The sequence below is a fragment of the Scleropages formosus genome, chromosome 2 (assembly GCF_900964775.1).
Source record: "Scleropages formosus chromosome 2, fSclFor1.1, whole genome shotgun sequence".
In the NCBI taxonomy this organism is placed as follows: Eukaryota; Metazoa; Chordata; class Actinopteri; order Osteoglossiformes; family Osteoglossidae; genus Scleropages; species Scleropages formosus.
In genome coordinates, this window is record NC_041807.1 from 31,329,867 (window position 1) to 31,441,254 (window position 111,388).

Here is a 111,388-nt window from a genome sequence, read left to right on the forward strand (position 1 = left end):
AAACGAACACTTTTTTGTGCCCGGGTTTTTTCTTTTTTATATCACTCAGTCTGTGGTACCGTCTCGTTGGCGCGCTTTGTAAATTTATATTCTGGAGCTCTTCGTCCACCACCGAGTGAAGTTTCCCGCCCTTACTACAGTCTGACGGTTCTCGTGCGGTGCAGGAAACCGACAGCGACCTCTCCTCACATCCACTCTCTCTCTCCAGCGAGGGTGGAGCGATGATGGCGAGTCCCGGCGACACTCTCTCCGCGGTCAAGTCGCGCTGGCCAAACCCTAACACTCACTTCCGCTGCCCCACAACTCCAAAAAAAAAACTAGGTGCAACGCGGTGTCTCTGCCACACACACACATCATGCTGATGCTCCGTTCCCCCCTCTTTCCCTTAAACTCTCAAAACCAACTGCCCTCACGCCCGCTGCTGGTTGTTATGCTCGCGTAGTTTATCGAAACACCCGAGCGAGAACGAACCCACACCGGCTCGTTCTCCTAGCCCGGTCTCAAAAAAAAGACTCCCTTTCTCCCCACGGCGGTGTTCCAACTCTCCTTCCCACTCCCTCTTCTTCCCCTTCTTTCCCGAAACCTCCCGCCCAACAAGCCACAAGGTCGCGAGCACTTTCCCCACCAGCAGCGATTGGGCAGTCCCTAATGACATTTTTCCTACCAATAAACACCAAAAAAAACGTACAATATAGGAATAAAAAAAACATCACGTTACAAAACCATAACCCTCTCCATATTTATATAACTATTTTCCATCCCAAATATCCAACTACACGTGGGAACGAATTGCGTACGGGCCACACGTGTGTATTTAAAATTTTTAATTGCAATTTGTTCAATAATGGAAAAGCCTTTATGCAGCTACTAATGTACATATACTGGTTTATGTGGTGACAAATTGATTGTACTCAGGAATCAAATGTCTGCATCCAAATCTCTCCTTCTGTTCATGTAATCATGTACTTTGTTGTATTCGTACGTCACTTTGAAGAAAAGCGTCTACTAAAAGAGTGACTAAATGTAAAATACTTTATTAAAATGTTAATAAATGAGCAGCGCAATGATGACACCAAGGAGAGGCACCAATTCACAACTGTACATCACTGGAATCTGAGAGGAAACGGATGAAAACATGAAGAACGTACAAAATCCACACAAACGGCCTTGCGCCTCCTTTCCCCGTCCCTCCCTCCGTCTTCTGGACCACCTGCCACGCCCACACCTCCGGGCCAACACGGAACACCTGTGACCCAACGCAGACCGCAGCATAAAAGGCTGCGTCGGACAACCAGCTGATGCGGAACCTTGATTTGCCTCCTCGTTAGCGACCTTCTCCAGCCATTTCCTGTTCCCGAACCCGTCCCTTGTTCCCCCGATCTACTGCCTCCTTCGGATCATCGACCTCTTGCCTGTACACTGACCTCGCCTTTTGGATCCTCCCTGTTACGACGTTCGCACCTCGAAGACCCTTTGCCCGTCCTCTGACCTCCTCTCTTGGATTTCCCCGAAGACACCACTATTACCGCTCTGCACTTGGGTCCGCCGCTTCCCTCAGACGCGACTATGACACCACCAGGCTACTGCTCTCCCGGTTACAGTCGTAATAACTACAAAATACTGATTTTGCCTTGATTGTTCTAAAGAAAGCCGAGCAAATTTAAGTACTTACTAAAATATAATGTGACGCAACATAACCTTGATGTCTAAACCCGAGGTTTACGTTAATTTAAACCGAGCTTTAAACTCAGCCAGACACAGCTGATGCTCAAAGAAGACTAAGTGAAAGTCAAAGTACAATGAGCTCCGCTTAAGTTCTACTGCCATCCTCAGTATTTCTCGACGGTGATGTTCCTGTGTAACAGAATTGACAACTATCGCTTTTACAGCGAATTCATACAACCAGGTGTTGATTTTAATATCATCAGGTGCAATCATTTTAAATTCGATGAATTACGAAACCCACCTTTACCAGAATTCAGAATGGCCAGCAACAACAGCAAATCATGAAAGTGAAACTGTCTGAACACTGTAGCGTTCTGCGCTCGGATGGGGTAAAGAAAGGCACACGGAAAGCGTTCATTATGAACATTTACCATTACGAACACCAGCATGCAGCGAGAGGTACAGACAGGAATACAAGGAAATTATGCTCAGTCGAGGACTCCCTTCTCTCAAGGACCTGCAGAACCTGCCCAGTCTACTTAGCACTCCTCAGATTTTCTTCCCTTTCACTCGCCAACACACTGACCCCTTATATTCCCTGTGAGTCCCCTCAGCGGTTGAACACTTAATTCACATTTTACCCACAATTCAACTATTTACAATAAATCCATTTTCCCTCTCAAACATAACACTTCCTTCCTGGTGAGTCACTGCAATGTTTTGTTCAATGTAGGCAATATTCCATTGTATTACAGCTTTTTATTTTTACTTTTTATAAACCGATTCACTATCATATTTGTAGTTTATTATACTGATGTTGCACCTATGTACAGCTGAGGTTTTTTATTTCACAAAAATTCAGTGTCTGCAACTTTAATGTAAAGACCCTAAACTTACCCAAATCTGAAGGCGAAGTAACGGCAAAACTAACAGCACTGACAGCTGTGGAGGTCGCCCGAACAGGGCGAAAACGGTAGAGAATGAGCTATTTATACGACAGCTGTTGCGCTTATCGCTGTGTGGGTAACGTGCCTCGGGAGGAATCAGCATATTTATGCTCAGCTCCTTATCACACCCCTATTGATGGAAAGTTACATGTGTAAATCAGGAACATTGGAAAGCACCTAAAAAAACACTGCAGAAGCTACACCACCAAGAGCACATTCCTTATTCTGAGGATGATTACGCATTTCATCATATCTATCCACACACACACACACTTTCAGAACCGCTTGTCCCATACGGGGTCATGGTGAACCAGAGCCTAACCTGGCAACACAGGGGACAAAGGGGGCGCGGACACACCCTGGAGGCAAGGCACCCGAAGCAGGGCTCAAAACCCAGACCCACCACGCCTGACACATCAGCATTTCATCATTTCTTTCCAGCTAAACAGGATGACCAAAGAAGAAGCACCGAGGTCACTGTGGTCATGAAACACATTTCAGAAGAATTACACCAGAAAATAAGACAAAATGGTAAACTGCAGTGTATTTCTTAACCACAGTGCCTGAAGTTTTGAAACCTAGTGAAGCAGTTTAAAACACACACACACACTTTCAGAACCGCTCGTCCCATACGGGGTCACGGGGAACCGGAGCCTACCCGGCAACACAGGGCGTAAGGCCGGAGGGGGAAGGGGACACACCCAGGACGGGACGCCAGTCCGCCGCAAGGCACCCCAAGCGGGACTCGAACCCCAGACCCACTGGAGAGCAGGACTGTGGTCCAACCCACTGCGCCACCGCACCCCCCAGTTTAAAACAGTGTGAGTTAATCCATTTGAAAAAGCTTTAAAAACATAATGTTTTTTACAATGAACCGATGTTCCTCACTTCTTGGCCTTCTGGCTAAGATTAAAGTCTTTGGATTGCACCAGGGGATGAAGACATCCCAGATGTCGGCTGGGAGATTGACGATGACAACGGCAGCTGCAACAAAGATGATGACAACAATTGCAGTGAGGAAGACAGCAGTGATGACGGCCTTGATGGAGAAGACTGCAGTAAAGACAGCAAGAACGAAGATAACCGCTGGGGGGCAGGTGAGGCCATCTCCTTCAGGGAAGCAGCATCATACTGCTCTCCCAGAGGAGTCGCCCACCCAGCAGAGCTCCCCGCAGGAAGAAGGACTACTGGGGATGTTGAAACCTCTTGTCGAGGGACCTGCAACGCTGACGCTGGCTGGAGAAGGACTGGTGGTGGAAGTGGCGGAAGCAGCGAACCTAAAAATTGCAGCAGAGTCGACGACAGCAGAGACAACGACGGTTTCATCTGCAGAAGAGGTGGCCAGGGCTGAGAAGAAGAACTCTGCAGCCCCGGGAGGATCTTCGGAAGAGGAGGAGGAGTCCACCAGTGGTATTGCTCCAAGGATGAAGCATACCACTCGCTTCAGGTGGCGAAGCACGGAAGCAGCGGAGGACTTCCCGGATTGTGCTGGGTTTATCAGGGAAGCCATCTTCAGAAAGTTGGGCCTGGCTGCCGCATAAGATTGATCATATTTGGTGGACGGACAGAAGAATAATTACTGTCGACATCTTCAATGATCTGTGCTTTTTGCCAGTGCCACGTTGACCTCCTACCGGGCCACAAGGAAATCCAAGATGAGTTCAGGATGTGGAACAGGCACAGGCAGTTTCAGGTACGCCTGTGACCTAACCCTATGGCCCCTGATGGGCTCCAGCAGGTTTAGCCGTTGCCTGCTCTCTGGTTCGAGTCCTGCTTGGGGTGCCTTGTGACGGACTGGCATCCCGTCCTGGGTGTGTCCCCTTCCCCCGCAGCCTTACGCCCTGTGTTGCCAGGTTCAGCTCTGGCTTGCCGCGACCCCGCTTGGGACAAGCGGCTTGTGTGTGTGTGTGTGTTTCTGTCTTTCTTTTACCCCCAGCAGCCTGCCTTCTGCAAGTTCTGCCAAGGTAAGGGACATACAGCAGAAGCTTGTAAGAACATGAAACACAGGAACTTCCTGGAGACTGGCCATTTAGCCAGGGATTTGCAAGGGCCCCAAACCGCTGCAATATCTGCAGCAATGGAGACCATCTGGCCTGTCTCTGCCCACAGTACAGGCCCTCTTTCACAGATACCCTGTCTGGAAACGTAAGAGAGGGTTTACCTCTCTGTGGAACCAGCAGGGTGAGTCCTTTACTGACCACTACCCAGATGTTGCAGGTTGCATCTTGTTCTTATAGAAATCTTTTCAAAGTCAGGGAAACGGACCCAGTAACGGAAAGGACCTTTTCAGAGAATGTGACGTCGCGGGTTCCCAAGGATGCCCTTGGCGGCTTAGAGAGCCCCGTCACTTTGCTCGAGCTGTCGGAGGCGCTTGGTAAGGTGAATCGGTGCAAGGTTCCCGGTTTCAGCTGTTTACCAGAGGAATTTTATTACACGTTTTGGGGCATCTTGGAGCCGGCTTTTTCACGTGTTGTCGAGGAGGTGCTGAGCAGGCATGCTTACCAAGAGCATGAGGACAGGGGTGCTCTCCTTGTTGTACAAGAAAGGCAATAAAGTTAATGTTGCCAACCGGAAACCCCTTACGATGCGTTGCGTCGACGCAAAGATCATTGCGAAAGCCCTGACCGAGCGTCTGAAGAAGATAATGGCCAACCTGGTCCATCGTGACCAGACGTGCAGAGTACCCGGGCGTTCTGTGTTCTGGAATTTGCACCTGGTCTGGGAACCAGTCGCCTGGGCCTCGTAAGTTAGTTTGCTGTGTGGGTGCTTATTAATTTTTTAAATTTTGTACATGTATTTGTACCATTCACCTATTCTACTAAAATGTTAATGGGGAAGACGTGTTGCAAAAAGGGAAACACCCAAGAACAGTAGGTAAGGTGTATGGTAACACCCTGGGAACAGGTCAGGGGACCACCCTGTTTCTTTTAATTATTTATGGTTTTAAGCCTTGGGGTATGTTTTTTTTTGTGTTTTAAAGGTTCTGTGATTCAGTCTTTATATTATTTGGTCTTTTTGATTTTTGTTCCTAATTGTTTTGAAATACCATGGTTTTCTGTCACTCACACACCTGAAACCCTGGGAGAACAAACTGCACACAGGCTGAACAGGAACTGAACATATGCAACATCACACAGCTTTTGAACCATGAGCCACCTGCACCACCATGCTACCCTATTCAAATGTAGAGAATTAAAAATGTTTCAGATAAATACAAGAATAAGGAGAGTATTTTACAATGACGGCTCAGTGCGTGCTAAATGACTTCTGTCAGGCTTTGGGAGCACTTCATTACCTACAGGGGAGCAGACAGTCAATGGGCCATTGTGCCTTGAAAATAGCGCAATGAAGAAAACTGTTCAAGTTCAAGTAGTTTTGATTGTCATTCCTCTATACAGCTTGTGTACAGTGGAATGAAATGTTGTTTCTTCGGAGACCGTGGTGCAACACAGAACATAGCACAAGACAATAAATAAATACACAGGACAGGACGTGGACGCGGGTATGGCTGCGAGCTGTAGGCAGTTGTGGAGTAGTGTAGTGCTGAATTAATTTGTTCGACGGAGCCAGGCAAGCATTGGGAGGTAGTTGGGTGTTTAGTAGTCTGACTGCCTCAGGGAAGAAACTGTTGCGGAGTCTGCTGGTGGTGCCGCGGATGCTCCTGTACATCCTGCCAGATGGCACCAGGGCGAAGAGTCCATGAGAGGGGTGAGAGGGATCATCCACAATGCTGGTGGCCTTGCAGATGCAGCGGTTTTTGTATGTGGAGTCGATGGCGGGAAGAGGAACTCCGATGATCTTTTCAGCTCTTCTTACCACTCGCTGTAGGGTCTTGTGGTCGGAGACTGTGTAGTTCCCGTACCACACAGTGAGACAGCTGGTTAATACGCTCTCTATTGTCCCCCTGTAGAAATTAGTGAGGATGGGAGGGGGGAGTTTGGCTCTCTTCAGCCTGCAGAAGAAATGGAGATGCTGCAGAGAGGTCCCAGAAATTTACTTTACTCATTGTCCTAAATGGTATGCATTCTCAATGACCTAATATGACACCCAAAATGTGGTAACTCCACCAGTAAATAGGACATTGGTGTTATACAGCAGTCTGTGTGGGGGATGTGAATCTGATTTTTTACACCATACATACAAAAAAAAGAGACTACGTAATCATAATTCTGGGAACTCATGAAAACAGTTAGGGAAGGAAGTTACTTTTTAAAGCACTTAGTGTTTAAAAGCTTGTGAAAGGCTATCATACTTCTTAGAAGGATAATATCTGAATATTTTTTGGATACACAGAAAAAGACTCCATTTGACCACAAACACTACAATAGAACAAAACCAGCACCATATGTTGCTTTGATTCTTTCTTCTCTCATTTTTTGGCTTTAACTCTCCATGTACTTTCTCCCATCCCGTCCTGGGTATGTCCCCTCCCCTTCCAGCCTTACGCCCTGTGTTGCCGGGTTTGGCTCCGGCTCCACGCGACCCCGTATGGGACAAGCAGTTCAGCTGGTGTGTGTGTGTGTGTGTGTGTGTGAGAGAGAGAGAGAGTTCTACATGTTCTTAACACTGTGCTGATCATTACATATGTTTTAGGCATATCATGAGACATCCTGTATGTCAAAACATCAGTATCATATAATCAGTCACAGTTATGTACCCCTAGCTCCAAGACCCTCAGAACACGGCAGGCCTAATGCATAATTTGGCTTCTACAAGCCATAACTGGTGCAGTGGCCACATGTGCTTGTTAAAAATTCCATCTTGATTGTAAATCTTTCAACCCTGTAACACTGAACAGTACTTTGACGAAATCTTCTGAAATAAGTCCTGAACCCACCACAAATCTCACACTGAGGATAAGTTAATTGTGTAGGCTGTTCTACATCAGTGTAAAGTTTAGTAGTCGAAAGGAATATTGTTTAGGCTTTATGTCTGAAAACTGTCAAGATGACAATTTGCTTATTTCATCTGCTTCATCAGCCTGCAACATAGGAGGAACTGTATGGTTATCCTGCAACAGGGGAGTGTCCCTCTCCAGGGTATATGTCATGTTTGAACTCTGGGATCCAGCCAACGGACTCAAATGTGGTAGTGTGTTTATTCAGTGGGGTAGGCAAGAGAATCGTCAGGGGCAGGTCAAGCAATCAGCAAACGTTGTACAGAGGGGTAGTGAGAAGTCAGAACCAGGACAACGAGAGCAAAAATCAAGGAACCAAACAGAAGGAAACACACTGGCGAAGAACTCAGAACGGTGCAAAGTGTTGCGGTTGCTCTCAACGAGGTTCTGCACGCAGGAGAGTCTGAACCATCTTTCTACCCCGTGCCTGATGATCAGCTGCAGGTGTGGGAGCGGGGCACGCGGTTGTGGGCGTGACAGTATACCTATCCATGGATCCAGTCTCTACCTTTCACTAGGTTTGTACCTTGTGCTTCCAGGATAGACTCTGGACACCCATGACTTACACAAGCAGTTACTGCTAATGAGTGAACTACCTGAATGAAGGGCGCAAGGCCGAAGGGGGTGCGGACACACCCCGTAGGGGATACCATTTCTTCGCAAGGCACCCCAAGCAGGGCTCGAAGCCCAGACCTGCCGCACAGTGAGCACCGGCCAAACCTGACGCACCAGCATTTCATCATTTCTTTCCAGCTAAGCAAGATGACCGAAGAGGAAGCACCGAGGTCATCGTGGCCATGAAACAGATTTCAGAAGAATTAGACCAGTGAATAAGACAATATGGTAAACTGCAGTGTATTTCTTAACCACAGTGCCTGAAGTTTCAAAACCTGGTGAAGCAGTTTAAAACAGTCTGAGTTAATCCATCTGAAAAAGCTCTGAAAAGATAACGTTTTTTAAGATAAACAGATGTTCCTCACTTCTCGGCCTTTTGGCTAAGGTTAAAGTATAGTACCACAAAAGAGCACCATTTCATCCCCCGGCATATTTTAATATATAATAATAGGGCTTATCTCTTTTACCCCCAGGGGGCACGATGGTGCAGTGAGTTTGGATGGGGCCTGCTCTCTGGCAGGTCCGGGGTTTGGGCTTTTTGACAGCACTTACAACCCGGCCTAGGGTTGCGCTGGGGGATGAAGGCATCCCAGATGTCGGCGGGGGGACTGATGACGATGACAGCATCTGCAATGAAGATGATGACAACAACTGCAGCGAGGAAGAAGACGACTGCTGGGGGCAGGTGAGGCCATCTCCTTCAGGGAAGCAGCATTATACTGCTCTCCCAGAGGAGTCGCCCACCCAGCAGAGCTCCCCACAGGAAGAAGGACTACTGGGGATGTTGAAACCTCTTGTCGAGGGACCTGCAACGCTGATGCTGGTTGGAGAAGGACTGGTGGTGGAAGTGGCAGAAGCAGCGAACCTAAAGATTGCAGCAGAGTCGAAGACGGCGGAGACAATGACGGCTTCACCTGCAGAAGAGGTGCTCAGGCCCGAGAAGAAGAGCTCTGCTGTGTCTGTCTTTTACCACCAGCAGCCTCCCTTCTGCAGGTTCTGCCAGGGTCAGGGGCACACGTAAGAATCTGCTTTTTCATGTGTTGTCGAGGAGGTGCTGAGCAGGGGCATGCTTACCAAAAGCATGAGGACAGGGGTGCTCTCCTTGTTGTACAATAAAGGTGATAAAGCCAATCTTGCCAACTGGAGACCCCTTACGATGCTTTGCGTCAACACAAAGATCATTGCTAAAGTCCTGACCAAGCGCCTAAAGAAGGTAATGGCTGACCTGGTCCACTGTGACCAGACGTGCAGAGTACCCGGGTGTTCTGTGTTCTGGAATATGCACCTGGTCTGGGACCTGCATACCTTGTGCTTCCAGGATAGACTCTGAAAAGCTGTGAGTTAGACAAGCAGTTACTGCTAATGAGTGAGTGAACCACCTGAATGAAGGTATGCTATATTATTTTAAATGAATTTCATTATAATCTGTGACTCAATATTTAAATACATGTAGATGTTCTTTTTAAAGTATTTTTTCAAAGTTGACTTGCATATACTTGTACTTGTGTAAGTCAGCTCCGTTGCAGTTCCTGTTTCTGTGACAGTTAGGATGGCCGGCTCAGTCTTGGAAGCATGGCTGGACTCTCTAGAGGAGGTAGTACAGGGAAGTACTCTGAAAAAAGTCTTACCATCATGGACCACAACTCTCACCCTCAGTACACCACCTCATTGAACAGAGGAGCACATTCAGCAACAGCCTGTGCTGTTCCAATGAGTGCTGCCTCAGGGTCATTTCAGTGACAGAGGAAATTGGTAAAAGCCCTTAAGTTTTACAGTGAGTCCTCACAGCATCAGTGTACTGAACCATTACTGACAAAGTGATACAGAGCTCTCAGTACAATGTTATCTGCAATTTTTATTTGTACTCTTTTATACCCATCTAAATTTGACCTTTATTTACTCCAGTGATATTCCAGTGTCTCCTGTCACTACTTTATGGAGGTTTCTGTAACTTTGTACAATTTCCTTTGGGATTTAAAAATGTGTACCTAGAAATTTGTACTCCACATATTTCAGTTACATGATGTGTGATGGCTAGTGGCCTTTGCCTTAATAGCAAGCAACCAATTTCCATTACATGAAAGAAAATAATTGCATGTGTTAATTTTGAAAACATATTTATTATCCCAAGATTCAAGAAATGAATGGAGGAAATTTAAATGCTATATAATCCACATAATGTACATCTAAGTGTTGGAGTACTAACAGTGAAGTATACATTTGAATTTAATGAAACGCTAATGCAGGGGGGCGTGGTGGTGCAGTGGGTTGGACCGGGTCCTGCTCTCCGGTGGGTCTGGGGTTCGACATTTGACGCTGTCAACCATTAGATTCTACTCTCCTCTCTTAGTCAACATGGGATCATAGGAGCAACACAAAGATGATTTGACTCATACCTATCTGACAGATCCTATCAAGTGGTCTGGCGGGGCTCCCGTTCTTCTACTCTGCCTCTCTCAACTGGTGTCCCACAGGGCTCAGTACTGGGTTCTATGCTCTTCTCAATCTACACCTCCCTCCTCGGCCCTGTCATAGCATCTAGTGGATTCAAATACCACTGCTATGCTGATGATACCCAGCTCTTCCTCTCCTTTCCACTTGGAGCATTTACACGTGTATCGCTGTCTGCCTGTCGGACATCTCTGCATGGATGTCTGATCACCACCTACAACTCAATTTCTCCAGAACAGAGATCCTACACCTCCCAGCTGGCCTGTCTTCTTGTCATGGGCTCTCGATCAAACTGGACAACTCATTCATTTTGCCTACGTCCTCAGCTAAGAGTCTGGGAGTGATGAATGACTCAAGTCTATCTTTCTCTCAGCAAATCAAAGCCACAACCCAGACCTGTAGATATATCTTGCATAATAGCCGCAGGATCCGTCCTTACTTCACAACAGACTCTGTGCAACTACTTGTCCAGGCCTTGGTGACATCCCGTCTGGACTACAGCAACTCTGTCTTGTCTGGCCTTTCTGCTACTGCCATCAAACCTCTACAGCTGATACAGAATGATTCTGCCCAAGTTGTGTTTGACTTGCCGAAGCATTCCCATGTATCTCCTCTACTCGTATCTCTGCAGTGGCTTCCAATAGCTGCCCAGATCAAATTTAAGACGCTGGATATGTCCTACAAATGCATCAATAGAACTGCTCCCGGCTATCTACAACACTTGACCATCCGCTACACCCCAAACAGACTGCTAAGATCTTCCACATCTGCCTTCTTGGTGGTCCCGTGCACAAAAGGTAAAGCATGGAGGTTCTCGATTCTGACTCCGTTGTGGTGGAATGACCTCTCTCTCTCACTCAGAACTGCTGAATCTTTGTCCACATTTAAAAAGGGTCTTAAAACTTACCTCTTCCAGACTCACTTTGTCCATTATCTCTTAAGTTCATGTAAGGTATAAATGTTCATGCACTATAACTTTAAGATCATGCCTGGATCAATCCTTTACGCAGCTACTCCTGTAATGTAACGTAAATGTTTACATGTATCTCAAAAAAAATTACTAAGCATGCTGATCAGGAATCATTAATATTCTGATAAAGTTTTATGCAGCTACTCGTGTGACGAACATTGGTGCATATGGTGAAAGAAACTAAGAATCACATGTCTGCAACTATGTCTCTTTCGTCTAATGTTATGCACAAATTATATTTTATATGAGATATACCTCCCTTTGGAGAAAAGTGTCTGCTAAATGAATAAATGTAAAAATTTATAATATTCCAAATAATGTCAGTTTTAAGAACTTAATATCTTATGTAAGGTTTCATGTGATATCTATAAAGAGGTGTGTATGGCACAATAAGATCAACCCGCTGATTTTTTGCAAACCCTCAAATATAATTCTTCATGGGGTTCTTGTCCCAGGTTGGAAGAGATGAGAGCTTCATAGCCAGCCTGTCCTCAATGGGCCAGCCCCAGGTCTTAAAGAACGGTATGAGGTTCATCTTCACCTCCTGAGAGAACTTCTCTGCCCAGAGATTCATCTTCTCTTCTTTTGTCATCACACGGTGGGGAATTGACTTATATTCAGTGAACAACTGGATGAAGGGTTTCCATCCAAAGCCTTCTTGCAACTGAAAAAATAGAACACAAGAAGAGATCTTCATTCTGAGGTTGTCATTATAACACACACAAGTATAATATTTTCTGTTACAACTGTTGTTACTGATTTGTGTGGTGTAACCAGCAAAGGTCTGCTGAAAAAAGTGACACTTTGTAAGAAAATATAAAATATATATACCTACCTGCAAGTAAGTTTCCAGACATGTCCAGACAGACCAGTTTTCAAGTTTTGCTCCGCCATTAATGTAGGCTTTGATTCTTTCTTCTCTCATTTCTGGCTTTAGATCTCCATGTGCTTTCTCTCGTGGGATGTGTAGCACCGTCTCATGGATGTAGACAGACCACAGATTACATGTGGCCTCCCCGGTGTGTGGGGGGAACTCCCACATCTCTTTCTGCTGGTTGTGCCCCAGCTCATGGGTGGGACCCCAGACACCTGCTGATTTCATGTAGTCAACTTGGATAAGTTCTTTCACACTTTTCAACTGAGCCATAATAGGGTAACCTGAATGCATCCATCCTGATGAGAAAAACAATGAAGTGAAGTTATTTTCTGTCTATTTTCATAGCGACTCGGGCAGGGTCTCCTCATGTTAGCCCCATAAATTCATTGATTACACAATTTTAATGATTCTCAAAAATAAAAATCAAAACCATGTTTAGGCAAACTAATGGACAGAAGATAAGCAGTATACTACAGGTGTTAACCATATGCTAAATTTATTTTAGTTGAGAAATATCCTGCCTGTAGGAAAGGAAAAAGGAAGGACAAATATAGCAGCCAAAAAATTTGCAAATTAAGTTCCTAGGTAGGATATAGCTGAACACTATGAAGTTATTTCAACACAAAGTATGCAATTGCATATTTTCCAGTAATTGTTGTATGACAGTTGTTGTATGACAACAATAGTACCGATTTAGCAAGATTTAAACCTGCAAATCATGCTTGCCTGCAGATATCTGGATGTCTGTGACAATGCGCTCCGGCCGTAGGAAGGGGGATGGGCAGCCAGCCAACTTGGCCACAGCCTTCATGATGTGGTTCCAGAGAGTCAGTAATGGTGTTGGGTCATCCAGGTGTCGCACATCTTTTGAGGGCACTGTCACAATGATGCTGTCAGCCTCCAGCTCTGCCCAGGGACCAGGGTGATGCCGCCCAGTAGATTGCCACTCTGAAACACTGGTCACACCTACAGGAGCAGTGGACAGTAAAACCATGAAAATTCCGTTAACAGAATATAAAGCAAAAACTTTTCATATTATACGTCAGTAAACTAATCTAGAGACCATAAAAAACGTTCAGCTATGACATTCAGTGTGATTATTTGTAAAATGTGCAGTTAGTATAATGTACAGGGGTGTGAACAGGGCTGGATTAGGGTACAGGCAAACTTGCCACCTGCCCATTGTCCAGAGAATGGTACAAATGTTGACATAGACTAGTTTTAATACGTTGTAATACGCCGCAGCCGGGAAGGGGGGTGGAGTCAGGGGTGAGCCAGCCACAGCTGGGACTAATTACAGCCTCTATTTCTTCCACGGAACCGCCAGTGAGAGAGAGAGAGAAATGGAAGAGCAGTAGAGAGAGAGCGATCCGAGACAGCCATGACCACAACCCCGATCCCGACCATGACCCCAATCCCAATCCCGGCCACGACCTTGAGCCCGGCCACGACCCCGCACTCGTCCTCGAGCCCGTGGACGGCGGGGCCAATCTCAAAGCATCCCCACGACCTACCCGTTCCCGGTTCCCCATTTCCTCCCCTTGTCTCCTCCTCAGCACTTCCCTAAATAAACGTCGCCAATAGGTGAGCATCTTACCTGTTCAGCTTCGTCTGTTGCATACGTATAAGCTATATTTACTACATTTCGAAATATATAGAAAAATTATATAACAATTATCTTAGTGTCATTCTGTAATGATCAGGATCAAAAATAGGCTACTCAAGTCATGAAGTGTCACTTGTAACACAAAAATACATTCCATGTCTATAAAATACAAGCATATCCCACCCATTCACTTTTCTAAAATGTGTGTCAGACAATTCCAATTGAACTGCTGTAGCTACTTGTAGGTGGTCACATTTAGATGACTCTTTCTGAGGTAGCAAAGGCAAAAAAAAAAAATTGAACACGAAAAATCTGAGAATAATTATAGCTGCTACAGTCAGGCCAATTTGAAAGGGTGTGTAAAAATTTTTTGGGACAATTCATTTTACATGTGATATCCCCACGCTGCCACAACTCCCAGCGCAAGGTAAATAATCTATCCGAGAAAAGGAATTATGTAATAACCAAACAAACATTCACATTACCATTTTCAATTAAAAAGGTTTGAGCTGCTAAAATCAAAAATACATGAATGGATAGACTCAAAGTTTGTGCTTTAATCAACCAAATTTCTGTTCTGGGACAAGGATATGACATGCCTTTAACGAAATCACCAGTATAGAATATAACAGATCATAATAAATGTAAAGAGATGTGCAACTACAACAACAACAATAATTAATTCTTAACAAATAGTACCGAGGGAAAATGCAAACCAAACCAGACTGCACACAGTAAATGGACAATATTGTGATAGCATCTCATTCAAATTGTCTCATTACCCTGAAGGACCACTAAGCTCTCTGAAGATGATGCCATTATTCCTTACCCAGTTTGAAGTAGGGGGCTCTGGCTGCCTCCTCGACGACAATGTCCATGATGCCAAGCTGGCAATCCGCAGGTACAATGATGTACAGGAGACCCCCCCAAAGGGTGGACACTTCCACCCTCTCTGCATTAACAGGAAACCGCTGAGTGACCACCGGAGCCCTCTTCAGCTCATCAAGTTCACTCAGATTGTCAGTGTGACAGCCAATTTGCACCTGTTGTCCGCAGCAAGACAAGAATCATCTAAGTCAGGGGATCAAAGCTACAAAATGCTGCAGTGAGAAAATATACATCACTGTTCCAGTAAAAATGGACACACAGGCAGTCCCTGAGTTACGAACGTCTGACTTACGTACAACCTGTAGTTACAAACCACCCCTTTATTGACTAGAAGTTGATTTTTTTTTGTCACCCTTAAGTAACAATCAAATGAAAACTTCATAATTAAGCCTATTACATTAAAAAATTGAATTACTGTACATACAATAGTTTGTAATAACAAACCAGACGCTACTTGCAAAGCGCATCAAAACATTGTGTGTCTGCAGCGGTTTGTCGGCGCGTGAGCCTGTGGTAGAACAAAGACTGCATTCTTTTCCTGTTAAGCGTCTCATGTGTTACTGTATTTGGCTTTAATTTTTTTATTTTTACCTTCCTAACCATGGCACCAAAGCGTAAATGTGATGCAAGTGACGGTGATGCGTCCAAGAAAAGGGAAATGATCATGGCTGAAACAAAAGTTGAAATAATAAAGCTAAAAGTGAAACGCCAACAAACACTGGAAAAGTGAACATTAAAGTTTCTTTAACATTTTGCATGCGTGCACATGCACATAGACTCACTCTCACTCTCACTCTCTCTCTCTCTCTCTGAGAGAGCACTAGGCTATAAAAACACTCCTCAACCTCTTTCCAGTTGCGGAATCTCACTCCAAACAACCCCCCTCTACGTTCTCAAACCTTGGCTCTTCCAACTTAAGTCCTGTCCCTCATCGTTACCCAGTCCCGTTCCATGTCTCTGTGATAACAGCCGCCTGCCTTGTCCCTCGACTACGATTTTGGATCCTTGCCTCTGTTAGTTCGCCCATCAGCTGACTGACCATTCTCCTGTCCCTGACCATAAGAACACATCTAGTCCTTTAGCTCTTAATAAACGATCCTGCATTTGGGTCCAGTAGTAACATTTATTATCGCTTTCTATGTATCGTTCTGTTATAAATACTGGAGTTAAATTTATTCTTCTTCTTCTTATCGTTATTATTACTATTATCATCATTACATCATTACATTGTATTATTATTATACTGTTATATTAAAGATGTTTTAGTGTATTTGGAAGTGCTTCATTTTTTATGCATAGAAAGGTACACAATATACTATATAGTAAGACAAACATTTGATAAACTAACATTAGATACCCACCATACCTAACCGTTCAGACTTACATCTAAATCCAACTTAAAGACAGACTGAGGACACGGAACTCGTTCGTAATTCAGGGACTGCCTGTGCTAAACTTTGAAGAAGGGTTACACAACTTATTTTAAGGTTCATTTGTGATTAAAGAAGCTTACTTGCAATCCCTTCCCAGTTAAAGCTGAAGGCACACGGACAGTTACAGGTTTCCCTGGATACACGCTGAGGCCAGTACTTCTCCAAGCTTTAGGACCTTTGGGAAAAGGGATTCTGGTAACATCATGGTTAAAAAAAAAACACTGTCTCATCAAAAAGTATGTGCAGGTTAGAAAGTGCCTCACCTTTATTTGTCCCATCAATGGCAACACGAACAGCACTAGCGGTGTTCAGTTTATGAAATAAAACAGGAATGGCTGGAGCTAGTTTTCCAGGATTCAGCCTATACAATGTATTGGCAAAATGCAGCAAAAATTTTTGGACTGGACTTTTCACAGGATGCTCAGGACTGACTTTCAGAACACCAGACTTGATGAAAATGTTAATCAACTCCTGTAATATCATGGTGTACAAAGGGTTTTGACGGGCATCCATTTCTAGAAAGGATGCAATGTTTCTCTTCAGTGAAATTGTTAAAGAGGGTGCAAGTTCACCAAGTGGCTTGTTCATCTTCACATGATCAATGATTTTAGACAGTTCTTTGAGAAAGTGGGGATATTCTGAAACCTGAGCAACACTGGCAGCCTTGTAGACTTTTGCATCAATGGTGTATTTAAGGATGCCAATCCCAAACCTGTTCAGGATTCTGTTCCCTGGGTACCCAGCAATGGGGTCTTGACCATTATTACTGCAGGCCCACCACCAAGCTTGTCCTGCCATGAGCAGTCCTCCACCTTCTGCAACAAAGCAGTGAATTTCCTCTGCTTGATCATCACTGTAAGAGGTACAGCAATAAACACTTGCTCCATTTCCCAGGGCAGATGCTTTAGTGTTAAAATGGTGGGTTGAGAGCATAGTGCACAGATGCTTAATCTTTGGGCTCACATAGATTTCCCCCTTTCTCTCAGCATCCAGCCAGCCCACAGCATTAAGGACAAGCCTTTGCAGTGCAGGTTGGTTAAGATAATCTTCATGGGGAATCACCACCACCCTGCCACCACCATAATGAGCTGCAGCCAGAAAAACTTGGCCTGAATCATTCTGGGCAACTGGGAATGCCAGGGGACCATGGACCAGGAGAGCAGAAGGAACGTTTTGACCACTTAGGTCAAACTCAGTTACTCCATCCAGAAGAATGCTCAGATCTTGTTTAATATCCTTGCCATGCCTGTTTTAGAAAAGACAAAAAGTAGAATGACTTCCATATTTAAAAGTTAATCACATTTAGATGAACGTACACAATTTTGGAGGAAAACATACTCACAAAACAAAAACAGACTGATGTGGGATATCCTTGGGAACTGGAAATGAGCCTTTTTTCCCGTATATTGATGTAAAAAAGATGCCAGCGACTCCAGTGATTTTGTTACCAGGAAAGGACTGCAGAACATCTTCTTTGTGACTGCAGGACCAGTGCCATGCCTGACCTCCAATAAGAAGACCACCACCCCCCTTTACAAACTCAACAAGCTTTGCTGTCTGATGGTCACTGTAGGCATCACAGCAGAAGACACCCACAGAACCATCATATTCGGCCAAAGACTTGATCTTGAATCCTGTTTTAGACAGATGCTCGGCAAGATGAGGCCGCTTGCACACACCAATGCAGTCATCTTGTTTGGGCTTCAGCCACTTGATGGCATTTTGAAGGAACTGGCCAAAATGTGGGTCTTCCATGTAAGTTTCGTGTGCCATCACCACAATACGACCCTTGCCATAGCGGGAAGCAGCAATGAGAACCTGACCTGAAGGACTCACAGCCACAGGTACAGTCATGTCACTGGCCAGCAGCAACTGAGATGGCACAGCAGTTCCGCCAAAGTGGAATTTTTCAACCCCTTGGACAAGAGACGAGTAGATGGCCTGCGCATTCATGTTTTTATTTGTTGCGTCTGCTGGCAAGAGGGCAAGAGTGAACATGTGGTTTTCAGTTCGCAAATTGTTTACTTAGAAAGAGGCACACAGAAAACTCTTAAACAACAGAAGTTATAAAACAGAATTTCACAGAACACCCAAAAAATTAATTACATAATTTTTGCTATAGGTAAATATGTATGAAAATAAAGCCTCATTTAAACAGTCTGCTACAGACAATAGATTGTTTAATTTGTATGGATGGAACTGAATGGCAGCTGCAGGGATTTTTTTATATAGAAAGACAGATATAGATGAAAATGCATGCAAGTGTGCAGAGGTAAGAAAATACAAGTCAGATCTAAACAGCCTCAATTAACCTCTACTTCAGCAGTACAACAAAGCTATTCACATTAAGCTAAGTTCATTTACAGACTTCAAAGCAGGTGAAATACTCCACTACACAATATACAGGAAGTTGTTATTGCAATACACTTTTTCAAACACTTCTAGAACATAAATGTGCACAATGCTCTTCTTTAAAAGGGCAGGAATGAGGGTTTCACCATCACTTCCAAATACAAAGATTTCTACACTAAACTTGAAAGAATGTTTGAAGAATTTACAAAAACTATCCAGAGGTCTGCAGAGCTCTTACTGTGTGGTCTTTGTCCATTAGGTTCATGGAAAGCAAATGATGTAATGTTTCTTTTTTTTAATGACACAAACAAAAGTTTAATGTATTTTTTGCAGACATTGCCAAATAATCTGTGGCTGAACACAACTCTTTACATAATATTCCTCTCAGGAAATGAGTGTTACTCTAGTTCTTCTCAGTCAGGGGTATTTATATAACATGAAAATGTTGCAGTAATTTAATCATTGTTTCCAAACCAAAATTATGCTGTCCAATAAATCTAATGAAAACCACGCCCAACAAATTCAGTCTGTTAACTTTTTGCTGTATGACTAACATCTTAAAAGATAAATTTGCCTAAAAGTCAGCATTCTATGCAGAATAGTAAGTGCCCAAATGTGCTTGTTGTAAATACTGTATAAACCGATGAGCTGCCGTGAATCACATTCAAACTTAAAGGTTTCACAGATTTTCAACACAGCATTATTTAACATTTATAGGCAACATATAACTCCTTCAAGCTGTATTAAAACTTGTGTTCATACAAGCATATGTACCCAGTATTACCCTATTTTTCTGAAAATTATGCACTTACTCATTTTGTGAATAACATTTAATTTGTAGCGCGCTGCTCCCTAGGAGCGGATGGGGTTGAAGAAGGACACAAGGACAGCTTTCATTACGAACGTTATAAGAACATCGGCACACAGCGAGAACGGAGAAGTACTGTAGGGACAGGAATACTAGGAAATAAAGCTCTCGGTCCGAACACTCCTTCCCTCAAGGACCTGCCCAGTCTACTTATCGCCCCTCAGATTTTCCTCCCCTTCACTCGCCACCACACTAACCCTTATTCCCTGTAAGTCCCCTCAGCGGTTGAACACTTAATTCACATTTTACCCACAATTCAACTATTTACAATAAACCCATTTTCCCTCTCAAACATAACACTTAGTGAGTCGCTGCAATTAAATTTTGTTCAATGCAGGCAATATTCTATTGTATTGCAGCTTTTTATTTTTACTTTTTATAAATCGATTCACTTTCATGTGTAGTTTATTATACTCAGATTGCACCTATCATGTACAGCTGAGGTTTTTTTATTTCACAAAAATTCAACGTCTGCAACTTAAGACCCCAACTTACCCAAACCTGAAGGCGCAGTAACAGAGAAAGAAACAGCACTCACAGCTGCAGAGTACAGTTGATGGTCCAAACAGGACGTAAACAGCGGAGAATGCGCTATTTATACGGCAGCTGTCTGCCAGAAGACGTTTTGTCGTGTTTATCGCTGTGTGAGTAACTCGCCTCGGGCAGAATCAGTGTGTTTGCGTGCGGCGAAACCAGCGAGACCCACTCCCACCCCCCACTCCACACACACACACACACACACACACACACACACACACAAGCACGCGAGCCCGTGATCGAGGGAAGTCACATATGATATGAAAATCAGAAACATAGGCAGCTAAAAAACACCGCAGGCGCTACACCACCAAGAGAGCGCGTTCCTCATTCTGAGAAAAACAACAAGCACATACTGCACCAGTTATGAATTTCATCATTTCTTTCCAGCTAAGCAAGAAGGCCGAGGAAGCACCAACCGCGTCACTGTGGTCATTAAATAGATTTCAGAAGAATTAGACCAGTAAGACAATAATATGGTAAACTGCAGTGTATTTCTTAACCACCGCGCCTGAAGTTTCGAAACGTGGTGAAGCAGTTTAAAACAGTCTTGAATTAATCCATTTGATTTGAACCAACTTTTAAACCGTAGTGTTTTTCGAGATAAACCCATGTTCCTCTGAAAAACCCTGAGGCTTTGAGCTTTGTTCATAATTGTTGTGAAATATCATGGTTTTCTGCTTTTTGCTTCCCTGGGCCATTGATTGTATACTACATTAATACAAGATAGAGTCAAGAACTGTCAATAACAGGAGGAAAACCCAAGACTGAATTTGAAACCACTAAAAATAATTGTGTATTTAATATTTGTAATAATTATATATTGAACATGTGTCCATATAAGTCTTACACACACACACTTTCTGAGCCGCTTGTCCCATACAGGTTCGTGGGGAACCGGAGCCTACCTGGCAACACAGGGCGTAAGGCCAAAGAGGGAGGTGACACACCCAGGATGGGACGCCAGTCTGTCACAAGGCACCCCAAGCGGGACTCGAACCCCAGACCCACTGGAGAGCAGGACCCGGTCCAACCCACTACGCCACCGCACCCCCATAAGTCTTACAATATTTATATATTATATGTGCAAAATTATTCTATTAAAATACACTTCCTACGACTATGCCATGTAGATAACAGTTTTCAAAGTTATACCCCAGATTTTTGCATACAAGAAATTGTGCGGCACTTAATACATAACTGCTATTTTCCGATTTTTTTTTCCCCAGATCAGAATGGATTACCTACCAAAGGTGTCTGGCTCCATACAATGTCCAACTCAAGAAACAAAAACCTCTCCATTCATTATTTCCGACAGTTAAAATCTTCATTCGATGAATAAATTCTGAAAACAGTCATGCCAATGATAAAATCAAAAATAAAACAATAAAATCTATAAAACCAACTAATATAAAGACTGCATGACAGGACCTTTAACTAGACACGAAAAAACATACCCCAAGGCTTAAAACCATAAATAATTAAAAGGAACTCCCCCACTCAAGAAGGGTGGTCCCCTGACCTGTTCCCAGGGTGTTACCGTACACCTTACCTACCGTTCTTGGGTGTTTTCGTTTTCACAACACGTCTCCCCTATGGACATTTTAGCAAAACAGGTGAATGACACAAATACATATACACTTAACCAAATATACAAACACAATTAAGAAAATTAATAAACACCCACACACAGTAAACTAACCTATACTACATTAAACTAAACCATAAAATAAAGTAAATACATAATGACAATAAATAAATATATTAATACAAACACGCAACACAGGTAGTAAATGACCATTTAAAAAGTGCTATAAATATAAAAAATGTGCAATTAAATAAAATGTGTTAAATATGAAAATCCTACACCTAACATAAAACACATAACAGACCACAAAACACAACACTTACATTTACCAAAATTAGGGGTTACGATATTTTGGAAGTGTCAAAGGATGTGGGTTACTTACCCAAGGATGGAGGATCTGCCACAAACCTGTGGGGTTACAGCCAAAAGCGATCCTTCCACCTCTCTTTGATTTCTAAGTAACCCCAGTGCGTGACATCCCTTTCCATCCAAACATTAGGTCGGCCCAGATTTTATCATACACACCCTGGATGCCCAAGTCTACCCTTGTCTGGGCCAGCTGGATTCTTGCGTTCCAAAGCATTTGCTTGGTTATGCTGATCACCAGCCACGTCCAGGTGGCTGCTGTCTTATGAACGCCAGGGTTTCATCCCCTCAAGACTTTGTCGTACCTCAAAACCATCTGCGGATCAATCTTCCTGCACAGACGAGTCACTAAATGTCAGACCTCCTGCACCTGTCTGCAGTCCCAAAAGTCGCACCGGAGTCGTGGGCAAAGTGGGTGGCTGGTCAGTTTGTGCCTGTACAGGACCACTTTGACCAGCAACTTGCTTTGCAAACAACGCCAGTTCAAATCTTGCAGATGGTGGTCAAGCTTCTTTGGCCGAATCCTGGCCTTCCTTGAGCCGTAGAAAAACTGAAGTTCCTCTCCTCTCCATGAGGGCCTTATACAAGTTCCTGTGGTCTTACTCCACTTTACAGCATAGCTGTAATGAGTGGGCTTTTTCTCACCTTCGGCCCAATGTTGTACCAGAACTTCACCAACTGGCGCATGTTAAGGGCCAACCAAAGACACACAAAGTACTGGTGGGGATGCTCGACTGGAGCTGCCAGTCAGTTATATAACTGGGAGAGGAAGAGACAATACAGCTTAAGAGGAATGTCAGGCACATCCCTGCCTCTCTTCTCCTTGAGAAGGTACATGACCTCCCTCCTCACATACTCCTAGCTGCACCCCCAGACGAGATCAAAAATATCTTTCGTAAGGCCTCTCTGCATCATGGGGGGCAACACCTATACAAGGTAGAGAAAGGTATGGGGGATGTCCACCTTCAATGCCAGCATTTTTCCTATCAAGGAGAGGGACCTAGTCTTCCACAAACCCATTTTCCCTCTGGATTTTTTTTTATAGCGTTCTTCCAATAGAAATTTGACCCCTGACACCTTGAGAGGACCATCGCATCAGGAAAAACCACTGATCCAAACTGACCAGCGCAAGGGGGACCTTCTGGTCCTCCGCCCAGGTGACCACGTCCCAGACCAGATGCAAATTCTAAAGCGGAGAATGCCCGGGCACTCCGCAAGTCTGATCACAAGGCACCAGGTCGGCCATTACCTTCTTCAGGTACTCGGTCAGGACTTTCTCGTTGATCTTTGTGTCAATGCAAAACATCATGAGGGATCTCCAGTTGGCAAGGTCGGGTTTATTGCCTTTCTTGAAAAACAGGGAGAGTACAACTGTCCTCATGCTCTTAGTAAACATGCCCCTGCCCAGCACCTCTTTAACAATGTGCAAAAAACCTGGCTCCAAGACGTCCCAAAAGGTGCAATAAAATTCCATCAGTAAACCCTTGAGGCCAGGAATCTTGCATCGATTCATCCTACCAAGCACCTCAGACAGCTTGAGCAAAGTGATGGGTCTCTGTAAGCCACCAAGGGCATCCTGCTGGTTCCACAGAGAGGTAAATCTTCTCTTGCGTTTAAAGTCCTTCACCATGTTGAAAAAGTAAGAGGTACAGTTCTCATTCTCCTCTACTTCCTTAACTCTGGCGCCAAACAGAAAGGCTTTGGGCTGCCACTCATGAAGCACCTCAGAATAGCCTCTGTCTCCACAGCCCTATCATAATTGAAGGTCCCGCTCTTGTTGTTATGGCAAGAATAAATCCTATGGAGTTCCTCCTCAAGTGTGCTGATATCCTGAGGTCGCAAAGCGGCACGTCGGATACAATAGTTGATGGTGAGGGTCTTGGCTTTCGCCTTGACTCCCTCCCACCAATCAGTCACCGAGGGGTAAAAATCCACGGAATCCTGCCACAACAAAAAATTGTCATAACACAGGTCTCTATTCTCCTTTCCTTGGAGAACTTCCATATTTATATATTTGGATATATTTTCCAAAAATTCCAAAACTGGAGCTTCTGAAAGTACCAGGACAAAAACATCCATGTACACACTCTCCTGAGTAGAGCTACTGAGAAAGGAGGTAACACTTTGGTTAGAGGTTCCCCTGCTTGCAGACATACCTCCTTTTGGCAAGTCTGTATCGATAATGACCTCATTTCTCAGTTAGTAGAAAAGAAAGAAGAAGTAGGAGAAAAGACCATTAGACTAACCATCTATTTTTGCACAAGAAATTATGCAAAGGTTAGGTATTAACTTAAGTCCGGGTGTAGACTCTATTACAAACTTAATTAAGAGTGAGATTTTCATGGACTTACGCATTAGCCAGCACACATTACACCATGAGGAAACGCATCTGTTGTTCTAAATCCTAAGGTAATGCACAAATCGTATTTTTTTATGAGATGTAAGTCACTTTGGAGAAAAGTGTCTGCTAAATGAATAAATGTAAATGTAAATCCATCAAAGAATGTGTAGAAAGTCTCTAATATCCTTCTCAAACAACAGTTGGGCCTATGGTACAGTTTTATCAGAAGCTGAATAAAACTGATGAGAAAATTCCAGATTCCAAGGTGCATTTCAAGATACCTGTGGAGGACATGAACATATCATAAGGTTGCTGGAGGGACTGTTTAATGATGTCAGCCTCATCTGAAAATAATTATGCTGTTTCTTCAAATTGAGCTAGGAACTGGTATTTTGACTAACAGGATGTTGTATGATATGCCTAGAACATACATACTGGTCAGCTTGACAACAGGAACATGACAGACTGTTTTATACTGTACCTGTAGTTAGATAATTTTGTCGTGTGAACTATATTTTGTGCTGAGCTGTAGTATATAACACACACACATATATATTATAATACACCTTTACATTATATTTATTGATTTAGTTTTTCTCCAAAGCAACATACATCTCAGAGAATAATACAAAAAAGTACATTATATGAACAGGAGGAGAGATTTGGGCAGAGACACATGATTCTTGAGTACAATCTGTCACATACCACCATGTAAACAAGCATTGGCAAATAGGATTAAGAAATATTGCCCACGATCTTTATTATAAAACACCTTTCAGGTTTCATGAGTTTGTTCTTCATAGTACTTTACTCTGATTGGTTTAGCCATATTGTATTGTATTGGATTTTCACGCACCACAGTCTCTAGAGTTTACACAGAATGGTATGGAAAAACAAAACATCCATTGAGTGGCAGTTCTGCAGATGGAAATGCCTCATTGATGAAAGCAATCAGAGAACAATGGCCATACTGGTTTGAGCTGACAGAAAGGCTACGCTAACTCAGATAACCACTATTTACAACTGTGGTGAGCAGAAAAGCATTTCAGAATGCACAATATGTTGAACTTTGAGGTGGATGGGCTACAATAGCATGAGACCACATTGGGTTCCACTTCTCTCAGGAAAGAACAGATAGTTGAGGCTGCAGTGAGCACAGGGACACCAAAACTGGACAGTTGAAGACTGGAAAAATGTAGCCTGCCCAACCTATGGACCCAACCTGCCTTGTGTCAACAGTCCAGGCTGCTGGTGGTGGTATAAGGTGTGGAGAATGATTTCTTAGCACTCTTTGGGCCCATTAATACCGATCAATCGTTGCTTGCATGCCACAGTCTGTCTGAGGATTGTTGCTGACCATGTGCATCCCTTCATGGCTACAATTTACGCATCTTCTAATGGATACCTTCAGCATGATGATGCACCATGTCACAAAGCAAAAGTCATCTGAAACTGGTTTAATGAACATGGCAATAAGTTTAGTGTTCTTCAGTGAGCTCCCCAGTCACCGGATCTGAATCCAATAGAACACCTTTGGGAAGTAATAGAATGGAAGATTTACAGCATGACATTTACATTGATTTATTTAGCTGATACTTTTGACAAAAGTGACTAACAGTGTTAAGATATCTACAATTATTTACCCATTTGTAAAGCTGCGTAATTCTTACTGGAGCAATTTTAGGATAAGTACCTTGCTCAATGGTACTACAGCCAGGTAAGAATCAAACCTGTATCATTTGGGGTCCAATGGCAGCAGTTCTAACTACTATGCTACCGGCTGTCCCATTATCTCACACAGTTGACAAATTTTCAGGAATTGCATGATGCAATCATGTCAACATGGACCAGAATTAAAAACTGCTATGCAAGGCTATTATTTGTGAACTATAGCTCGGCATTTAACACTGTCATCCAATCAAGCTGATCCACAAACTACTACGGCTGGGACTGAGTGCCACATTGTGCCACTGGATCCTGGATTTCCTCACCAACAGACCCCAGCGTGTGCGGATTGGCAGTAATACCTCCTCCCCACTGATCCTCAACACTGGAATTCCGCAGGGAAGCGTCCTGAGCCCAGTGCTGTACTCCTTGTTCACGCATGACTGTGTGGCCAGTCACAGCTCAGACACCATCCTAAAGTTTGCTGACGATACCGCCGTTGTGGGTCTGATCACCAACAACGATGAGACGGCCTACAGAGAGGAGGTGAAGCTCCTGGGAGAGTGGTGCCAGGACAACAACCTGTCTCTCTGTCAGTAAAACTAAGGAGTTGGTGATTGACCTCAGGAGGCAGGATACGGTTCATGCACCCATATACATAGGACTTGACGTTGTAGAGAGGGTCAGCATCTTCAGATTCCTAGGAGTCACCCTCACTGCCAAACTCACATGGACTGAGCACACAGCATCAACCATCAAAAAGGCCCATCAACATCTACACTTCCTCAGGCGTCTGAAGAAAGCCCGGATGTCCACTACAGTCCTCACCACTTTCTACAGGTATGCTGTGGAGTCCGTCCTCACAGGGTGTATTACATCCTGGGGTGGCAGCTGCTCCATACAGGACAAGAAAGCCCTACAGAGGGTGGTCAAAACGGCTCAGGAAATCATCGGCACACAGCTATCAGCAGTCCAGGACACCTACACCACACGCTGTCTCAGAAAGACGATGTGCATCACGAGAGATCATAGTCACCCCACACGGGCACTTTTCTCTTCTCTGCCATCTGCAAAGCTGCTCAGGTTTATTCGAACCCGCACTGCTAGGTACAGGAACAGCTTTTACCCCACTGCTGTAAGAGCATACAACACTAACCAATGTGCCACCTTTAGTAACTAGAGTTGGACTGCTCCACCCAAGCACATTGGTAAATTACACTTTCACTTAAGCATTCTCATTCTCATTCTCTCGTTCTGAGCTCTCTGGCTGTCACCGGGTATTATTGTTATTATTGTTACCATTATTTATTGCTGTTGCACTACTCACTGTCATTGTCATTGTTTTGTTTGTGCAGTTTTTCTATTGTCTCTGTCTTTGTCCATAGTCTGTGGAGAAGCATTCAGGAAGAATTTCATGACACTTGTACATGGTACTTGTATCTGTGACAATAAACTTGAACTTGAACATCCAAGGAATGTTTCCAACGCCTTGTGGAATACATGCCACAAAGAATTGAGGCTGTTTCAAGAGCAAAGGCAGTACTAATACCCAGTATTAGTATAGTGCTCCTAAAAAAGTGCTCAAATAGTGTACATTATAATTTACATGGTATGATTTCTTATAACAGTGAGGTTCAGTAATTTTACTATAGAGTCCCCAAGTCTTTACACCAGAATAAAAAGCCAACCATGTTCAATCGGCAAATGTTCAGGCAAGGAAAGAAGCAATTTACCCGTTTAAATATCCTGAAGTCTAAATGGCTCTTTCAGATGCATTCAGCACAGACTGAATATGATTTATCAGATATTGATTTAGGGGCAGTACAATAATCCAGCTTCAGTGCTTCGGGACCATGCCTGCTTGCAGGTAGGAAGAAAAATTATTTTTCTATAAAGCTAACATGAGTGTGCCTGACTGGAAAAAAATGTACAGCTTTCTTTGCATTTATTAAGTTCCCTTACCTTGAATGCTTCAAGACAATAGGATTAGAAAATACAGATAAAGAACAGGGTTTTATACATTTTAACCACTGTTCAGTCTATTCTACATTTCATTCAGGAAAGTAGGGGGGCGCAGCAGGTTTGGCCTGTGCCTGCTCTCTAGTGGATCTGGGGTTCGAGTCTCATGACGGCCTGGCGTCCCATCCTGGGTGTGTCCCACCCTGCGCCCTGTGTTACCGGGTTAGGCTCCGGTTCACCGCGACAAGCGGTTTCAGTCAATGTGTGTGTGTGTGCCCATGTGAGATTTAGGAAAGAATATAAGGAAATTAATACTAAGGCGACCTACATTTATTGTTAATGTGTGATTTTTAACCCTAAGGTTTTCTGGAATTTGTCCACTGCCAAGCATTACTAAAACTTCAGTCAATTTTAACCACTAATACTGTCCACACATTCAATTTGTATGAGGCAACTGACTAAACTTTTGAAGGAAAAAAATTACTGCAGTTACAACATTCCACAATATCCCTACAAGTTATTACATTGTATACTAATTTCTTGCAATGCATATGTTGATCATGCCTACAACAGCACTGTCAGAATTTTCACAATTTTATTCATTTTAAAAATTATTCTACCCTGTGAAGCTGTATTGAGTCAACACAAGATAAACTATTTAACTTGCTTTAAATGGTCTCAGTGGTTCTCTCAAGAACTTTGTTTTTGTCATATCAGACATATTTCAATCAAGATCATTCAGATCAATTTTCTGAGGAGAATGTATGTTTATAGTCCTTTTATTTCAATCAGATTAGGTTGCACATCTTATCACATCAGTTGAAAGGTGATGTATGGACTCAAATTGGTCCCATGCCTTCAGGTCACAAAATTAATTACCACAACAATATTCTGCCCATAGATGACATCTGTGAATACAGGCAAATGGGAATAAGGCAGCAATGCAACAGGGTACTGACTTCACGGAAAACATTGCTGATACGATAATAAAAAGAGCTGGTTTAAGTAACAAGAGGTGATGATAGGAGGCCAAAGAAGTATAAGTGCAAACCCTGGGGTTGTTAATTTCCCCAAATTAATAAATATTCCCAAATGGCTATCAATTACAGCAAGAGACTGTACATGCAGGTTTTTGTTCCAACAGAGCCCATAATTAAGTTAAAACAAAAGCCAGCATATACAGCAGGTTGCAAGGACCAAGGCTGAAAACTGCTGAGTTAAGGCATCTCTCTAATAGTGGAACAGATGACAAAACTAAGATCCTGTTTCCTGTCCCCGTTCTGTCATCACTCACCAACACCAGGAGGTGGCCAGCGCTAGGAGAGCTTCACATAATACCCCAGCTGGGAGGGAGAACTGTTTGGGCTATTTCAGCTATCCATTACAATGCAGACTTACTGTTCCTTGTTGCTCAGTTGCATGAGCTGTTCCACAGTGCTCCAACTTGAAGGCAGAGTTGGTACAGGTGTAAATTAAAGGGGTACATGGCAGTTGCTTCTATCGACCTTGTTTAACTCACTGGACATGTGTAATGAAAAATAGTGTGTCTTGCAGGAGCCGAGGGAATGCTCAAATTCCGATCCCCTTAATGTCACTTGAAACATACCTGAGGTGTTCTGTAAGGGCCATGGCAGCACAGATTTCAGAATCTCCCCCATCTATAGACTCACAAACTGTTCAGAACAATGGAATTACTGCTAAAATACAAAGAGTGTATGTGCAAAAAAAGATTTAAATGTATATTTGAAGGTGCCATGGGTTAAATTTTTGGGACTAAGAGCAAAAGCCACCATTTATATTCATGAAATGTTTCCTATTTATTTGTTCATTTATTTAATAAAATTATATGGGGGGGGGGGGGGGGGGGGGGGGGGGGGGGGGGGGGGGGGGGGGAGGGAAAAATTACCTGATTTTCCATTAAAAAAATACAGTGAATCGGTCAAGCTTTCACAAAGGATCTCCACTAAGGAACTAATACGTACTCATGATAGAAAATCAAAAAGCAAGTTTTGGGCTATAACTACCAAACATTGTAACAGTAAAATTACAACAAAATAACGCTGTGGTTCAAATTAAAACACATTATACACTGATAAAACAATATTTCTGATTGGCACAGAATTCCCAGCATAATTCAAGGCTTATAAAAGAAGCAAACAGGGCTAAATGGATGTAGTTTGTGGTATTACCTATGCAGCCAACAACCACTGTGCCTTGGAAAAGACTATTATAACCAGAACTCAAAAAATACCCAGATGACAGATATAATAAAAACAATATAAATAATATAGTACCACAAGCAAAAATGGTCAAAACAAAGGGAAAAATATTTAAAAATTTTTAAACCTCTTATAGAAATTGTGTAGGGTTCTGATTGGGTGGAATGTGACAGAGTATATGTTGTAATCACATGAATATACAGTACACTTCTGTAGGGCAGAAAGTCTGATTTTAATGGAACAAAAAAAAAGTAAAAATGTAAAAGGTTCTAAACTTGAATGGCTGTGAACATTAAAAACCATTTCTTCCCCTTTGTTGTACATTTCAATATTGTAGGAAACAGGCTTATTGTATGAAGAAGTTTATCACTATACATTTGTAGTGCATGGCCCCATTACTTCTCATGTAGCAATTTTCTGGCCTATTTGTGCACAAAACTATGCAGTTAGGCTGTGCCACATTTCACTGTTAGTGATTGATGCAATCCTAATTAGCAGCAAATACCAACAATATTACTACTATACCATTCTACTGCATTATAAGATGCATTACAGTTCAAGTGATCAAATAACTGTATATTGCAATAGTAAAGACTGAAAGTTTTTAGCTGATCAGGTGGCAGCCTGAACAGAAAACAGGCATTTGGGCTGCCAGTAAACCTTTTTAAAGAAAAAAAAAAAACTAGTAATATTGCTCTGAACTGAATTTATCACCCTCCCTCCTTGACTCCTTGATTTTTCACGTGAAGACTGCTGTACACACATTCTTCACATGAGCTGTGCTGCCCTTTCCTGCCACAGCCCCCCAAAATCTATTATGTGCAGCAGCGCAGATGGGCATGAATCAATCTAGGAAGTGACTAGAAAGGGCAGGATTTGAGTGGGTGATTATGAGTCTATACATTAAGAAAAAAGAACTATGTACATAAAGCAATATAGAAATGTCCCAATGAGTTATCCTTCTTTCATTGGAGCGTTAATTATGAAGTGTCATTTTCCCTCCAAAAATCAGAATTAAGAGTCCTAACTAAAAACAAAAACAAATGTATAAAGTACTCCTCAAGTGTCCAGCATGGCAGCAGCATCAAGGACAGGTGTTTTTTCTTTAGTCTCTTTCCACTTCCTTCGACTGGGTTTATTAGTTGTTTTTTCCTTCTATGTGTCTTGAACAGCAGTCCATTCCAATGGTGTTGCTGCAGTAGCTAAAACAACATGCTCTGCCTTCGACTCTTCCCCTGTGCTGTTATGAATAAAATTGAAAGAATCAGGTGGAGTTGCAGACAAGGTTCCAGCAGCCAATTAGCCTTCAAACACAAGTAAATACACACTGATACTGTTACATACCCACACAGGATTGCTTGCTTTTTACATAAAGTCACACAATAGTTAACCTGCAAGGCCTCTGCAGATGATGTCACTGAACCCACTACTGAGCCCCCCTCCTGTGAGATGGAAATCATTTTTTTGTTTAAACAAAGTGACTAAACGCTGTACTAGAGGTTGTGTCATGTGTCAGAGAGACACACTGGCTCAACTTGCAAAAACAATTCATAACTCATTTTGTTAACTCAAATGAGTAAGAGAAAGGCCCCATGTTACAGACATCTAGTAATTCATAAATTGTTTACTGTAAAAACCTCAGTCATTGGTAAAATAAAAAAATTCTCTATAGTTCCAGCTATCAATGCATTATCAAATGCAGGGTTGCTATGGTCAAACAAGTCAAACAAACCAGTAAGGCTCACACCAAAGCACACAAACTTTGCCTACCATTGTGAGTACTTCACACCATTGTTATTAAACTCAGTAGAGGCATCCCCCAATTTACAAATTCTTTTTCTAAAATTTCAGTATAACTGCCGGGGGCGTGGTGGCGCAGTGGGTTGGACCACAGTCCTGCTCTCCAGTGGGTCGGGGGTTCAAGTCCCGCTTGGGGTGCCTTGCGATGGACTGGCGTCCCATCCTGGGTGTGTCCCCTCTCCCTCTGGCCTTACACCGTGTGTTACCGGGTAGGCTCCGGTTCCCAGAGACCCCGTATGAGACAAGCAGTTCTGAAAATGTGTGTGTGTGTGCGCGTGTGTGCGCGTGTGTGCGCTTTTGATACCGAATTTTCAGTTTCCAGAATGAAAAATCAGTATAACAAAATCTGAATCATCTAAAAGTCTTTGATCATGTGAGTAAAGTGGATGTGTGACATGCCAAGCCTTCTTCCTCTTTCACCCACCACAATGCACAACTGTTCTTCACTCCATGAGAACAGTAACAGTTCATTACAGTAATTTGCCTTCGTTATTTTAAATTTCTGTATTTGTCATAATATTATTTAATGTTTGTTACTGCCTACTAAATACAACTATATGTAACCACTCAGGTAATGTACATTGGTTTATATAGTGAGACGACAAATTCAGAGTACAGAAGACTCACGTATCTGCACCCAAATCTCTCATTCCATTGACGTAACATACTTTTGCAATGTTTCCTGAGACGTACATCTCTTTGGAGAAAAGTTACTGCTAATTTAATAAATACCTTATATTTACATTTATAAGTACAAACAATTTGTTTCCAAAACATACTGCCTAGAAGTATCCCCATTAAATACCTCAAGAATTTGATTACGGTGACATGTTTTACATCATACTGAAATGACAGATTGATAGTTAATGTAACAGTGGTGGAAGGAGCTGCGTACATAACTGAAGAGGCAGTGTTCTTGGGAGTTATTGGCAGTGGGGGGAAATCACTGTCACTGGTGTTCTGTGTGTTCTACAGTCTTGTGCGTGCGTGTGTGTTAACCATACCACTGCAACAAGGTATATGTTCAATTCAATCTAATTTTATAGAGTGCTCTTCTCACACATTGACAGAGCACTGTTCCTACACTTCTGTCTTCTGGACTAGGTTTTAAACCAGTGTTTAAGTGATATTTGAGAAAAATCATTAAGACTTTACCAGTACTCTGGGAATACATTATTATTTGCCTAATTTAAAATAATGGGAAGTAAGCTTTCAATATCTGCACTGTTTCCAGGAATGGATTACTTTGTAAATGGAGGGACTGCTGTAATCTCTTACTCCATTCCAGTACCACTCAAACAAAATGAACAAGCAAAACATTTACTTCATATCCAGTAAGGTATTTAAGAGTTTACCACACACACTATTCTAAAACAGTTAAAGCCCACTGTGACATTCAATGGCCATTATTTATTAAAGAATCACATTCCGAAATTCATAATTTTGTTATTTTGATAAATTCCATTTTAAATGTGGGAGTGATGTTTTCCTTAACAGCAAGACAGGTTAACTTTCAGTAATTCGCTCAGCTCTTTGAGAGTAACCATGTTAATTACTAATCATTACAACACATGTTCTGGGTCTGCAAAGATATTTGATTAATATTTTGTTAAACCAGATGTAAATCTGGTGAACTTTTTTGCTCAAAACAGACCCATTGTCTGAAACTGACAAATGAGTTATGCACCGATATTTGCAAACAGAAAAATTTCCTGCAGTAAAATATTATCTACAATAGCCATACTATGCGATTAATTTATTGGATGTTAACAAAAGTACTATGTGTATTTATTATATCATTTAGCCCTTAAATATCACTATTTTTCCTTGTGGTGCCTTCTTTTCTACTCAGATAATGTCAACTCTGACTTAAAAGTTTCCCAGAAAAACAGCATTTACCCAGGTTGCTGTATAAGAATTTCACTACATCACTCAGGCCAACTTACACAGACAAAAAGGAGGACAACATGAAACAACCAAGGCTAAAGCTCCCTCTGCAGGAATTGAAACATAACTGCACTGGGCCAGTGACAAAAACTGAACAAATCAATGAAATCAGAACACCTTTCTCACTAAGTTTATCAACTCATAATCCTATGTTTGAACTTTTGCTCCACCTATATTGGTAGCACTTGGATTATTCAGAAAATCTGAGAAAGAACAATGTCAGTTACTGTGTGTGACATGTTGCGGTTTTGCATATTCGTATGATACCTGAAATGCATAGCAGAATGTGTGCACATTTACCGCAATGGGAGAGGTCCCTCAGCCAGTGGAAGGGGATGTGAGGGCGTAAGACTGAGTCCTTGCTTTGGCACCATCATTCTGGAAAAACTCTGAGGGCACAGAGCCCGTTTTATCTGATTCTGGGGGATGGGAGGGATGAGGCAAAAAGAGTTGGGGCACAATACAGACAGACAGGAAATAGGAAAGATAGAGAACAGAATTGAAAGCAATGAAGAGGGAGGGGGGGGGAGGAGGGGGGAGGAAAAAAAGAGAGAGAGAGAGAACCTTGAGCACCAGAGAGGAGAATTTCATCCAGAAACAAATGTCCACAGCACACTGTAATTGTGCACAAACTCCCACTATACAAATGGGAGAGGGCAATGATTTCAGCCACTGGATTTGGTTCTTAAGGTTAGCATTGCTAATCACATTACTAACTAAATAATGTGAGAGCTGGGGGGGGGTCTTTTTTTTCTTTTTTTAAAAAAAAAAAAAACAAACCCCTTGCAGTCCATTTACTAAAGACACCTAAACAGATTGCCCAAAGTAATAATAAAGGTGTGGCACTGCAGGGTTGTGGACAATGCCTGACAAAGCAATTAAACAGAGCAGAGGGAAACACACTGCAAGAGAAAAATGGAGGTAAGAGAAAGTGATTACATTTTAAGAAACTATACTTCAAAGATGGAGCAAAAGAGAAATAAGGTCAAAGAACTAGAGGTAAGACTGTTCCCCAGGATCTACTATTGTTGGCTATCCATCCTCAATAAGGCCGCCTGCTTGTTTGAGGTTTGACCGCTACCTGCTCTGCTTCCCCCTCTTTGCTCTTCCAGACTCATGCTCACCTGTTTCTGGGTATGGTGCAGACCTCTTTCCTAAGTCTCTCTGGAGCTGGATGTCCTTCACAGAAAATATGGATACAGCTAGGAAGAGTAATAGTTTTGGTCATGTTTACATACCTGTTCTCAGTACAGCTCAAATTTTCAAGAACCTCTCAACTTCAGCTCTCAGACAGGCTTTCTGATCCATATACCATAAAATAACCAACAAAAAATTTAAAAGACAGCACCTTCAGTAAAATAGACAACAGTGTACTGGGAACTTATGGGGTTTTGTTTTGTAAAACCACTGTGTAGAGCCAATCTGCTGCTGAAAGCTTTAAGAGTGCAGCTGTAGGTGTATACAGCAGTTTGTCTGTGCTGTGGCCGTGACTCGTGGGAGTTTACAAACGCAACTGAGAATTGATTGGAATCTTTCAGCTGCAGCCCTCAGCAAACACCCACCTAATGACCCAACAACTCTGCCCACCATCAACAATTGTTTAAAACTAAAAAAAGCACAACTGCATATTGTTGTTTCAACGAAAACACCAACATCTAGAAGGGAGGAGGGGGGAAAAAAAAATCCATGACCATTTTTTCAGAATCTGAAATACTCCTTGCAGAATCTGAGGATAAAAGTCAAACACAGAAGGATGACATTTTATGGCTGTATGACAATAAGAATGTCCTACAGTAAAATTGGGGTATGATGTGCAGCTTTGCAGTGTGAATGACACAGGCAGGGCAAGAAACTCACTGTCAGGCAGAGTCTGCACCTGCTCCCCCAGGCTGCGGAAGTAAGGGTGCCGGAGGGCCTCCTCAGCCAACATCCGCTTTTTTGCCTCAAACTGGAGAAAGAGAGGGGGGGAAAAAAAAAACAGGAGTAATGAATGAATCTTTCTTCACCATGTGCACTTCCAGACTTATGCACCCAATGTCTTGCTGCAAGATGGTACAAGAGAACAATGATTTCACCAACCTGAAGCAGCTGTGACAGTAAGTCATGTCCATCACTGTCTATTCTGTAAAACAAGGTAGCATGTTGGTTGATACAAATCCCAAGGCTTTATATAAACTGACCCAGCATCACATTTTATGCTGAAACATATGACCATGCCTGCCATAAGTTAAAATTGTATCCTTTTCATTGGCTACAGAATGTATTCATATATACACACATTACTGATATAATTGGTTGAATATGTTCAGTGAAATTACCCGCATACAAATTCCTGTTGTGAGATTACTATTTCTTATGGGGTTGGGGCAGCAGACTTCTGAATAAAGGTAATTTTATCCATGACAATGTCAACATATTTTATGTTTGCACTGGGGGGGAGGGGAAAAAAAAAAAAAAAAAAAAAAAAATTGTGTGTGTATATATATATATATATATATATATATACACACACACACACACACACACACACACACACACACACACACACACATGCTTACATTTCATTTAGCTGAGGCTTTTCTACACACTTTTCAAACTGCAAAATATATATATGTATCTATGTTGTAGTTCGTTTCATTCATCATCAATAACTGCTTGCCCAGTGCAGTGTCTCCTCCACAAGCACTGGGTGTGCAATGGTACATTTTAAAATCTGGTCCATGCTAATTTAAGCAAGAAAAGCTCACAAGATCATTGTGTTTCTCATGCAGTCTGAAAAGTGTGAAGACATTACACCATTAAGGGCACTATGAAGTGGCAGCAGGTAATCTAGGGGTTAGAGCTGCTGACAGACTTGATAGACCCAAGTTCAAAAGTACCCTTGTTCATGGTACTTACTATGAACTGTTCCAATAAGATTTACCCAGCTATAATGCATCTTAACATTAAGTAAACACATTTTATACACGTTAACTAAATGAATTCTTCATAATGATACTGAATATGCTGTTTCAGTGGGATTTGGGAATCAAGGAGGCAGGGTTGACTGCACTGGTGTATGGTGGTACATTCTAGATTAAGACTACTAGCCTCACCTGTATCAAGTAGAATGACGATACAGAATGTTCAGTAATTATTGCAGCAAACAGCAATTAACTTCAAAAACAGATTCACACTATTTTTATATTATATACATTTATATCTGCACTATTTTCAGGGTACAATAAAAATAGTAAATATAAACAGTGAAAAAAAGATCACAAGCAGACAGAGGCAAACAGATAAAACGCATGGAAAGGCAGGTAGACCTGGGTGCATGGTTGACGAGTGACTCTGCATGGTATCGTGGGAAGCTGTACGTTTTGAATTCTTCACTGCTGGTGATCCCTGGCCACGTCTCCTCTGTGGGAGTGCCTAAGATGGAGAAATGAAGGCCAGTCAGCCAAGAGACACACAGCACAACCCTGCTCATTTTAAAGTATGGTGTAGAGCCTCACCTAAGACACGGAATATCAAATGGAGTTCATCCTCTACCGTAGATCCTGGAAAGAGGGGTCTTCCTGTCACCATTTCATAGAATATACAACCCACACCCCTACAGAGGAAGAAAGGGAAAAGAGATAATAGTAGTATAAATTCCACAGTCCAGGATAGGAAAGGTGGAGAGACCGTCTCCAATAGTTTATAGTCCACATGACAAGAAAAAGAAACTAAACACAGTGTGGTTGACAATTTTTATCATTTAGCAAGCACTTCTGTCCAAAGAGACATACAGCTCAACAAACAACAACACCACAATGCATTATTTCAGACAGAGCAATCTAGGTGCAGATAAATGATTGAGTACAGTCAGTCTCAAACCACTGCACAAACTACACATTTCATGAGTGCACAACTTTTTTTTTTCTTTTAAAAAAGAAAACAGTGCATGTTTAGCACATAGTAGATCAGGGCAGGACAGAGTTCAAAAGTGGTCTGTTTTGAAACACTTAAATGTTGAGAGACATTCTGTAGTGTTCAAGAGAGGGTGCAGTCATTCCACAACACTGCAGCCAGACTCAAAAACCTTTGTGCTTTTAATTTGAGACTCTTGTGCATGTCACTACTAAGCAACCAGATGTGGAGGAACATGGCAGTCTGGCTGGAGAACAGTGATCAGGTCTTGAAGGTACTGGATCAGTATCGGATGGTCTTGTAGCCTATAAGCACAACTCGGCTTATTGTGGGAAGCTACAAGAAGTCAATGGAGACAGACAAGGAGTGGACACACATGAGAAAATACACTGGCATAACTCATTCAACGTCATTCTGTATCAGCTGGAGAGGTTTGACAGCAGGGGCCTGGAAGACCAGTCAGAAGAGAGTTGAAGTCTGAGTGGGATATCACCTTGTCCCAGACCAGAAGTTGCATACAGCTTGTTGTGGGATCTGGGCAGATCCTGTGGATGTTATGCAGGCTGTATTAGCAGGACCAGGTTATGGCTTCAATAAGCTGAGAGGACAGACTTGAGTCAATCACTGCTCTCAGGCTTTTAGCTGATGAAGTATGTGAAATGAGTGAGTTGTCCGGTTTGATAGAATTATCAATAGGACAATGGATTACCCGGCAAGTAAACTGTAAAGTAAAATGTAAAGTGTAAGTCACCTTGGTGAATGTGGGCTGATAACACTACATAGAGTTTACCGGTAGTTGCTTTGGAGAAAAGTGTCTGCTAAATAAATAAATGTAAACAATATGTGTTTTAGAGAGGTTGAATTGCAGGTGGTGATCAAACACCCAGGCAAAGATGTCTGATAGGCAAGTAGCAGTATGAGAGGAAAACCCTGTGCCTCCAGGCGGAAAGAGAGGAAGAACTGGGTGTCGTCGGCAGAGTAGCAATACGAGAATCTACAGGAGACAAGGACAGTGGTGAAGGAAAAAGTGTCCCCTTGATACACATGGTTTCAGGGCATTTCTGGTTCATATAAATAAAACAATATTTTACTACTACTACTATTATTATTATTATTTATGTAACCTTTCTAAATCTTTGCATGGATGTCACAATGTCCCATCTCATATGGTCAAATAAAAGAGAGGCTCTCCAGTAGAACTTTTAACTTGCAAGTTCCCTCAGTGCCCCACAAGCTGTCAACAGCAAGGAATCCAGCTGGTGTTCCCTAGGCCAGTGTTCAACTGAGTGGGTGAAAGCTATGACAAATTCCCCCTTGCCTGCTCACAGTAACACCTACAGTTAGCAAGCATGTTACATCACCTGATGGAGCCTATAGACCACAGAGTAAAAAGTTAAAACTGACTGAGGTAATCAGGATAAAAAGAAATGATATGCCAGAAACAGCACTGGACATTTAAAAACTAAACAGGACCACCCTGCGGGTCTATAAGAGACATGAGTGTATTTATATGTAAGAAAAGTTAAATCTGAGGTCAGTTTACCCCTTTCAATGACACGCACAAAAGCTAATGTGAAAAACCATGGCAGCTGAGGACAGAAGCTGAAAGAAAAACCCTGTGCACTTATCCAGCTGAAAAGTACATTATGCCCCCAGAAGGAGAAGTAAATAAAAGCACAGAGAATGATGAGAAAGCAGGAGGAGGAAAACAACCCGCAGGGAGATGAGATAAGGGTAAAAGACATGGAGCCATTTTGAGATAAATTTGTGCCAGATCCGTGCCCCTCTTTCTCAAGGGTCACTCATTTCTACCTCTTGACCCAGATACCCTGCTTGATATTAATGCATAGGAGTTAAGGGATGAAATGGGAGGAGGAGCCTATTTTACAGGGACGTTAGAATAGGTACTTGATATGTGAATAACCTGCAAACCCAACAAAAATTGTGAGAGAAATATCAAGAACTGAAGTTTCAAGGAAACTAGGTGGCTGTCAGGGCCATAGGAAGACGACATGTTATGATCATACAGCTTTCTGTGGACAGTTGTAAAGACAAGAACAGGGTGCTTTCCAAATACAACCAACAGAACACAATTTTTTTCTTTTTACAATTTCTGCAAGTCCTTGAAGCACTGAACACTCAAAAATTCACTAAATGCCACAATCTGTGATACAAAAAAAAAAAAAAAAAAAAAAAAAAAATTGCTACTCTGGCATGCACATCAGTGCAACAGACTTTGACACAACATGAAACTTGTTTTTGTTCAAAATTTCAACAGGTGTCAAAAGTGAAATAATTTCCTCACCACATGTCGATAGGGGTTGAGTACTCTGTGGATCCCAGTAGTACATCAGGCGGTCGATACCACAGTGTCACTACTTCATTAGAGTATGTCTTGGTGGGAACAGACTTAGCACGGGCCAGACCTTTTTGGGAGGAAAAAAGTAGAAAACTCAGAAGAATCTCTCACAAGCTGATCTAAGTGCTTATTATATCAACATAAGCAGCATGATGGTGCAGCAAGCACTGCTTTTGCCTCGCAGCTCCTGGGCTGCGCAGTCAAATCCAGTTAAGCTTGTGTGGAGTTTGCATGTTCTGCCCACATTTTGTGGGTTTCCTCCCACAGTCCAAAGATAAGGAAAGAGGAAGACAAAGGTAAACCACTTCAGAACCCTCCCGTGCCATAAAAACCATGGCAGTTGTCAACGTTAAGTGGTCAACTTGATGGTGTGAAGCCTTATCCTTATATCAGTGTTACCACAATAAAAAGAGGAACATCTTAAACTCAGAAAGGATTCTGCAGTAATCTCTTCATTGTATTGCCTTTGGTTGCATGTTGAGCATTACTTGAATGCAGTTCTCTAGTGACTGTGTGGGCCCTCATCTCACCAAAGTCAGCCAGCTTGAGCTCTCCCTTGTCATTGATGAGGAGATTCTGGGGCTTAAGGTCTCTGTGTAGTACTTTCCTTCGATGGCAGTAAGCCAGACCTCGCAAAAGTTGGAATAAGAAGATCTATGAATAAAGAAAGACCAAAAATTGTGGAAAAACAAGGAAAAATATAAGACACATTCAATAAGAAAATCTATATTATTGTATGGATTTTCTAAAAAAAAATTTCTTACATAGCAAGTTCCACATTTCACTGCCAGATTCTGTTAAGGTTACAAAAGGATTTGTGAAGAACACTTGACCTACTGTGTCCCAACACTGCAAGCATCTTAACTATCTTAATCAGAACGAGCTTTGTTGCCAAGTATGTTCACACATACAAGGAATTTGTCTTGGTGACAGAAACTTCCACAGCACAGACAGAATGACAGTGACAAGACACGGATGAGAAGATAGAATATGTGAATAAAGGATTAAAAAAAATATATAAAAACTCTAAAGTACACAATATACAAAAATAGTCACTAGACATATGTATGCACAGGTATGTTTTATACAAATTCAAGGGAATGTGAGTAAGAGATATGATGTGATAAATAGATATAATTATAAATAGCATTGTGTATTGCACTGGTTTTCTACTATAGATAAATCCAAAAAAAGTTCAATCCAAATATTTTATAATATGGATTTTCACATTTCTCATATACCTGAAGTCTGATCACACATTTAAATGCACAAATAAAACCATAATCAGTTTTCACACCCACCTTGACATTGTGCATGCTCATGATGTTCCCACAGTCATCCATGTACTGCTTTAGGTCCTTCTCCTACAAGAGAGGAGACTGTGTTCCAGGTGTTCCCATTTAGGCAAGCACAAATACACAAGCTGCACTTGACGGGCTTACCAGATACTCAAACACCAATGTCAGGCACTTGTCGGTGTGAATGATGTCGTGCAGCGTCACAATATTGGCATGTTTCAGGTCCTTCAAGAGTGACACTGAAAGGGGGAGAAACACAGTTACACTCACGAACACCAAAGCAGAAACTATAAACAGCAAACCACTCAAATATGTTTGCTGGGTTCAGATTCCTTGCACAATAGAACAGAAGCAAACAACAAACACAAATCCTTCAGCATCCTCATGCAGCGAGCCGTGAAGACACACACACACAAACATTTTCTGAACCACTTGTCCCATTCGGGGTTGCGGAGAACCGGAGCCTAACCCGGCAACACAGGGCGTAAGGACGGAGGGGGAGGGGACACACCCAGGACGGGACGCCAGTCTGTCGCAAGGCACCCCAAGCGGGACTCAAACGCCAGACCCACCACAGAGTAGGACCCAGTCCAACCCACTGCGCCACCGCGCCCCCGAGCCGTGAAGAATTTAATTAAAATATAGATGACTGATTGCTGCTAACTGGCAATGGCTCAATGCACTGTGGGAGGGAGGGGGTTACCTTCTCGGATGGCAGTGCAGGGAGCACCCTCCTCATGCTCCAACCGGATCTCCTTTAAGGCCACCAGATTGTCAGTCAGCTTACTGCGACCCTTGTATACGGTGGCATAAGTGCCCTGGAACAGACATTGGAAAAGATCCCAAAATTAGATTCCAAGTGAAAAGGGGAGGTGTAGAAAGAATTAGGGAAAAATGGACAGCACAAGTTTTTTTTAAAAAAAAAAAAAAAAAAAAACGTAAAACCCTGTTGAGTAGCTATTAAGGTTTGAACTTTAGATTGTTTAGATACAGACATGAACAAAAGTACTGGTAGACAGGAAGACTAACAGACCTCCAAGACAGTGATTAAATCTGTACTTTGGAAAACATCTAGGATATGCAAAGGTGTGTATTTTTAATATTGCATATTCTAAGGAGTAGAAGAGAATAAGGTGAAAAATTAGTGTTCATTTCAATGATTCAGACACTAGACACAGTCCTGTGAGCTTGGATTAAGTGACAAAATTATGCCTCTTGTTGTCTGCCTACTACATTTATTCTGCAGTGTGGACTTACATGAGCACTGTCCGTGGTATTAACTGAGTATCCTACTAGGTACTCTCTGAATAAGTACTCTTCATGTGCGTAAGCGATAGGCTGTCACTGAAATCTTCCTGGAAGTGTTATTGTCTGTGCAATGTCTGTGAAACTAGCTCTAACCTATGAGTAGCTGCTGTCCGTGGTCCTGACAATGTTGGGCCAGTGAATATTTTTTTCTAAAATGGAAATATTGGTAGCACCAGTGTGATCTATGAACCAGTGGCATCTAAGCTCTTAAATTAATAGGCAGCAGTCAGTGTCCCAATCTCACCAGTGAATACCTTGATCAAGTACTTAACCTGAATCTAACCTCTGTAAAATAGTGTTATATCCTGGGTAAAATTCTGAGCCACTTTATATAAAAGCATCAGCTAAGGAAAAGAAAAATAATAATAATAAAAAAAAAAGTACAGCTGCTCTGTTTTCACTATTTGACATTTGTAGTGTTTACAGTTCTGAATGACTCAAAGGACAATTTTTTAAATTAACCTCTATTTAAGGGATGCCTTTGTCCAAGGAATCTACCAGTGTTAAGAGAAGCAACTTAAAATTGTTTTATCTATTCAGACAGTAGGGTATTCATAATTGTACATGTACAGGTAAGTACCTTGATCTTGGACACTACAGCAGGAGTGGAGACTACAACCAGATATGTTCAGATTGCAAAGAAACAACTCTACCTACTATGCGACCAACAGGTCCAAACTAGATGTGGTCTGAATTTGATTCTGTACATTTTACTTGATGGAAGATGCCAACTTACCTCCCCCAGTTTATCCAGCTTTACATACGTTTCCAGCTTGCCAAAGCCAATTTCAGACTAAAGGAAAAAATAACAACCAGGATGGTTTGTTAACACTTCCCACTTCAATTCTAGTTTCAGAGTATTCTGCAAAAAAAGTGAATTAATTCAAAGTAACGAAGTAATGATAAAGAAACACAATGTTCTCCAACAAATTAATTTATTCCCTTATTACCCACCAGCCAAAAAATAAATCTGAAAATTCACATAGCATGATGGAAGAAAGACCACTGACCTTGAATCAAGTTACAACATAATCAGAATAATAGACAACAATCCTTCAACACTTTGGACAAAACATATATGAGAACATGTGGGGAGGAGGGGGGGAGGTGAGAATATTTAGTAGGAGCTGCTCTACACTGAATACTGAGGAGCACATAGCCCTTCAGACAGCAGAACAGCTCAGCTGGTAGCAGCTTAGGGTCTCATGGAGCCTACCACCTACTCATCACTGACACACTCAGAACCAAGGGGTCATATTATAGAAAGCAGTATGGCTTTCATGTTGTGTTTTTTTTCCCCTGTATCTCACTGCATCTTGAATTACAAAAATGAAGCTTCCACTTAAGCAACTACAAGTCTGGAACCAGTCTAAGATCATTTTTGATTGCATCTTGTGTCTGTCTGCATCTTGGATATTGCGAAGAACCAAACAGCTACCTGCACAGAGGTGCAGCTAATAACCTAGGATTTCATCTAATTTCTGAATCCTCTGCGACTGTATGGAATTTGTCTTTACTTTTTTGCTTTCAGTAGATATTTTAATATGGACTAAAAGCATTCATTATCCTATTCATTTATTGTTGTTTTTAAGTTTATCTTAAAAGAAAAATTTGAAGTCAGACATGGTGTTTGCAGTTTTTATTTTCCTAATGTTTTACAGTCAGAATGCATCAATGCCCTAGGAACTGGATGATGAAGGAACTTCAGCTGAGCAGGGCACAAATACTGTATTCCACAAAACTATAGTCCGTTGAAACCTGCCTTTATGTGAACAGCGCTATAGCAGTAAACCCAACTCAGCTAAGCCCTGTTCTATAACAATTCACAGCATTAGGCCACTGGAGTAAAGAAGAAAGTCAAAGTTGATCAAATTAAAATTTTAGGATATTTTGTGTAAAATTAACTAGTTTGTAATTTTTGGCATTTTGTTGGATATGTACTGAAAAGATCTCTCGGCGATAAACAGAGGTGTACATATATCATCAAGGTCTGTTTGTCATTCTTTCTTTCTTTCTTGGAGGGGTGGGGTGGTCAGTGCCATAGCTAAGATGAGTCAGCAATAAGAGAAGTCACATACTGCCCCATTGACCAACTAATGAACTATTACGCATGCTTAAAGGGATCCCACACCTCGATACTCTAATTACACGCAAGAAAATATACAGAAAATTGGGTACAGAGAAAAATCAGTAACAGTTAAAAACAGCTAACCTTTGTGCTTGAGACTGCTCCAGTGAGTAATAAGCAGGGAGGTCCTATGCATGTGTCAGAGTAGCCTGTCACCCAACAGCTATGTGAGTTAGAAATGACTGGGGGCAAAACTCTTCACAGTACTCCCCCCATTCTAACACGTACCTTCCCTGAGCCTTTCTGCCAGTGTTTATGAGCAAAGCTGTCACTGCAGCTCTGCAGAAAGAACTGGAAGCAAACAAACCCACTGTGTCACCACAGAGCAGTAAAGTAGAACCATCTAGGAGACCTCCAGTAATCCCTGTCAATCACACAAAGGAGAAACTATCTGCAGCTCTTCTGCCACAAATCACACACCAGTTCCTGAGTCATTCATTCACTAACACAAAATAATGCATGAGAACAGCGCTCTATAAAAATAAATTGAAGACAAATGACAACCATTTTTTATATGGGAGTATGCAGTATTACAACTAAAATTCGCTCCTTGTGAGAAGGTTTATTCAATTGTGAATGCATCACTGGTCTGAACAGCATTAAGTAGGTCAAACCTAAATAGGGAGGAGGGGAAAAAAACACTTATGCAGAGACATTAAGTGAAGACTTCTAGAAAAGTTCTGCATGTGAGGGTATGGGCAGTACTGTGGGCAAAATGATTAAACAAAAAAAGAGATGCTGTTTACACTCAATGGTAGCAGCACAGAGCACAGGACCAGAGAGCAGTCCAAGGGTGCAGACTGCACAAAAATGCAGAGTTAATGTAACAGTTACTATTGATGGGACCTGCCACATGAAACATTATCTTGTGCATTTTAACCAGTATGTATCAGTAACAAAAAAATTTTCTGAGTACATGGATTCAGTTTAAAATTGTAAGCCATGTCATTTTGGGCAAAAGTACATTTTAAGCAATTACTAATAAAAGGAAAAGCTGGCTGTTCACAATTAATTACAAGTTCCCAGATACTGTTTCAAAAAGTTAAATTCTTTCTAAGCCTTGTATGCTTAGTGGAAACAAACTTGATTGTTAATTGCTCATTATAATCAGCAGATGGGTAATTTTTTTTCCCTGAAATACAGCTTAGCATCCAGACAGCACTATTACATAATGCTGCAATTTTTGGGAAGGACAAAATAGACATCACTTGTTCACCAAGTAGAAAATAAACCTGATGATTTGGAAACACTGTGGTGAATAATTGATGCAACTCCAAGATGCCAATTACAAAATACATTTTTACTCTTGTAGTGGTTCCATTTGTTCATTCTAATTTTAGAGTATATGGTTTATGCCTCAGTGACATAACTCAGATCAGCATGACACTCCCACACATCAGGTAGGGAGCTAATCCACTAATGGGATTTTTTTTTCACCTCATCAGTGTTATACTAAAACACTTCACACACACAGCATGCTCTGGATGTCACAATTTGTTTAGCAGATATTTTGTTTCAGGGGGTTTGGCATTTGGCATTTCTGAGCATGTATATTAAGGCTGGGAGAACAATCACTAGGTAGTTGGTAGTACCTTAAATGACAGGTACACTAAATTATAAGACCTAGGGTCTGGGATGTGAAGCTTTGACCACATTCTCCACACCTGCCGCTCCCTCTAACCTGCTCAACTTCCACAACATGCAATTCCTCCCTGTCTACTTTGCCAACTACTCCTCCTCAGCTCTATCACTTCACCCCCGTCATCCTCCACTCACTGTCAGCAGGCCAGAATGTTTGTTGGTATGAAATTCCAGCCGAGTGGCAACCTCTTCCACACAGCTTGCTCACAAAGACTCTGAATTATAGATGCATTACATCACCATGGTGCCTGACTCATACCCCTCCCCAGTCGAAACCTCTAGGACTTCTCTCTTCACAAAAAAGGCCAATTTCTGAAACATTCCTTCAAAGGCTCAGTTTCTGTTTTTCATCCTTTCTCACCTGCCAGACACCATCATTAAATCACTTCAAAGAGGGGGAAGGCAGCCCCAAACACCAGCAAGCTGGCAAGATACTACTGTCTTGCAGAGGTGATACGCAAAGAGGGGTCCCTTTTGTATTTTACAGTTCATAAATTGTACCTCCCACCACCACTTGCATCCCTCATCTGACCCCTCACAGACTTTGAAGTATACACACACACACACACACACACATATATATATATATATATATATATATATTTTTTAATTAAACAGCAGATAGCAACTGTGCTAGTTTTATGACTGAACACAAACACCACCAAAGGGCAGAAGTCCTCTGGAACAATGACAACTGTAAGTAAATCGGTTTTCTTCAAGCTATTACTCTGACCTCAGAAACATGTCTTGTGGCACTAAAGAATAGGCAGAGGCAAATGGCCCGCCCAGTCATCCCATACAGCTATTTTTTTTTCCTGAATGCATCAGGTGTTCCCTTTCCTCAGCCTGAGTTCTGACCTCAGATGGAGAGGGACATGGGTATACCAGGAAGGCCTGGCACCAAACCAGTGCCCAGGACAGATGGATAGCCTTGGGGGTGGGCAGGGGAGGAGGAGACACAGCCAGATACCCACAGAAAGGAGAAAAACTGGGCAGAACTGAGGTCAGCTGACCCTTTGCACACACACAACCCTCTTGCAAAGCCAGTGCAGATCCCTTCAACAATACGCCACAAAACAGAAACACACTAGAATGGCTGCAAGTAAAACTGCTTCAGTAATTAAAGGGTGACTATGCTCCTTCTGCCTAGTCAGCCCTCTGTGTAACCCAATAGTTCTTCTAGAGATGATGGATACATGATGTAGTGCATAGCTAGTCATTATAGTCTCTCCATTAATCCATACAGATACTGTAAACTAATCAAACTGTGCAGTAATACGTTTTAATTACATGATTTGGACATGCTCAAATGAATAAGTACAGGAACACAGTTTACATTACGCAAACTTGAGAGATTGTGATTTGGGAATAACAATCCTATTCTGAGAATTTGTACTCAACTGCAGATTCATGCCTCCCCATTTCTCATCCTGCAAGTTTTATGTAGATATTCTTCAGGTAGCATCACAAACTACACATTCCTTCAATATTTTCATTTGCTTTTTCATTCATTAGAGCTACATTGTTCCTGATGGTTTTGTACTTAATTTGGGCATGCTACAAGTTTTTTGTAAGTGGTGATAACTGTAATTAACTAATGTGCTTCACCCCAAAGCCAATTTAAGCACACTGAATCTAATATTTATTACTCTACTAAACCTAAGGCATAACATCTATCATGTTATAGCAGAAATTACTGTACTGTCAGATTAATGTAAATTGGGAACTAAAGTCTTGAAAAAACATCTAAATTTTCATTAAATATTTTCTTTATATGGTTAATTTTAAAACCCTCATCAGCTTCTGTTATTTTCTTGGGAAACAATGCCAGAATTGAGATCTTCACCATCCTTTTAAAAACACTTAGCACTCCTTTAATATCTAACACTAGAAACAGCAGCACTCTGACTCAGTAAAGACATCTTCCCCCCTACGGTGATTTCTTCCTTCTCAGGAATAGTATTTACAGTTTCAATACTAAACTGAGGGTTTTCTGTGGAACACTGGAAATGTGTGTATAATGCACCATATGAAATTCTACCAACATTTTCGCCAAATTTCTTCTTAATTGTTGGAACCCTACTTTTTGCCAAGTTGATAGCATAATACACACACACACACACACACACACTTTCAGAACCGCCTGTCCCATACGGGGTTGCGGGGAACCGGAGCCTACCCGGTAACACAGGGCGTAAGGCCAAAGAGGGGGAGGGGACACACCCAGGACGGGACGCCAGTCCGTCGCAAGGCACCCCAAGCGGGACTCGAACCCCAGACCCACTGGAGAGTAGGACTGTGGCCCAACCCACTGCACCACCGCACCCCTTTTTAGCATAATATACTTATTCCTTAATTTTTTCATGCCTTGTGATGCCAATACATTTTCTACTTTTCTGATGAAAAGATACCTGACTAATGTGTAGGGAACAGCCTATACTGACTGACAAAATTAGTCTTGTAACAGAATACAAAAAAGTTCTTGTGTTCTAAATTTAGGATTTTTTCCATTCTCAGTTTCTGAACAAGTCATTTCTATAATTAAAAAATTATCCAGTCTTAAATGGCTGCCATGTGTTCCTTCCAAAATTGGACAAAGGAACAAATGGGATAACTTTTTCCACCAGAAGTCACAAATCATTTACATTACGTGTGTTTGCAGTGCTTTCCTCCCGGAAGCAGAGTGGGCATGGCTGAACAGAGCATGTGTCACTCACCAGTGAGGCACGCCGCAGCCGTCGGCTCATTGGCTTGTCAAAAGGTGGGCTGTTCATCGCAAACTTTTCAAGGTAGCCCTCCGGCAAACGGATGTCTGCTGGCAAGGAGAGGCGCTTGTTGATGTCCTGTAAGGGGAAAAAAAATTAAAAAAAAAAATAATAAAAAACAATGAATGCAATGCTGTATATGCTACTACTATATAGGTCCTCAGTAGTCAGAGCATCACTACATACATACTGCCAGAGACTACATTTTACAGCATGTGGTATACGGTAAGCTCCCAGTAGTATTTACAGGAGCCTTTGGTCCCCCAGTCAAGCAAACCATTGGCAAGCTTCCAATAAAAGGTCAACGTAGAGGAATCCACATTCTGCTTTTCCTGAAACACCAGGACACAAGACTCCCTGTTGGTGTGTGTGCGCGCGCTTCGGAGGGACTGCGTTTCTCTGTAGTGCAGCCCCCATAAAACATGTATATATAAATGTAGAGACCAATTTTAAAAAAAATTTGCATGAAAAAAGTTTAAATGAAACACAGAAAATTTCCCACATGAAGTAATGTGAACCCTGCAATTAGAGAGATGACCAAATGGAAACCAAACAAAATAGTACATGCAAACAATAGCTGGTCTTGTAAACCACAAGGTCAGGCTAAGTCTGTCTGTAGGGCTGCACCCTGTGCACACGCACGCACGAATGCACACACGCACGCACGCAGACAAAATACACACACCAAGAAAAACCATACAACACTCAGGATATTATGTTCAATATTTTTGTTTAGGCAGCTCACATTTTTCAAAAATACAGCATAATTCTGTCTCAGCTGATTGTGATCATGTTGGAAGAGTCACACAGCCACACTCAGGGTTTAACATCCATTTACATGCAATCACAGTGATACACATAAGCATATACTGACACAAAAACAAAAAACACATTCAGGCATACTGACATAATCATGTTCAGCTGTGTGAACCAACTATACAATCATCAGAATCAGAATGAGTTTTTATTGGCCAAGTGTGCTGAGACACACAAGGAATTTGTGTGCATGCATGACTTCATTATCAAGCATCAAGAACCACAGCAAACATGCACACAAATATCTGCTGAGCTCCTCTTGGTCCTGCCTGACAAGGGAGTGTACTCACAGCACGGGGCACCTCCAGGAGAACCCTCATCCTGCTCCAAACTGACAGAGATGTACACAGTTCCTACATTGCACCTGACAACTCCCACATGACCACACCAACATGGAGCGCTGCCAGGAAGCGTCGGCCATGCAGAATCACCCAGCGACAAGATGTGGAAAGAGATGGAGAGAAGAGAAAGGAGGAAAGGCCAATGGGGGAGGGAGACTGTTTGCTGCAAGGAAAGAGTAATTTTCCATCTCTCCTCCTATATCCCTGCCTCCCTCCCTCCCTCTTCCTCTGTGACAAATACCATTTAGATTTGGAGGCTAATCCAGTTTCAGCCTGAGTGGCTTGTTGTGAGGGGGCTACAGCCGGCTGTATGTCCAGAGGCTCTTCCTCCAACAGTGCTGCACTCATCAGATCACAGCTGCCACGCGTACACAAACACATGCAAATTTCACATTCAAATGTACAGATATGGCAATTCCAGGAAGCATGCAAACTCATACATTCAGAGACAAGCAAAAAAAAAAAAAAAAAAAAAAAAAGTACGCTGTACTGTCTAGAGACATTCACACAGATATCCATCTGAAACTCAGCCATTCATTTTTATTCATTCCAGTAAAGATGTATTTTTAGGTGCATCTTCCAAACTGTACAGTCCACAATACTTAACCCTAATATACCTCATAGAGGACATCCTATGCGTCTACATAATACTATATGCTACGGGTATGGGGCTCTGACAACTTCACAGAAATCACACACACACACACACATTTTCAGAACCGCTTGTCCCATACGGGGTCGCGGGGAACCAGAGCCTACCCGGCAACACAGGGCGTAAGGCCGGAGGGGGAGGGGACACACCCAGGACGGGACGCCAGTCCGTCGCAAGGCACCCCAAGTGGGACTCGAACCCCAGACCCACTGAAGAGCAGGACCAGGTCCAACCCACTGCGCCATCAGAAACACAAAATTTTTTTTTTGGGTCTCAAAAGGATATAGTTTCATCTTCATAAATACAGGTACATTCATTCATATTTCCTAATTGGCTCTTGTGTCTATAGTATCTAGTCAGCCTAGGCAAGCCCACACTTGATCATGTGGCCAGTCTGTGCAAAGCAAAACACATGGCAATATTCCATTCTTTCAGTGGACAGAAGTCTTTTTTATACTCTGACAGCCAGCTACATCATTTGTGTGTGCTACAGGGCGCGTAGATATGTGTCAGTGGCTGTATGCATCAGTGGGCTCTGAGCTCACAGCTTAGGGGCCAGTACTCTCCAGAAGCAATAACCAGGCTCGCCATGCCCATACCTCATTGGAGATGCGCCGGTGGCTGCTGTTCCGCATGCGAACCCGAACAGGGCTCTGGACCTCGTCGGAGGACGTGCCAGAAGCCTGGTCACTTTCTCCATCAGAGCCCATCTTCACATTTTCGTGGACAATACCTGTAACAGAAAAATACACATGCAAAAGTGCACAAATCTGTTCATTTTACTGAAACAAATTTTCAAAGCAACATTTACAACATATCTATAAAACTAATGAGTTCGACCTGATGGTTAAAATATTAACTGAAAATGAAAATAAGAAGAAAAACACCTACTCAAAGCCTTCAGAAAAACAATGATTGAATCCATCAGTTGGCCCAGTGCTTTCCATTTAACTCTCCTATTACACTGTCAATGCAGACAATTACATAATTAAATTAGGTTCTTTATTCTCAACAGCAACTCTGACAAAGCATTTGAGCTCTCATTAATGGCACAGCTAACTATATGCAACGTTACAGTGTTTACACAGTGTGTGTTAAGGAGGGACACAAGAATCTCATTTCCTTAAGATTCTAAAGACACTGGGAGGAGGGCAAGGCTTCCAGGTTTCAAGTTCTCTCTCTTGTGATCTCCTGAACCTGGTATGTTTTGAGGCGCAATAAATCTGCTGCAGAGGTGATTAATTGTACCATCATGTTCACAGGGATGTCACAGACAGGGTCACAAGAATCTTGGACACCTCCAGTGAAGAAATGAGGCTGACTGATCAATTCTTTCTAGCATGCAGCATGGGTTTCGCCTTTGTAACCAGCGTGTGAATTATGTGTTCTACCCTGGGAGTGGGGGGAGGGGGGTGCTGAAATACAACTTGGTTCTTAGGTTTCCTCCCTAGAGCAGTTGGCCTGTGTAGATTTCAGTATCAGTAATCGGAAGCTGCCTTACTCAGGATCCATCTAGAAGCTGATCAATGAATGAGGAAATTATTCAGACATCACTTGGCCAACAAAACCACTAACATAAGAATTGTAATCAATAAATGAAAACCAAATATGATTAAAAATTAAAGAAATGTACACTGAGGCATACAGTTTGCAAAGCATTTTTAAGATGAGAGATACTGCAACAAACAGGAGACCTTTGTCTAAAGTTAGAGTATACTGAATATAACAGGCAGTCCATCTCATCTGACCTGAGGATGAGATTGTTTTGAACCCCATCCCATGAACATATTGCTAGCATTAACAAACCATACAGGCAAACTGCCCTGACACAGCTCGCTAGCACAGCACAGGCAAAGTTGAAAACCTTAGGTCGTTTTCATCTTTGCTGTTTACTGCAGTAGGATCTAAGAAAGAAGGGGGGGTGAACAGAGATAACTGTTCAGAACTGATACTGACAAGGAGGCAAACAGAGGTGCTTTACAAAGTCGGCACCCAGCAGGTCCGGGGCAAAGACAAGAGAGCTGCAAATAGCCCAGATGCCAAAACTCAACTATGGGCTGCATTTTCTAACAAACTTCAGGATAGATACCAAAGAGTAACCAAAAAGAGAGACCAACAGGCAGTGTCCCACACTTGTCACATGGGTGCTAGGGTCATGGGCTGCAGTTGTACATTCACAGGCCTTATGCACACAGAGTGGCTGCAAGAAAAGGACTTGGATAACAGCTGAAAGATAAGGGTTCAAGAGTCAAGCTCTAGCATGACTCTGCACATGTCTACAAGGACCATCTGCCACACACACACAGGCTGAAACAGGACTCTTGTACCCACTCAGGTTCAGGCAAACCCACTTCTGACCATAAAGTTCTCATAACGACAACCCACACTTCCTAGCACTGTACAGGATTACATTGGCACACACACAATCGATACACCCTGTCACACATATAGTACGTACTGTGTCACATGTATAATTTGTAATTGCAAACCTACAGCCAGTATTTACCTACTTACATACAGTGCTCACAAAACTCCCGGGAACACCCAGTGTACACAACCATTATTTAAAGAAAACAGGTGGGGATGCTGAATTACTGTACTCAGTTGTCAGAATGAGTAAGCTTCTCTTATCAAAAGAAAGGTCAAGATACATACAGGTCTGTTTTTCTGGAAGTAGGAAGACATGCCATTACTGCCCATGCATCTCTATTCATTGTCATGCTCAGTTCTACCATGACTACACCAGCTTCCAGTGATAATCCAGCCATTACACTTAAATGGTATTGACCTGTTCCCACTACCCAAGGTATTATTGCCCTTTCTCACCTGCCACAGGCATTAGTATTCATAACTAACAGCATTTTCACAATTAAAGAGTATACTCACTTCAACACTTAACATTTGTATTAGTCAATGATGGTCTTGTCTCCAACAGTTGCATACTTGCAGGCAGCATTCAGGACTTTTCATACAGAGAAACAACCACACATCTTCTCATAAGCTAACAGCAGCGAAGGACTCACCAATGCGGCTGCCTGCGGGTCGGCAGGTCTCCAGGATTTTCAACATTCGGAAAGGGGAGAGCCGCTGGGGCTCCCGCCCACCGTCGCTCATCCTGGCCCCTTGCAGGGACCCGGCTTACGGGAGTACCAGCAAGTTCAAAGCAGTTTGATTAAAAAGGAACAAAAAACTGCTGGTTTCAGCACAAAATAATGTGGCCCAGTTTAAGGCCTCCTCTTAATTTAAGGGCATAACTAAACCTGCAGCGGTCAGCTGAAGAAGTGTCACTTGTGCCTAGCTGCAAGTGCCACTATCTAATCCTCGGACAAACCAGCCCTTCCACAAGACCACTGCTAGATAGTCAGTCTACCACACTGGGACCAGGAAAGGTATCTCAATACAAATCCTGTCTCACAGTGAGAACTCTTCAGTGCAGTTAACGTCTCTGGGTTACGCAGTGTTTGAGATCCTCACAATGACGAGGGTCCCTCACCCCAACGAGTCTTGCACTCTGCTTCTAGAGGAAGGAGAACCGAACAATGCGGGTAATCGACCCTGCCACCCACCCCCCACTGCAAAGACACTCATATGGTTACTTGTCAGAAACAGACACAAGCACAGACAAACTACAGGGCTTATGAGACTTCACTCAACACAAATCTAAGCATGCTGGATCCCCACACCTCCACCACAACCATAAACATAAAACCACACACTGATTAAAATCCACGCTTGCTCCTCTTTCTTCTGCAGTCAGACTCCACCTGGTATCGCCCTTGTGCTCTCTCTGCCAGACAGACACCCCTTCTTTGCAGCCTTCAAGTTTGTCCCCTCCTGTCACTGTGTCAGCAGCCTGATTCCCTCTGATCTCTCCCCCTTTGTCTGGGCATCCGTGTTGTCTTGTATGCGGCTCTATTCAGATGATCCGTGCAAGCTCCCAGCCACCGCCTCTTGCTGTTGCTCCTATTCACCGCACCCTCCCATCGTTGCTATTGTTTCGCCAGCTGGGACACAGAGAAATGCGCAGAGTAATCATTCCCTCTTGCTTGCTGCCTCACTCTCTTTCTTGGTATGCAGTAATCACACAGTTTATTACACCTCGCAGTCCTCTCTCTTTTCTTTTCCCTTCCAGACCCTGTGTATCATTCTCTTGCTCTCCAGCAGAGGACAGTCCTCTCTATGTACCTCTGCTGATCGCACTCTCAGTAACATCCACAGCAGCAGGGACAAGAGAAACAGACGGACCAGCAGAAACCCACAGCTCATTGGCACCACCACCTCCTCCTCCTCCTCCTCCTCCTCCTCTCCTGCCATTCTCTCAGCCTTACTCTCTCTCGCTCTCCCTCCCTCTCTCGGTTTATTCTCCCAAGGGAAGAGTCAGAGAATGCAGGCCATTATTTATCAGAGGCTGGGGACTAGCACAAGCTCACAATGAGGTGGAGGCTAACCCAGCCCAGGGCAGCTCACTAACATGCTATAGAGGCACAGTGAGGTCAGTTCAAAGCTGAGGTAATAGAACAAACAGACCAGGGTAAGCACACAGCAACTCAAGTGCGTGTCTTGAATCACAAGCTTCACATTGAATCTCTTCGAAAGCTTTTGAGTGGTCTTCCCTTGAGTGATGAATTTTCATCACATATTACCCAAATACACAAAATTGGCAACGTAAAGAAAAGGAGACCTCCAGTTCTCTGGCATCGATATAGTAGCATTTTCATTGACAAAATGGAATGCAGAATGTGTGAAGAAAATGGTCATGTTGCAGCTATCCTTTTTGCTCCTTTGAATAAGATGCAGAGCTATGTACTGCCCATTCCTGGGCTTGCTCCTTTGCACTCTGATGCTGCATGAATGTAGATAGCAGCTCCATCCCTGGTAACCCCACTTGACCAATTTGTTTCCAAAGCATGGGCTCTTAGGGGGATCGATATCACTCTCTCACCACCGCACAAGCCAGTCAGACAAAAGGCACTCCCTGAACAGAAACGATGCTAGGCAGATAGAGGCAGATCCCTACCTCACCAACTGACTGCTGTTAGCAAGCAGTTGTCCACTGAGACATCATACCTTCCTGTGTGTCTTACTGTGCAGGCATTATGCACAAAGGCAACACTAATAGCTGAGAAAAAGGCACACGGGTACACACAGATCTAGTCGTGACATGGATGATTTTATGTATAATTTCAATTAGTACCCTACAAAAAAAACTGTTTGGCTAGACAAACATCCCTGTTGTGTTGTGCAACCATTTGAACATGTTGGTTTATTAAATGCTCTGGATTTTTCTCCATTTCAAGAAACCTCAATTAAAAGAGAATTAAGAAAATTTAAATGTGTAAACTTTAGATTGACATTGCACAAGAGTTCTGCGTTTAATCACATATTTACATTTATTTCTTTGACACTTTCATTCAAAGTAGCATACAAACAACTATAGATTTTGATCGATGTTTGCTCTCAGACAGAAGGTAAGGAAAAATATTGACCATTTCTTAACCCTGGAAGTCACACAGTTGAAAGGTCAATGAAGTCCATGCCTCTTGGTTCCCACAAATGAATGAGTAGAATCTGAGTATGCTAGTGAAGTTCATTAGATCATGTCAGGAAGGATCACTTCAAATATTCTCACTCAGTCACGCACTTTCACCAACCATTTGACTTAGTGAGAGTGGTGGCAGTCCAGAGCACAATCCTGGAATCACTGAGCACAAGGCTGGAAAGCTACACCTTGGAAGGAATGCAAGTCCATTCCAGGGTATGCAACTTAAATATTTTACTTAATTACATTTAAAAATCCATCCATCATTGCTTCAATTAAGGAAACATTGGTTTTTGGATTCTTGCATTAGTATTAAATATATAATTCCTGGCAATGTTAGGCAAGAACAAAGGCAAAAGATTAATTTGTGTAAAGGTGGCAAACATTCCTGCACACAAAATTAGGGGAATTTAAGTATGGCAGTTTAGTCTTCACCCTGAAGACTACCGTGTAGCCTTGGTTTCATTCCAGAGGAGTTAACTCACCTTGATTCTTAACTGCGTAAATCACACAATTTAAACGACATTAAGCTCAAAATGTTGGATAAGGAATAAAAGATCTTTTCAGTCATGTGAAACAGTCTTTTGAGATATAACTTGTTATGAGGATATTAAAAAATGTTCATTAACTGAATTCCAGGTGACTGCTTAGGAAAATGTATAAATTAGCATATATACAATTTAAACAAAGGGCTGATTATATAATTCAAAGACCAGAGTGTATCACAAACTTATCTTTTAATTATGTTATTCTGTAAACAAACAAATAAAATCTGTGCCTTTCAGATAACAAAAACCAGCACACAGAGGGGGGAGGGGAAACAGACACAAGATTTCAAACTACTGGTACAGCACAAATTGCCAGTATGGACTCCAAAGTATCGTGGTGGCATCCAGACTATATGTTGTTGTTGGTCATTCATGCATGTGTGTCATTTTAGCATTATCACGTAAACCTGCACATGCACAGGGGGGTTAAAAAAAAAAAAAAAAAAAATCTATTTCAAGACTCCAAAAAAATTGTGTATCAAAGCTGTATTACAAACATAGCCTGGAGTTCATAGTATCAATGTAGAGCTGCACATTAGTGGTGGGCATGATATATAGCACACAAAAGAGAACATCCTCAGCCAGCATCTTAATGCACATCACCTGTTAACATTTCATTATGTTATACTACTTCCAGAAAGTGGCATTACAATAATAAACCATTCTTAATGGTTATGTGTTACCCTGATGTGAGATCAGGAAGATGATGGGGGAAGGTAAGAAGCACCATAGCCTGAACCATGATTTATCAGTGATGTGAAGGACAGGACACTAATCAGACCTTAAACTGACACACTGCAGCTGTCAATCCCTCCAAACGACACACACAGACAGTAGGTTAATTACTACGTTCTTGCTTCATAGGGCAACATGTGGCATAGTAGTTAGGGCTGTGCTTCTGAACGGGGAGGCTATAGATTCCAATCCCACCTCCTAAGCTTACTTACAGCTAAATTAATGTAATTAACATCAACTAAATGAATAAGTGTAAATATAAAATCCAAGTGTTTATTCCAGTGACCTGCCAAGTGAACAATGACATTAAGATGAGAGCCCCAGAAACCCCAGCAATGACACAATTACAGATGCTCAGAAATGTCCAGACATGAAAACACTGGAAGTCATCCTGTTCTTACTTAGAAATATTATTCAAATGCTCATTTAATCTTGCTCCTGTAATGGTACTATTATATGTAATTCAGAGTGGAGATTAGAACATATCAATATAAGGGTTTACAGCACTGTATCTGCAATTCACAGCAGGGAATAGAGTGCAATATTTCAATAAAAGGGCTTATCACATACTGAAATTCAGCATTTTCAGTATTTCTATAATGGTTCTCTTCTCCAAAATGTGCATTCCTTAAGGCTCAGCAAAACCTTTTTCCATCTCTTGTCTCCCAAAATAAAATTTAGATCATCCCTCAACCATCTTAAATTCTGTCTACTGACACAGTAATGAATTCATCAGTGTGACTATGCGGACAGAAGGCCAACAGACAGGGTGCCCCAGGAACCACTGCAGAAGTGCCCAATCATACCATGTTTAACCAGCAAAACGAAAGTGTCAGGAACATCAAGACTTTCTCTTACTTCTGATGTCTGTCACTGAGTCAGGAGTGCAGTCACAGGAATCTGACAGTTCAATTAATGAAAGACAGTACTCACATACAACTATCCCTATATCATCACCATAGCCCGTGGTCACAATTCTGTGCAGTGACTTGCCTTCATAAGACTGTTTTGTTTCTCTCGCCACAGTCTTCATCAAACATTAAGGTTCCTGCAACATGTGTTAAAGAGACAGGTATACACACACGCACACACACGCACACACACGCACACACACGCACACACACGCACACACACGCACACACACGCACAGTGAACCCCATGCCATAGTTGATGCAAAGCTAAATGATTAACAAATACTATAATGTATAAATTACCTTCCATCACCAACCCCTGCAAACTCACAAATACAAGATGTGAAAAGTTCATTATTCACCATTTTTGGCCACACAAGGAAAAACTAAGAGAAACATTGAACACACACTGTAGAAATAACTGCACATAAGGGATGCTGCAAATGACTACATCTGATTTACAGACTATTTAAATTAAAGTGGCACTCCACATCTTTGAAGCCCACCAATACTCTGACACTGGTACCCCCATTAGGGTTTGGTGCAATGCATTAATGGCAGACACAAGGAAAGTTTAATTTCTTATTTAAAAAACACACACAAAGAAGTAGTGGAGAACCCCACTAGCACCTGACACATACTGCATCTCGAGAATTTTTTGAAAAGAGCAGCACTTTTTTCTGGCATTGTCATGTTCACAAAACCACAGAAGATCAACAGCAAAAAACCTCCTTCTTTGATCAAATTTAAATCTTTCACTTATGCAACCCACTGGACAAGTTTGGGTCTACACATGTCTTACTTTATCAGGTAAGGATTGTAAACCCTGAAAAATATATCTAGTGGGGACATTGTAGCTTTCTGAAAGTATCCTTTTGAAAATGTCTTTAAATAAAGTCAAAATTCTTTATTCAGTATCAGCTTCATGTGCCTTTTCCCTTTGTGGTGGTGATTAGAAATAATTCATTTAATTGTCAGTGTATGGTCTCCAAAACAGAAAAGAGGTTTGCATTTCTGCATCTAAATTCTAGATATTCTGTAATTATGTGACTATTACATTATGACAATTAAAGCAAAACATATGAGATTTATGTTATTGGCCTGTTCTGCTTTCAGGGACTATATCTCCAACAACAGTAGGATTCCCCCTTCATGAAAAAATTTAAATTAGAGAACAAGCTTCCCATAGCCATCTTAAGTGCAGTCTTCTCCCTCACATCCTATTCTTCCCAGGATGCTCTGCATCCTTTAAACCCAGCACCTAATGTACAGGTGGTCAGTGATATGAACTCACGACATTCTACACGTTTGGGCCACTTGCCTGCAAGAAGCTACCACATTTCCCAGCTAACACTACACTGGCACAATTTCACCAACAAGAACATTACTGAGGCTGTTCGCACTTCATTATGTCAAACTGGAAATACAGTATGACTGTGCAGCTTGGACTGAACGACAGCGTTTGTGGTTCAGCAATAAATTAACAGGAGTCAAAGCATTGTGGTATTACTGAGGAGGAGAGACAGCAGTGTCCAGAGTGGTCACCCTGAGCCTCCTGAGATTGGGTAAGGCATGCAGGGTCACTCAGAATTCACCCACTGTAGAACACAGTTGTACCACGGTGTTAACGTAGACAAGATGCCTCACACGATGTGTAAGGCACACGTTGCAAACATGGTGGGGAGCAAAAAAAAAAAAAAAAAAAAAAGCAGCACTGATATTTTTCCTTCTTGTATATCCTGAGCAATGCCTTTGGGCTAACAGTAAAACTGACAGGCATATTTAATGACATACTGTGACAGAAAGGAGCCCAGCAAGGTGGGGATTTGGGCAATGTCTTTGACGTGCTTCAGAGAAGCAGCACTTTCATGCCAATCAATTAACGAGGAATGTGTGTGAACTACAGAGGAAAGCGAGGGTGAGTCAGCACCTGCCTCAGTTCCACCACTAAGGAGAATGGGTAAGCATGGTGCATATGGAAAGCTCCCGGCTTCAGCTCCTCTACTGCCTCCAATTTCCTTTATTGGCCTCCTTGTTCTTTACGGCAGAATTGGTTTACTCCCTCGTTTGTGACTTCACTCAGAAGGGAGTTCCCACTTAACGGTCAACGATCTTAGAGGACTTCAAACTGTGTGTTGAGGACATTCTCGCAAGCAGCCTTCTGTCACTCCTACTGTCCTCTGAGCTCTATATGTCTGTCATGAGGCTATAAATCATCTCAACTAATCTTCTGTAGAAACTCTGGCTTTTCTGTCCTCTGTCAATCTGCTTCATTATTTCTGATAATTCTGATTAGTCTCTCATGCCTTCTTCAACTTCTTCTGCCATAGCACTCCTACCCAGTCCCCTGCAAAATTCTCCGTTGTTCAAGAAGTCTGTGGCATCTGTGGACCCATTCCTCCTCTCTGCTAACTTCCAAACCAACCCTCACTAAATCCAGCCTGTGGTAATCAGATGCACTATGTGCCTACAGAGCCAAACTCTGAGCCGCTGAACAGAAATGGCAGAAATCTAAAAGTCTCACAGACTTAAGTTTATAAGAAGTTCCTTGCATCCCTTCACTCTGCAGTTGCCTCAGCAAAAACTTTCTTCCAGAACAAACCAGTTTTCAGCTAACAATCCACACAAACTTATCCACTTTTCTTCAATCCTCTGTCTTCCACCGCACCCCACCGCTGAGCATTTTGACTCTGTGCTTAAAGACCTAGTAAAATCCATCATCACCTTTTTAGAATCTACCTGGCCCATTGATGATGGATCTCCCAGCAAAGCCTCATTCTCTGCAGTTCCATTCCACTCCATACAGAAATCAAAATCAATGCTGGGGAGAAGCTGAATAAACAGAGTTTGCTCTCTCAGCGATCCTTACAGACGGTCGGAACAGGCTGAGAGGTCTGCAGACCCACTGCAACATGGTTGCCCTCTCTCGTTCTTTTCCGGCAGCCGGTTCCAAGCTCCTGCTGTCAGCTCGGCAGGAGCTGATCACAGAGCCACACTGTGTCTGCTGTGTGGGCCCCTGAGACAGGAAGTGAAAGGACAGCTTGTCTCCTGAGTCATACGCTGACCTGGCAAACAAATGAGGTAAACCAGCCAGCCCATCTCTTCCATCACAAGCTTCCTGCATTTCTACATCATTGTGAAGAATATTACATTAATTTGCACAACATGCAGCCAAGGATCCGTTATGTAACCTGACTAGGCAAGCGTGTGTCTGCATGGCTTAGACAAGAGGATTAAATCCCATAAGATGCATCATTACAGTGCTTCTCTTGCTCTTTGCTTTGCTGGAGCACAAGCCTCTTGCCATCCCATCATTTAAGGAGAACAAGAAGCATCTTTTCTTGAATAGTAAGCACCTCCAGGGGACATCACAATAGTGCCTGTTAAACATGCACTGTTTCCAGTGTGCATTCCAAAAGCCACTCACTGGCAGTGTGTCTTGGCCTGAAGACAAACTCCTGGTCTTCAGAATTACAGCATGAAATGAGTCCAACATAAAAGGGTTCTTCTGCCCCTGAGCTGGGAAACACATTATGGTATACTGCAGACTAACTCTGCCAAAATAAAAAGTACAGCGTACTTTAAAATGTCTGATGTTCAATTCAAAGTAGTAGACCAGTTAAACGTGTCTGGAAAAAGTAAAACAGGAAATCCAAAGAATTTATATTCAATCCTAGAAGTACATGCATTTTAAAGGATCCAACAAATGGCAACACCTTATATAAAGATGTAATGCAAAGATGTTTCCTGCCTGATAAAACCTATGCGCAGTAACACTTTGCTTAGATTACAAATAAAGAATACTAGAGATGCTAAAATGTATCAAAGAAAAATAAAGAGCAGTACGGTGAAACAAATGGAAAAACGTATGATGAAGAAATGTACAGCAGCTAATACAACGAAAGCGAAACAGTTTATTTGCCCTCTAATGTGTAACAATCTATTGTCTACGGATACATTTTGCTGTTGAGAGGTGTCAGGAAGACATGGGAACTCAGCATCCATCAAGCTTTTACCTGAACAGAAACCAGAAATAGATGGCACTGTGTCATTCTTACTCCCGCTTCAATGTTTTTTTTAAATTACCTTTACATTTATTTATTTAGTGGGCGCTTTTCTCCAAAGCGACTTCCAAAGAACTCTATGTAGTGTTACCAGCCACACACCTTATTCACCAAGGTGACTTACACTGCTAGATACACTAATTACAATGGGTCACTCCTCCATACACCAGTGAAACAGACTCTCTCTATCACTCACACACACTCTGGGGGACCTGAACAGCATGTCTTTGGACTGTGGGGGAAACCCACGCAGACACAGGGAGAACATGCAAACTCCATACAGACTGAGAGGGGATTGAATTCTCATCCTCTTGCACCACCCAGGTGCTGTGAGACAATAGCACTACTTGCTGTGCCACCGTGCCGCCCTTTTTCAGGGTTAAGAAAACAGATGGATACATAGTGCATTAAGTACAGGAAACTTGCAGCCAATCAAAACATCACACATAGCCATTAAAAGAAAGGAAATGTTGAGAAGATCAATAGACAAAGGCTTAATAGACTGACAGAAGAAGAGACAGAGAAACACAAAGAGAGAGGTCAGTCACCAAGAGATCCAGTCCACTGCAGGGCCAGGTAGGGCCTCTCCAGCATGCCTGCAGCATCCCAGCGCAGGGCCACCCGCCTCAGGTGCCCTGCATACTGGCGCAGGAAAGAGGGAGTGGTGCTGGAGAGAAGGGGGCCCACCATCGGTTCTGAGAGAAAGAGCAAAAAGAGTAGAGCAAGAGCAAGAGCAGATGGGAAATACCAAGTGTGGTTAGGATAATGTATTCAAGTGAAATGGTGTCACTGGGTTCAGAGAATATTATGGGAAGAGACGAAGGATAGGAAGTGTGGCTGGAAAGAAGGAAAGATTTTAGCCAAATAGGATGACAAATAATCCCAAGGATGAAACAGAGCAAGAGAAGGTACACAATAACCCTTCACAGACAAAGCATTAGAGCAACAGAAGCTACAAACTGACCTGTCACAGACAAAGGAGCATAACAACACACAGACAAAGCCCACAGCAAAACCAGGAGGCCTTGTTCAGATTGGACCACCCTGCACCCCCAACAGAACCATGCAGCTACATGTCAAAGGGGACAGATGAACATCTTTCTCAGTGGTCCAGAACACATCTGACAGAATGAGACAGTTCTTTTCAATTATATGCTTGCAGACCATTTCTTGCTGAACAGCTCTAACACATTTTTGTTGACCCATATGGTGCATTGACTAGTCATTTGATCCTGCTCTCTGAAAGCTGAAGGCAGCATTATCCCAGAGCTAGAGAGGCTTAATCTTGTATGCTTGTTCCCTTTAAGAGTTTGCAATGAAAGAGATGGAAAGGGTGTGGATAAACAGGTTTTTACTAATCAGGTGAAGTAACCGCTTACCCCTCCATTACACAAAGCAAGCCAAAACACAGATCCACTAAAACTACTGCGCCATGTTGCTGTACAAGTCCTTTTCCTGCATTCCTCCTCATCCTTTACACAATGCAGTCTGGCTTCAGAAAGCCCATTAAAATTCCAACAGCATGTCACTAAACATTTCCAGTGTACTACCTCCTTTTAGTTGGAAGGGGATGGTGGAAAAGAGGGAACTCAGTGTGTAATACATTTCAGAGATTTATTAATAAATATCTGAGATTCTCTGTCTATCCATACAGACTATAACCCAGATTTACAGAAGGATGTGGAACATGTTAGTCATGACCCTATATCTACTGAATGAAACCTAAATCAGAGAGGAAAAGAAAGCTAATTGCAAAAAAAGTCAACAGCAATAAAATGGACAAGGGAGAATGGTAAGTGCAGTTGTGAAACTGGTGGTGACATGAATCAATGTGTAGACAACAGATTCTCCAACAGTGAATCACTGCTGAAGGAACATAGCCTTGCAGACCTTCTAGGAAGACATGCTTAAGAAAACATGTTAATCAATGGTTGTAACATTCCTGCTCTCCATGCTCAAGTACATGTCTGAGTGCACATTTCAGAGAATGTGTGCTGACCAATCTGACACGAGTGACCAAACTACCTCAAGTGACCACAAGATGGCACAACAACTCCCTACAGACATTGCACCAAACAGCCTGCTCAGACCAGGCAGGATGATCCCTCATCTTGGTTGCCTGCTCTTTCTGTGACAGAAGCACGGAGCTCTGAAACACAGAAAACTGCACCTAAGCAGTCAGGAAACTGGTACAGTTCAGTGTGCCAGTGTATCCAAGTGCAGCTGGAGATCTTGTCACGGAAACCGACAAAGCCATAACAGTATAAAATTCAGCTGGAATACCTGTGGGATCTCGTGAAGCCCCTTATGGGAACAGAGGATCTATAACAGGTATAAAACAAACCACGAGACAGACAAGGATGTGGAGTAACACAGTGCAAGATGATGCCAAGATCAAAATAAAAAGCTAGTAATAGCAGTACCGTGTTAATGATGACGACAATGCTGATCATCATGGCAAGTGCCAAATACCACACATGAAGCATGTCAAAAAAAATGAGGTGACCTTCATGCTTGTCCTGGTAATGTTCCATACCACAACTCCTTTTCATCTCAGCATTTATGCTATTTAATTTTCTAATAAATTTAAAAAAAAAAAAAAAAAAAAAAAAAAAAAAAAAAAAACCCCACACTTTTCTCTATTTTTTCCCCAAAGAGAAACAGTACACACTCAAGTGTGCAAGGGCAGTCCAATCAGAATAGACCTTCTGCCAACAAACTGCGTGGTAAGGACCAGGTAGATTAGGGGAAGTCCAAACTTCAGACCGTACCAACAACACTGAGGGGGACAGTCATATGGTTGTGGTGTTTGGCAACAGGCTCCAGGGCCCAGGAGCACTAGAAGGGAAAACAGAGGCAGGTAGAGGATCTCACCATTGTCCCGTATGGCGGATGGCTCATCCAGAGCCATCTGCTCAGCCAGCTCCGAGAGCGAGTCGTCCACAGGCCTGGCACTGCGGAGGGTCATGGACAGGCGCCGCTTGATGATCTTCATCCTATCCATCCCGTCCGTGCCCAAAGTGGGCCTAGTGGAGCCTGAAGAGCACAACACAGACAAACTTTATCATCGTCATGAGGCCATGCGCCACATCAATACCTAATCAGTCTAAAATGAACCTAAAATGAGCCTAAAACACTAAACATAATGAGAAAACTGTCACCTCACCCAACCACACAAACAGCCATAACAAACAAACAAACACAAAAAAGTCCTAATTATTTAATAGTTATTAATTCACCTCCCAGCTGGCCTGTCCTCCTGTCACGATATCGATCAAACTGGACAACTCATTTTGCCTACCTCCTCAGCCAAGAGTCTGGGAGTAACGACTGACTTAAGTCTGTCTTTCTCTCAGCACATCGAAGCCACAACCAGGTCCTGCCAATAGATCCTGCATAATATTCGAAGGATCCGTCCCTACCTCACAACTGACTCTGCCCAACTACTTGTCCAGGCCATGGTGACATCCTGTCTGGACTAATGCAACTCTCTCCTGTGTGGCCTTCCTACTACTGCCATCAAACCTCTGCAGCTGATACAGAATGCTGCTGCACAAGTTGTGTTTGATTTGCCAAAGTGTTCCCATGTATCTCCTCTACTCATTTCTCTGCACTGGCTTCCTATAGCTGCCTGGATCAAGTTCAAGACCCTGGTTTTTGTCTACAAATGCATCAATAGAACTGCTCCCAGCTATTTACAAGACTTGATCAACCTCTATTCCCCAGCAAGACTCCTTTGCTCATTTAATTCTGCCCGCTTGTTGGTCCTGCGCACGAAAAGTAAAGCACAGAGGATCTTGGTACTGGCTCCGTTGTGGTGGAATGACCTGCTCCTCTCACTCAGAACTGCAGAAACTTTGTCTACATTCAAGAAGGGTCTGAAACTCACCTTTTCCAGACTGACTTCGTCCAAGATCTCTCCAGCTCATGTGTGGTGCATGAACATTTACACCGTAACTTCATGATCATCCCCAGATAAGCCTTTACACAGCCACTACTCCTGCACTGTATGTGAATGTTTCTATACCTTACATATTTTAAAAAAAAAATTATGTAGGAAGGTTATCAGGATTCATCTATCCTGCGTTTTATGCACCTACTCAAGCGATGAACATCAGTGCATCAAGTGGAAAATAAACTAGGTCTGCTTAAGAATCACGTCTGCAGCTATGTCTCTTTCTCTTAATGTAATGCACAAATTGTATTTTCACTGAGATGTACATCACTTTGGAGAAAAGCATCTGCTAAATGAATAAATGTAATTCATCATTCATTAAATCATTTTACAAGCAATTCTGCCCAATGCATACATACATTAGTATGCCATTGTCCACATAAGCTGTTACAAACTCCAGCGCTGGAGATGCAACGAAGCAAGGGTTACCTCAAACCCTACGTTTCCGAGATTCAGGCCACTGTGACCCTGCTTTTGGACAACTGGTTACTAATAATGAATGGATCTCTTTTATGCTTCCCATTCTTGTTAGTGGAATTACTAGTATCACAATTTGTCAAATGGCAGTGGTACAACTGAAATACAAGCTTTTACTTGTAAATGTCAGGCATAAATTACAACTGGGACTGGCAGTTCTCCAGCCCTGCACCCCATGAATTCACCACTGTAGTAGGTTCACATCATACAATGACATTTTCTGACCTACAGTGGCATGGAAAGGGAGAACCCAACCCTGATGATATAAGAACCATTCAGCAAAGGAAGGGAAGGACGCAAAGCTGCAGCCCAAAACTTGCGGGTCTCAAGACCTGAGAAGTACTGTTGTTCTACCCTTTAGCTTGGAGTTTATACAAACAGTAAGCACTGGATAGAACCAGTGCTGTGAAGTTGAAGTTGGAAGCACTTATTGGGTTACTGGAGTTGTGGAAAAAAAACGTTCCGACTCTGACTAAATGCACCTTACATGCCAGCGTATAAGTCGACCGCCAAAAATTAGAGGTGTAATATAGGTTTAGGCCTATATTCGTCGGATAAGTCAACCCCCAAAATAACGTGCAACTCTTGGGCAGTGCTGTGGAGTCAGAAGCAATTATGGGGTTACTGGAGTCGGAGATTTTGTGTACCAACTCCACAGCCCTGGATAGAACAGTTAAGCAGCTAAACAATGACCAAAGTCATTCAGCTGGAATGAGTCTAAGCAAAACTTGCTTGCTTGAACTTCCATTGTTTTCCTACGTACGGTTCCCCTGCTTCTGTAAAGTCGAAGAGTGTGAGTAACTGTAGGACTGCCATCTGATACGAAACTGGGTTTGTTATACTCTACAAGTATGAAAGCTGTATGGTCATTGCTCTACAAGTACCCATGGGTAAAAGATGTACAAATTGGACAAAAGTAGTACTCAGCAATTTCAAGTAGATGACATTCTCAAGCCACAGGAAAATTCAAGTAAATTAGGCTGCATGAGTGCTGGAAGTCCTCCCATTACAAATTACAAACAAAATCTTCAGTTATTAATCTTCAGTCATTTCAGATCCTCCAAAATTAAAATACAGATGTTATGGAGATGATGATAGTGCACTGGTCCACATTACTCAAAGAAAACACAAGATGTGAAACAGGACCTAAAACAGGACTCACAACCACTCCATATTTCATGAAATCACAATGCAAGCAGAAGCTCATCTAGACTCCAGACAGCTATGTCCTTCTTTGCAGGTGTGATGACCAGAAAAGGAGCTTCAGGGCTCAAAAGGCTATCAGGTGCTTCCAAGCATCCAGCTTTACATATTTAGGCAGAAGAAAAAGTAATCCACATGAATACTGACTGCTGTCAGAGAATCATTTGAGGACCACGTACTTGGTTGGTTAAGAGATGATGACTAAGCTGGTTTCAAGGTGGTGAGAAACACCCTCCCCCAAATTTTATTAGCATATCCAGCCATTTTATCCATGATGAGCAGTAAGAAGGGGGGCAGATCCCTCCTCCAGTCTTGTACCAACCTTAGGAGATCCATTTCCTCTCTCATATCCTTTTGAGTATCTAATGACTGATATATGACAACATACATTGTCAAATTTTGATAACGCTATACAAAGATGAACTCATCAAGAGTGATCAGGCCATCAGAAGTACAAAAGCCTTAAAGCTACCTGAAGCAGAGCTGAGGGCAGTCCAGTCTTTCAGATCTTCATAAAAACTGCCAGTTAATCCAAATTTAAAAATCTCATAGAATGATTTATACAAATAGTACATGTGTGGAAGCTGAATGATTGTGCTTCTGCAGTAAAGTACCATTACAAAACTGTAAAGAAATTACACTCATTCAGAACTGCTCTATTATATTCAGGACTAATGCTCCAGTGCTAGGATTTCAGTATTAAAGGAAGGCACATACCTTGAACTGATCCAGAAACAATTTCAAAGCTGTATGCGTACACAGATAATTATAAGCAACGTGGGATACATCACACTGTACATTTTCAAACTGTCAAGTTTCATAAATAATAATCTCCAAGTTTCACTCAGTAAAAAAGAGACTATATCTAAACTCTTCTGTCTCCCTTCCACTTCTTGCTTTATATAAAATGAGAGCAGTCTTAGATTCATTACATTGAATCAGCAGCCTTTGATTTGTGTGGCAGAACATGCATTTTCACAAATTCAGTCTATGACAAAATAAAAATAAATAAGAGCTGGATCATACAGGAAAATGCCAAACACAACAGACAAGTAAAAAGAGTAAAACCTACCATATGATTACTGCAAAAGGCACAATGGTTAAGGACACAAATGTGAAACTAAATATATTGCTATAACCATGTTGTTACATCCATAAGAAAGGTTCTTGATCTAAACTGGTCTAGTAAAACACCAAGCCCCAGCTTGACAAACACTTTACCCTCATTTCTACTCCCAGTCTTTCAGGTCTACTTGCTCTTGTATGCATATATTGTGTTACTACTTTTACTTATCCACAACTGGAATATTTTGCTATTCAGACTTCAATTTCATGCATTCTTTACCCTGAAAACACATGAAAAAAGCAATGTAAGTACACAGCTCAGCCACACCTGAGGTGTGATGCATGGCACATAGGGGCAGCATCTATCATGGCTTTCGCTCGAGTGACAAGTATCAGATTATTCTGAGAAGCCGAGAGTCCATTTTAGCTGCACTGCAATAGGGCAGGTTGATGTTAAAGAACAGAGATGTAATTGAACTGATCAAGGCTAATCCAAGACCAGTCCTCTGGAAAAAGGATTCCTCTCCAATGGTGTCTGAGTCAGTATTGATATCTGTCACATAGTAAAAGGATATAAACAGGAAGCACTTTTTATCTAGCACCTTTTCTTTCTCATATTTAAATTCTGTTCCTCATCTCTCTTTCACCAACATACTACTGCTTCTCAGAATTGATCACAGGGTTCTCCTGACATCTTCAAAAAGACAACCCAGACTTAAAAAAAAAAAAAAAAAAAAAAAAAAAAGTCCTACTCTTCTTTTGCTCCTTGACCGAGCAGTCATCAGAGTGCACTCCCCCAACCCCCACAGCTGGACTTTGCATCTTGACATGTGCACATGCTGGACTTGGTTATACAATACCACCCCCAGTACCTGGAAGCTGCAGGCCACCATCCACTTGACATTCCACCACACTCCCACAGGATTTATTGCCTCTCATTAAAAAAAAAAAAAAAAACTATCATCATTAACTAAGAAAACACATCCGCTCCAACAGAAAGACAGGAACTGACATTTGAAAAAAGCCTAACTAGTAGAACAGCATCCCAACATTTTCTTCTGCATATACATAAGGAGAAGTGGGTACAGCAGTAGTTTCAGTTACTGCCTGTGAAGGCCACAGGTTCAAATCCCACCTCCTACTAAAATACCCCTGCTCAAGGTACTTACTCTACATTGATACAGTAAAATTACCCAACAACATAAATGGGTAAGTTGTTGTAAGTAGTTTAACATGTCTTTAGAGAAAAATATTGTCTAAATGAATAAATAAAATAATTACCTGAGGCTAGCTGCCTTGTCTGAATTCTTGCAATTACACAAGCATACTAACAATGCAAATTAGAAGAGGAGGAAAGATTCAAGACAGAGCCTGGTCAGAGGATTTGCAATCCATCTATTTTCTGTGCAGGGTGGCCCTGAACATTATTCAAGCTCATGTACCAGGAAGATGTGAAAATGGAGCCACAACATTTACAGGCAGCAACTCTAGCCTATTTGGTAAAGGGGGGGGGGGGGGGGGACTTTTTGTGAGCCGACTTTTGTCAGGGTTGCTAGGTTACCAATGTGTGCAGCCTTTCTGAAGGAACTTCTACATTCATGGCTTTATTTCCAAAATGATCTCAGTGCAGGTCACCACCACAAATGAACTGAGATAGGAAAATTCCTGCCGAATTTCCTCATATGCCAAGGAACTAATGTTGCCATTAACAAAGCCAACTGGGAGGCTACATCATGGGGGAAGAAGGATGGACTAATTAAATCAGGAGTACGTGAATCCACCCAGACAGACAGATGGACAGACATGCATCAGAAAGCTTGGTTACACAGGCCATGCTTACACACTGATGGTCATAAGCTTGTTTGTTACAACAACTTAAAAAAAAAGTAAGCTGCAGGAGCAATGAAGTCTAAATACAAACACATACACACACCTGCTGAGCAAGACACTAATCCTCAGTCAGTACGTATGGATCATCAGGAGGGGTAATAGTAAAAGCCATCACTTTTCAATTGAAAAATCCAGGTTCTCTTCCTGCTTCTTGCTGCAATACCTATGAGCAAAGTACTCAGCCTGAACTGATACAGTAAAAACTAGGTGTTTAAACGGTAACTTGTCAGTAGTTTAGTGAACTAAAATACTGGTGCTTCACAGCTCCTGGGCTGTGGCTTCAAATCTGGCTCAGTCTGTACAGGGTTTGTATGTGCAGAGTTTGCCTCATATTTTCTTGGGTTTCCTTCCATGTCTCCAATACATTAACTTCTTTACCACAGAACACAAAGGAGACACATGACAGCTTTTTTTTTTTTTTTTTTTTTTAAAAGTAATACAAAATTCTAATTACAGCTATGAACCTTGAAGAACGGTTAGCTTATTAGTCACCTGCATCCATAATATGTGTCTTCATACTTTCAAATTGAAGCACCAACAACCAGAGGGACAGAATCAGTCAATGGACACATCCCTTTCAACAGTAAGGACATAAGGAGGAGACTGAATTTTATGGGGGAACACTATACATTTGGACCTTGACATTAATTTGACAGCACTTAGCAACTGACACAGTGGCTTTAAATTCAGATATTGACTTCACTGAAGCATCTAACAGAACCCTACAAAGGCTGGTGGATGGTACCACAAGGGTTGCAACAAGATTAGAACACACCAGGATCTGAATCCACAATTCAGCCATGTGAAAAAGTCTAGAAGACCCTGCTTGTTTGTACGAACCTGACTGGAATCAGACATAGCAGGGCATTTTCATTTTTTTTTTTTTCTTCTCAGAATGAATTGCAAACATTTTAAGCTTCACTTGATTGGATTCTCTAAATTTTTAGAAACCTACCACAACACAAGCTCAATCCTTTGCCGCCAACCACTGCAGAGAATACAAATTTGTAACGTTACCTGCTCCTGATACACACAGAAGCCATATCAACAATAACACTCCACACGGCAAAAGTGAAGCTAACTATTGAACTGACTAATTCACATTACATTACCAGACGCTTTTCTCCGAAGCGACTTACAACGGATACTATGTAGTGTTACCAGCCCACACACCTTATTCACCAAGGTGACTTACACTGCTAGATACACTACTTACAGTGGGTCACTCATCCATACATCAGTGGAACATAGACTCTCTGTCATTCACACACAATTTACTCTTTAATGTTTTTCCAGTCAGCTAATCAATTAATATTTTTTCACAAATAGCAAAGTTCACTTACTCAAATACGTCTATGCTCACCTAGGGGCACTAGGTGGCACAGTGGTTGGAGCTGATGCCTGTACTCTATGGACTCAGGTTCTAATCACACCTCCCACTGTAGTGCCACTTTTAAGGTAGTTACCATCTATGTACCAATGAGCAAATTAATGTAAGAACCTTAACATAGTAAGTAGCTTTTAATAAAAATGAACATATAACTGAAATGAGGACACTGCTCAAAAGAATGTAGCCGTGAAGCTTAATGTGATCATTACTGTTCTCAGCGCAATCCCGTTACACACAGCGCCATACTAATCCAAGTCACAAAAAGCACTGCACTAATCCAAGGTACAAGAAGTACCCATTAGATGAGGACCAAAGTAGCCCTTAAGTTTACTTCGGACACAGTCAGTGGCCACGCAGACTTTTGGAGTTAAAAGTGCTCTTAGAGTTAAGTGCAAAAGCAGGGAGAACACACGACGTGCAGCCGTAACGTAAGGACACGTCGGGCCTTCAGTCGAACTGCAGTGGCCAGGAGGCGTCGCGTTTTCCTGCCCACGGAAGCCCGGAAAGGAGCGGCGGGGCGCGGCGTGTGAAGTCATTCCGCCGAAGGCATGAGAGAGCCACCGGGGCAGGCATCGCGCTGGTATACACAGGACCTATCACAGTTTACTAATGCGAAACTAGTCGACACAGTGGCGTGCCTCTGCTCACCTGTACATCCCAGGCAGTCCGCGTTCCGCATGCGCTTCGGGTAAATCAATGAACCGTAAAGACTAAAGAAATCCGGCTTTCCCACAATAATTAACCCGATGAGACTAGTCCAACAACAGCTTGGTTGGTATCAAGTGTCTTACGTGTTACACTAAGTCGGTATTCACAGCAGGCTTAAACTAACCACCCCGAACTAAGTGCGTTAAGATCTACGGGTTATGCTGACCCGCCACACAGCAATAAAGTTTGCCGGCTTGATTACAGTTTTACCACTATGATAGGTCCACACTGAGTGACAGCGATTACAAGAGCTCGGAGGAGATTTGCTATGTGGTTGGTGATGAAATCAACACCGTACTCACCAAGCGATTGAGATTCTGGGTGTTCTTGTATTTTTCTTTTTAAAAAAGATATCTTTATGTATAATTTATATTTGCTCCGAGTCGATACACCGAAGCACGATCATAACGTGAGTCGATCCATCCACTGCGGTTCAGGGCGCCGCTTCGCTTGCTCAGCAGCGTGGCTCCCGCTACGACATACCCGGCAGAGGGACCAGCCGAGTCAGGGCCGTCGCGGAGCATTTATCCGCGGTATGCCGAGTCCGTGGAGCTCTTCTCGCCCGTGATTCATCTGTTTATCGTTTCATGACTGCGATATGTACCACCGCCGCGCGCCGCTCCGTGGCCACGCTCTGTGCTGGAGCTCCACGGATCCCGGAAAAACAGAGGGGGCGCTTGTGTGCACGTGGGAGTGTGCGCCCGCGCGCATGCATCTATCCGTCGCTCTCTGTCTTCAATAATGCACTATATTTTCCCAGTTGCGCAGAGATTTCCACGCTTCTTCCAATAATGTGGGCTCTCAGTCTCACGCTGACCACAGCAGTTATATTGTGTGGTACATTTTTAGCTTACACAAGCTGAAGTACATTAAAAATGCAGCATTACCGTGTGTGTTACTCTGCCTCCACCACTCTGTTCCGTCGTCATCACACACACCTCTCTCCGAATCTACATGTAATGTTTTAATTTTACCTTCTATTGAATTAAACTAATTTCTTTAACACACAGAATGCACATATATGCAGACACTCTGAGTCTGAGTGAATTCTCTTCAGACCCCTCTCGAGTCTCGGAAATACAAACCACTGTATTTACTGTACGTCTTACACTAATAACGCATACATCATGTAAACTAGTAGTTACCAATCCTGATGAAATACCTGTATTTATACTAACTAAGATTTTGGCAATATTTATTTAATTTTACATATCGACTCTAGTCTAGTGATAATTTAAAGAGAAAAAAGAAACTGACATTCGTGAAATGCAATACTTACGGACATAATGTTACAGTAGTACTTAAAATGATGGTCGCTGAAATGATTGTCAGACATTTCTCTTAAACTAAATTAAATAAATATTTAGTAGAAAAATGTACGGGTAGGTATTAACGAGACATTTAGAAAACGTTAGTCGGAGGTTTGCTGAAAACCCACGTAATTAACCGACCGCCCAAATTCACCTCAGAAGCCAGTTACTAATCGGTGTTGGCGCGAGACCTGTGGCTTTGTGAGCCCAAGAACCCGCGAAAATAAAATGTTAGCGTTTGAGTGCCGTCTCACCGCTTTGGCTTTTTCTGTCACTATGCAATATTTGTGTAAATTAACTATTTACACTGGCTAATACAACGTAGTTAATTACGCATCCATCATCAATAACTGATTGTCCGAAGCAGGGTCGCGGCGAACCGGAGCCTAATCCGGCAACGCAGGGCGTAGAGGTGGAAGGGGGGAGGGGACACACCCAGAACGGGACGCCAGTCCGTCACAAGGCACCCCAAGCGGGACTCGAACCCCAGACCCGCCAGAAAGCAGGACTCGGCCAAGCTCGCCGCGACCCCGCACCCCGGCCACTTATTTATCAATATGCTATTATAATTTTGTGCGTCAATCAATATTGATAGTGTATTTATTTGAAGGTCCACATTATATTCTGAAATCTGCTATTGAAAATTGGTACTGGTACAATCAATGAGAAAGAATTGAAAACTAAAAAAATTACACGATTATGGTGACATAAAACATGCTATTAAGCCAAAAATATAGTTTTCTAACGCTGCGGGACCTTGGCCATTATTTACTTTATTTGAGCGCCATCGTGTGGACACACACAACAGTGCTGTTCACGAATCGGGTTGAAATTCGTCGACTGCTTGGTTTCGATTGTCTGATTGCCGGTCGGGGGCGCGGTGGGGTGCGCTGCGACGGACCGTCGTCCCGTCCTGGGTGTGTCCCCTCCCCCTCCAGCTCTACGCCCTGAGTTGCCGCGTTAGGCTCCGGCTCCCCGTAACACCGTATGGGACAAGCGGTTCAGACTCTGTGTGTGTGTGTGTGTGTGTGTGTGTGTGTGTGTGTGTGTGGCGCAAACACAACTTTGATATGTAGTATCCAAGGAGATTGTCCCAAATATTAAATTTAATAACAGAAACCTAGCGGAAGTGCCACGAATGGCACATGACCGACGACTCCACAAGACACGAATCTGCTCTCCTCCTTTTTACTTAAACCAAACGCAATGTTAAGATCACAGTAATGGTAATGATACTCGTAAATTTACCACGCTTGTTCGTCGTACACTGTTTTTACCCCCTTATTAAACGCGAAAGTTTTAATGCAGATTTGATTACCTAAGAACTTAAAGAAGTATCAAACGTTAATTGCTGTTATAACGAATCAATCAATCCATCATGGCATGTGACATATGCGTCAGCAGGTGTTCATGTCATGAATCATGGTGCACTACAGTACTACAGTACGCATGTCACGCTACTATGTACTAAAACATGGTCACCTACTATAATCTCCTTTCGTTCTGAAGTTTCAGTCTGAATCTTCTTCAAATTAGTCCCTGGTGGTCTAGTGGTTAGGATTCGGCGCTCTCACCGCCGCGGCCCGGGTTCGATTCCCGGTCAGGGAACATTTTATGTCTTTGGATAAAATTAATTAATAGTAACATTTCGATCTGATTCAATATTAACAGTTATATCGCACAGCTAGGGTAAATTGAACTGTTTTAATGAAAAATTAACAACTGTTTGAAAACTGAAGGATTTTCCTCTCTTATTTACAAAAGTAGTTGCACCCCCAAAAAAATACTGAGACTTGACATATTGGCCGGATTCATTACAGGTGGGTAGGAAGGAGTTCTGTTAACACTTGCTGTTGTGGTCAGATGCTACCACTTAGACTTCAGCGCTTGGTGAGCACATATAGCGGTCCTCTAGACTGTGCTGTTCTCTGCTTGTGTCCTAGGCGTTCAGAGCAATGTGTCCCTTGTTACTGTCCATCAGGTTCCCAGTCACTGTCTTCTTTTTCCTCTGGCTTTCCCAAGTATTACATTGTTTGAGAGAGTCTTATCTTAGCATGATGTGAGCAAAGTACAGTAACCTCAGGGCTATCATTTGTGCTTTGAATTACATTTGCTTATTTAGCAGATGCTTTTCTCCAAAGCAGCTTTCAATGAACTCTATGTAGTGTTATCAGCCACACAGCTTATTCACCAAGGTGACTTACACTGCTAGATACACTACTTACAATGGGTCATGCACTCATACATCAGTGAAACACACTCTCTCTGTGTCACTCACACACTATGGATGAATCTGAAACATATCTTTGGACTGTGAGAGGAAACCGAGCACCCAGAGGAAACCCACACAGACACAGGAAGAACATACAAACTCCACACAGACTGAGCGGGGATCAAACCCATGTCCACTCACATCACCCAGGCGCTGTGAAACAGCAGCAAACCCATGTGCCACCTTACCACCCCATAAGTATAAGAATTGAATAAGAGGTCTGGCCTGATTTGATCCTGTATCCAGTGTTCCAGAAAAAAAAAAGTTTACATATTTTTAATATTTTTTTCATAATGTGAGAGGTGCACTTCAAAAAAGGTTTTTTAAATTGTTCTTGAACGGAGTTATTTCACCAGTCAGTGCTGTTTTATTAAGCATATAGACAGTTCTAACAGAAATGGCATGTAGCATGTTCATAAAAAGTTAAAAGTAAGTTAAATATTTGAAAAGAACCTTTAAAATCTTAAACAATAAAACAACCAATCATAACAGAATAAACTATGTACAGATATGAACATTATACACACATACACTGTCTGAAACCACTTGTCTCAAGCGAGGTCACAGCAAGACGAAGCCTAACCCAGTAACACAGGGCACAAGGGTGGAGGGGGCGGGGACACACCCAGGGTGGGGACACACCCAGGGCAGGACGCCAGTCCGTCACAAGGCACCCAAGCAGGACTCAAACTCTAGACCCACCTGCGAGCAGGACCCAGCCAAACCCACTGAACCCCCCTAAGCAATAATGAATTTTATTTAATTAAATTCAGTTATTGGTCTGAATTATTTTAATTTGTTCTGCTGCGAGTGAACATTTAAGTGTAGAATTGAGTTCCATAAAGTCTGAAAAGGTATGTTAACTAACTGTAATTGATATGTTGATAATATGCTGCTGAATGGGCTTCATAAACAAGGATGTGATGGCCAGCACAGGCAGGACACGAATAATGTTTCTTTTATGTTAATTTTACTTTATTTAGACACATTTGCTAAAATAAATGCAGAACCCAGGGTAGCGTTATGGCAGATTTTCACCAAGGATAATAGCATAATAAATGAGTACCAGTTCTACAAGCTTATTTGCCATTTATTGTACTGTAATGTTGAATGTAACTTTTGAATACCATGAATAGTTTCCTAACTTTATAGTAAAATAGGCTATTTTTCCGCTTTAGTCCTGTTCCTCTTTATTATGGCACTCCACTGCCAAAAATGTGCATTATACAAGTATGTAGTTTATTTTTCAAGCAAGTGTTTGCTGCCAGGGAGGTGCAGTGGCACAGTGACGCAGTGCGTTGGACCAGGTCCTGCTCTCTGGTGGGTCTGGGGTTTGAGTCCCGCTTGGGGTGCCTTGCGATGGATTGGCGTCCTGTCCTGGGTGTGTTCCCGCCCCCTCCAACCTTGTGCCCTGTGCTGCCGGGTTAGGCTCTGGCTCCCCGTGTGGGACAAGCAGTTCAGACAGTACGTGCTGCCATCTTATTTTGATGTCCTAGATGAACCATTGCTTTGTATTTTGTGTTATTGTCTTATACGATCTTGAAGAGACTCTCCTGCAAGATTTCTAATTTTGGTTTTCTCCATCCTGCCTTTGATGGCAATAAGTTTGCAAATGCGTCTCGTTCAAAAACGCTACAGACTGACGTTGCCACTGCAATCCATGGTGGGATTGGAAACAGTCACGCTGAGTGATTGCCTGTATCTGATTCGTGCCAAATATGGTGTTTTGTTTTCAGACTAAAGTGCATCTTTGGCTCAGAATCTCCCAGAAGGTCTTAGGGTCTGTTATGAGTAACTTTAGGAGTAACTTAACGTAATGTGATGTTGCAAATAACCATAATGTTGCACAGCTCAGATGAAGGAACTGGAAACTTATGTAGGTGTTTTAAAGTATTCCCTGCTATCCTTCCCATCCCACTATCTTCAACTATAGTAAAATACACACAAAATACTGTTTTTTCAAACGCACTGTATTTTTACAAAATTAAACATTTGCTATATTTTAAAATTTTTCTTCTGTAATGACTTCATACTATTTTGTTACAGACTAAAACAGATTTTTTGAAATTCACAATAACATGCATTTGGATGGGACCTGTTAATACAATGTCAAATGCTGGTCACATGCTGGATAAACCTACAAATCACAAACCCATGTTCGACTAGAAAGGAAACGCTGAAAAAAAACCACCTACCATCTCATTCCTGGAGAACAATTACGCAACTTGAACAGTTTTTAGCTGAAAGATAGTAATATAAAACCAAAGAAACGCCCAGAATCTGAGGACTTTTCAGTAGGTTTCAGTACCAGGAACAAAAGCTTTGCTTCATGACTGTGTCCTTTCTCTGTGGTATTCTCTGGTCATTGTCATGTGGCTGCCTGTGTGTAAGTAGAAGCTGCCACAGCTTGGAAATCGTGATGCGGTTACATTTACATTTACATTTCTTCATTTAGCAGACGCTTTTCTCCAAGGTGACGTACATCTCACTGAAAATACAGGTTAGTGTAGAGTGTATGGTGTGAGCACTGTTTGGCCAGTGAACGTTCATACTGCATATGTCATCTAAGAGAAAAGACAGCAATGCAGCCTACCCTAGGCTTGTCCAAGTGTAAGTCCAACCGAGTCCTCCTCATCTATACCCTCATGTCTGATGAGATGTCTATCCGCGGCAGCGATGCATCTTCCATTTTCGACTAGCAGCCATGAGGTTGCGGTCATGCTTGTGCCAACTGTAGGCCTTGTTCACAACCAGACGCTCACCCAGCACACTGCCCGTCACCAGGTAGGTCCCACCATTTGGTTGGCGACGTGTCATATTGTGCACACAGGTGGCGTCTCGCTCCAGCCAGAGCTCCAAGCGTGCTCGGATCTGGCCCCCGAGCAGCGGACTGTGTTTCAGGACCTCCAGTTTAGAGACTAGGGAGAACTGGGCAACCCTAATTCCGCTTGAGTTGAGGCGCGACAGCCGCAGCTTGACCACTGAAAAAGTTCAAGCAAAATATCTGAGACTGTGAAAGTAAACATGCTAAATGTGTTAAGGAAAGCAAAGGCAGCCAGTTTTGCTTTGTGTGTGTTTACAGTCGTGAGACCATTGTTACCAGATTGACTGTGGTAACACAACAGGAGGGGATTAGCAAAAGAATAACACTGCATTTCACACACAGAGGTGCTGAGCTAGTATCTTGGGTCTTGAAGGAGATAATAAACTGAGGCAGGGATGCCTACCAAAGTCACTTCTGCAGAAGATGTCCAGGATTTCCCTGACAGACTCAGCATCTTCCAGCTCGCAGTCTCGACAGCTGGCCCGTGGTACGGCTGAAACCCACACACACACAGATTGTCTGAAACTGCTCGTCCCAAGCAGGGTCGCGGCAAACCGGAGCATAACCCAGCAACACAGGGCACAAAGCCGGAACGTAGCCAGGATGGGACAGCAGTCCATCGCAAGGCACCCCAAGCAGGACTTGAACCCCAGACCCACCAGAGAGTGGGACCTGGCCAAGCCCGCTGTCCCACACCGTGCCCCCGCAGCTGAAGCCCAAATGTCCAAAATGAAACCGGCAAGTACAATGCTCCAAGATATGGTTACGCAAGGTGTTTAAAGTGTCTGTAGATATTTTGGCTCGTTTTAACATGCACATCAGGAAATCTGTCGAAGTTCTTTGTACAGAAGAGGTCAGGAGTGACAGATTTTTTAACTCAACCTGGAAGAACTGTGTCCTGTATAACTCTGATTTACAGTTGTGTAGAGCAGAAAGTCAGACACTAGTGGATTGGTAAAATATGCATCAGGACAGAAACATTCTGCATCGCTCGCCCCGTACAAAAGAGTTGTACCTTTATAGGGGGAATGATTGATACCACATTCCGAGTTACTTAGCTTGTATTACAATAATATATGCTTCATAGCAGATATGAAACTATGAAATATTGCAACTGTTCAGGAATAAATAAACACTGTTGTGATATGGTGTGATGCGATGCATGACTTTGGTGAAAACTGACCTCTTCGAGGGTTTGAGGAGTTGTTATTATTGACAGAGGAAATGCACATGAGGTGGTCAGCGGGAAACTGGTCACAGCTGAGGATGGCCGGCCAGGGATAACCATAGCAGGCCATAATTGGAGCACAGCTGTCTCGCACTGACTCACACAGGCTCCGGCATGGTGAGATAAACCTGAGGGTTGGGAAACAGCAATTGGGTTGAATCCATGTAAAACAAAAAGAAGTTGAGAGCAAATAGATTAAAGGCACATATTGTGAGTTCATTTGGGGAAGAATTTCAATGCTGAACCTAATAATAAACTTTTTTTAAAGACCGGTGAATGTAAAATGCAGCTGAAAAGAAAAGACCGTGCTCAGACAAATCAGGGCACAAAAAGTCGATGCAGATCATTGGGGTTGGATTTGCATACCTCTCAGCGGGGCTTCTGAATCCTTTCACATTTCAATTCAAGGGCTTTGCAAAGGTCACAGAAAAAGGAAGAAGAGCTTGGATTTTCAAGAGAAGATTGATTTCTACACAATTAAAAGTTTCTTGAGCCTCAGTTAAGTGCACAGAATGGAATTGTAACAGAGGGGAACGTAATTATAAGTTAAAATGATTCCATCTGCAAATGAATCCGGAAAAACAAGAAGGATAAAAGGCTGAAGTTCTCCTGCAAGTAATCAGAACTAAGTCGCATTGTCTGAGGACTGGGCAGTCTCAAAGAAGGTAAGCTTTCCCCATGTATTTTTTTTACCTGGAGATTTGACTGAAATGGTTAACTTAATTATAGCTAAAACAGTGTTCCATGTCTAAAACTGCTTTCTGAACAAAACTGAAGTTGTAATATGGAAATATATGTCTATCCTATTCTAGATGCTCTTTTCATTCATATTTAGAGTAGTTTTAAACTAGTTATTTTATATAAAAGACGTTTTCCAGTTTCACTTACTTAGCTGGCTTTGTTCATTCTTTGCTATCAATTCTTATATAATACAGTTATTATTATACTTTATTCAGGTACTTTATTTGTCCAAGGCAGCTCACAACCTTAGGCTTTTACAATGACCAATTTACCATCATTTACATTACTACGTTACGATACGTTCATGTTATTTTACTTAGCAGACACTCTTCTCCAAAGCAACTTCCAACGGACACTATGTAGTGTTATCAGCACATACACCTTATTCACCCAAGGTCATTTACAGTGCTATACACACACTTCTTACAGTAAGTCATTCATTCATACATCAGTGAAACACACTCTCGCTCTCACTCACACACTATGGGTGAACCTGAACAACATGTCTTTGGACTGTGGGAGGAAACCAGAGCACCTGGAGGAAAACCATGCAGATATGGTGAGAATACGCAAACTCCACAAAGACTGAGCAGGGATCAAATCAATTTATTGAGCTGAGTAGCTGTGGCATGGTGGAGCACTGCCACCTGACAGTGCCTTGGATATTTGGGTGTAGGTTTGAATCCAGCTCAAACTGTGTGAAGTTTGTCACCATGTTGAAGTGGGTTTCTTCTGAGTGCTCCAGTTTCCTCCCCAGTCCAAAGAAATGCATTTCAGGAGAATTAACAATACTAAATTGCCTGGAGTTTGTGCATGTGGGGTTACCCTGTAATGGATGCATCCCATGCAGGATGTATCCCTCTTAGTCTAGTCCCAAGTGATTCTGGGTAGGTTCTGGACCACCATGATCCCGACCAGGGCAAGTGGTAAGTGAGCAGAGCAGGGTAAATGTAAAAATTGGTGACTTTAAAAATTCTGCATTTTGATCAAGGATACTATAGCAGCAATGGGATTCGACCAGGAACCTTCAGATTCAAATACGGCAGCTCCAACCAGTGTGATACACACTGTCCAGTTAAAGCAAAACAACTCTGTATAAGCCAAACTGTTGCAAGGTAGATGCAAGTTTTGCCCATGCTGGTTCTTACCTGTCCAGACAGATTGGTGCAAAGAGTGAGCAGAGGAAGATGCGGGCATCAGGATGGCACTCTCGGGCGAGTAGAGGCAGCCAGCTGACAGACTGGTAGATGGCTTCCCCCAGTGACTCATGGCCCAAGAGGTTTGGCAACCGCATGTTACCATAGCCAATGTCTTGGCATAGAGCCATGTCGGCAGGGATGGGTACACAGCGAGAGGAGCTGTGAAATTCCCACTGACTACCTCCGAGCCCCAGCCCCAGGCACAGCCCAGACTTTGGGTTGACCAGGACCAAGAAGGAAAGGAAGATAACCAAGGGTTCAGGGCACAATTTGTAAGATGTCATGGAGAAGGTCATCGTACAACTGGCTCAGGCAGATAGAGGTCTCATCAAGGTTCTAGAGCAGGTCCTGATTGGTGTGTCTTTCCTGGAGTCTTTTGTGGCCAGTATAAGAGGGTACAATGTGTTAGGGTGTATTTATACAGTGCTGGGATGCACTCCCTCTGTGTAGGTTGGGCTTACATTTGCATGCTGAGGAGTTTAACAATAGGGTATGGGAGTGGGAGGGGCAAAGAAGGAGGGGGTTGAGAAGCTTGGGCTGGGCTTTAGGAAAGTTTGAATTTGGGGAAAGGGACCTTTTCTTGGCTCAGTGTGTCAGCTTGTGTAAAAACGTGATGGAGTATGCATGAGTGTAGGGCATTAGTGACCTTCTGTGTGATGATCCGACACACTAACCTTTCTGCCTCTCTTCTAGAGACTCGGAATAGGAACTCCTTCTCAGTACCCTTTTCACCTTGCACTTTCTTTTTTCTCTCTCTTCCTGGGACTGCCTGTTCTGTTGCAGCCAATGGAGTGTCAAGAATTCCATGAAATCTAAATACTCTATCAATTTGAGAGAAATTACAGCTTTTCTGTAGTGAGAGGTATCTTCTTTTCAGTATGGTCTCCACTGTTAAAGGCAAATGTTTAAATTACTTTCAAGATAAGAGCCTTTCCATGAAGACATTACTCTATGCTTCATGAGACCTGCTTCCAGTGATTAATTTTTTCTAATATCGAAAAAATAGAAGCAAACATTAAACAAACATCAAAATGCCAGTTTTTACTGTCAATATAAAAAAAGTAAAAAAACTTAGTACAGTAGTTATAGCTCTAAAGTAAATACATTTTCCAGATAAGTAGCATGTTTGATGATGCCGAAGAGTTGAAAAGCTAAATATCTTGAAATGTTTCAAGTAATTTGGCAGTGGGGTAGGTAGGTGCTGGTGTCGTGCGAATGCTGCCGTGAAATTCCATTTGGTAGATCTCTTCGCTGGATGTGGCCATGGCAAGAGGGTTGGAGGTGTTGTTTTTCCACCCACTGAGTCCCTGTGACCTGCTTTGTTCTCTGACAAGAGGGTCACTTCCTCCTTGCTTCATCTAGGAATTCCTGGAGCTAGTGCCACACTGGGCTCAGGCACCAGCTACTGCTGCACTAGGAAGGGGGCTGTGACAGTCATATCACTAATCCAGCCAGAAATAAGAACATGATTTCGACCAAATCATCAAATATCACTGTACAAAGTGATGATGTTATTTTGGTATTATTTGTTATTTCACATTATAAACACATTTACACATGAACTTGTTTGTAACTGGAGTTACTTATAAAGTCACTTTTACCAATAAGTTACAATCAATAAAAGGTACTAATACATTTTACCAATAAAGGTAATAATACATTTTTATTAACCTAGAACCTCATTAAAACTCCTTTTAAAGCAAAAAATAAATGGAAATAAAAAAACACATTATTTGTACATTTTCCCATGCAGTTCTGATTCCTACATGATCAATATTCATACAACATCACCTACCACTGCTACGCCGCTGATACCCAGCTCCTTTTCTCCTTTCCATCTGGAGCTATAGACATTTCCTTACACATCATTGCCTGCCTATTGGACATCTCTGCCTGGATCTCCGATCACCACCTACAACTCAACCTCTCCAAAACAGAGATCCTACACCTCCCAGCTGGCCCGTCTTCCACTCGTGATCTCTCGATCAAACTGGACAACTCACTCATTTTGCCTACCTACTTGGCTAAGCGTTTGGGAGTGATGATTGACTGAAGTCTGTCTTTCTCTCAGCATATCGAAGCCACGACCTGCAGATACATCCTGCATGACATCTGCAGGATCCACCCTTACCTCACAACAGACTCTGCGCAACTACTCGTCCAGGCCATGGTGACATCCCGTATGGACTACTGGAGTTCTCTCCTGTCTAGCCTTCCAGCCACTGCCATCAAACCTCTATAGCTGATACAGAACACTGCTACATGAGTTGTGTTTGACTTGCTGAAGCGTTCCCATGTATCTCCTCTCCTCATCTCTCTAGATTGGCTTCCTATAGCTGCCTGGATCAAATTCAAGAGTCTGGTTATGGCCTACAGAACCATCAATGGAACTGCTCCCCGATATCTACAAGACCTGATCACTCGCTACACCCCAACCAGATTGCTACACTCCTCCACCACTGCTCACTTGGTGGTCCCACACACAAAAGGTCCAAAATCAAAAGCACATCTCTCCTGATCTCTTAAGACCATGATAAACATGTAAATATTTATGTTGAATAATTTTGTTATTATAACTGCTGAATAATTGATAAACCTATATGCAGCTATTCACGTGATGTAAATATTTGTTACAAATTTATGATTAGAAATGGTCAATTAATTGATAAACATTTATGCAACTACTCATGTGATGTACGTTGGTTCATAAGGTGGAAAGTAACAAATTGATTCTAGTTCAGAATCACATGTCTGCATCCAAGTCTCTCTTTCTGTTGATGTAATGCACTCACTGTATTTTACAGTGAGATGTACGCCACTTTGGAGAAAAGCATCTGCTAAATGTAAATGTAAAAATGTCCAATGTTTGTACAAACATTGCTGGATTTGTTCAAAGGTTCTGTAGAAATCTTGGATATAACTATGGTGAATAAAAGTATACTTAGTAGGACTTTTTTACACTGAGCCACTGTACAATGTAAAATACTGCAAAATTATTGAAAAATTAAAATTAATTTAAAACAAACACAGGGGGCAACAGTCTGTGCTGCTGCTTCATACCAGTTAAGTGTAGGTTTGAATCCAGCTCAGTCCGTGTAGAGTTCAGCATGAGCTCCTTGTGTCTGTGTGGGATTCTTTTGGCTGCTCTGGTTTCCTCCCACAAGGTGAACTAATGCTGCTAAATTGCCCATAGTGTGTGCATGTGTAGCTACCCTGCAATGGACTGGCATCCTCTCCAGGGTGTACATCACAAGCCTTGCGCTCAGTGATTCCTAGTAAGGCTCCAGATGAGGACGAGCGGTTAACAAAAATGAAGAAGAAAAAAAGTGCTTTCTCTCCATAAGCTCTCAATTAATGCCAATTACTAAGCAATTCATCCCATAAACAGTGCAACATTCGTCATTTTATTATTGATTGTCAACATTAACAAATACCAAACTAGACATAAACATTGTGGAAAGTGAGTTGAATTATGTGATCTTACACTGCTGTTTTTCTCAGGTGCATCTTGCCGATAACTATCCGCTGGAAGCAGAAATGCAGGATGCCTTCGCTCTACAGCAAAGACATTTTTTAGAAAAAAGATCTGGGAAGAAAATGCAGTTAAAAATAAGTAAACAAAGAGGGAAATGTTAAAAAAATTAACAACTGGACATCAACACAACCAGCAAAGGTAAACATATGATCTGACCTTCATAGAGTCCCATTACTAGATATCAAACAAAAAAGTAGGGTGGAGGTATTTCAGTTGCTTTAGTGGTCTCCAGACCTAGGATCTTATTTTTAGAAGTCATTCCTATCATTCCCATCATCTTTCCACAGCACACCGTCACCTTCCAGCTCTTTTCACCCTGAATGGATGGCATAACAAAAAACCTCACTACCTCACATCCCCAGTCACACACACCACACGGCAGAAATTAATGTGCAAAATGATGATAATAGAATGTGGTTCTTAAGTTTTTAACAATTTTAATAAACAATATTTCTTACCTGTTACCATCATTGAAAAAGTTATACTTTACAGTATGCATTTATGATATGTACAATTTTGTGTTCTTACATTTTAACTTCAGCAAAGTTTTTACCCTGAGTTGCCCCAGTAAAAATACCCAGTTTTGACATTTGTAATGTACATCATATAACATGAATGCAAGCTAGTTTTCTTAATTCTTTGCTTATATTACACATCTCCAAAGCAACTTACAGTATCTGACCAGTTTATACAATTGTATATTTTTACTGGGGCAATTCAGGGTAAATACTTTGCTGAAGTTTAATACAGCAGATGCAGTGTGAGGCTTGAACTGAGAGTCTTCAGATTACAAGTAATGTTTCTTATTCACTACACTTTCTGGTGATAAACTGACTGCTTTTGAGGCAAGCACCATTTGAACCACCTAAGGCCCCTTTGGTGAAATGTTTGACATTTTGATTGAGACTTTATCATTACTGATAACAGGAATCATTATGTTGTGAGCCAGCATGTGCCTCTGGGTGGTGGAGCTGAAGTTACAGCACAGTCATTGTGGTTTATGTATAAACTTACAAAGCAGACTTTGGCCATACAGTACAGCAATATAACAATTTAATTACAATAAACTGCTGGGGATGGAAACTTGGGGGGTTATAAATGTTGAATGCTTATACAAAGGAAATAGAGAAAAATTAGAAATAATACGGATAGATGCAAGATCGACTCTGTTTCATACTCGCATGGCTTCCGAGGCAAACGAGGTTTAAAAGTGGTTTGCCAATGAATTGTTAGAATTCAGCATTGTGTGTCACATTCACAAAAGTCTCCTATTCCCAGTCAAACTTTTTCCAATTTCCATATTCACATGAACTTATCTTACAGGCATAAGGTGGCATCTGGCTACCCACAGTGGATGCAGAAATTCTACTGTATATTGTAAGGCTACCTTATCAATAACAATAAGATGGGCATTTCTGTATTGTTCTGTCTGTCTCTGAATTTGTGTCGCTGGAAAAGAACAGCAGCACGGGGACCTGACCCAATGTTGTACTGCCAATGTTCATGTGGAGGGCCTGCGGATACAGTACAGCATCACTCATTAAAATCTACAAGTAAGTACAAGGCAGTCTCCTCCATCAAGCCCCCCTCCTTCCTGCAACCTCAGGTGCCCTAAAGCCATTGTTTTGACCCGGTAGCCTGCTGAGGCCCGGTTCCGGAGGGGAAAGAGTGCACAGAGGACCGGACGTGCGCTGAGCCGTAAGTAACTACACATATCCGCTGCCCCCCATCAAATCTTTGACCTGCCTTGGTTAGCAGCAAAGAAGGAGGGAGACCTGGCGATTCAGAGGGTGTGAGACTGAGTGAAAGTGTATGTATGACAAAAAAAAGACAGAAGAGTCACCTTACCCTGCTATGTAATAACAACAAACATAAAGCAAACTGTAAAACAACTACATCAACTGATAAGAAAACAGAAAAATGTACTATATTTCAACACAACAAAGCACAGTACCTACTTGGCAATAAAGAGATGAAACTACTGCAGACTGTTTACAGCGAAAGACAAAATCAAGAAATACTGACCAAATATAGTCCAGGATTACAGCTAACTGATTCAGTTACTAATAAGGGTTGAGGCTGATATTTAAATATATTAATTTATCTGATGCTTTTCTCCAAAGCAACTTACAATGTTAAGAAACTTACAATTATTTATCAATTTATATGGCTGGGTAATTCCACTAGAGCAATTTAAGGTAAGAACCTCCCTCAAGTGTACTACAGTTGGAAGTGGGATTTAAATGTGTGGGTCTTAAGGCAGCTGCCCCAAGATACACACACACAGATTGTCTGAAACCACTTGTGCTGAGCAGGGTCACGGTGAGCTGAAGCCTAACCTGGCAGCGCAGGGCTGGGGGGGACACCCAGGATGGGACGCCAGTCCGTCACAGGGCACCCCCAGGGGGACTCAAACCCCAGACCCACCAGACAGCAGGCATAGGCCAAACCCACTGCGTCACCGCACCCCCCTGCCCCAAGATAACTTACAAAAAAATAATCAAGGATAGATATGTATTTATCAAAAAGTTAATCTGAATGACATAACTAGTATTTATGGAAGATATTTATTTATGTTTTGTACAGTTGTCCTTCTGTATTGTACAACAGCAAAAAAAAGTTAAAAGTTTAGAATAACTAATAGATTTATATTGAAATCCTATTATTAAATTCAAAACATAGGATATACCAGGACTGCTAGATGGGGCTCTTTAAAGTATTTCATAAACACAGCACGCTAAGAACTAATACAGTTATCTGTCCTTTCACCATGCAAAGAAAACAACATAGCCCAACCATGTCACACATTACTGTATCTCATCCTTGATGAAAATCAGTCGCTGTTGACATGACAGATTATATTTTGAAATGTCCTGTATTCTACCCATGTCATTGTAAAAAGCAAAACAGACACATTTAATTAAAGAATTCATCTGATAACAGCATGGCTTCTTTTTGAGATTTCATTAGTATGCAGCACATATTAAACCAACCTGGTCAGCGACAGTAAAGGTGTTTTTCCTAATCTATTAATAAGGTGTGTGGGCTGATAACACTACATAGAGTTCATTGGAAGTTGCTTTGGAGAAAACTGTCTGCTAAACAAATAAATAAATGTAAATAATCCCACTCCATCTATGTATAGAGCCACTGAAATCAGGTTAATATCTGGGAATGCTGTACCAGAGAATGAAGTCCCCTTTTAGTTCTTCACCCTGAAAGTAAGACTTTGGGAACATTATCAAAAAAGATGGACACTTGGTAGAATTAACATGAACATAACAACGAAGAAAGAAAGGCTGACAAAGAACACAGGGAAGCGGTCAAGATTTTTTCGGCCAGTCGGGGGCGCTCTCTTCCTAAACCCATGTGGTAAAACCATTTTGAAGCGCAATAGGAAAGATGGGCGACCATCGCTGTATCAGACGGCTCTAGAGAAGGACGGTCTCTGTAATATGGGAAAAAGGGAAAGGGAGAAAAGGGTGGGAAGGTTAAAACTCAAAGCTAGATTTCATAGATTGTAGACTTCAATTAAATGTATTGAATTGGTATTTTTTCATTTAACTGAAAGACGCATAGATAGAGTATTGGTGCAGGATGAAGGAGGACTAGTAGTCACTACTAGAGCTTAATTAACGTTATGCAGCTTATGTCCATTAAAAATATGTAGTATTTTTCTAAAAAATAAACCGTATATCATAAAAATGTGTTTGCAGCGGGAAATACATATCGTAAGGGAATACTGTAGTGAAAAAAAGAATATTTTTTATTCTAAAAAAAAAAAACTGAATTCGGTTAAGCATAGAACATATTAAATTAGACAACATGTCATGTTAAACATTATTAAAATCTTGGATGGTTAACACCAAAAAAACCTGATACCTAAATGCTTCCTCGCTAATGACTATTAAGAAGATTCCGTACAAGAACAAACGAATGATTAAATTCATTCTACAATGTAAAATTGAACATATATCTCAGTTAACGTTACCTTTGCGATTTGCGGAGACCACGCCCAAACTTCCTAAATATTCCCAATCATATTGCGTTTCGCTGCAAGGTCCTACAAAAATTGACGAACCACGCTATCTTTTACATCGGCAAGATACTGGACCAATCGCAGAATATGTTATTATACTCTTAAAAAATCCCGTCCATTTTGAAATAATGTGCTTTTACCTTACAATCCTATAGGATGCCGGCTTTTGTTACTGCAATAACCAGGACTATATGGTTTCTCTCATTCAATTTTTTAGACTTTGCGTCCCAATTTCTGCATGAAAAAACAGCTCCTGAGGTTTTACTGGAGGACGTTAAACTATACATATAGTAGTGCTGGGGTTTATTAATCCATGTCCAGGGCACTCATTCCTTACTTACTACTAGTTGACACTTTTTTTCAATTGTGACTTACATTGTAGGACAGCATTATTGTGATTAAAAATCTTAGATATAGTATAGTACTTAAGTATCAACCTGGTACATGTGAATTAGCACAATTATAAAATTAAGCTCATCAACACTTCAATAGTATAAAGTACTATATAGTTATATAAGCATTGTAGCAGTCCCCCAGGAAACAAGCTCAGGAACCAGGATAAAAGGAACAAACACTTTACTAACTATAAACATGTTCTTCCAGAAATCTCCACTAAGATGCATCAGACAGCCTCTAAGCATGCCAAACTATGAGGAGTTTCCCTAGGTCACTCCCAGCCCCCCTACTGTGCACAACGGTTAGGAGACCACCCCTAGAATTACCCAGAATCCCCCGTAACAAACTAAACATAAACAATAAAACAACCAATCATAACAGAATACCAAACTATGCACAGACATGAACATTGCACACACTGTCAGAGACCACTTGTCCCAAGCAGGGCTGCAGCACACCAGAGCCTAACCTGGCAACACAGGGCACAAGGGGACACACCCAGGATGGTACGCCACTCTGTTGCAGGGAACCCAAAGCAGGACTCAAACCGCAGGCTCCCCACATAGAGGGACCTGGGCAAACCTGCTGCACCACCATGTTCCCCAGTGTGCACATTAATAACAACTATTTACATGGAGCTATTTCAGTTCCCCTCAGTGCCGTTACAGTATTATAGAACTCGGCGGCTCAGTGGCACAGTAATTAGTGCAGCTGTCTCACAGCGCCTGGGTGATGCAAGAGGATGTGGGTTTGATCTCCGCTCAGTCTGTGTGGAGTTTGCATGTTCTCTCTGGGTGCTCTGGTTTCCTCCCACAGTCCAAAGACATGCTGTTTAGGTTCACCCATAGTGTGTGAGTGACACAGAAAGTGTGTTCCACTGATGTATGTATGAGTGACCCATTGTAAGTAGTGTATCTAACAGCGTAAGTCACCTTGGTGAATAAGGTGTGTGGGCTGATAACACTACATAGAGTTCATCAGAAGTTGCTTTGGAGATAAACGTTTGCTAAATAAATAAATATAACTAATCTGTTAACATGAGCCCAGTGGAAGGTATTCGGTAAGAAGACATGGTAGGTAGAAGCAACTCAACAGTATAAAGGTGTTGTGAGCTGAGGAGGGTGTGAAGGTCAGGAAACTGGGAGAAGTTCTGATGTTAAGAAGCTCATTCCATAGCTGTAGAACAAGGAGGGGCGCTGAGACATCCCTTTACTGTACAGTATCTACAGAGAGGAGGCAGAACTAAAGTCTAAAGCTAAAAATTAGGATAACTGCCACTGTGGTTAGAGCTGCTGTTACAGCGATCCGAAGGTTATAGGTTCGAACCCCACCTCCGGGCTATGTTGCCCTTGAGAAAGGTACTTGCAATGGCTTTAGTAAAAACGTCTGAACTGCTTTCAGGAAAACGTCATTTAAAGTAATAGATGTAATGCAAATGTAGGGATATGAGTTTTTGGAGGTACTGAAGTCTGCACCGCTATCTCGTGAATCAGAAAAAAATCATGTAAAATCGCAGTATTTTGTATAACTATACATCTAAATATAACCCGAACCGTGTAAGTGACTACTTGCCGATGAACGGTTGTAAAACAGTTTGTAAAATGTTACACACTAAAGCAACAAGAATCTGTGTGTCCGTGTGCGGATTCCTCAAGGCTCAATCAATGACTTTTAAAGGACAAAATTCGATTTCAGAGTAAAGCTCTGAAAAACAATGTTTCATCCTATCCTCCTGACATTGCAGCAAGTCACCTTGAGAAATGCGTAAACCAAAGGATTACAGGTACTATATAACAGTATCAATTTATGTAATAACACAAAACGATCTTGCGGAAAACAGGTCAATGGAGCAATTCGATAAATGCAATTTCATAAAGAGATTAAACATAACACGCGCAGAGACACCTTTCACCTGTCGCAGTATCAGCGTGTCGATACAAAACGCTACCGAAGTTCGACAGCTGAAGCGGCGCGCCTGGGAGGGAGCTCGAGGAGAGCGAGACGGGTGATGTTGCGGTGTGGAGCGTGCGGCGAAACACGCGGCGACTGACCAATCGCGGCGAAGAGAGCGCGCGAGGAGGGGGTGGGCGACGCGCGGGGCTGTGAGGCTCTCTTTCTCCGCTTAGTTCTTCAGAGCGCGAGGACGACGCTGCAGAGGCGGCGATATCGCGTCAAATCCGGGAGATTTGAATCGAAAAAGAAGAAGAGACCCCAGACTCAAGCTTTACTGTTTATTTTCCTTTAACTTTTATCCATGAGATTCTTCAGGCTCACCTTCAAGTGCTTTGTCGACTGCTTTTGAATCTTCTCCCCCCGCACACCTCTGTCTTTGGCGCGTGTAAATATTACCATCTCTGGCTATAGCTAGCTGGCCAGCTAAATATAGCTAAAGCATATTTTTATAATAAAATTGAACAAGGCTAAAATAAAAAAGACGAAAAAGGAGAGAGAACTGAACAAAGCGCACTTTCTCTACATTTTATTACGATTTTTATAAAAAAGACTATCCCCTTTTTTGACCAGAAACAAGAGAATGTCGCCGGAGGTGGAAGAAGACCACATTTCAGGTATGATTATGATTATTAATATTCATATTGGTGAAAACTGTGGCGACAGATGCCTCCTGATGATGATTACTGTGCCTGTGTCGGCTGCGTTTCTTCTTGGTGAAGGTAAGCGCCTGAATGAGTCACTTGATGCCGTCAAGCTACGCCGGCGTTGTGACTAGATGAGCTCCTAGCGGTATGACTATGAGTGACGACGAGGACATTTCTGCTACTGCTTAACCAGCTGCTAACCAGACTTCCAACAGCTCCCAGCCAGCTCTCAACCACCTGTCAACCATCCGTCAAATAGCTATCAGCCAGCTGTAAACGAGTTCTCAATGAGCTGTAGACAACAAGCTCTATTATTATTATTATTATAGACTAACCCGCTGTCAGCCAGCTCTAAATCATCTCAATGTCACTCACTGCTGTGTGAGAACTGGAATGGCCCATCCAAGGTTGGTCAGATATAATGAAAATAATTACAATGACAATAAATAATCGTTTTACAAAGGGTTAACATGTGCTTGTCAGGGGTGATTTGGGCAAAACATTTGTCAAATGATTTGATATTTCATACGGTGGCTGTGCTCCTTTACATGCACATGACAGGGTTCGCACACTGTTAAGGGATGTAGCTAAATAATACCATCCTCCTGTATGTCAGCATACTGAGGCTGCGTAACTATATTTGTCATATCTGCAAATGGATGATGACTAATTTGTACGTGACTTATATAGTAGTCTAGCTAAGGGCAGGTAGTGCTGTATATTGTAACTCATTCAGCAGAACTGGAATCACTTTCATTCCGTTTTCTTTTAAAAGGAGCAGTGCAATCTGAATCCACATACATTTCATTATTGAAAATTAGCCCAAATTTCTCCTTTGCGCAAGTAAGACTAACGTGTTGCTCTACCTAAATGTTCGATATTCACTCTTAGCCTCCTACATGTTATGAGCAATATGCTTATCACATAACTCACTGTAGGCTAATCATGCATTTTAGATCATTGCCGAGAAGGTATGTTAAATTGTCTGGAGTGCTTTTTTTGATTAGTCTACATGTTTGCTCTGACATTATAGCAATGAGGCAGTATTTGCATTGCTGTGTGCCTCTGAAAATACCCATGTAAATAATGGCAAGAAAGGAGTTTGCTTTGTAATGTATGAAATCTATAAGAGCCATTTTCTGTGACTTTGTTAGCATGTATGTTATCTGACTCGATATGATAGTGATGGATGGAGCTGGAAAAGAGCTTAAACTATCTCTCTTTCTCTCTTTGTGTCTCTGTCTATCCCTGACTGCTCTGATCTCAAAAAAACTGCTTTTCTTGTGCGCATCTGGACTGGAGTGCCTGAAATTGAGCGTGTGTGTATCAGATGGATAAAAAGAGACAGGGCAAAAAAGCGGGGATGTGCAAAAAATGGTTAGACATCAATACACACCACCGTAGTACACAAATCATACTCTCGGAGAGAGGGAAGAGAATGCATTCCCTCCTCCCTCATGTTTGGTCTTTAGAACAAGAAACTGAGAGCAAGGAGCAAACTTCTGGATATAAACTTAAAATGTATTGACCTACACTCTGAATTGTGTTAGGAAGCACTGTGGGCTTTCAAGGATATAAGCGTTCACGCATGACAAACGCAGTGGGGCCTTGAGCCCCTTTACCTATTGTTACTCAGTATTGCCCCCTTTTCAGATTTGTCAGTTTAGGTTTATTTATTTTTTTCCTCTTTCGCAGAAATTAGACACTTCATTTTATTTCCAAAATCCTGTGTGTTTCATGTGGCAGATGAAGAGTAACTGGCAAGTGAAATGGTTTATATCAAAGTGTACCCTAAGACCTGTGAGAATATGTTTTATTCAGTGAAATGATAGTAGCCTGATAGAACAGGTTGTGATGAGGCGTGTTGATGATAACTTTGGACTTTGTACCTAAAGGCTGTGAGTATATATCCATTGGACTGATAAGTGTTTCATACTGCTTTCATATCACTTTTAGCAATATACTTTGCAGGTATTATAAAGCAAAGTCATAAAAATGTGTGCTAATGTGTGACAGAGTTAATGTTGGTACATAAATGTAATCTTTATAAGTTAAGTTTCTAAGGACCAGAATATTTGCTGAGCAGAATTATTCCCTCTTTCACTTTCTCTTTGGCTTCATATACTGCACAGGAATAAACATTTACATTTCAAAAAAAGGATTCATTCTGGAGCCTTTAGCAACAGTGTGCAGAATTGCCCTTGCCAGAAAGCTGCGCCGAAAAGCATCGACACTAGTGAAGTTTGTATTACAGACCTGCACCCCTTCAGGTCAACATTTATGTACAGTGCTCTCCAAGTAGGCCAGGATTCCCAGAGAGCCAGCTTGACCCCACATTATGCAACTGTTTGTGCTTCAAGTGTTAAACGAAAGGGGGGGGTGCAGTGGCGCAGTGGCGCAGTAGGTTTGGCTGGGGCCTGCTCTCTGGTGGGTCTAGGGTTCAAGTCCCACTTGGGGTGCCTTGTGACAGACTGGCATCCCATCCTGGGTGTGTCCCCCTCCTCCTCCAGCCCTATGCCCTCTGTTGCCAGGTCAGGCTCCAGTTTGCTATGACCCCAGCTGGGACAAGCAGTTTCAGTCAACATGTGTGTTAAGTGAAAGTGAGCATAAGGAGTGATTACAGCTTGAAAAAGCATTAAGGAGAAATTGTGCCTAAGATGGATGTCATTTATTCATTGGTAGGTAAATGCTTGATATTTCATTTTAAAACATGTTGAGAAGGTGTGATTTCAAGTTATGCAAGAACTGAAACTGGAATGATTTAGCTGATGACTTGAGGTTATTAAACCTATCTCTTTTTCTCCTCAATCTCACTCCCACTCTTTTGGGACAGGGGACAAGAATATAGCACAGGTTGAGACAGGTGGGCCAGCTGAGGAGGATGGCGTGGTCGTACGCCCCCTGGTTGTCATCCCTGGACTCGAGGATGCTGAGGGGAGAGGTGGCCCACCAGAAAGAGAGACCTGGACCCGACAAATGGATTTCATCATGTCATGTGTGGGCTTTGCTGTGGGACTGGGCAACGTGTGGAGGTTTCCATACCTATGCTACAAAAATGGCGGAGGTGATGCCCCCATCCAGCCTGGCCACAGGAGCTGGAACGCACACATACATGTACAAAGATACAATGGCATGATTCAGGCATGCTGCAGCACTCTTCAAAAAAAAGAAATGTGGAAATATTAGGAGAAATACCGGTATTGAAATATGGATAGTTGTAGTTACAGAAGAATGGACAGGGACCGAGCACCAGTTAAAAAGTGTGAAAGCGAATGAATGGGGAGGGACTGAGAGGGAAGGGAAGGTTGCTGCATGACTGTGCGCACGTAGCAGTTGCTCACAGCATAGTCTCGCTCGATAGAAAGCACAGTTTATGTCTGCACTGTATCCCACAGATACACTCCCTGCAATAAACACAGCCTCCCTGTTTTCTGATACCACTCCCTTGAAGCTTTCCCTGCCTTTTCCTCCTCCTCCTTTTCCAGAAATAGCTTCCCCCTCGTCTCGCAAATCACCACATTTCCGTGTCATTTTACCTCCCATTACAGCTTTTTCTTGACAGTCTTGTTTTATTTTGCAATAGTTGCATGTAGCTCATCTGAAAAAGGTCATATGATACACCCCAGGTAGCGCTGGGCTCGTTGTAAGTTTTCCTGTTACTGATGAGCTCCTTGCCTTCCTCTGGGCTGGTTCACAAACATTTATTCTGCACACTGTAGCAGCTGTTTTAGTGAAGCACAGATACAAGCCTGACAACGAGTTGTCTGTGCCTTGTGCTTCCGATGTTCTGAGATATAGACTGTTATGTCCTTGGACAGCCAAGGAGTCACATAGAAGAAATTAAACATTTTAGAGGGTATGGTGTCTGACACTTGTATGCCTAAACTTTCATTGTTGCCATTCAGGAAAACAATTTTATTCTGGTACAAACCATATTATCCATAATTTAAAAAAAAAAATGTGACTTGAATTTCTCGCACACTTTGTCAAACATCCCTCAAACTTCTAATTAAAAAGAAGTGAACCATTAAAAAGAAATGAAGAAAAAGCTAAGTTGTTTAAAAACTCATTATTTCTTATTTAGCTGATGCCTTTGTCTAAGGTGATTTAGGTTATAAGCAATATCTGTAAAACCATTTATACATTAAAAGTTCAGGTCAAGCTGTAATGCAGTTCGATTACATCCCTTTCTTGACTTGAATAAATCTTTCATTTAATGTGTCTTTATATCCCACTCTTTTTCTCTGTCCATGTCTATCTGTCTCTCTTCTGAGTTCTGAGTTTCTTCCTTATAAGGCCACAGTGGCCTGATGTCTTCACCAGGACTTGCACACAGCTGAGCGAAAGATGGAGCGAGTGGGAGAGAGCACGTGCGAGTGACTGGTCACTTGATGGATGTTAAGCAAGAAATTGTCCCTCCTTTTCCTCTGTCTAATTTTACCTTCTATTCCAGATTTCTATTGATACCTTCTTTGTGAGTACAAGTGTTACTTTTCACATTCACGTCTTATCGCATTTTTTCCACTCCTCACAGCTTCTACAGTGGACACCTGAGACTCCCCTTTAAAGTCCATACTATGTTCCATTGTTGTTATTGATTTTTAATTTCTGAGAACCTTTACTGGCTTGAGACTAAGCAGCAATATAGTACCACAATGTACAGAAGGATTCAAACCCTTTTTTTTGCAATAAGGCAAATACCAATGGCGGATGAAAGATTTATGTGGGCTGTTTATGTCCTGGAGAGATAAATATCACTAAGTTGCTGGTGGCTATTTTAGCAAATCCACCCTTCATATTCTGAAGCTGTCTTTTTAAGTCTGATAATATTTCCAGTGGACATACATGCGTGTTTCTATGTACACTAGTGGCAGCTGTGGCATGGCTTATGATTTTGGTTGGTTTACTTGAATATACATTTACCTAATTCTTTTATCAAAATCAGCTTGCAATGTTAAGCTACTTACAGTGATTTACCCATTTATACAACTGGGTAATGTCTTTTTTAAACAGGAGAAATGTATTGTAATTAGCTGAGCTGACGGTAGCTGTGGCTCTAACTGCTATGCTGTTTGCTGCCCTTTTTATTTTTGTTATTACTATTTCTATGCCTTTCACACACATGCAGAATTTCTGTTACTTCCACACCTTTTTTTGTTTTCTTGGACCTTGCCTTTATCTTTGACCCCATCTCTGTTCTGTATTTCCACTTTGTTAAGTGCAACAGTGAAATCATACACTAATTCTTACCAACTAATGCCCAATGCCAAATGCCCAAGATCCTAATCATATGTTGAAGCATTCTGCTGTTACTGTTGCTGCAGTTTGACAGTTTTCCAAAATGGAAAATCAGCTTTTTAAAAATGATATAATGGCAGAGTTGTTAGATGATATCATACAAATACTAATAGATCATTGCTCCAAATTGTAATTGGGTCTGAATAAAATAACTCTAATACTCTTACATAAAAGTTTATATTTTATCACCAAGTTATTCTTTCAATTTCTGTTGCTGCAGGTGTGTTCCTGATCCCCTATATGCTGATTGTGTTCATTGGAGGTATTCCTGTGTTCTTCCTGGAAATAGCACTAGGACAGTTCATGAAACAAGGAGGAATCTCAGCATGGAACATTGTACCCCTTTTCAAAGGTAATTCACCCAAGGAGGTTACTCACAACTGAGCATTACAGAGTTTTGTGGAAACGCAGATCTCTGAAAGTTATTCTCATTAGTTTTGTTATATTTCTCTTTGCCTCTGTTAATTCATTCTTTTTCCTCTATTTCCTGTTTTTTCTTAAGGTTTAGGCCTGGCCTCCATGGTGATAGTGTTCTTCTGTAACACCTATTACATCATGATCCTGGTGTGGGGTCTTTACTTCCTACTGCACTCCTTCTCGTCACCACTTCCATGGGCTACCTGTGGACACCCGTGGAACTCACCTAATTGCACCCAGGACTTCCGCAGGGCCTGTCCCAATCGTAGTTCCCTTCTCCCCCCTCTCACCAACCTCTCCACCCGCCAGCCTTTGCTGAACCTCTCCTCCCTTCTCCCGGTCAACTTCAGCTGCACAGAGGGGGAGGGCCTGCGCTCTCCTGTCATCGAATTCTGGGAGTGAGTTCCTCTGTCTGTGAGTGTTGTGTTTTGTATACCATGCCTCACCTTGGCTTTCATTCCCTTCTGGTTTGTATCTCTTGGTGGTGTTCATTTTTTCCAAAGAGACTAATCCACATTTATTAGTTTTACACCATAAGTAATGTGTACAATGGGATTTTTTTAATTGTTTAAATCGCACCAGTCAAGGCTTGCTCAACTCTTTGGGTCTGTGTTATCTGTCTGCCCACCTATTCTGATGCCAGCTTTTTCGTCTCATAGGCGGAAGGTGCTCCGATTGTCGGGGGGTCTGGATGAGTTGGGAGAAGTCAGTGTTCACATGGTCCTGTGCCTGGTGGCCACCTGGATCTTTGTGTACTTCTGTATCTGGAAGGGAGTCAAGTCCACCGGCAAGGTGAGCGTACACGTACGTGCCTGTAGCCGCGTGTGAATCTGAGCCTTTTGAGTCCCATCCAAGGCGGTGTGCTGTAAGTCAATGGAATGTGAAAAAAAGAAAATTAAAACTCCCCTGTAGAGAAGCTTGCAAAATTATATATTTGCCAATCTCAGTTGAAGGGCATGTTATTAAACTGCATACTGGCATTTCATTAACACCCTGCCATTACTGCTAATCCTAACCCCAGCTGCAGCATTTTATGCTTAAACACTGACCTTATCCTGCCTAAAATGGTAAAACTTTTTTCACTTAACCTGTACTTTTCCATAGGTATGAATTATCTGTGGGATTTGCCGTTTCACATAACTTTAGACCAGACCCTACTTTTTTCTCCTGAGCTTTAAACAGCTGTCTGGAAAAAAACAAATCTTGATAGTAAAATTAAACTGTTCATTTTATTAAGCATAATGACACAGTGGGTAGCTCCAACAGCTCCTGTGCTGTGGGTTCAAATCCAATTCAGTCTGTGTGTAGTTTGTATGTTCACCCTGTGTTCTAGTAGATTTCCTGGAGGCTGCTCTGGTTTCTTCCCACAGTCCAAAGACTTGTGTTTGAGGTGCAATTGGTGACACTGAACTGCTTGAAGCTTGTGTATGTGTGAGTGAATGAGTGTGTAGTTGCCCTGCAGTGGAATGGTGTCCCACTTCCCTACATGATGGGTGGGTCGTGTCTGTGGAGGGGGAAGTTACAGGGCAGTAATGAGATTCCATGAATCCCTCCTTGCAGCCGCCTGCACCCAGCTCAGACCAGCTTTTGTTTCCTTGCATTTGTGCCTCACAGTGAGACCCTGGGACCCAAACGATGGTGAAAACAAGGAACTCAATTCAACTTTCCCCTTATAAGCTGATTATGTCCTTCTTTGTTCACTCCAGTTTGTGTTCGGATAACCAGAGCTTTTTCCTCCTACTGTCTACATCAAGGGGTTTACAGGTTTAAAATATTCAGTATGAGAGCATGTATTTTTGTCACACCAGCTCCTCCCATCATTTACCCCATGTGACCTTCTGCTCTGTGAATTCACTGAAAGGTTATTTTTAGTTAAAGAATTTACTGTATTAAATGTACTGTTGGAGTTTAATAATGGAGCAACTATCACCCCCACCCTTTGCTGTGAATGTTTTCTGGAAATATGATTGCAGGAACACAGTAAATAAGTTTATGTAGTAAATGTGCTGTGTGTTTGATAAGCCGAAAGCCTGACTTTGTTGGAACCTTAAAAAAACTGAAACATTAACTCTTAGTTTTTTGCGCTGGACTAAACTTGTGCAGGACAGCATATCAAGCAGTATCCAGGAAGTAGCTTCATTATATGTCATTTTATTAAAGTTGATCCTTTATAGTGCCATTAAATAACTAAATAACACCGATTTGGCATGACATCATGTGATAAACCGGTGGGATTCTTTTTTATTTCATGTACTTCACAATTAAAACATACTTGCAATGATAGTCTTTTACAATGCTGAGTGTATCTGAGACACATTGTCTGAGTGCTGTCCATTGCTGTGTGCGTTTCAGGTGGTGTATTTCACAGCTCTATTCCCCTACGTGGTGCTGGTGGTGCTGCTGGCCCATGGCGTCACCCTGCCTGGTGCTCTGGATGGCATTGTGTACTATCTGAAGCCTGACTGGTCAAAGCTGTGGGAGGCCCAGGTGTGAGGACCCGCGGTCTACATTTGCCCTTAGCAACAGTTGAAAAAAGCTTGAAATGTGACCCTCAGGAAATGTGAAAGGCAGAGCTTGAATCTTCAATGTTTACCATTAAAGACTGCATGAAAATAATACTTAGCAAAATAACAAGGTGCAGAAGAAATACATCAGAATGTGCAGAGTCTATGTATATGCGCTCTGCTTTTTATCAGTTGTACCTTTGTTTGTTTAAGATGCCAAAGAGCACATTAAGTAGTTGTATCTGAATAACAAATTATGTAGTGTTTTTTGCTCATATGTTAAAACCACTGAACATATACATAGAATTTGCTGCTGTGTGACTGTAAATGTCTACCAGTAATTCATCTGTGCCCTGATGTGAGTGTGTGAATCACTGTTTGACTGAGAGAACAGCAGTTGTGACTGTTAGGTGCCGTGTGCATAACGTAAGCCTATTATGGCTAAACGGGAGCAGCAGTGAATGATTTGCCTTTTTATCAGGATACGAATATGTGGATAACAGGTGGCTCTGTTGACCTCACTATTGCTTAGGTATGGATTGATGCTGGAACCCAGATCTTTTTCTCCTATGCCATCGGTCTGGGTGCGCTGACCGCCTTGGGCAGCTATAACCGCTTTCACAACAACTGCTACCAGTGAGTCCTCAATGACAATTTTAAATTAAGTTAAAATTCAACAAATAGTACATTTCCTGGAAACCTTTAAGTTGCCTACCATCTTGACACTTTGTTGTTGTTTTTTTTGTAGACATAGCTCATGGTCATCATGGTTAGAATGATCATTTCTCTACCTAAACACTTGAACATGGATAGTTTTTTAGTTGTTTTTTTCTGCTGCTCACAGGGAAGGTAGTTACCTGGAGATATTTTTAATTTAATGTTTTTAACTGATTTTTAAAATGTTGAACCTATTAAATCGATATACAAAAATATTTGTGGTACATTCTGCAAAAAACATCCTCGATAAAAGATAGAAAATATACAGGTTCAGAAGTTTAAAATGGGACAGAACACATGGTGATCTATGAACATATGGTGAACATGACAGTGGGGAGTAGTCAAATGGGAATCTATTCTCTGTTATGGGTAGTGAGAATCATATTAGATTATGTCCCCAAAAAGACATTTTAATGTGACGCTTTGTCTGCTTTCCTCTAACCTAACGTAATTCTTTTACAATATATTTCAAATACAAAACATTCAGACGTCAAATTGAATGTATTTTGACCTTTTGATGTCCTTTGATTGCCGCGGTGAGTGGAACAATTTTAATTTTTTTTTTTAATGAATGCAATTGCTTTCGTTTGTCTTGGCTTGCCTGAGCATCGTTTGGTGAAATCTTTGCACAATGTCACAATCCACAAGCAGGTGGCATTCTGGCCCCCTTCTCACAGACCATCACTTGCACACATTGTTCCTGTTCTTAGAATGCAATTTCCCTCCTTAGCAATATCTGATTAGCAGTATTACTAGGCAAGCGGTGTTAAGAATTCAAGCTATGTTGGCCATAGTCACGCATGGACAGGGTCTTTACACAGACACAGTGGGACCTTCTGGCAGAACCGTATGCTCATATTCTGCAGGAAAGCAGAAGGTCACTGGATCTTCCTTGCTTTTCCAATCTACCATATATCAGTGATTTATGACATTGATTCCAGGGTCTATAATTCCGTCTTAAGGACAATGACCTGCGTACCCCTTCTGTCCTCATCTATATCCAGAATTAAGCTGATTGCATTCAGAGAGATAAATAGATGCAAACTGGCGGAGACGAAATGTCAGTCACAGATCTGTTCCATTCAAAGATGCATGAGTTTAGGGAGGAAACTGCATTTTTTCCTAAATATTTGCTAGCAGTCTGTCTAGTACCTCACTAGATATGAGGATAGTGTTAACCATACTTATGAGGTATGTGTAATTATGTATTTCTAGCTCCCATACCTCATCCATAAACGATATGTGAATAAATAGCACCATTGTTGTTATGGTCTGTTTGTGCATTGTCCAAACACAGAAAACCACAGCTATCAAAGAAGCTGATGTTACTGTTAATCTTCCCCCTCCTTTTCTTCTATTCCTCCAACTCCTTTCGTTTCTCTCCATGCCTCTGTCTGCAGGGATACTTTTGTTCTGGCCCTGATCAACAGTGGGACGAGTTTCTTTGCCGGGTTTGTTGTGTTCTCTGTGCTGGGGTTCATGGCAGCCGAGCAGGGAGTGGACATCAGCAAGGTGGCTGAGAGTGGTGAGTCTCCAAGTGGATTGTGGATAGTGCTCCTTCAACTTTCCCCTCTGCTCTCCATGCACACCATTTATTAATTTTGATCACTACTTGAGTTTTTTATCCCATGAAGACCATAGCATGCTTTTACTGCCTCTTCAGGCAGTTTATTACCAAGGCTTTTTTCTGTAAGAAAACAAGCATTGACAGTAGCATAAGAATACTGTTGAATCCCCAAGCTCTTACTTATCTATGCCTGCACAATAGCTGTGATTGTTGACCATTGAACATTTATAAAGGCTGTCATTGTCAAGTCCTGTCTTAGATTTAATTAACTGGCCATGATTGCCTCCAAGATTGGCAATCATGCCTCAATCTCAGTACTGAGATTTACATAGTACTGTTTCTACTCATTGCTGTATCTGATTAGTAGTCAATACATCATGTGAAGCTATCCCTTACCCTCTCCAGGACCAGGCTTGGCCTTCATTGCATACCCGAAGGCCGTCACCCTGATGCCCCTGGCCCCACTCTGGGCAGCTCTATTCTTCTTCATGCTGCTGGTGCTTGGCTTGGACAGCCAGGTAATGTCCTGCTGTAATGCCATGCTTGCCATGTTAAATTTCCTCTTTATTAATTACTCCCGGGGGGTGCAGTGGCTCAGCGGGTTTGGCCTGTGCCCACTCTCTGGTGGGTCTGGGGTTTGAGTCCTGCTTGGGGTGCCTTGTGATGGACTGGCATCCCGTTCTGGGTGTGTCCCGTCTCCCTCCAGGCTTGTGCCCTGTGTTATTGGGTTAGGCTCCGGTTTGTCGCGACCCCGCTCGGGACAAGTGGTTTCAGATAGTGTGTGTGTGTAATTACTCCTATCCCCATTTATTACCAGTTCTGGCTGTGCTGTCACAGGACTGGTCATTTCCACTTTCAATGTTGGGATAACACTACAACTGGGCAGCCAAAACAGACTATCATCTTGGTTGATATTCATGACTTGATGTAAATTCAATGTACCATGATTTCAGAATCTTCCCGAGTACAAACATTTCGGGTAGATTATATTCACATCAAGTACAGACGCAACTGGAGAAAGACGGGTCACTTCATACACAAATGAAATGAAGAACTTGATCAGGCCTGGTTTGAAGTCCTCTGCTTGCTGGAGTCTTACACTTGGAGGAAGAGGTTTTTGTGTTTGTGACAATGTTACTTATGTGCGACAGGGAATTGCACTGTCCCTGTTGCTACAGGTTGGCGATTTCAGACAGTATCTGTTTGCGTCTTTGCTGGCTCTCAGTACCCAGCCTATCAAAAATCCTTTATTCCTGCAGGTTTGCATTAGTGTTTTAAGTCACATTATAAAAACATTTGCTATCTTACCATAGTTTTGCAGGCCAGCTTGTGTGTGTGACCCAGTAGGTAATTTAGTTCATAATCTGACTTTGTGTTGTGTCACAATATTTTGGCTCAGATTTTCTGTGTTGGAATGTCTCAGTGCAGAGGCACAGCATTAAGCCTAGAGCTGGTTTAGTAAACTTTGAGTCTTTGGTCATATTCAAATAATGGTTTCTGTGGCTGGATGTTTACAAAATATAACTGATCTGTTACATGAATAGCACACACTGGCTTGATTCTACCCTGACTGAATAGTTTGGAATTTGCTTTTGTAATTGTGGGACATTGTTTGATTAATAACTCGCATGAAGCATCCATTTGGTATTGACCCTTGTTCATAAAATTCAGTGCACACAGGCCAGTCTTTGAATATTCTGTGCTGAAATTTTTCTGAATATATTCTTGATATGTCATATTACTTAATGTAGTTATACTCCAAATAACTAAATATATAAATTAACTAGTAACTGAGAATAACTTACCCATCATTTTCATTCCTTCTCTCATACACCCCTTTTTTTTCCTTTATTTCAGTTTGTAGGGGTGGAGGGCTTTATCACTGGGATTATGGACATGTTTCCTCCTAATTCGCTGGCAGGTTCTCTACGTCGTGAGGTTGTTGTGGCGATTTGTTGCATCACTTGCTTCTTTATTGACCTTTCCATGGTAACAGAGGTAAGAAGTCAGACAATGAGGGAGGCAGTGATTTTATGTCATATTTCCACCTGAAACTAACACCTTTGGGAGGATTATGATCTGTATTAATTGCTGCAAGATGCAACATCAGGGCTTTAAATTAGCACCCACGATTTCTCTGCTTGTCTTTGAACACCTTATTCACTGCTTTCTGCCTCATACCCTGGCTGTCCTCACTTGTTCTCTTCCCTGCTTCCCCTTAGGGAGGGATGTATGTGTTCCAGCTGTTTGACTACTACTCAGCCAGTGGGATGACTCTCCTATGGCAAGCTTTCTGGGAGTGCGTGGTTCTGGCCTGGGTCTATGGTAAGGGTTCCCCCTACCCATTGTAACTGGGATTGCATCTTAGATCAGACAGTGGTATCAATTTCAGATCTTGTTTGTCTTTGAGAATGGAGAGTATGTTCAGAAATATAACCCTCTATGTATCACTGTACACTTTGCAAAATCCTATTAATGACTGCCAAGGAAACCCTTGTGTGGAACCAGTCTGTCAGCTCTGAGTGAGGGCAGTAGAGCCTGAATGGACTCTGTGTAGGAGGTGACATTTAGAGCAGTTCCAAGTCCAGGCTTCTGCGTCATTTCCCTTCATCACCCCTACCTGCCCCTCACCACTGGGATATGCTTGCAGGGGCAGACCGCTTCATGGATGATGTGGCCCGGATGATTGGCTACCGCCCGCTGCCCTATATGAAGTGGTGCTGGTCCTACGTCACACCTCTGGTGTGCGTGGTGAGTGGTTGAGCATCATCAGCAGTCATCAGTTTCAGAGATTTCAAAGAATGTGCCAAAAAGCATAATACTTCACCTTAGACTCTGCTGTCCGGTCACAAAGTCCCGCACAGCAATCACAAACAGCAAATCATTTAACCGACACCGGCTGTTATCCCTAATGATGACTTACACTAATGTATTATATAAGAATGTGGAAACAGCACAGTCTGATTATTTGTTTGAGGTAGCTGTGTAAAGGAATAAGGCACTCTTCTCTGAAACAGCCAGTGCAAAGTTGGCATGGTGGCACAGCGAGTAGCGTGGGTATCCTCCAGATGCTCTGGTTTCCTCCCACAAGCCAAAGACATGCTGTTCAGGTTCACCAGTAGTGTGTGAGTGACAGAGAGAGTGTGTTCCACTGATATGGATGAGTGACCCTTTGTAAGTAGTGTATCTAGCAGTGTAGGTCACCTTGGTGAGTAAGATGTGTGGGCTGATAAAACTACATAGAGTGCATTGGAAGTCACTTTGGAGGTAAGTGTCTGCTAAACAAATAAACATGTGTCACGCAGATATGTGTATTCACTACAATTGCGCCCCCTGGTGACAGTTATACTGGAATTGTAACTGGAGCAACCTTAAACTCTCTAAGTGCCTTGGCTTACTTCAGTTAAGAATTTATGAAACAATGTTGTCATGTTTTTTAATTAGTCAGGCTGTTAACAACCTCTTTTTATGTCCCCAATGAGCATTTTGCAATTTTAAAAAAATTCATGAATGATACTAGAATGCAGTGTTTTAAGCCTATACAGTTTTAAAAATGTCAGTGCTTTTTTGAATTTGGTGATAAAGAACGCACAATAGACCGTTTCGATCATTCACAAACTGAAAACTGTGTGTGTTTCTCTGTGTCTGTGTCTGTGGCTGTGTGTGTTTCTGTGTTTGTTTGAGTTTGCTTACAGGGAATCTTCCTATTCCACGTTGTAAACTACAAGCCTCTGACCTACAACTCAAGCTACGTGTACCCATGGTGGGGAGAGGCCCTAGGCTGGGGGCTGGCACTCTCCTCCATGCTGTGTATCCCTGTCACAGTGCTGTACAAGCTGCTGCGCTGCAAGGGCTCCCTGCGAGAGGTGTGCTCTGCGTGTGTCCATCTGTGTGTTATGGTCACTATATGTGTTCCATTGTCTGTTAGTGACCGGTATGCCATTCACTCTGCAGCGCTGGCAACATCTCACAGCTCCAGTCTGGGGGAGACACCACCTGGAGTACTTCGCACCTGAATCTGAGGCAAAACTGCTTCCCATGCCAGGACCAGGCAAGGCCACACTGCTCTTCGAGAGTGTCATGTGACCAGCCTGCCTGAGCAAAGCTATGCCCCTCTGACCCCTGCCTCTGCCCATCAGTGTTATTGATCTCTCCCTTCTCACACGCCCCTCTCTTTGTCGACCCTGTCTTGTTAGTGTCCAGCTTCAATCTGGAGACATCATATTAAAGCTGAAACCCTCATCGCTGTACACACATCTACATAAACACACAGACACTCGCATACCCAGCCATTTAGCACACAGGACACCACCTGAGGAAAGTGTGTCAACCACCACACAGACAAATCCCAGCATGCCTCAGTGTCCTGCATTGCTCTTTCTCTTTCTAGGTGTTTCTGTGTTCCTGCATTTCCTCCCCTTGTTCTGCCTCAGTGCCCTTGTCTTTTTTTTTTTCCCACTGTGACACTGTGGTTTTCTTGTGGTGTACTGTGCCGTAAGGAAATAGTGCTGCTTCTGTCTCCTGCTCTCTTTCTGGCTGCCATGTTTACTTGGCCACCCCACCGCATCCCTGTGAAACATTGTTTTAATGTAGGAGGGAAATGAGTCTGGTTTGGTTGCTTGCACTATAGCTAATCTGTATGATTTGAAAATGAAGAACTTGATCCAAAAATATGTTAAATGGTTAAAAATGAGTGTCACTAACACCTGTAATAAAAACCCCAGTCACAAATTTACTTTTGATTTAGTACCAAGTGCAGCAGCGAATCTTGGAGGGGGCCAGTCCTGTTTTCAGCTATTAGAGGACGCTTGGCTCGATTTGCACGTTAAACTAAATAACAGTCAACATTTTTACCATTATTTTGACTTTGATTAGGTAATACATATAGCCATATGAATAAAAGTCAAGAGAAATTAATGAAATCTAATCTATATCAATGTATTGTCAGAATGCAGAAAGTGGCAGATTTGGTAAACATTGTATTTCATTAAATGATGACTTTAGGGAGTACATTACAGCTTAATGATTTTACAGAATGTATTGTTAGTTCTGGTGTATTACTAATGGTATTAGTGTGGGACTTTGTGTTGTGGAAGGAAAAGCAGTAACTCAAAATTTTGATTGCTAAAGTGCACAATGAAGGAGCCTCATGAAGGTTCATCATTTTGCATCTTGCCAGTAGCACATCTGAAAGTAGTGGAGCTGATGACTGAGCTGTCGTGAATTATCTAGGCCAAAGATGTTCGGCTGCGGTCCTGGAGCAGACCTTTGTATACTGGTTTTTGTTCCACTTGAGCTCTTCATTGATCAGTATTTACTAAGCTGCTGATTGAAGTTCTCTCTAAAAATGGTTGCATTATCTGCTTTAGTTTAGCATTTATTCCATGTTTTATTGTAATAGTGGAAAAAAATCAGTATAGCGTGTTTTTGTATTGTTACTCTATAATGAGTAACTACTTCAGTTACTTTCAGCTAAGCAGCCAGTAATGTATTTCAGTGTAAATTGCTAAAAGGCTAAGAACAATTTACTAACAATAAACTAAGAGATTGTCCAATTCAAACAAGTTTCAATACTAAGTTACCCTGTTTTACAGATGTTTTAGGAATGAACAAATTAAAATGTAACAAAAACACCTGTTAATTCTCTTAGATCAATTTGAATCTAAAAGACATATTGCTCAACATGGCTTGTAGTATCGTGCACTTCTTTGCATATATTGTTAAACTAGTAAATGCGTTTGTTTAAATGGTGACAGGTATAACAGCTTGCATTTTGTGTACACTTTTCTGGTGGCATAAGCCCGTCTTGATTCTCATGTTTAAAATTGCTCTCTCCCTTTTCGTATCCCTTACTCCAGTACCACTGCATTCTTTATCACTGTATTTGATCTGAACAGAATCAGTGCTTGAGCTTAGTTGCCCTGCAAAATTCCCCAGAGTGATATTCTATATGGCACTAGCAGTGGGGTTTGGATCAGAGCACCACTCAGTTAAAATGACCTAAACCAGACTGATTTTCTTGGTGCTACCTAGTCAAATCCAAGGTTACAGCACCTTCTTATGTGTTCTTAAAATTGACCTCTTTTGATGTTGGTAAGAGTATAAATGAAGTTATGCACTTCAGTCGCCAAAATGTTGGCTCTTAAAACCGAAATATTAGAACTATATTGCTTAACACCATTTCTAGCCTTTTGTAGAGTTGTCGTTTGATAATTGTCCCTTTGCCAGGTTTTAGTATGCATCCTCCAACCTTCTTGCTCTAAGGTTAGAAATAAAACTGTGCGTGTGCATGCACTGGTCCGAGTTCCCTTGTAGAAACCCTGTGCTTTCAGGTAGCTGGAACCAGTGGCTTATTGTGCTTTAAATACTGTACACACGTCCCTGTGTGTGTGTGTGTGTGTGTGTGTGTGTGTGTGTGTGTGTGTGTGTGTGTGTGTGTGTGTGTGTGTGTGTGTGTGTGTGTGTGTGTGTGTGTCCTTTCTCAGACCCCAGTGTGATCATGCCTGACAGCTGCACTGGCTTTTGACTGAGCAGGTGTTTAGCTAAATGCCTGAGTAGGGAGTCCTCAAATGCTGAGAACTGACGTTCTCCCAATCATCACATCCCAGAGCCCCATCTGGACCTCTCTGCACTAAGCACATGCCAAGGGCATTGGTATTAGAACAGCAGTATTAGAGCACTCCTATGATACTTGCACATAATATGTTTTACATGAAGTTCACACTTTATGTCCATTAGATTCATGGATACAAAGGTTTAAAGTGAATTTTTGCTACTTTTTGGGCTTTTTTTTTCTTCTCTATACAAGTGCCCAGTATTGAGTCACGGTCGTCAAAGGCTCTAGTAAAGATGGCTTGAAGAAAGGGCCTTCCTCTCATCATGGCCTCGTCTTGAAATGAATTTCCACAGCAAAGTGTTTATCCATCTCTCGTTCAGCATCTGTAATGTGAACCGTGGACACAAAAGACTAATGGTCGCTCAAGTAATGTGACTCAGTCGTTTTCCCTGTTAAAAGCCAGAGGCACTGTAAATCCCCGAGTCGAGGACTGCAGGAGAGACACTGTAT

General features: G+C 42.1%; 4 protein-coding genes and 1 non-coding gene across 18 annotated transcripts; 2 read left to right on the top strand and 3 right to left on the bottom strand.

The window, feature by feature from the left end:
• Positions 1-11,792: 11,792 nt before the first annotated feature.
• LOC108925577 (TRPM8 channel-associated factor homolog) lies at positions 11,793-20,235 on the bottom strand. 3 transcript variants are annotated; one of them, XM_018737626.2, is made up of 8 exons: positions 20,108-20,235; positions 17,692-18,319; positions 16,613-17,595; positions 16,430-16,524; positions 14,858-15,071; positions 13,149-13,388; positions 12,381-12,718; positions 11,793-12,209 (listed from the first exon to the last, which is right to left on the bottom strand). In XM_018737626.2, exons 2-8 carry the CDS (start codon positions 18,300-18,302, stop codon positions 11,967-11,969), a joined length of 2,724 nt encoding a protein of 907 aa, XP_018593142.2. In that variant the 5' UTR covers positions 18,303-18,319; positions 20,108-20,235; the 3' UTR covers positions 11,793-11,966. The 3 variants fall into 3 exon arrangements, with proteins under 3 accessions (XP_018593142.2, XP_018593141.2, XP_018593140.2); XM_018737625.2 differs by having other exon boundaries at positions 20,065-20,235; XM_018737624.2 differs by having other exon boundaries at positions 17,692-18,322; positions 20,065-20,235.
• Positions 20,236-29,906: 9,671 nt separating this feature from the next.
• LOC108925630 (cyclin-dependent kinase 17-like) lies at positions 29,907-74,323 on the bottom strand. 10 transcript variants are annotated; one of them, XR_001965418.2, is made up of 18 exons: positions 73,619-73,769; positions 65,865-66,026; positions 63,539-63,685; positions 51,793-51,926; positions 49,337-49,462; positions 43,587-43,643; positions 42,246-42,360; positions 41,687-41,781; positions 41,546-41,608; positions 40,775-40,898; positions 40,191-40,311; positions 37,489-37,586; positions 37,300-37,405; positions 36,071-36,113; positions 35,849-35,939; positions 35,116-35,193; positions 34,259-34,410; positions 29,907-31,484 (listed from the first exon to the last, which is right to left on the bottom strand). XR_001965418.2 is itself a non-coding variant. In XM_018737732.2 (18 exons), exons 2-17 carry the CDS (start codon positions 65,992-65,994, stop codon positions 34,310-34,312), a joined length of 1,629 nt encoding a protein of 542 aa, XP_018593248.1. In that variant the 5' UTR covers positions 65,995-66,026; positions 73,981-74,323; the 3' UTR covers positions 29,907-31,484; positions 34,292-34,309. The 10 variants fall into 10 exon arrangements, 9 of the variants coding, with proteins under 9 accessions (XP_018593248.1, XP_018593247.1, XP_018593255.1 ...); XM_018737732.2 differs by lacking the exon at positions 73,619-73,769 and adding an exon at positions 73,981-74,323 and having other exon boundaries at positions 34,292-34,410; XM_018737731.2 differs by having other exon boundaries at positions 34,292-34,410.
• A 2,201-nt stretch (positions 74,324-76,524) lies between these two features.
• trnae-cuc (transfer RNA glutamic acid (anticodon CUC)) lies at positions 76,525-76,596 on the top strand. The gene has a single exon. It is a non-coding gene; the product is annotated as a tRNA-Glu (tRNA).
• Positions 76,597-79,921: 3,325 nt separating this feature from the next.
• On the bottom strand, positions 79,922-83,548 carry LOC108925590 (secreted frizzled-related protein 2). The gene is made up of 4 exons (XM_018737642.1): positions 83,202-83,548; positions 81,268-81,440; positions 80,488-80,577; positions 79,922-80,241 (listed from the first exon to the last, which is right to left on the bottom strand). Exons 1-4 carry the CDS (start codon positions 83,546-83,548, stop codon positions 79,922-79,924), a joined length of 930 nt encoding a protein of 309 aa, XP_018593158.1.
• A 9,755-nt stretch (positions 83,549-93,303) lies between these two features.
• LOC108925640 (sodium- and chloride-dependent creatine transporter 1) lies at positions 93,304-110,744 on the top strand. 3 transcript variants are annotated; one of them, XM_018737765.2, is made up of 15 exons: positions 93,304-93,560; positions 93,746-93,789; positions 96,653-96,883; positions 99,338-99,469; positions 99,620-99,932; positions 100,194-100,326; positions 101,887-102,021; positions 102,571-102,674; positions 104,156-104,280; positions 104,728-104,840; positions 106,180-106,320; positions 106,545-106,647; positions 106,973-107,073; positions 108,018-108,188; positions 108,277-110,744. In XM_018737765.2, exons 2-15 carry the CDS (start codon positions 93,756-93,758, stop codon positions 108,406-108,408), a joined length of 1,968 nt encoding a protein of 655 aa, XP_018593281.1. In that variant the 5' UTR covers positions 93,304-93,560; positions 93,746-93,755; the 3' UTR covers positions 108,409-110,744. The 3 variants fall into 3 exon arrangements, with proteins under 3 accessions (XP_018593281.1, XP_018593280.1, XP_018593282.1); XM_018737764.2 differs by having other exon boundaries at positions 93,304-93,789; XM_018737766.1 differs by lacking the exon at positions 108,277-110,744 and having other exon boundaries at positions 93,304-93,789; positions 108,007-108,129.
• Positions 110,745-111,388: the final 644 nt, after the last annotated feature.

Excerpts from the sequence above, each read along its gene's own strand:
- LOC108925640 (XM_018737764.2), top strand. The coding sequence starts at position 93,756 with ATGTCGCCGGAGGTGGAAGAAGACCACATTTCAG. Across the intron at positions 102,675-104,155 it reads TTTCACAACAACTGCTACCA|GGATACTTTTGTTCTGGCCC; the intron begins GTGAGTCCTCAA and ends CTCTGTCTGCAG. Across the intron at positions 107,074-108,017 it reads TCACACCTCTGGTGTGCGTG|GGAATCTTCCTATTCCACGT; the intron begins GTGAGTGGTTGA and ends GTTTGCTTACAG.
- LOC108925630 (XM_018737731.2), bottom strand. The coding sequence starts at position 73,649 with ATGCGGAACGCGGACTGCCTGGGATGTACAG. Across the intron at positions 51,927-63,538 it reads GCAGTGGACTGGATCTCTTG|GTATTGTCCACGAAAATGTG; the intron begins GTGACTGACCTC and ends TTTCTGTTACAG. Across the intron at positions 37,406-37,488 it reads TTTGATATTCCGTGTCTTAG|GCACTCCCACAGAGGAGACG; the intron begins GTGAGGCTCTAC and ends TCTCCATCTTAG.
- LOC108925577 (XM_018737626.2), bottom strand. The coding sequence starts at position 18,302 with ATGAATGCGCAGGCCATCTACTCGTCTCTTGTCCAAGGGGTTGAAAAA. Across the intron at positions 17,596-17,691 it reads CATCAGTCTGTTTTTGTTTT|GCATGGCAAGGATATTAAAC; the intron begins GTGAGTATGTTT and ends TTTCTAAAACAG. Across the intron at positions 12,210-12,380 it reads GTCTGGAAACTTACTTGCAG|TTGCAAGAAGGCTTTGGATG; the intron begins GTAGGTATATAT and ends CTATTTTTTCAG.
- LOC108925590 (XM_018737642.1), bottom strand. The coding sequence starts at position 83,548 with ATGACCTTCTCCATGACATCTTACAAATTGTGCCCTGAACCCTTGGTT. Across the intron at positions 81,441-83,201 it reads GCACCAATCTGTCTGGACAG|GTTTATCTCACCATGCCGGA; the intron begins GTAAGAACCAGC and ends CCCAACCCTCAG. Across the intron at positions 80,242-80,487 it reads CTTCTGCAGAAGTGACTTTG|TGGTCAAGCTGCGGCTGTCG; the intron begins GTAGGCATCCCT and ends GAACTTTTTCAG.